Raw genomic sequence first — 144,179 nt, 5'->3', positions numbered from 1 at the left:
GATTGGAAACATTAAAATACAGCTAGAGTATAAAAATAAACTTACAGTTTATCTAAACCCTTAGAAAACAAAATTGATGAAAGAGTAATATAAGAAGCAGAAATGTTAAAGCAAACTTATGCAAACGCCAAGTGAAGATAAAGTGTTTAGAATACAACATTTGGGGAAACTGCAGATGCATGATAGGAGTGTAGGTGATGTGGGACTACAGGCTATAAGGATATAATCCAGGGTATTAATCGTGATATGAAGAGCACTGGTAAGTTACATACAAGGCTTGACAGAAGGAACACATAGTGTGGAGACAGAATTGAATGATATACAGTATTAGAGGAACGATTACAAAAGTGTGGTAGAGAGTATAAAAAAAGGAAGGAGAGAACCAATGCAATGCATATTTACAAATAAGCTGTCAAAAGAAATTAGTTACAGGAAGCCAAGGAATGAAACTAATGTAAATAAAGATCATGTAATTGGTAAGAGAGTTGTTGGGCTGGATTACAAGCTACCATTTTTGATGTATCAGTATCACTTAAAGTTTCTTGATGCAAAATCTTTCAAAAAGGGGTCACGTAACAGTTCAGTAGCTCTAGGAATTTCTGAAAAACAGGTAACTTGCTATAAATTTTTCCAACAGAAAGGTAATGGCGGGGTTGTTCGGCTCATTATTTTTTTACCTGTAATACATGTTTTTCCTTACCACAAATATATGAATTTTATAATAAAAATTGACTTGATAATTCTGACAAATTGTGCTATTATTTTGTTTTTCGCAGTGTATTTGTCGGCAGAGCCCTTCAGAAGTGTACTGGCAGTTCTCAGTGTCCTACAGGTGAACTCTTCTGTCAGGAATATAGTTCTTACTTGTCAGATAAATGAAGTGAATGATGTGGTTAACACTTGATTTGAGATATGCATGTTATTTCAACACAAGTTTTATATGATTTTCAAACATACTATACTGTATAAGACTTTCTTTGCTTATTGTTAAATTAAAAAATGTAATGAAGATACAAATTGTATGAAAGCACTGCAAAAGTAATAGTAGTCTGATACACATAGATCTTTAGAAGTCACTGTTTCCAGCATCCAACCAATGATTTTAATGTGTCACAGAATTAGGATGTTTCACTGTGCCTATCACAGAGAAAATTTCTGATGCATTCTAGTAACGAAAGCAAGAAAACCATGGTACTTATGTTAGCATATTATGTATACTGATGTAAAGAAAAATGTGAGGCTCTTAAAATCATTTGAGCAACCATTCCTCGCTAAGTGACTTGAGGTTTATAGCAGAGTAGGTAGTAAAAAAAAAAAACTGGTCCTTATACAAAAATTGAAGTGAAAGTTTTACTAAGTAAAAATTGAAAGATTTTGAATAGACAGTACTTGTCCCGCATGCCTCCTACAAGACATTAAGTTGAATTTCAGTAAAAATGCTCTGCAGCTGTACTTGAAAGCAAGGAGTTTCATAGTGTAAAATGTGCTACTGTACTTGTAAATACATAACTACTGTGCTCCAGACTGAATATGAGCAGTAACAGATACAAACACTAGCATTTTGTGCATAAGTTATCAGAATAACTTACAAAGATACCCTCATAGTGATATCATCTGCAAATTGGTTAACTATGTGTAAAAGAAAAGTACAAAGAAATGAATTCATATAACAAGTGAAAATTATATTACTATTTTTTCTATAATCCAACATTTGGGTATGCAAGTAAATAGCAAATAATAAAACGAAAAAGAATAAAATATCAAACCGCTTATTAATCAGTAATTTGTTATTAAATTCTTCAGAACCCAACAGTGTAAAGAATGTAGTAACAACACTGTAATAATTTTTGAAAGACAATTTGGATTTCCTTACTTTTGATGGGAATGAATACAGCATAATGTTGGTCTAGCATACTCCTTAATGTTTTACTATATAGTGTGCTTCATCTTTTTGCATTTCTAAATGTTCCCTAAAATAAAGATTTTTGATTGAAGATCAAGAAAGGGGGTATTTAATCTTGTCAACTGCTTATTCTAAAACAAATGAAGGCACCTTCCTTTTTCTGAATATGTATTATATTTTACACTCATATCTCACAAATTCCTAAAATGGTTGAAAAGTTTACATATTTTATGTTAAATAGCCCACGGATGGTACAATTGGTAATTACATATATTTCGAGGTGGTGCACAGTAGATGAGATGCCCATATAATTAAGCAATGGTGTTATCATTCGAACTCAGAAAGAGGGTTTTCTATTTATCTGGGCCCACTATATCACCTTGCAATATTAGGGCATTATATATTATACTATGAGTGTCTTTCTGTCATAGGATTGTATATAATGTCCTTCTAAAAGAAGGATTTTGTAATGCACTTATGTTGTCAGCCTGCTCTAGTAAAGCTGGTTTTATATATTTAAAAAATATAATTTAGTTACTGGCAGGATGATCCTTGATGTAATCACACAGTGTCATACCTAGTATGGTACCCTGTTGGTATATGAGAATGTTATTATTACTGTTGCTGTCACTTTCCCATCTATAGGGTGGAAAACGTAAAATTTCATCAATTAAAGAATATGAACTTTGCAAATAACAGTCAAGATGCTCTTAAAACAAAACAAGCAAAAGGCACTCTGAGTCACTCTAGATGTTAGTCATTTGAATTTTTATAGCAATTTGTTTTTTAGGTTAAGAGATGCATGGTATATGAGGTCTAAACATTTCCAATTGTTTACATACACCTATCGTCTGTCCCTGAGTCTGCCTAACTTTAACATAGCAACATCTGACAGTCTAGAAAGCATATCCAAAACTTCACCAGCATTTAACAATTAATGATTAGTAAACATTGATATTAAAGAGCTAAGTGTCCATAATAACGCTCTCATTATTCATGTGGGATAATTTTACATGCAGAATATTGTGAAGTGGAAGCATCAACCAACCCTACAATTACTGTTTCCATGTAACATTTATTAATGTGTAGAGAAGAATGATAATGACCAACATTTTAGACAAGAACTTGTCACAAGTAGCTAAGTAAATGGTCAATCTAATCGTAAGGGAACAACCTGTTATTATTATCTCAGCTAGGTTATGATTCTGCCCTATATAAAAGTAAAATTCGAATGGATGCATTTAGAAATAAAATTCTCTTTGGGAGTAATGCATTGACATCAATTCTCTCAAACAATTAAATTCGAAAAATTACAACGTAAAATACCTGATGAGTGCTTCACGCTTTTGCACAATGTGAAATCGTGATTAAATTCTATTTTGATTCTACAATAAATTGATTTAAACTGTGCAACAAATATAAATAAAAAAGCTTACAAAAATAATCGTATCATAACGGAAATCCACTATAAAACTACAAAATTAAAAGGAGACAATGGCTGGACAGTAGGTGGTACTCAAGTACTGACAGGCACATGTCAAAATAGGAAAATCGATCCCAGCTTTCGGAATTGTTAGTGGCTTCTTCAGGAAAGAAAGGGCGATATAGTGGAGACTGTTGCAAATGATGTTCAGCTCACTAAGTTTGGAAGCTGTAACGAGTATAGATGTCTGATAAAGGAGGTAAAAGACCGAACATTGATAACCACTGTGCTAGCTTCAGTACAGAGATGAAGGAAAGGTAGAGTGAGAGGTTAGTAAAGATTAAGTGGAAGTGAAAAATGAAGTTAAATGAATAGTGCAATTAATAACTAGGGGGAAAGTGCAAAATGAGATAGGAAAAAACAAAAAAAAAAAGAACAGAGAGGGGGAGGAGATGAATAAATAGTGGTAAAATGCACTATAGTAAACAGTAAATTAAATAATGAAACTCTAGTAATGGATGATAGAATTTAGCGTTATTAAAATAAATACAGTCCATCCATTCTGTCTCCCTGTAATTTTAAGGAAAAAATGTAGTTACAAAACTAGCACTGTTTAGCTCAGATGAAGCACAGATTTTTTTATTGTTTGTCACAGAATTATATATACGTAGATTCAGTTACTTTTTCTGAAAGAAGTAACTGATACAATCAGTTGCCTGGTTACATGTCACGCTTTCATGGGATTTAATGAAGTTCAATACTTGTACGACACATTAATTATCGGTTTCGTTTCCCGTCAGTATTGAGCGAAACCTAGTTCACCATTTTCAGATTCCATTGCTCGTGTCACTAGTGGCCATAGTACAGTGTCTGAGCTACAAAGTTAGCTCGCCATTTGATCTGTTGACACGAAAGACTTGTTCTCGAAAGGCTTTTCACTGACGCCATCTTGCAAAGTCCTGCTGCCGGTGCACCGTTCGGCCTCGGGACTCTGGTCGGCCACCTCCCGCAGCGGCGAGATGTCGTTCCTGAAGCCCTCGAGACGCGGGGACGGCCTGCAGAGGCCGGTCGAGATGGCGGGCAGCGACGCGCGCTTCCGGGGGCTGTAGGCGGCCCTGGGGGCGGTGGCCTCCGCCACGGGCTCCAGCCTGCTGCTCGGCTGCTGCGCCCCACTCTCCTCCTGGGTGGGCTCGGCGCGCACGCGGGGCGGCAGGCTGCCGGTGCGGTGGAGGCCCGGGCCCGCCGAGTCGCTGCCGTTGCCCAGCTGCCGCTGCTCCTCCTGCAGGAGCTCCTCCTGGACAGGAGTGAACGAGTACGTCACAAACACGGGATTCAGATTCTTTATTGGTCATTCAGCATTACTACATGCAATAAACTTCGTCAGTTCACTTAGCCTATTAGTTTTACAAAATAAATTTTTGCATATTTAAGTTGATATTGGGCATTTCTAAAAATTCTTCCATTGAATAGAATGGATTAATTAACAAGAAGTTATGTACATTTTCAATAAATAATTTGTCAGGCTTGATTGACGGATTTTTAGACACTTTGTTACATATTTTAATTGCCATATACTTATGACTATTGTTAGTTTTAGCTAATCTATTTTGTGGCAACAGCAGAGAGGTACAGCTTCTTGTATAGTAGTCATGCCTTTCATTTGTTACACTTAAATTGGGTAGTTCAGCAAGTATGTAGTTAACACTGTCAAGAATATGTAAATTAATAACTGTTAAAGTTGTATATTTAATGAACAATGGTTTACAATCTTATTGTATTATCTACCTTAGCAATTACTCTGATTGCTTTCTTCTGGATCACCATAATGTCATTTATTTCTCTGCTGTTTCCCCAGAGTATTACCCCATACCTTAAAACAAATTGAAAAAAAAAAGACAAACTACGCTGTCCTTACATACTCAAATGTCACACAACACATCAGTCTCTTCAACAAATATATAACTCTTGACAACCTAACCACTATGTGATCAACATGAGAGTTCCATGTTAGACTGTTATCAAGTTTGATACCTAAAAACTTTGCCTTTTGTTTTTCTACTTTTGTAGTCTTTGATAGACTGAACCACATATTTTGGGTCTTTTCCTCATTTAATAGTAGACCATTTGCATTAAACCATGATGTTGCATTTTCTTTTGCCAATTTCATATCACTTACAAGGTTATCAAGTACATGGTTTACAGATAGAAAAGTTGTATCATCTGCATACATATATGTCTTTCATCTATATTTCCTGGTAAGTCATTTATGTGTACAAGGAAAAGAAGTGTCCCAATTTAGATCCCTGTGGCAATCCATGTTGGGCCGCCCTGAGTGGCTGAGCAGTTCTAGGCGCTACAGTCTTAAACCGCGCGACCGCTACTGTCGCAGGTTCGAATCCTGCCTCGGTCATGGATGTGTGTGATGTCCTTAGGTTAGTTAGCTTTAAGTAGTTCTAAGTTATAGGGAACTCATGACCTCAGCAGTTAAGTCCCATAGTGCTCAGAGCCAATCCATGTTGAAACTCGAGTGTGTTTGACCGATGACTGCCTGAACTCACCACCTGTTTCCTTTTATTGAGGTATGATTTGATTACTTTTAAACTTTTATCACATATTCCATAGTACTCAAGTTTAGAGAGCTAAAGTAAGTGGTCAACACAGTCAAAAGCTTTGCTCAGATCACGTAAGATTACTTGTGTGAGCATGGTCCTTGAATGCTGCTAAAATGTGTCTGACTAAGAGCTCTATGGCATGTATAGTTGACCTTCATTTTCTGTAACCAAACTGTGACGCACATAACATACCATTTAGTTCTAGGTACTCATACATCTTCTGATGTATTATGCCTACAAAGACTTTTCCTAGTACTGGAATTAGTGAAATTGGTCTGTAGTTTGCCGGATCTGATTTGATACCCTTCTTAAAGACTGGACTTACCTTGGATAGTTTGAGAGGATCAGGAAAAACCCCTTCTTTGAGACATCGGTTTATAGAATATGTTAATGTAATGTATTATATTTCTTTCAATAGATTGTTTGACATATTAAACATATCTGTACTGTACGAATTTTTCATTTCTTTGACTATTTTAAGAACTTCATGTTTGCGTACCTCTTTAAAGTGTTTCAATGATGATCTGGCTCTATTATGATTTAGGTTTGCACTCTTAAGATAATCTATACATGTTACATCGGGTTAACTGATCAAGTTTTTGATATCATCAGCACAGCTTACAAAATATTTAGTGAATGTATCTGATGGTATTGGGACTGTCTTGTCAAAGTTTCTGACTTCACCGTTAACAGTATTAATTACTGACCAGGCTGTTTCGCATTAGTTTTTACTATTTTTTATGAGATTTGTGATGTATCTGTGTTTCGCCAATTATAACACTTTCTATTACAGTTTCTTAGTGGTTTTTTAGAGATCCTTAATTTCATTAGAATTGCTTACTTTGGCAAGGCACTTCAACAGCAGTAGCTTATTTGTTAGATTCGTGTGGCCCGTAATTCTGACTGAGAAACACTCTGTGACGATAATGACGGTGCCCCACGAAGGAGTTATTCGAATGGAACAAAAATCGGTAACTGCACTTTACATGTACAGAAAAAATAATTGTAATTTCAGAGTATTGTATAAAAGTTTGAAGTAAATCGATGTAGAACATTTCCAAGTTTTTGTAAACTATACAAGAAAAAAGTAATGACACACCACAAAGGAATTACCCGAATCGCAGAGATTCTAAATGATTATAGTTCCAGAAAAATTGCATGATTTATTGAAGAGAAAAAGCTTCGCAAGTTGAGAAAGTCACTAATGTGTTAGTCGACCTCTGGCCCTTATGCAAGCAGTTATGGCCTTGGCACTTGTTGACGAAGTTGTTGGATGTCTTCCTGAGGGATATCATGCCAAATTCTGACCAATGTTGGCATCATATTGTCAAAAACTAGAGATGGCAGGAGGGATCAGCCTGTAATCATCAGCCTGTAATCCTCCGGACGTTCTCAATTGACTAGGGATCCGGCGACCTTGCTTGCCAAGGTAGGGTTCAAATGGTTCAAATGGCTCTCAGCACTATGGGACTTAAACTTCTGAGGTCATTAGTCCCCTAGAACTTAGAACTACTTAAACCTAACTAACCTAAGGACATCACAAACATGACCGAAGCAGGATTAGAACCTGGGACCGTAGCGGTCGCGCGGATCCAGACCGTAGCGCCTAGAACCGCTCGGCCACCCCGGCCGGCGCCAAAGTAGGGTTTGGCAAGTGTGAAGACCAGCAGTGGAAAGTTCCGCCGTATGGAGGTGGACATTAATACGGGGCATACAACACCTCCGATGTACCACTGTATCATAAGGGTGTCGCGAATGGGAACCAAAGGTGTCCTGTTATGAGAAGAAATGGAACCCGAGACCATCACTCCTTCTTGTCTAGCCGTATGACGTGCGACAGTGAGATTGGTATCCCACCAATGTCTGGGGTATGTCCAGACACGTCTTCAGTTTGGAATTGCATTGACAGGTGTAGAATTGTCTTCAGTGATGAGTACCGCTTCTAACAGAGCCCCGATGACCAATGAAGACATATCTGGAGGTACCCCATACAGTGAGGATACCAAGCTGACGGTTGCGCGGCATGCGGCCCGACAACAAGGACTGGCGATCTGAGGTGCCATTTCTGTTCACATCCGGTTGTCATGCACGGGGTTCCTAAAGCATATAAAATGACTTTTATCTTAATAATATGAGTATTTAGATATCTGTTTGGAGAGAGAGAGATTGATTTTGATTGAGACTTTAAGTCGTAACTGGTACCTGAATTTTGGTTGCTGTCTCCTTAAATGATCAGCTTCTGCACCAGTTGGTGATGTATTATAATTTGGAGGAAGTTATTGTTCTTTAAGATTTAAAGTACGACTCTGTTGGTTACTTGCCCGTATTACGGATAGCTTTGACCCCAGGTTTTTGTAGCTTATCATACCTAAGGGACCACTGATATAAGTAAATAAGATCAAACAGCAATCTGCTTTCCGTGAGAAAAGGAGATTGCTTGGCACACTAACTTCCTTCAAACTACATGTCCTGATACATCAAAATTGGTCAGTGGAATTCAGCACCATACTATTGTACAAGAAGATAATCCAATTACTATAATTAAGAAATTATTAGAGGTTGTTACTTATTGAATGAAAACTATAGAGAAGGCATTTCTATTCCTGTATTTTAGTGAACTTTGTACACTTACAATTCTGTCGATTTATAGACGGTGACGACCATGAAGTTCACCTCCTTTTCCAAAAACAAGATATTTCTATTCTTCACTTCCAGAAAATTCGTATGCATAAGTGTTTGGCAACTCTTACACATAATTTACTAGGTTTTATCACTAAAATAACAATTTTAATTAAATGTAACAATACACTCTGAGCGACGGCCTAGCAACACGCACTCTTTCCACAAGATACAGAGTACAGTCCTCTTTTTTTTAAAGACATCAATTGTCTTTTTTTTTTATAGAGTCCATACTCAGAGATTCACAACTACTATCGTTGCGGGGTTTGCGCACTAAAGAGTTTCTTGCCGTCCATCTGCGCTTCACTTGGTATTTACATACATTACTGAGCTTCTCAGAATAAAATTAGGCACAGATTAGTTAAGAAAAGGGCGGTGAGGCTCACATAACATTACAAGCACAGCGGTACGTCGACAAAACTATATCCACTGTTCTGTTGCCCTTTATAGCAAGCCTCCCTGGACTTACATTTCAGCAAGACAATGCCCACTGCACAAGGCGAAACTTTCTACTTCTTGTGTTCACGCTTGCCAAACTCTGCCTTTGCCAGCGAGGTCACCGGATGGCTCCTCAATGAAGAACGTCTGGAGGATTACAGTGCTTGCATAAGGGTCAGAGGTGGACCAGAGCAGTGCGTGGATCTCTTTTTGTTCAATAAATCTTGCAATTTTTCTGATATTGTAATCATCTGTTTGTCTTTACCATTTGGACAATTCGCTCTTGATACGTCATTTTTTGTCTTAGATAGTTTGAAAAGATCTCGAAATATTTTACACCTATTTACTTCGATTTTTACGCGATACTCTAGTAATAAACTTTGGACAGAGGTGTTCAGGTTTTCTGTCGAAACTGACAGCGAGATAGAATATGCTGCGCTGTGAAAATGTGTGACTTCCTTTTCTTTCTCGCAGTTGGTGACAGCAGGTCATTTAAATCATCAAACGAATCGTTTCCACATGCGTGGGTTGAGTTAGGACGAAAGATGAATGTTTTGAAGGGCGACAGTATTAGTGATTCTGAACTATAAGAGTCACATGTACTTGTGTCTGATTCTTAACGGATTCCGAGGAAACGGATGAAAGCAGTGGGGAGCAGGACAAATGCAGGTGATGATAAACGAAGTATTGTGATTTAACGTTTTGTTTCGTTGTATACATTTTCTCACAAAAATGCCAAAAAAGTTCATTGTTAACTGGAGTCCATCTGCAGCTCCTGTAGACAGCTGCTGTGCTCCGAATCTGAGCTCATTCGTACAGTCTTAAACTTAAGAGTAAACTTTCAGGTTTCTTCGGCCCACCACATGCAGTGGGAAGTGCGCTTTGGTTATGTTCGGATATGAATACTGGTGAAGAAGGACGTACGATTGGCGGCCGTGATTTTCAAACAATTGTTTGTAGGAAACGGTTAAGAAGACATTATGTTCATTTCAAATTTTTTGGTTCAGAATCACCAATGCTATCACCCTAATACACATGTCCCTTTCCTCCCTGCTCACGCTGTATATTGTTTGTCCGGCACAACCTACCCTGAAACGACCTTACAAGGTTTCAGACCGTTCCTGATCCCCCGGTATATAAATTTAAATAAAAATTGTATACACAACAATGTGTTGCTTTGTTTTCTTCCTCTTAGTCGGTTTTAACAGAATACCTCCCTACGAGGAAAGTTGTATTTTTTGCTTATCCTGCTATGATTAAAATACTACTGTGCATTCTGATTCATCTGAAAGTTGGTAGTGCTAACTGTTCGCAGACTGAAACCATACTAAATAATATCATTGAGGCTACTACACTCACAGATTCAGCAACTCAAGACGTCTCTCTCATACCTCATATACCAGTCTTGTCAGCTGAATCACCCATTCAATTTAAGCAGTCAGAATGATTTTCTGAAGGTCATTTTGTAACACCATATTTATGATCCTAAACATTATTTTTTGATTAATTATGCTTTATATACAGTATGTTTTCTTCGGTAGGTATTCTTTGATATGCTGTAAATATGTAGAAAGATATGCATTGTATTTTCTCATCACCGTTGGAATACTTTGCATCGTTTGGAGGAGGACGACTTTAATTATATGTATGTTTATTGATTTACTAATATGTGTAAATGAAGGGATTTTGTAAAAGATATGAATATACAACTATGTAGATGCTGATTAACGCTTAGGACTTTTGAATTGTATAAATGAAAACTTGATGTGCTTCCCTCTGAAACGAAAGTGAATTAGCGCGCGCAAAATGTGGTTGGTACAAGGGAAAAGGTGAAACAATAGTCAGTCGAAGATTAGCAAACGTACAGTCGACAACTAGTAACTGGAAAGTGGACAGCGCAGGTGCCGACTGAAGCTTTCAGTATTTGGAGTTAATGTGGAAAAGCCTCGAGTGGATAAATGGCTCTAAAATATTGCTCTGTTTCTGGAAAATACCATAAAAGTTGATGATCATCGGCAATAAGATAATAACAGAGCAAAGTACTTACAATGGAAAGTCCACCTGGTGTTATGTAGTCGTCACCAACATTGCGCAATCACTTCAGCAGAGAGGAGAAGTCAGATCTTTGTAAAGTGTACGGATCAGCACATTTACTTAAGTATATGAAATTAATGTAACTCATTTAAATTTGTGTATCAACCGTGATTAGTTTCCTTTCTTGATACCTCTTAGGATCCACTCCTCTTAAACAGCGATTTCCGAGTACCCTGATTATGAGAACTGATGAAAAACCAATTATTTAATTACTTTTGCTTAAACCTGAGTGCTAAAAAGTTGCCTAAAATTACTGAGGATTTTATTGGAGTTGAGGGAGGAAATAAATGTCGCTTTTATGAAAGCCTTCCCGGTAGTTGAATTCCTTTAGTTCAATGTGTCAGTGTTATAAGAATTAACTGATTTAATTCTGTCTGAAAATATTAATGTTAGTGCTGATGGCAAATAGGCAACACGATTTTGGGTTTAGTTAGAAGTAAATGATCTTAAAGTCATATCTGAAAATCCTGTTGAAAAGATCTTCTGCATTAACTGTCATAAAATTCATACAAGGTGAATGAAAGTTATGAACTGGCTTTCAGGTTCCTAGGCCATCGTAAGTTAACTTAATGCTCAGAAAACTGAACCCACACAACTTCAGCGAGGGTTCACAGCTGTACAAAGATTGTTGCACAAAAACATGTGGCATTTTACCACTGTATCGATACAAAAGACAAACATAATGTAATAACGAAAGAGACTCTGAACAAATAAATCTTGTATTAGACTATATCAAAATATTAAAACTAATTGGACGTGTAAGTCAAATAAAGTCACAAATGAGTGATGGCTCATACTGCTAAGTTATATGAGCAAATTGGTGAATGTGATGACCAGGCCAAAAATAGATGGGAGGGGGGAGTGGGGGGCAAGTGTAGAAAGGAATCCATGGAATGTGGGTGCAGAACAGTTATAACAAGAACATCATCAAATGGTGAGAGAAGTATTTTTAACTGGCTACTGCTACATTTGTAAGGGCAAGTAATGGAATTTTTTGCTCATTAAGGATCGGGTCAGAATTTCAAGTAAAGATAGTTCTCTGCATTTAGTCAAACGAGGAATCTGTGTTTTTTTTTTTTACTCTTCAACACCTTTTATGCTTAGTCTGGTAGATATATCACTACCTCAGTGACCTCCATATCCATAGCTCCATATAGAAGCTGGACCATAGTTCTTGGATTTCAGTTTCCTAGCAAGTACCTGTGAACCCTCCCTTCATATAGCATGGAGACCCATTTGTTGCCAGTGTGGCTTTGTGCTGTCTAAGGAGGATAAAAGCTTGCCGAGTATGTTGTCAGTTAGGGTAGGACTCTAACAATTACTGTATGATATTTCTTTAAGTATTTGGAAATACAACTCATTTTTAAAACCTGCTTTTGTTCGTGGTACAGATAGTAGGTAGTGCACTACATAGTGGAACATATTAGAATCTAAAAGTTAGTGGTAGTTTGGGTAACTGTATTCTGCTGGAGGGTTATTTTGTAGACATTCCGTTGATCTGTTTAGATTAGCTCTAAATATGATTGCTCGATTTGTAACCATTCTTCCTCATATAATTACAATGAATATAATGATTCAACGATCGATGCATGTTTGTGTGTTATGGCATGCTGGAAAATGGCCAATATTACTGTGTCTGTTGAATTAACTTTCCTGTGTGTCTTAAATGAAATCTGTTGTTTACTAATGCCGATAGTGACCTCTAAAAATTTGAAAGAGTCTCCTCCTAGCTCCTTTGTAACCTTAATTTCACTGTGGTGTGAATTCAAATGTTGAAAAAAATATTTAATTGTCTGGTGGTATCTGTCCAGAAGCACACTACATCATCAACATATCTAGTTTAGTATTTTATTTCAGAACTTAGTCAGAACGTTAAGTTTATCTGCAGCATTCGGCCATGTGGCTTAGATACCGAAACTCGTTGACAAAGTTACTGGATCGCTGCAAGGATCCTTGTCACTACCTGGTTGACACACTGAACAGCGCAAATAACAGACAAATTGCACTTCAAACTTTAAAATAATTCCAAGTGAACGAAATAGAGAAAATAAATAGACTCATCCACACCACCGGCCCTAGCAGCATGAGGGTGCGGAAGAGGGAATTTACGCCTGCGGTATTTTTATACAAATGATAAATCATGTAGGGAGCAAATTTAGCTGAAATTGCTCCAGGTATCCCTGAATCATTCGCATCTGTAAGGCATGTAGATGGTTCTTAATCCCACAATCTTTCCTTCTACAAAGATAATAAGTAACCAGTAAACCACCGATTCTTTAAAGAATCGAACTCAACTGTATAAAACTGCTTCGAACTTGTGATTACTTTAAGAAAGAAGTCATCTGGTAAACAATGGAACTCTCATTATAAAATAATGGTGTTGGTGATTTGTGTTCCGTTCTGACATGAACTACTAGTAGTTTCTCTAGTTTTATTATACTAAGTGTCGTACAGTGATATAATTTTGCAGGTATATTCAGTGGTATATGCGGATGCCGACTGCGAAATGTATTGCGATACAGTTAGTAGAAAAGATGTAAATAATTAAGTCTTGTATGATGCTGAGGTTTGACTGTATGAACAGAAAAAAATTAGGCTAGTAAGCCGTAAACGTTTTTCCTTTCATCGTTTTGTGCTGGTCGTCAGCGAGAAAAAATTTCGTAAGGTGTAAAGTTATGTGTGAAGTCGGTTGTACGTCATTAAGCGGTCTGATTTTCAAATTCTGGAGGCACATACTCTGGGTATTTGTGCGCAGTTCAGTTATGCTTCTATTTCACCACCAACCGGACCCCTTTGAGAGGCAGGTGGTTCTTACATCCACAGTCCTTCCTTCCAGACATCAAGTTATATGTCTACAAGTTTGGCTGAAATGGACCGAGTGATGTAGGAGGAGATGTGGAGCATATGTACGTAAATATATAAATACATATGTATGTCCACATGTACGTCCATGGGTGAATTATAGCTCCTCCGACAAACTTTCAGAGGTGGCAGAACAGATAGAAAACAGAAAAAGAATATTTCAATTGAATTAACTGTGGGTTCTTGGTGAAACATTGCAAAGTAACTAAACAAACACTGGTTTTTGCCTTGTTTCACAAATTTTTGTCATTAATGTTACTGCACAATCTAGGTTTCGGACTATAAGCCCATTTTCAAGTACACTACTGAACCCCAAAGATGATAATGCACAGGCAAAGAAAATCATCTCAGTTTCTTAAGGCATCGATTCACATCTTAATGTAAAATTACGTCAATGACCATTTTTTTGACAAATTACATATGTAATCACACAGTTCAGGAATCAGACTAACATGACAGGACTGAAGTTATGTATCAGCCAGGAACTTTTTAGCTACTGACGGAGTGAGGCCCAAAGTTTTGCTTCTATCCTGGGGTTGTGTTCTCATCTAAAAGAGGTGAACAACTGAATTGGGTTTTGCTCGTTTAGTAATAGATGAGGGTTGTACACATCTGTCTTTTAATTTCTAAAATTTCTAATTGATTGAGTTTAGCTGGAAATTGAAGAAGCCGGATTCAGCCTTTGTGGAACATTTCCTGAACAACAACCACAAATACATAATACTCTCTTTCAAATTCTGTAGGTGACAGGGGTAAAATATAGGTTCAAATGGCTATGAACACTATGGGACTTAACATCTGATGTCATCAGTCCCCTAGAACTTAGAACTACTTTAACCTAACTAACCTAAGGATATCACACACATCCATGCCAGAGGCAGGATTAGAACCTGCGGCCGTATCAGTCACGCGGTTCCAGACTGAAGCGCCTAGAACAGCTCGGCCAATCCAGCCGGCGGTAAAAACCAGATTGTAGTTATAAGAGTCGAGGGGCACGAAAGGGAAACAGTGGTTGAGAATGGAGTCAGACATGGTTGTAGCCTATCCCCGATGTTATTCCGTCCGGTCATTGAAGAAGCGGTAAAGGAAACAAAAGAAAAAAATGGAGTGGTAATTAGAGTCCAGGGAGCAGAAAAAAACTTGGAGGTTTGCCGACGACATTGTAACTCTTTCAGAGGTAGCAAAGAACCTGGAAAAGCAGCTGAACGGAATGGACAGCGTCTTGAAAGAAGAACATAAGATGCACATCATCAAAACCGAGGATAATGGAATGTGTTCGGTGATGCTGAGGGAATTAGATTAGGAAATGAGACAGTTAAAGTAGTAAATGAGTGTTGCTATTTGGGAAGCAAAATAACTAATGACTGTCGAAGTATGTAGCTTATAAAATGTAGAGGCGATGACAAGGAATGCGTATCTGAAGAAGCGAAATTTGTAAACAGCGTAGAGGGAGACCAAGAGATGAATACACTAAGCATATTCAAAAGGATCAGATTCAGAAGGATGTAGGCTGCAGTACGTACTGGGAGATGAAGCACCTTGCACAGGATAGAGTAGCATGGGGAGCTGCATCAAATCAGTCTCAGGACTGAAGATCACAACAACAACAACAATTCAGAAACGATGTAGGCTGCAAATAGCTATTCAGAGATGAAGAAGCTTGCAAAGGATAGAGTAGCGTGTACAGTTGCATCAAACCAGTCTCTGGACTGAAGAAAACAACCAGAAGTCAATCTAAAACTGTACATTTCACAAAGACGCCCGTGTGGGTGTATCGTTAATTGACACTGTAGGTTATACTGTATACGGAGAACTGTCGCGGCGAGTAGCGTGGTGCGGCACAGGCTGGCAGGTGGATTCGCGCAGAGTCTGGAGCCGACTGACAGCCATGCCCACCTGCAAGATGTCGGACAGCAGCTGCTCCGACTGCTGGTCGCTGCTCAGCATCGAGTCCTGGCCGCCCCAGAAGACGGGCCTGCGCGCCGAGCCCGGCGTGACGGTGGCCGAGGCGGAGGCGGAGGGCGCTTCAGTGGTCGCCGCGGCCACCGCCCCCGCAGCGCCGGCGCCGGCGCCGGGGCCGGCCGCCTCGACGCAGTAGCCGGCGTACTGCGGGTAGCCGAACGGTCCACCGTCGTAGCCCGTCTGGTTGCCGTAGCGGTAGCTCGGGTTGGCCGAGCCCGCCGACGACACGCTCAGGTCGGATTGCGACAGGCCCGTGTTGCTGCGGGGCGGCGCCGCCCCCGAAGGCCCCGACGCCGGCGCCACCCCCGAGGACGCCTCCTCGACCGACGCGCCGCCGCCCGCGTCCTCGTCGTCGTCGTCGTCGGCGTCTGCGCGGTGAACCTGGAACGGGAGGGGAAGGGGAAGCGGCTGCTGACGAGGCTCTCTGGCAAACCGCGCCCTCAGCTGGTCTCCCCTCTAAACAGGACTGCCCATCTGTTGGCACTACATCCTGCCGTTAATGGGAGTTCATGCTCTATACTTACTTATCGATTATACATTACGTATTTTGACAAGAGAAAAAGGTTTTACATCGCGCACAGTCTTCATTATTTTCCCTGCATTTTGGCAGATAAGCCTTTCAACCGATACGTGTTTTCGTAAAGTAATGGTTAATATTAGTGATTATCATAGTTTGGTTTACATGTTTGGTTAAACGTGTACTGTGTTAACAAAATCTAGACTAAGGTCACATTAACTGGAGCCCGTTCACTTGCTTTAACCGTCACCCCTTACCTTTTCATGTTCAAAGTCTGCCTGTATTAGTACACACTCTCTATTTTCTTGAAATTCTCGTAAATTCCAAGAGGAGAATGGCGAGGTTGAGCATGTGCGCAGCAGATAAAGTAATCCAAAATATCCAGAACACAGTCCTCGAACTACAACGGCTGGGACGGGAGTTGTCTTTCTGTTGGGTAGCAGGGCACACGGCTATTTAAGGAAACGAAAGGGCGCATCTGGCAGCCAAAGAAACGTGCCGTGATGCTGAATTACTTCAGTGCGCCATCCCCCTGCGTGCTACCATCTCGCTGCTGAGGTACAGAGTTACGTGTCGATGGAAAGAAGACAATAAGCTGCTTCTCGTCCAGTGGCGGGCCTCATTCCAGCCACGAAGACGGGACGAGTTTTCTCCTTACTCGTGTTCTCCGAAGCCACAGCCCTGAGATACATGATTTGTTGCTTTGGTAAGAGGATCCTCCAATGTGTGGTGCTTGTGTTGTGCAGATCAGTCTGCGCCACACTTTTCTAGACTGCGTTTTATTTTCGGAACAGGGGGTAGTGGCAGACTTGCTGACAGATCTGCCTTCTATTGTAACTGACACTGAAACGAATGTGGATAGAGCTCTAAGGTTTTGTCATCTGCCCAACTTATTTCCAAAAATTGTAGGGAGATGTTCTTGATGTGTTACCAGGGTGACTATGTCGACCACGATTTTTGTTAGTGATCAGCCAGTCACATTTTCCTGCGCCTTTCTGTTAGCTATTCTCTGCTTTCACTTCTGTTTTAATCCCATGTGTAGCACGGATCACCCTTCTGCATTGTATTAAGGCGTGTGTGATAGAGTGGTTGTGTGGATCAAAGCGAGTGAGGTGGGAGTGAGCACATGAGTGTTACTTTATAGGTTTCCTCTTCACCGTGTATCAAGAATTTTAGTCATTTTATCCACATTGCTTTCTTTTAACATGTGTAACGACGCTGATAACCTCAGCGTTGAGCGAACACAAACACACACACACACACACACACACACACACACACACACACACACACACACACACATGGGAAGTTTGACGAAAGAAAGAGTTCATCTAGGATTAGGAGTAAAATGGTGAAAAGTGTTGTTGCTGCACAGAAATAGATGATTGGTCGGAAGAAGGCATGAAATAGTTTAATGTTCCAAAACAACACGAATTTGTGTATCATGAAGTACGTTACATCAACGGAATCAGCAAAAACCAATGACAGGAAGGTGTACAATTTCTGATAAAGAAGCAGCAGAAGAGCTGATTTAGTGCTGCATTGCTATGCAGGCTTATTTCATTGGAGTTACTGGTAATGGTTTAGGAAAAATTGCCGCCCATTGCACAAAGAGAAATAGCATTGAACATTCTTTAAAAGACAAAATTGCTAGGGAAAGTAACTTAACCTCTGTCTTGAACGCTACAAAAGCAGACTAATACAACTAAAACCTACAGGAGCATCAGATAGCAAGGCTATTACTTTCAGAAAAGAAAGCACACAGGAATACTACAACGTCCTGGAAGATGTTATATTATACTACTTTGAAACTAGATTATGTTTTCTCTGATTTAACAGCTTTTCGTTATTTTTTAATGTTATTTACATAATTTTACAAGGCGTCCGCTCTTCCCAATTATTTTTCAAAGTCCAAAAGTGTAGAGCGTTCCGGCGTAACCACAAAGCGCCGGCACGAAGGCGAAGAACGCAGGAGCAGAGAAGGCTGTGAGACGACATCAGCCAAATAGCCCACTGACTATGACGGCACCACGGCAGGAGCAGCCAATACAAGACAGGAATGTAAGCGCTGCTCCTGCCAGGCCCGGCCGCAGAGCACTAGTCCGACACAAGTGGAAACCACCAATCAGGAGAGAGCACGGTGATAGCCGTTGATAGCGATCCATATCCACTGCTTGTGTTGACATAGTATATAGAGAAAGACACTATCTGCATGCCGCCCATCGCTTGCGACACGTAAATCTCAAGTTAAGTATTGTAAATCTTCTTTGTTTTAATAAAACTATTAATGTGATTTGCTTGAATTGTATTATAGCTATCCGAGAAAGCAGCATCCTTTAGGCACTCTATAAGAGACTAGTGGGCAGGACACATAGGCTCTATGAAATTAATACTTTTTCGTACAATAAGGAACGACCACCTTCAGTCACAATCGTGATGTTATTTAAATGGACGACGCATTTCGAGCCCTGGGGACTCATCTTCAGGCACTTTGACAGTTTAAATCAATTTTTTCTGATTTAGGTTAATTCTGGTCTGTTTCGACGTATCCACTTCTGTAAAGAGACCGCAATTAAGCTAAAAGAGAAAAAATCTCTCACACATTTCCACTTTCTTCTTTTCGTTGCTACTTACCCCCCCCCCCCCTACACCCCCACCCCCCCACCGACACTGTCTCCTTCACTCGTTTTCTAGCACTGTTAGCTAAGTATCATTGCCCCGTCTTTCCATACTGCTGGAAAGAGATCAGCATTAACTTAAATCTGAAAAAAGTGCCCAAAGTTGAGCGCCCAGGGCTAGAAATGCTTCGTGCATTGAAGTAAAATCACGATTGTAACTGAAGGCGGTTGTTCTTCAGTTTATGAAAGTAAGACAGCTACTGGAGAAATACTGACAAGAATGGATAAAATTAAAGAATACTTTTTTCGTGATAAATTTTAAATACAGGGTGGTCCATTGATCGTGACCAGGCCAAATATCTCACGAAATAAGCGTCAAATCAAAAAACTACAAAGAACGAAACTTGTCTAGCTTGAAGGGGGAAACCAGATGGCGCTATGGTTGGCCCGATATATTTCGTTGCCACAGGTTAAACGGATATCAAATGCGTTTTTCTGAATAGGAACCCCCCTTTCTTATTACATGCTCGTGTGGTACGTAAAGAAATATGAATGTTTTAGTTGGATCACTTTTTTCGCTTTGTGATACATCGCGCTGTAGTAGTCACAAACATATGGCTCACAATTTTAGACGGAGAGTTGGTAACAGGTCAGTTCTTTAAAATAAAATACAGAACGTATGTACGTTTGAACATTTTATTTCGGTTGTTCCAATGTGGTACATGTACCTTTGCGAACTTATCATTTCTGAGAACGTATGCTGTTACAGCGTGATTACCTGTAAATACCACATTAATGCAATAAAAGCTCAAAATGATGTCCGTCAATCTCATTGCATTTGGCAATACGTGTAACGACATTCCTCTCGACAGCGAGTAGTTCGCCTTCCGTAATGTTCGCACATGCATTGACAATGCACTGACGCATGTTGTCAGGCGTTGTCGGTGGATCACGATAGCAAATATCCTTCAACTTTCCCCACAGAAAGAATTGCGGGGACGTCAGATCCGGTGACGTGCGGGCCATTGGACGTGATTGGACGACCAATCCACATGCCATGAAATATGCTATTCAATACGGCTACAACCGCACGCGAGCTATGTGCCGGACATCCATCATGTTGGAAGTACATCGCCATTCTGTCAAGCAGTGAAACATCTTGTAGTAACATCGGTAGAACATTACGCAAAAAATCAGCATACATTGCACCAGTTAGATTGCCATCGATAAAATGGGGTCCAATTATCCTTCCTCCCATAACGCCGCACCATACATTAACCCGCCAAGTTCGCTCATGTTCCACTTGTCGCAGCCATCGTGGATTTTCCGTTCCCCAATAGTGCATATTATGCCGGTTTACATTACCGCTGTTGGTGAATGACGCTTCGTCGCTAAACAGAAAGCGTCCAAAAAATGTGACATCGTTCCGTAATTTCTCTTGTGGACAGTGGCAGAACTGTACACGACGTTCAAAGTCGTCGCCATGCAATTCCTGGTGCATAGAAATATGGTACGGGTGCAATCGATGTTGATGTAGCATTCTCAACACCGACGTTTTTGAGATTCCCGATTCTCGCGCAATTTGTCTGCCACTGATGTGCGGATTAGCCGCGACAGCAGCTAAAACACCTACTTGGGCATCAGCATTTGTTGCAGGTCGTGGTTGACGTTTCACCTGTGGCTGAACACTTCCTGTTTCCTTAAATAACGTAACTATCAGGCGAAAAGTCGGGATACTTGGATGATGTCTTCCAGATACCGAACGGCATACATAGCACACGCCCGTTGGGCATTTTGATCACAATAGCCAAACATCAACACGATATCGACCTTTTCCGCAATTGGTAAACGGTCCATTTTAACACAGGTAAAGTATGACGAAGCAAATACCGTCCGCACTGGCGGAATGTTACGTGATACCACGTACTTATACGTTTGTGACTATTACAGCGCCATCTATCACAAAGCGAAAAAAGTGATCCAACTAAAACATTCTTATTTCTTTACGTACCAGACGAATATGTAACAAAAAATAGGGGTTCCTATTTTAAAAAACGCAGTTGTATCCGTTTGACCTATAGCAGTGCCATGTAGCGGGCCAACCATAGCTCCATCTGGTTTCCCACTTCAAGTTAGACGAGTTTCGTTCTTTGTAGTTTTTTCGTTTGATGCCTATTTCGTGAGATATTTGGTGCGGTCACTATCAATGGACCACCCTATATATTCTCCGACCGTAACATGAGAACCGTGCGTAACATTACGAAGTAAATATTACGCGCGTCACAAATTACGCCAGAGGCCCAGACGACGCCGCCTCCGCGCCTACCTGCGCGCGCTGACTGGCGGCGGGGGCGGCCTGCCTGCAGGCGCCGGGGTTGCCCGTGTCGGCGTCGGCGTCGCCGCAGGCGGGCAGCGCCGAGTAGCCGCGCGGCTGCGTCACCTCCACCACGAACACCGGCTCGTGCTCTGGCGACGCCGACGTCGTGAACGTGGTCGTCGTCGTCTTGGTGGCGCCGTCCTGCAGCCGCACCTGCATCCGCCACAACTCAGCTCATTTGCCTGCTGGTCTAGCTGAAGCTCCTCCAACCCGAGAGGTTTTTCTCAACTGTCGATTACAAGCATATTCAAAGCAGGGGAAAAATGCGAATATGTCCCAGTTAATTTATGAGACTCGGACTGAAAAGTGGGGTACAAGCTGCCTTTTTCTGTTGTCCCGAGCACCTTTAAAAATGTTCTCTTGTGAACATATTTCCGCGTTTTTTAACTTGCAACTAACCTCTCACTTTCGCAAGCTCACCTAAAGTGTATCCTGCTCACAATCACCAGTCCATCACAGTAAATCGCTAATATGTTGTGGGGCGGCGGGTGGAAAATAAAAAATTATTTCTATTATTTATTGCCGTTCTCTATACAGCCTCTCTAACTATAACGTTGGCAACCAGAAAGTGATTATTAAAAACGTGATACCTTTAATTAGAGTTCACTGTGCCCATTCTGATAGAGAAATAAATTATTAGAATGAAATTTTCACTCTACAGCGGAGTGTGCGCTGATATGAAAACTTCCTGGCAGATTAAAACTGTGTGCCGGACCGAGACTCGAACTCGGTACGAGGTACTGGCAGAAGTAAAGCTGTGAGGACAGGGCGTGAGTCGCGCTTGGGTAGCTCAGTCAGTAGAGCACTTGCCTGCGAAAGGCAAAGGTCCTGAGTTCGAGTCTCGGTCCGGCACACAGTTTTAATCTGCCAGGACGTTTCATATCAACGCACACTCCGCTGTAGAGTGAAAATCTCATTCTAGAAACATCCCGCAGGCTGTATCTAAGCCATGTTTCCGCAAAACCCTTTCTTTAAGGAGTGCAAGTTCTGCAAGGTTCGCAGGAGAGTTTCTGTAAAGTTTGGAAGGTAGGAGACGAGGTACTGGCAGAAGTAAAGCTGTGAGGACGGGGCGTGAGTCGTCCTTGGGTAGCTCAGTCGGTAGAGCACTTGCCCGCGAAAGGCAAAGGTCCCGAATTCGAGTCTCGGTCCGGGACACAGTTTTAATCTGTCAGGAAGTTTCAAATAAATTATTGATTACTGGAGTTCCTTACTCTGAGGATTTAGGATTGTGGTGTCACCACCAGACACCACACTTGCTAGGTGGTAGCCTTTAAATTGGCCGTGGTCCGTTAGTATACGTCGGACCCGCGTGTCGCCACTATCAGTGATTGCAGACCTAGCGCCGCCACACGGCAGGTCTAGTCTAGAGAGACTCCCTAGCACTCGCCCCAGTTGTACAGCCGACTTTGCTAGCGATGGTTCTCTGTCTACATACGCTCTCATTTGCAGAGACGACAGTTTAGCATAGCCTTCAGCTACGTCATTTGCTACGACCTAGCAAGGCGCCATATTCAGTTACTAGAATGTATTCTGAACAGATAATATTGTGAATCATGTACCGTCAAGAGCGACGTTCATCATTAATGGATTAAAGTTAAGTATCAAACTAATTACGTCCGCTTTCTGAATTTTCATTTCTTGTCATGTTCCAGACCTCACGTCAGATAGTTCTTCCCTCCTCGCGCCAGCCTGCGTGAGCTAAAACGCGTGCATTTCGGCTTCCATTCGTAACACGGTGTTGGCTCTTCTGCCAACACAACAAGGATGATGTCTCGGATTCATAGAAAATGCATTTTACTATAACAAATTTCATTATATACAGAAAACGATAAAGTGTAAAATTCCAGACAAATGATTACCCATATCAGCTATTGTACTATCAGGGCTGTTCAGAGTCTATTGCACGGATCCTATTATCCCTATATAACGAAACTGTTCAATAATCGTTATCGATGTAAATGTTCAAAGTGAATGCTCGCCAAAATTTGATGTTAACACTCATCAAACGCCACGCTAGTAATGGTAGAAAGTCTGTCCTGCGGCGACACGTGAAAATACGACATACACAAACTGAGACTAAATCACTGGAGTCGTTCCATAATTAACACTTTACCTCAATGCGAATTCATTGTTAAGTGCATATCGAGTTACGTAATACGGCATGCAAGGCATTTCCTTACAACTGCCCAAATGCGACGCGGCTTCCGACACAGAGTGCGTGTTGATACGAATCTAGAAGAGAACTGGGGCTACAATGTATCCACGATCTTATTTATATAGCCGCGGTGCGGACTGCTGAAGGAGCAGCCGACAACATTTGCCCTACTGACCAACCGCTCGGGCTAGTAAAACATCACTTCAAGTTACTAAGTAATTAATTGTTTCATTCGCTGAAGGCCAATGAAGCTCTCGATTTAATTGTGCAATCTGGACACAGGTAAGTATCTGTAATAAAATTCTAATGTGGCTAGGTTAAATACTTTTGGCGAGAGAATTATTTTAGTGGTACTGCACGCAATAGATGAGCTCTGAAGCTGCCCTTTGGAGAGACGCTACAGCTATATAGTTTTTTATAGCTACCTTTTTGAAACTTCTCATATCTTTGTTATTATAGCGTATCTCCATTCTACCTAAATGTACACGTACTAGCTTTATCTAATCACTTACTTAATCTATCGTGCTTCCGAACTTTTAGGACGCAAAAACAGAAAATCATGATGACTTTTATATGGCGTGAGTAGGCTGCTTCCATACAATGTATCCACTCCCACTTGCCCGTTTTCACTCACTCACTCAGCCCAACTCATTGCCATTATTTCTTTGTGTCTCTCTTTGTTTCCTATGTTACAGCCGAAGTCCGCTTCCTTCTGTCCTACTACTACTGCCTCCTCTCACTATCGCCGCCTCTCTCTTGCTCTCCCTTACTGCTGCTACCTCATTCATTCCATGCCACTGCTGTTGTCTCTTCTCGCTGTCACTTTTTCTCTCTTCCTCTTTCTCATTATCACATACAGTGTCTCACATAATCAATGGCTCTCATCTACTTCCACTTTCTCCTTCTGTTTATTCCTCTCCTCATTCCTCCTGACACTGTCTCCTTCACTCGTTTACTACAACTGTTCGACTGCCACCACGTCCCTCTCTTCCTCTCGCACCGCCACCGTCTCCTTCGACCTTTCTATAAAGTAACCACTGCCTGGTATTCTGTAACACAACCATTGCCTACCACCTTCCAGTATTTATTCCTTTTCCATCTCTTTGCCACTGCCATTGTCTTCTTCTCTCTCACCATAAAAAAATGCGAATGTCTTCGCATGCCAAAATATTTGGAAACCGTTTTAAAGATTCCAAGGAGAGGCAGCTGGTACCCCGTTTTTCTATCAGAGTCTTCTAAAAAAACGGAAGCATCTTCGAGTCTTCGGGCACCGATACGATCATTTTTGCTCTGGCTCCCTCCTTTTCCCTGTTGCAGCAGTCACTCATATGAAATGCGCTTTATGGTTCAGTAAAATTTAGATAGCTTATTTATGAGAAATTGAAACGACGCAAAACTAATATTATACCCCAGAGGCGGTTTTACGCCCAAAAAATTTCACATGTGCTTCTGTACTTCAGCATGGCGTTGCCAAATGATAAAGGAGATACTTTACAGCATGTTTATCCGTGCTACGTCGCTTTATAAACTACGTTTTCGTCTCACACCGCACTCTACGTGCGCATTTTACGTTTAACTTTGAACCTCTGTATCTCAGGATAAAGACATGAAGAAAATTTTCAGGGCTCTCCAAGATCGCGATCTTAGAAATACATGGTAAAAGTTACAGCCATCTGTTGTGCATAACCGTTTCGGAATCCGTGGCTGCGGTTTGGTACCCAAAAAACAACTTTTTGGGGTGTTTCTCGACAACGGATAAGCACATTGAGAACGGGGAAATGGCTCTTTTACATAAATTCCTATACAGTGTATTGCTAAAATTTGAGGTATTTACGGCGGTTATTTATTACTTACATTTCGCCTCGTACCGGATTTTACTTCCAGAAGTAGGGTGATTTGGAACGTCCGTATCTTGGAAACGGATGAAGATATAAAGAAACTTTTCATTGTTTCTCCAGATGAGGATCTTAGGAATATATGTTATAAATTTCAGCCCTTTGCTCCGCATATCCATTTTGAAATACATGGCTTGGTTTTGGTCCGCTGGTGACAACGAAAATGTAGTGAAGCACCCTTTTTGTGGGGTTTCCCGAGGAACCGCCCACAAAGTAATGGCGTCACCGAAGCCCCATCAGACCCACCGTAGACTACATCAGATGCAGAAAAAACTGAGCGATCTGCTGCATTTGTCTGAGCGGGCTATCCAAAACACTTGACCCTACGTTTTTAACGCCAAAAGAACCCGAGGAATGAGTACCCATGCTGACGCATTCATACCGATTAAATGCATCCATTGGGTAATTATTTTGTTATTTAATTTAGAGAATGACTTTAGATTTGATTATGAACCAGTTTAGAGTGTCAGTTGGATTCAAAATTATGTGTTCTTATCGTTAACAAAGTGAGGACGTTATCAGAAATTGCCAGAGAGAATCAGGAGACAACCTTAACACATATCACATACTCACACGCAGCTCGGGAGGGTTCCACAGAACGTGCCGTCCGGCATGAGTTCAATTGTCAACTGGAGCGTTTCATTTTAAGAAAATTTGGCCTGTGGTACATTCTGGATGCTCAAAAATGGCTCCGAGTACTATGGGACTCAACTGCTGTGGTCATCAGTCCCCTAGAACTTAGAACTACTTAAACCTACCTAACCTAAGGACATCACACACATCCATGCCCGAGGCAGGATTCGAACCTGCGACCGTAGCAGCAGCGCGACTCCGGACTGGAGCGTCTAGAACCGCACGGCCACCGCGGCCGGCACATTCTGGATGCATTACGATATTTGTGACAAAGTAAAATCTCACATTGTCTGAATATTTTGTATAGATCACAACATAGCAACAGTGTAAGTGTTTACGTATGCTCGGATAACGTCAGTCACGCGTAATAATGACGTATGACCAGCGTCCTGCCACGACTACAGTCGCTACGCAGCACGCACAGTGACGGCTGTCACTACTCGCTGCAGGCTCTTTTCCTGTTCCGCGTTAGCTCTCTGTGTCCTTCACCCTTTCTCGAGTCAGTCGCTTTGAGTACACAGTGCAAGCTTTGACGCGATGTTTCTTGTTTCAGTTCTTAATTCTGCAGCACTGTAGTGACTGAGACTTAACTTAGAGGACACGGTACTTTAATGTCTGAATAAATATCGAGTCATTTGTTTTTCTCAACACCTTTCCCAATGTAACAAAAAAATGCGTGGGAAATCTTATGGGACTTAACTGCTAAGGTCCCTAAGCTTACGCACTACTTAACCTAAATTATCCTAAGGACAAACACACATACACTCATTTCCGAGGGAGGACTCGAACCTCCCAACGTAACAGAAGTCGCTCTTGTTGGTGTACGACCGCGCTTGTTCAATTAGCCCGTCGTTTGGAGGTCTGTGTTGGAAACTTAGAGAGAGGTAGCGAACGCCATCAGTGATGCCTAGGACGTACATCTGACTACTCACCATACTGTAACTGCGTATGTTTTACATTGAGGAACTGAAACATGTGACTGGTGCTGTTTCGGGCGTGTGACGCCATAAGCAAACTACGAGGGTTGGAACTTTAATAGTGGCAACTATTTATTTACACCTCGTACAAAATACGTAGATACGTCTTTCAAAGTTTTACTGACCTTCAAATACTCACCAGCATTGTGTATAGCCCGCTGCCAGCGATGTGGAAGTCCTAGGATACTCTTAGCAGTGCCAGTTGTGTTGACAGTTCGAGCGGCGCGGTCTATTGCCCGACGAATTTGTAGCAGTTCTGAAGCGAATGCCGTGAAGGGTTTCCTTCAGTTTGTAAATCGAGTTAAACTCACGAGGGCTTAAGTCAGGGGAGTGCAGTAGGTGATATAGCACTTAGCAGCCCCATCAGTTCAACAAATCAGTAACATCTTGCACTGTACGTGCTTGAGAATTGTCCTGCAAAATGATGGTCAGGTTCTGCAGGAAGTGTCATCACTTCTGTCTCTAAGCTGGTCGTAGATTGTGTTGCAAAAATTAACAGCATAGAGACAGAGGTTATGACACTTTCTGGAGGACCTGACCATTATTTTGCAGGACAATGCTCAAGCACGTACAGTGCAAGCTGTTACTGATTTGTTTGACTGAGGGGGCTGCTAAGTGCTGTACCACCTACTGCACTCCCCTGACTTAAGCCGTCGTGAGTTTAACTCGATTTCCAAACTGAAGGAAACACTTGACGGCATTCGCTTCAGAACTGCTACAAATTCGTCGGGCAATAGACCGCGCCGCTCGAACTGTCAACACAACTGGCACTGCTGAGAGTATCCTACGACTTCCACATCGCTGGCAGCGGGCTATACACAATGCTGGTGACTACTTACGTATCTATTTTGTACGAGCCATAAATAAACAGTTTCCACTGTTAAAGCTGCGTCCCTCGTATGTAAGCGGAGCAGGGGCGAAAAGGGAATCACTCTAGCGACGGTATGCTGGAATTCACGGGAATAAGTGACTATGACAAAGGGCAGATCGTTATATGACGGCGCCTTGGAAAGATCATCCTGGATACGGCGAAGCTGGTCGGGTGTTTGCGTGCTACTGTCGTGAGCATCCATGGAAAGTGGGTGAAGGATGGTGAAATCGTGACTAGGCAACGTACTGAGCGTCCACACTTCGTTGCAGAACGCCGAGGTCGGACGCCGTACGTACTGTTATGTACGAGGGGCGTTCAATGAGTAATGCAACCCTCTTTTCCTGAAAGCAAGTTGGTTTTATTCAGGATTGCAATACACCAGTTTTCCCCGCTCTTTCGGTTACAAAGCCCTATTTTTCAACATTATTTCCGCTGAATGCGATGCCCTTCACCACCTTGCTGCAAGGGGCTGTATGACCGCATGGTACCACTCTACTGGTCGACGCCGGAGACAACGTCTTACTGTATCAATAACCTCCCCATCATTCCCGAACTGCTTCATGCGGTGTGTATCCTTCATTGAGCCAAACAGATGGAAGTCGGAAAGTGTGAGATCCGGGCTGCAGGGTGGATGAGGAAGAACCGGCCAATAAAGCTTTGTGAGTGCCTCTCGAGTGCGCACACCTTTGTGAGGCCAGTTGTGGAGCGAGATATTTGATTTTAATCCATGATCATCTCGAAAGAGTGTCCGCACGTTCCAACATTGTAGGAGTCACAGCTACGTGCAGCATGCGGTAGATCGGGCAGGTTTGTTCAAATGGCTCTAAGCACTATGGGACTTAACATCTGAGGCCATCAGTCCTCTAGACATAGAACTACATAAACCTAACTAACCTAAGGACATCACACACATCCATGCCCGAGGCACGATTCGAACCTGTGACCGTAGCAGCCGCGTGGTTCCGGACTGAAGCGCCTAGAACACTCAACCACAGCGGCCGGCGGCAGGTTTGTGCGATCTCGTTACAATGGCAGACGCCTCGCCCAACGACTCACCGTGCTTTTGTTCACTGTCAGGTCTCCGTAAACATTCTGAAAACGCCTGTGAATATCTGCGATGCTCTTGTTTTTCACCAACAGAAACTGAGTGAAAGGTCTCTCCTTGGAACGCACCTCCTTTACAGACCCCATTTTGCAGGCTGTGTAAAGCGCCACCACCTACCGGAACTTCAGAAACTATACGCGCTGAAGCGGGAATATTTCAGGATCTCCCACATCAAATTCCACGTTTATTCAGCCGAAATTGAACGAGAAAAAAGTGTTGCGTCACTTCTTGAACGCCCTTGTAACATAGGCGGATGTCAGTAGCATTTCGAACGACAGAATGCTACGATAGTTGAGCCACAAGCGTTCCGTCGCACGCTGTTCAGTGCACCTTGTTTAACCTGAGGCTCCGCAGGAGGCGACCCTTGCATTCTCTCACGCAGACCCAACGATGTTTGTCTGTTACAATTGCAGTTGGCACGGGATTGACGAGATTCGACCGTTGATCAGTAGAAACGTATTTCGTTTTGGGACGGATTGATACTCTTTCTACATCTGGTCGATGGTCGTGTCAGAATACGCCGTCATCCTGGAGAACAGCTACTCGGAACAGGCTGGTCTGAACTTGATGGAACACTCTATTCGCAGCAGCCTTCGACACAATGTGCCAGCCCGTAACTTACGGGAATTCGGTGGACTGTGCGTAGACATCTGATGCCGAATAACTCTAGACTCTTACCGAGGGCTCAGCGAACCTGTGCAACGGTGAATCGCTGCTGTATTGCGTTCTAGAGGTGGACCGAAACGCTATTAAGTTGGCTGTCAGGACGTGTGCGTCGCGATGAGAGTGTATTAGCAAATGTAGGTGGAGATTTGTCGACGTGTTTAGCTAATGGCGAGAGTCGAAAAGCTGTTGAAATTTTGTGCGGTGTGTGGAATCCATTGTTGCCTAGTGACCGGCTAACGCGCTTATCCTAGATGTCAGTCAGCCGCAGCTGTCTGCTCTGCTATTTTAATTCCACTTCCTTTTCATTCCATTGATTAGTCAGCTGTAGTATTTGTATTTCTCTTTCTCTCTCTTTGTTGTTAGAGTTCCACTGATTTACTACTTTAACCCGCACTCGCCTCATAAGACGTCATTACGGGCGTGCGCCCCAAACCTACACATCATCATCAACGACATCCGTTGTCAGCAACACCGCCCCGAATGTCCTTCTAGAGCAGCGTGCGGGAGCCAGAGTCCGCTGTGGAAAACAGGATGGGCTCAGTGCGAAGCGCAGGCGCTAGACTTACTCGGGTCTGCGAGATGTGCAGAACTTCCTGCAGGTTTTCGGAAGAGCGACCGACAGTATAACGGAGGAGACAGACTCCTAGAAGAAGTAATACCGGTGTTTGCCACGATAGGACACTTCCATGTGCCTGTACAAAGCATTATCGGTGTCCTTGCTCCATCACAAACTTGGAGCTTTCGACGGTAACCTCCAACGCCTTCTGACCTACAAGTGACGGCACTTACGGTGGCAAAGGTCGTGTCGCTGCCTGAGACTCTGTTTATCTGAATCATGGTTTCTGATTCTCCGCTGGCGCTCTGGACGCCTCACAGGACAGGAAGGGACGTGGACAGGCAAAGCTTAAAAGCGACTGTATGGCCAGGAGGACGGAGGCGATGATGCGGCCGGTAAGGAGGATGTTGAAGCCGAGGGACCTGTAATTTGTTGCGTCCTTTGTCAGTGCGGAACCAACTGCATCTCTCTATATGGAGATGGTATCTGTTCTCCGTATATAGTTAAAGCTAACCGGCAATTAACCTTCTTCTTCTGTGATGATGCACACGCATTGCCCGAACTCTTACGGGACTCGGTAAGACTGTCTGCGGCGAGTATTGGGTGTAGTGGACAGGGGCACTACGAATGTAGTGTGTGGACATTAAGTTGAGAATGTGAGACTCACAGGGAGCGTGCAAGGGATAAATCCCTGCAGTCGCACTGTCCTCTGTGCCGTCGGTGGCTCAGATGGATAGAGCGTTTGCCTTGTAAGCAGGAGATCCCGGGTTCGGGTCCCGGTCGAGGCACACATTTTCAACTGTCTCCGTTGATGTATATCAGCGCCTGCAGACAGCTTAGGGTATTGATTTAATTATCATTTCAACTGCATCTCTCTCTCTGCTCTTACAGTTTCGCAACGTGGGGCACACCAGGGAGCATTAAGAAATCACCTTATTTCTTCTTTGCGTTAGCGTTGATCTCGTCTAGCACAGGCTCCGCCGTGATCAGACATTTGACATTTTTAAAAAATTTGTTTTGCTTCTAGATGCTTTTCCTGTCGTCGCAGTCGTGCGCCCCTTGTCTTTCAATTGTGTAAATTTTGTTCTGTCTATGACAGAATTTTAACTCTTGGAATAACGTATCATAGTTTTTGAGGCCGTAGAAAGGACAGAGTGAGTCGACAGCGTTAACCCTGGCTGCGGCTACATTTTCAGCGGAGAATGGAGACTTTCTTTGGACACCGAGCTATTTACGCTTCATTGGGCGTCACTACCGCCGAAGACCTCGACACGACCTCTCCTAACATGATGAGTGTCAGCTGTTGCCGAAGATGATTAAAGTTATCATCAGTAGCATGACTTTTATCCTAATTTGACGCTTTGGAAATCCGACAGTGTTTTGGAGAAGAACACGGTTGTGGGAGACTCCGTCCCCACGATTTATCGCGTGGGCAGATGTAGCCCCAAGACGTAGCGGAGCGCGACAGAGGCGTGGAAGGCGTGGAAGCGCACGGGGAGGGGGCTGGGGCTGCGTTCTGCCGAGACCGGCCTCCAGCGGTCTTTGTCGTGAAGCCGCTCAGACCTGCGGTGGGCACCGCCTCCGTGTTATTCTGTGGCACGAGAGTGGAGTCTGGACTCAGAAAGAACGCAGCTGTACCGCTGACGGACTGTGATGATCTGCATGTGCGACATCACGCCACATCACATCACTTCGCATCACATGAGTGTAGGTAGAGTCGTGTTAACACCCACACACACACACTCACACACACACACACACACACACACACACACACGAGTCCTGGCGAACAGCAGGGCTATTACTACGAATGCTGAGCGAATTATATTATGAAATGAGGCAGTACAAGTAGTAGACAAATTTGTTATTTACTGATAACCGTGAGAGTACAGAAAATTTCCAGGGCGAGATGAGGTCCCAGTCAGAGTCTATAAAGAATCTACAGTTGACTAACATCTTGATCAAGAAACTGTGCCCAGTAACAGAAGGATTGGCGTCGTGTGTGCGAGTGTGTGTTTGTGTGTGTGTCTGCATGCGTATGTGTATGAGAGAGAGAGAGAGAGAGAGAGAGAGAGAGAGTGTGTATGTGTGTGTGAGAGAGAGAGAGAGAGAGCGAACGAGCGAGAGGGGGAGGGAGGGAGAGAGAGAGAGGTGGGAGGAGGAGACGGAGAGAGAGAAAGAGAGAGAGATGGAGTGGGGAGAGAGAAAAGAAAGCAGCTGAGAGAGCACACATGTCGGCAGCAGTACGGTACTTGCTATGGTGGTGAGAAAACTGAAGACCTCCGAGGCTGTGCGCCACTAGTTGCGGAGCAGGATGAACTTCGTTGGAAGGAGGACCCTACCCAAGATCATAGCTCAGCTTTCAACACGATAACGTAAGACCTTACATTGCCTATACCGTTCTGGGCTACCACGTTATGAGGACCAGAGCAACACATTTTCCAGCCGGGAGCAGCCGTTGCTAACATCTGTTATCCAGGCAGCGATTTGGACAGCAGCATGTATTCCTTTAGTATTCAAAGTCAAAACTGCTGTCTGAAGCAATGCACAGCGACAGGCGTCGGATTCTATAATTTCGAACGGTGTGTCAGCATTGGCTCTCATTTCTAGGTATTGACGTGTCCTTTTAATTCGTTGATCCAGACACTCATTACAGCCCCTACACGTCTGTGGGTATTGTTTTGCTATAGTTTGTATACGTATATATGGGTGTAGATGTAGGATACAGGAGCACAGTAGATATCGGTTGGTGCCACACCTGATCCAGTTGTTGACAAGTCTGTGTACCGTTGTCATATATTAACGATGTAATGACTTGTACGTTGTTAAGCTTAAGGCTGTTGGAAGCCAGCAAGGGCGCTACAAGGTAGGAAATCAGAGACGCAATTCCATGAACTGACAAAAGTGGTTTCGTTTAGGTTGCTGGATGTAAACAGTAACGCTAGAGCCCTGTGAATTTCCGACGCTCTGGGCAGCTTCCGGGGGTGAAGTTTCACTTCAGGGAATTAACTGGTAACTCCTTCCACCCTCTAGTTGTGTTCTGAGACGTCACAGCAGAAGATGGTTACAAAAAAGGGCTTCTTATCGGACGCAGCAAGCTCAGTACTTGGTTCTAAGAACTGCAATGTTAGCGGGTCTAGGCTGGTTAGAGTGCTACAACAGTGATACCCACTCACGAAAGACCTCTGGGCGGGGTCAAGACGTAAAACACTATCGTTGCTGGCCATAAGAGGAAGGGCAGTGCGTTCATCTGAACGCTGTTGCTATCAGACTTGGAGTCTGTTGATGTAAAGTCCAGATAGATCTATACATACCGAGTAGGAGAATTGCTGGAATCCGAATGTGGTTGGCCAAAGGCGCGCTGGAGGTGCAGAGCGACTCGTCAGATGGGCTGAAGGCTATAAAGTGCCAGTGGATTGGTGGGCTCACTGTAGAAAGGGAGAAATACTGCGCCGCCACAGTCCTTTAGAAACCCACGTTTTAGTATTCAGACGGTGATGTCAGTCAGATCACTGGAACAGCAACAGGGTGTTGCTCATGCCTCAGCAAGATGCGACACGTCTCCAGAATGAGATTTTCACTCTGCAGCGAAGTGTGCGCTGCTACTAAAGTTTCTGGCAGATTAAAACTGTTTTCCCGATCGAAACTCGAACTCGGGACCTTTGCCTTTCACGGGAAAGTGATCTACCGCCTGAGCTATCCAAGCACGAATCACGCCCCGTCCTCACAGCTTTACTTATACCACTATCTCGTCTCCTTCCTTCCAACCTTCACAGAAGCTCTCCTGCGAACCTTGAAGAACTAGCACTCCTGGAAGAAAGGGTACTGCGGAGAGATGGCTTCGCCACAGCCTGGGGGATATTTCCAGAATAAGATTTTCACTCTGCAGGAGAGTGTGCGCTGATATGAAACTTGCCCACGAAAGGCACAGGTGCCGAGTCTCGGTCCGGCCCAAACTTTTAATCTGCCAGGTAGTTTCATATCAGCGCGCACTCCGCTGCAGAGTGAAAATCTCATTCTGGATACATCCCCCAGGCTGTGGCTAAGGCATGTGTCCGCAATATCCTTTCTTCCAGGACTGCTAGTTCTGCAAGGTTCGCAGGAGAGCTTCTGTGAAGTTTGGAAGGTAGGAGACGAGGTACTGGTAGAAGTAAACCTGTAGGCGGGGGCGTGAGTCGTGCTTGGGTAGCTCAGACGGTGGAGCACTTGCCCGTGAAAGGCAAAGGTCTCAAGTTCGAGTCTCGGTCCGGCATACAGCTTTAATCTGCCAGGAAGTTCCGACAAGTCGGTTTTACCCGCCTAGAGTATGGCTCTAAAAGGTTCACTTAAAATGCTGTAGCGTCTTCTAATCAAACTGCGTGCCTACGGAGCATCGCCTCAATTGTGCGACTGGATTCGTGATTTCCTGCCAGAAAGGTCACAGTTCTTAGTAATAGACGTAAAGTTATCGAGTAAAACAGAAGTAATATCCGGCGTTCGACAAGGAAGTGTTATAGGCCCTCTGTTGTTCCTGATCTATATTAACGACATAGGAGACAATCTGAGTAGTCGTCTTAGATTCTTTGCAGATGATGCTGTCATTTACCGTCTTGTAAAGTCATCAGATGATCAAAACGACTTGCAAAATGATTCAGATAAGATATCTGTATGGTGGAAAAAGTGGCAATTGACCCTGAATAATGAAAAGTGCGAAGTTATTCACATGAGAACTAAAAGAAATCAGCTAAATTTCGCTTACGCGATAGGTCACACAAATCTGAGGGCTGTAAATTCAAATAAATACTTAGGGATTACAATTACAAATAACCTAAATTGGAACGATCACATAGGTAATATTGTGGGTAGAGCATACCAAAGATTGCGATTCATTGGCAGAACACTTAGAAGGTGCAACAGGTCTGCCAAAGAGACTGCTTACACTACGCTTGTCTGCCCTATTCTGGAGCACTGCTGTGCGTTGTGGCATCCGCATCAGGTAGGACTGACGGATGACATCGAAAAAGTACAAAAAAGGGCAGCTCGTTTTGTATTATCGCGAAACAGGCGAGATAGTGTCACAGACTTGATATGTGAATTGGTGTGGCAATCATTAAAACAAAGGCGTTTTTCGTTGCGACGGGATCTTCTCATGAAATTTCAATCACCAGTTTTCTCCTCCGATTGCGAAAACATTGTGTTGGTACCCACCTACATAGGGAGAAATGATCATCACAATAAAGTAAGAGAAATCAGGGCTCGCACGGACAAAAATTTAAGTGCTCGTTTTTCCCGCGTGCCGATCGAGAGTGGAACAGTAGAGAGACAGCATGAAGGTGGTTCATTAAACCCTCTGCCAGGCACTTTATTGTGAATAGCAGGGTAATCACGTAGATACTGACTTGTTGTGGGCGACCAGTTGCACCCTTTGCTTTTTGTAATGTTTGGAACTACCCTTAGGTGTGTAGTAGCCAGTTGGACCAGTTGAACTCCTATCGAGTCTTAAACCCGCCCCTCTCGTAGGTGCTCTGCGACAGTGCTGGGCACTATTGCAAACAGTCGACCTGCCTTCACCGGGAAGTTTGTCTTCTGCGTTTGCTCGGAAGTTACTGACTGACCTGCAGCCCCTTTTGGCCTTTATCGCGTGTTAGGACACGACACAGTGCCTGCGGAGTGCGGAGTGGGACCGGCGCCCACAGACCACGCCGCTGTTTACACGGCAGGTCGGTGTGGGCGCTGGACGTAGTTCCGGCGGGCTGGCAGAGCGCGGCTGCTGCGCAGGCCGGCCGCTCTGAGAGCGCAGAGGCGGCTGGCGGGCGGGCGGCCTGACTTATTCACAGCCACTTAATTACGGCGCTCATTGGCTGGTTAGGCGGCGCGGCGCGCGCTGCATAATGCAGGCGGCCAGACGGCGACGCGTGTCGCGCGCATAATTCAGGCGCCCGCTACCCGACACCAGTTGTCTGCGGGTCGCGGTCCTTGTCGCCGGCTCTCGTACAGGCGGGATTAACACCAGTATTCAGTTCGATGCAGGATTTAAGAGTTGGCTTACTCTACCCCGTCCAGCTGTTCAGGTTTATTTGCCTTGCAGTGTGAACAGCTGGACCACACAGCCGTACGGCAGGTGGGAGATACCACAGGGCTCTGTTCTTGGTCCGCTATTTCCCTCGAGTGCAATCATTTCTCCGCCACTGAACAGGTCGTTTATCGTGCAAATGACTTAACCCTAGCAATACCAAAAGTGGCGGAGGGAGACATCATGCCTATCTTTTCACAATACTGTCATCTAGCCATGCATCATCCACTTTAAAATTTTGAAAAAAGAAAATAGTTTTTATGGTCTCTTCTACAGTGTTATGTAACTGTTTTAAATTTTTCAGTAAAACTTAACCTAACAATCTAAGTCTCATTACTTTATGTCACTTTTCACAAGAAATGTTATATACTTATTTTCAGGTCCAGGACTCTTCTTACATGTTAATATATCTCTAACAAGTAGGTTGTGAATAAAAGTTAACGACAGTAAACGCAATTTATATTTTCAATTTGTTTATGTTGGGCATAAAGTACCCGCCCCCCCCCCCCTTGACAGTACACGTTACGGAAAATGCGTTGGTATAAAAAACAAACAGCATCGTTTTAGGACTTTGAGTCCCAACAATACAAAAACGCATATGATTTTGAAATTTTTCACAAAAGTAAACTTCATTATCATAGCAAGAAACGAATACAAGAAGACACTGGCAAAAAGTAAACCCTCAATTGTTTCAAGGATGAGCTTTCACTTTGGAATATAATTTTAATTTTTCTTACGAAATTAACCTTTATTATAACAGCAGGCAACGAATACAAGAAGAAATCGGCAAACAGTAATCCATCAATTGTTCTGAGGTAGTGATTTCACTCTGGAACTACTAGAGTACACAGTTTTCAGCCACCCTTCAGATCACGCGATATATTCGATGACAAATTCGCATTGTTTGTAGACAAAATTCCATATCTCGAAACGTCAATGGACTCGTCCTGTCTAAAATAAACTATAATCCTAAGTAAGAAGCTAAAATTTAAATTTTATAAATTTTGTATCATAACTACATACTTCCACAGTGTTTTCATTTCGAAACCACTAATAAACGCAGTATTACAAACTCAAATTTACGCTATAATAACTTCAGATATACTTACATTAAGTATCAATGATCTCAGTATGGCCGCAGTAAATCTCCTACAATCACGTAGCACAATTTCTGCTCTGACTGTTGCCTTCAACGCTATAACTGACTGTTAAAATGCACTACATTCGTAGAAGTACTACACTATACCTCTAGATGTCTGTGTATTGCAACAGCATCGGTGGTTTCATGTTAAAGACGCTGGTACTTAAGGTAAATTAATAGAATGGTAGTTTCAGGCAGAAAAACCTGATACTCAAAGGGTCATTTCCCGAAATGCTACCAAAGCCAATCTTATGTAAAGTAGACAAGTGGAAAGACACAATCAATACCTCCACTGCCCGACAGCGATGGTAATGTTGCTGATGACAGTAACAACAAAGTGGAGTTACTATGGTTTCCGAAATTCCTTCACCAAAGATGACAAAGTAAATCTTCCCGAAACCGAATCAAGAACTGCAGAAAACATTACGAATATAACAATAGACACGCTCGGTGGAGCGAATCAGGTTAATTCACTTAATATAGGCAAGTCTGCTGTTCCAGGTTGTACACTAATTAGGTTTCTTTCAGAGTATGCTGCTATAACTGCAACATACTTAGGAGTCAAACAGAACAGCCCGCTCGACAAAAGAAAAGAGCCAAAAGAGCCGCACCTAGTAACCGAACAGTTCCACTGATCACAGCAGTACTGAAGAAATAGTAGTAATACCCCCCCCCCCCCACCCCATGAACGATGGACCTTGCCTTTGGTGGGGAGACTTGCGTGCCTCAGCGATACAGATAACCGTACTGTAGTTGGAACCACAACGGAGGGGAGTCTGTTGAGAGGTTCTTGAAGAGTGGCAGCAGCCTTTTCAGAAGTTGCAGGGGCAACAGTCTGGATGATTGACTGATCTGGCTTTGTAACACGAACCAAAACGGCCTTGTTGTGCTGGTACTGCGAACTGTTGAAAGCAAGGGGAAATTACAGCCATGATTTTTCCCGAGGGCGTGCAGCTTTACTGTATGGTTAAATGACGATGGCGTCCTCTTGTCTAAAATATTACGGAGGCAAAACAGTTCCGCATTCGGATCTCCGGGCGGGGACTACCCAGGAGGACATCGTTACCAGGAGAAACAAAACTGGAGTTCTGCGGGTTTGGAGCATGGAATGTCAGATCCCTTAATCAGGCCGGTAGGTTGTAAGTCGGCTGTTTAGGTTTTCTTATTGGTAACGCCACGTAGCGATCTGTATGGAAATCACTGGCTGTGCTGTGTGCAGTCTGTGTCTAGTTTGCATTGTTGTCTGCCATTGTAGTGTTGGGCAGCTGGATGTTAACAGCGTGTAGTGTTGCGCAGTTGGAGGGGATCCGCCAGCAGTGGTCGATTTGGGGAGAGAGATGGCGGATCTTTGAGGGCGGATGATCTGGACGTGTGCCCATCAGAAACAGTACATTTGTAAGAATGGATGTCATGAACTGCTATATATTTTATGACTTTTGAACACTATTAAGGTAAATACATTGTTTGTTCTCTATCAAAACCTTTCATTTGCTAACTATGTCTATCAGTAGTTAGTGCCTTCAGTAGTTTGAATCTTTTATTTAGCTGGCAGTAGTGGCGCTCGCTGTATTGCAGTAGTCTGAGTAACGAAGATTTTTGTGAGGTAAGTGATTTGTGAAAGGTATAGGTTATTGTTAGTCAGAGCCATTCTTTTGTAGTTATTATTAAAAGTCAGATTCCGTTGCGCTAAAAATATTGTGTGTCAGTTTAGTGTTGATCAGAATAGGGAAAGAGCGAAATGTTTGAGTACGTTCAGTTCTGCTCAGCTGTTTGAAAATCAAATAATGTAAGAGGTTTATCAGCACAGTAATTGATTAATTTTTCTAGGGGGACGTTTCATATGGCGACCCTTAACCGAGGATACCTCACTGGAATCTTCTGATTTATTTCTTGTAGTTTGTGTAATTAGTGTAGCTTTTGTTTATTGCTAGCGCGTAATTGTAGAAAGAATCTCCTTTGTAGTTGCAGTCTTTCATTGTTGTACAGTAAAACAGTTGTGGCGTGCATGTAGATTTGCACCAAGTATTTCGCAGCTGCGCTTGCAATTTACTTGATATTATTTTCAGTGCTATGTTATTGTGTTTTCTTATTTTTGCTCTTCAAATTGTGCTTTTCTGTGTTGTCATGTGAAATATTGTGACAATAATGGCGTGTGAAAAACGTAACACTAGGCTCCAAAGTAAACTGAGAAATAATAGTGACGACGAGCGTAGCTTTTCAGCACCACTGTGTAGTGAATTAACAGACATTCGAAGTAGTAATTTGGTAATTGTGCATAGGGAAATAGAGCGGGCTGCAAATAATGGTGTAGGCAGTGAAACAATTAGTGAACAGGGAAGCATTATCGATCGATAGGTCGGCAACAGCCCGCCTCAGGAATCAGAAATGACAGGACACAATCTCGCAAATACTGTAGATTCAGGTTTTGGGTCCTCACCGTTTTCTCAAATAAGTTTCTCATATAAGTCAAGACACATTTTCTGCTTGTCAAAATGTGAATGTTGCCGGTGCAAATTCGCTGCCGAAAAGCACTGAGGAACATGTATCAGACACCAGTGCATTGTTATTACAATTAATACAACAAATGGGACAAAAGCTTCAAAAGCTAGACACAATGGAACAAAATCTTCAAAAGTTAGACACGATGGAACAAAATCAGAGACAAACACAGCAACAGTTTCAAAAGTTAGACTCATTGGAACAAACGCTTGAAGAAACAAGTGAAGGTTTAACTGCTGAGTTACTTAAAATTGAATCGAAATGTCAAAAAGTCTGTAATGACGTAAAAACACAAATTTGTGAGCATTTCCAACCTATTTTTTCGCGGCATGAAAATGCATTACAGAATCACGAAGCAGCCATAAAAGAACTGCAAACTATTGTTCATGAAAATCATGAGACCTTGCAAGCTAAAATTGACTCAATTGCATCTACCGATTCGGTTACGCAACTTGCAAAAACTCAGGAAAACTTAAAGGACACAGTAGATACTCTGAAAATTGGTTCAGAAAGACACATGGAGGAAATTAGTTCATTATCAGAGAAAGTAGTTGAACTTTCGGATCAGCTAGATAATTTATCTAGAAGGTAGATGAGAATCTGATTGACACAAAACCGGCAGTCTTTAATGACACAGAAGAGTGCGAACAAATCAGAAAATTCAAACAAAATCAGAATCAAATTAATACGCAACACCAAAGAGAAATCCGGGAAGTACAAGATCAGCTGACACAGGTAATACAAGAATTATGTATATCAGAGGTCACTCGCGCTCCAATACGGGAAGAGGGACATAGAAATACAGAACAGCCACAAAATAATAACACGGGGTACTGCGGAAATTATGAAAGAAATTGGCAAGATACACCGAATTTTGAGATGGAACCGCCGAAACGAAGTAACAATAACCGATATGCGATTCGCCGACATGATGATTTTGACTATAAGCTGTTCATTACTACACGTAAATTCAAAACATTTAAGAATTCTGGCAACGACATTCATCCACAAGCGTGGCTTCATCAATTCTATCATTGTTTTCCTCCCAACTGGTCATTAGAGCACGGATTAGAATTTATGTGTGGCTATTTAGAGAACGAACCAGCTGTAAGAATGCGATCGGTCATTCATGATTGCCACAGTGAAGGAGAATTTTATCATGCCTTCCTCTCAGCATATTGGTCTCAAGCTACACAAGACCGAGTAAAACATAGCATCATATTGATGAAACATTTCGAACAATCTGAATTCTCCAGTCTTGTGAAATATATTGAAGACATGTTGCACAAGAATCAGTACCTGTGAAATCCATACAGCCTCTCAGAACTCATCCGAATTTGCTTAATCAAATTGCCTGAACATTTACGACTCATTATTTTGGCAGGACGTTGCAAAGACGACATTGAAGCTTTTCAGGGACTCTTACAAGAATTGGAAATTGACACTGATAATCGCGCGATGTGAAAACAGGAACACAACAATTACAGGTCACATCCATCACAATTCCACGATAACAGAAATAATAAATGGACATGACAAGGCTATTCCTACAATACAAACAGTGATTAAAACAGACACCACCCATATGACAACCACTGGCAGAGTATTAATAGTTACAGAGAAAGATCGCATTTCCATAGTAATAAAAGTGACAGAGACAACCATAGAAACAGACAATATGGGAACCAAACCAATTATTATCAAGAGAGACAAAATAACTTCAGACACAACGGTCCTCCGCGCAGTTACGACTCTGGGAGAAGTTCTCCACCATGTGACCAACAAGTAATTAATTACAGAAATTACCGCCATGACGACAGACGATATAATCATTATGAGAGACCTTAATTTCATCAGTACTGGCGAGATTCAAACAGGATTGGGCCCTCTCGACAAGGTGAATTTGTAGAAGTTAGGTCTCCTAATCCCAATAACGATGTGCGCCAACAAAGGAACAGACAATGACTTGCTCCGCAGGCAGCCTCGTACGCCGGCTGGCTCAGAGAAATATAACATAGACGCTAACTTTGAGAAAAATTTTAGCATTCCTTACCGACGTATACAACATGATAATTGCTTTGAAGTTTAAACTCTGTCCACTAGGAAGAGTAAAGGATAGCACCACATTTCACATGTAAAACCATTTATTGAGAGATAATCTGCCTTTTAACTTAGTCCTTCCTATAAAATTTTTCACTTCACGTTACTAGTACTCTTTGTCACACTTAGAAACTGTTAACTATGTTTTAAAGTTAACTATCCAGTCTAGAACCTAGGGAACAAATTTAGACAGTAGTTACAAATTCGTTGTTATAGTGAACAGACGACCCAGTGTTATTGTGTGTGTACATTCTTGCTTGTTAGTTGTACGATCACATAACGACTACAAGGCTCACATACTTAGAACATATACCGGCACTGATAATGAGATTTTAATGCAACATTTTGGTTTACTTGAAAAGGCATTCTTTATTTGAAGTACTTTCTGTGAGATTAAAGATGACTTAGTATTTGGTTTCTTTGACAGCTACACGATTATATCACAATGCTACTAATGTGTGACACAATTTGTATTGTTGCTTTTGCGCTGGATCTGTTTTATATCTGCACAGTTTTTCTGGATTCTTCTGGAAAGGAAAACATGTTTTAGTAGTAACTTTTGTGGTATAGCTACAATGAGACAGCCTTTTCCATAGCACAACAATATGTTACAGTACAGTAGTTTCTTCATCATGGCAATAAGCATAATAACTACGATATCTATACGCCAAGCATTTCACTTTTGTTTATGATGAGATAAGTACATTGACTTCACTAGAACTTTGCTTACAGAGGATGATAACTACGACACTTCCACAGAATTATCTTATAGCAAGACGCACATTTAGCGCTACAGTACACGTATTTGAGTGATTAATTTTGTACTTAAAACATTTATTTTTAAAGATTTTAGAATTACAAAGAAAGTTTTCTGTGATACATTTCATTTCATTGCTGTAATCTGTAACACCTGAGGGTATAATTACATTAATCCTCAGGGGGTACACGCCTACATTGTGTACTATGTGTTTGGCAAGCACAAGGAGCCCTAGCTAATATGGTATTTGCTTATACAACTTTACACATTGGTACCATACTTCTCTAACACAGAATTACACAGCTATCTAATTATTTAACAGAGAAACAAAAAATTTTTTACTATGTCAGTGACACATTTTACGCAATTACACAGTTGGATAATTACACACTTATGAAATTCTATTTTGTCTGTACTTTGTGAACAGTTCATATTTTTTGGAACCATTGTGATACTATGAGGGCTTTGAATGATGTATTTCGTATGGGATAATGATTTTTAAAGTACATTTGAGGTAGATGACAGTATTGAAATGAGCAGAGAATTTTTTTTAGGTTTGGAAATTATTGCAGAAAGCTACGACGTTTTTGAGATTTGGCTGAGTTTTTATGATATTATTATGATGACAATGTGTATTATGCTGTTGAGGTATGTTTATGATCAATAAGCTGATGCTATATAAGGAATTTGATTATGCTGTGTATTTACTATGATGAAATATTGAAGTGTCGCCGCAAGATTGACGTGTCAACGAGTATGTATATGTATAATAAGGTAAGGAGTAATGAATAGTGGTTAGGGACTCTGATATGTGAAAAAGAATGTAGGAAACCAAGAATCGTACTTTAAGAGTTATGAAATGTGTGTACATGCGTGAATGTCACATAATGTAGCTGAAAATTTTTTGGACACTGTTATATTTATAGGATTTTGTTTCCACAGATTCATAACTCAAATATTTCGACCTGTGAAATTTTATTTGTATCAAACTGTCACTGTAGCAGAAACTGATGTCGTAAATATTTCGGTAAGGAGGGTAGGTCACTGTAAGCACCCAGCTGCGCGACAGTCGCCTAGAAAAAAGCCATTAGTGTGTGCCATTCAGAGGCACAGATGGAGAAAAAAAAGAGGGCATTAACTTCGCTATTGACATTCATTTGTAGAAAGCATCGCAAATATGACACGCTCAAACTTGAAAACAAGATTACACTGTAGAGTTCTTAATTTATGATATTTACTGAAATGAAATGATGAGAAACATTTCACATCTATTGTCTTGCTAGCTGAAAGATTGTTTACTGCATTATGAAATGCCATATGGCTAGTGAATGACGTTTCACGCCTTGCTTTGCCTATTTTGTTTAATATCTAGTTTCTAGCTGCACTGCAGCATTGGTTGAAATAAAATTTTATAGATGTACTAATATAAATATTTTCTGTCTACAGATCCAGTCAATAATAATTTTGTGATAAACTTCCAAAAAAATGAGGGAGCACAAAAAGACATTTCCCTTCACAGGAACTGCATACATAAGTTTCTTTTCAAGTACTTGGTAATTTATTTCATAGAATAAGTTTTTGTGGTGCACCACTTTAATTACATAGACATTAAGATGTGAATATACATTTCCCTTATCTGCATTGTTGTCCTTAGTGTACTATTTTTTCTGCATGTGGGTTTGTCATGTTTAGGTATAAGTTGCAGCATTTGCTGCTGCTGCTTGCCAGGCATAGTGCTACTAAATTTCACTTTGTATTACTCTGTTAAGCTAGTTTTACTACTGATTTATTTTTCTTGTTGCTGCATATTGGCTCATATTAGTTGTAATGTTGCATTTTGCTAATTTATATTTCCTGCTGCTTGCTTTGCCAATTTGCATTTTTTGTTATTGTTGTTTGTGTTAATTGTTTTGTGCTGCTGCATTGCCTCGACCCTTAGTATATATATCTGAGCTCAGTAGATTTTAAGTTAGCTTAAGAGGGAGTAGGCTGTATAAGAGAACGAGTTGTGATGAATTGGAAGAAATGCATTGAGAAGCTATAAGAAAATGGTTTGGCCAAAAAAGTGTTTTGAAAGAGGATATGAACATAAAGTAGGGTTTAGGGACAACAGGTTGAGGTAGGATTTTCTTGGAAATAAATGATGAGGTAAGATAATGGAAAATAAATAATGAGGTAAGAAATATGTGAACATATAAATACAGAAAGCATGCTTGGAATGGATTTTTTTGGTGGAAACAAATGTTGAAATAAGACGTAAGATCTATGGATTGAAGTATTGGGTTGGACTGTAGTACCAAATGTTACACTGAAAACAAACCCTGCCCTTTCCTATTGTGTTCTTCTGCTATGTGTTTGTGTACTCTTGTATATTTGTGTTCTTCCTGTCTTTATGTGTTTATCTGATGAGAGTTATATTGTAGAATTTTTCTGATAATATGTTATTTACTTTGTAAAGATGTTTAGACATTATTTATTCTGTTTTGTTTTAATGCTCATGTGTAAAGTTGATGTTTCCAAAGTTATTCTGATTTTTATGTATGTACTTATGTCATAATTCTTGTAACACTGATGTGCATGTTTATTTCTATTCATTTGTAAAGCCTGTTTTACAACAAATGTTATCTGTATTGTTATATTCTTTAATGATGTATTTTGTATCTTTGTTATTGTATTCTGATGTTATAAAATTGTAATTGACACCAGTTCATCAAATTAAGTAACTTGTAAGTTACATTTCACTGCACACGATTCTGTTGGTCATAGTATATAGACAATATGTGAGAAGTAGGGACTGTTAGTGTTTGCACGTGTGTTGATAATTCAGCAAGGGACTGGTTAACAGCACTGCTGGTTCTAAGGACAATTCCAAAAACTCTGTGCATGCACAAATGGTGGTTTATGGACTTGCTATATTCTCCACAAGACTCTTTGATGGTAATTTTGCACCTGCACAGTCGCAACAAATGGCTGCTGGCCGTCTCTACAAGGACTACAGTGGGTCTGCATCCTTAATGGCCCACCAATACCATTATTTCTACAAGGACTACAGTGGGTCTACTCCTTTGATGACTCACCAATGCCATTATTTCTACAAGGACTGCAGTGGGTCTGCACCTCTGGTGGCCCACCAATACCATAATCTCTACCTGGACTACAGTGGGTCTGCTCTGTAATGACCTACCTACCAATATTCTTCAACTTCAACTGGCTCTGCTGTGGGTTTGCTCTGTAGTGGACCATTACCTGCCTGCATGTCAAGAGTCAGCACTGTCTTTCCGTTGGAAGGACAACACTACTTCTTCAAGACTGCATGGAAATCCACTACTTCTGTGTGCATTTTCTTTTATTGCTAAGACTTTGATAAAAACACTGCAATTTACTGTGAAGAATGATCAGGACTGTCTTTATGGACTGTGAAAAATTTTTAGCTTTTGACCAACATTGTATCAATAAGTGTGTGCATTTGATTTCTTTGTTCTTGTAATTGTGAAAAAATTTTAACAAATATGTATTGGCCAGTGCCCAAAACAATTTGTAAAATTTTTTGTGGGGAGCATGGGGGCTATGTAAGTAGGCTGTATAGGTTTTCTTATTGGTACCGCCACGTAGCGCTCTGTACGAAAACCACTGACTGTGCTATGTGCAGTCTGTGGCTAGTTTGCATTGTTGTCTGCCATTGTAGTGTTGGGCAGCTGGATGTTAACAGCACGTAGCGTTGCGCAGTTGGAGGTGAGCTGCCAGCAGTGGTGGATGTGGGGAGAGAGATGGCGGATTTTTGAGAGCGGATGATCTGGACGTGTGTCCATCAGAAACAGTACATTTGTAAGAATGGATGTCATGAACTGCTATATATATTATGACTTTTGAACACTATTAAGGTAAATACATTGTTTGTTCTCTATCAAAACCATTCATTTGCTAACTATGCTTATCAGTAGTTAGTGCCTTCAGTAGTTTGAATCTTTTATTTAGCTGGCAGTAGTGGCGCTCGCTGTATTGCAGTAGTCTGAGTAACGAAGATTTTTGTGAGGTAAGTGATTTGTGAAAGGTATAGGTTATTGTTAGTCAGGGCCATTCTTTTGTAGGGATTATTAAAAGTCAGATTCCGTTGCGCTAAAAATATTGTGTGTCAGTTTAGTGTTGATCAGAATAGGGAAAGAGCGAAATGTCTGAGTACGTTCAGTTCTGCTCAGCTGTTTGAAAATCAAATAATGTAAGAGGTTTATCAGCACAGTAATTGATTAATTTTTCTAATGGGACGTTTCAAGGTTAGAAAATTTAAAAAGGGAAATGGATAGATTAAAGTTAGATTTAGTGGGAATTAATTAAGTTCGGTGGCAGGAGGAACAAGACTACTGGTCAGGTGAATACAGAATTATAGACACAAAATCAAATAGAGGTAATGCAGAAGAAAGTTTAACAATGAATAAAAAGATAGGCGCATGGGTAAGCTACTACGTACAACATAGTGAACACATTATTGTAGCCAGGATAGACTCGAAGCCCACGACTACCACAGCAGTATAAGTAGGTATGCCAACTCGCTCCGTAGATGACGAAGAGATTGAAGAAATGTATGACGAGATAAAAGAAATTTTTCAGATAGTGAATGGAGACGAAAAATTAATAGTCATGGAGGGCTGGAATTCTATAGTTGGAAAAGAAAGACAAGGAAAAGTAGTAGTTGTATATGGAATGGGGGTGAGGAATGAAAGAGGTAGCCGCCTGGTAGAATTTTGCACAGAGCATAATTTAATCATAGCTAACTCTTGGTGTAAGAATCATGAAAGAAGGTTGTATACGTCAAAGAGGCCTGGAGATACTAGGTTTCAGATAGATTATATAATGGTAAGACAGAGATTCAGGAACAAGGTTTTAAATTGTTGGACATCTCCAGGGGCAGATGTGGACTCTGACCACAATCTATTGGTTAGGAACTGTAGATTAAAACTGAAGAAACTGCAAAAAGGCAGAAATTTAAGGAGATGGGACCTGGATAAACTGAAAGAACCAGAGGTTGTAGAGAGTTTCAGAGAGAGCATTAGGGAACGATTGACAAGAAAGGGGGAAAGAAATACTGTAGAAGAAGGTAGCTTTGAGAGATGAAATAGTGAAGGCAGCAGAGGATCAAGTAGGTAAGAAGACGAGGGCTAGTAGTAATCCTTGGGTAACAGAAGAAGTGTTGAATTTAATTGATGAAAGGAGAAAATATAAAAATGCAGTAAGTGAAGGAGGCAAAAAGGAATACAAGCGTCTCAAAAATGAGATCGACAGGAAGTGCAAAATGGCTAAGCAGGGATGACTAGAGTACAAATGTAAGGATGTAGAGGCATATATCATTAGAGGTAAGACATATACTGCCTACTGGAAAATTAAACAACCCGTTGGAGAAAAGAGAACTGCTTGTATGAATATCAAGAGCTCAGATGGAAAATCAGTTCTAAGCAAAGAAGAGAAGACAGAAAGGTGGAAGCAGTATATAGAGGGTCTATATAAGGGCGAAGTACTTGAGGACAATATTGTGGAGAGGAAAGAGGGCGTAGATGAAGATGAAATAGGAGATATGATATTGCGTGAAGAGTCTGATACAGCACAGAAAGATCTAAGCCGAAACAAGGCACCGGGAGTGGACAACATATCACTAGAACTACAGATAGCCCTGGGAGAGACAGCCCTGACTAAACTATACCATTAGGTGAGCAAAATGTATGAGACAGGCGAAATACTCTCAGACTTCAAGAAGAATATAATAATTCCAATCCCAAAGAAAGCAGGTGCTAACAGGTTTGAAAATTACAGAACTATCACTTCAATAGGTCACCGCTGCAAAATACTAAAACGAATTCTTTACAGACGAATGAAATAACTGGTTGAAGCCGACCTCGGGGAAGATCAGTGCGGGTTCCGTAGAAATGTTGGAACACGTGAGGCAATACTGACCATACTACTTATCTTAGAACATAGATTAACGAAAGGCAAACCTACGTTTCTAGCATTTGTAGACTTAGAGAAAGCTTTTGACAATGTTGCCTGGAATACACTCTTTCAAATTAGAAAGTGACAGGGGTAAAATACAGGGAGCGAAAGGCTATTTACAATTTGCACCGAACCAGATGGCAGTTATAGGAGCCGAAGGGCATGAAAGGGAAGTAGTGTTTGCGAAGGGTGTGAGACAGGGCTGTAGCCTATCCCGGATGTTATTCAATCTATATATTGAGCAAGTAGTAAAGGAAACGGAAGAAAAATTTTGAGTAGGAATTAAAATCCATGGAGAAGAAATAAAAACTTAAAGGTTTGCCGATGACATTGTGATTCTGTCAGAGACAGCAAAGGACGTGGAAGGGCAGTTGAACGGAATGGGCAGTGTCTTGAAAGGAGGATATAAGATGAACATCAACAAAAGCAAAATTAGGACGACAGAATGTAGTCGAATTAAATCAGATGATGCTGAGGGAATTAGGTTAGGAAATGAGACACTTAAAGTAATAGACGAGTTTTGCTGTTTGGGGAGCAAAATAACTGATGATGGTCGAAGTAGAGAGGATATAAAACGTAGACTGGCTATGGCAAGAAAAGCGTTTCTGAAGAAGAGAAGTTTGTTAGCATCGAGTATAGATTTAAGTGTGAGGAACTCTTTTCTGAAAGTATTTGTATGGAGTCTAGCCATGTATGAAAGTGAAACATGGACGGTAAATAGTTTGGTCAAGAAGAGAATAGAAGCTTTCAAAATGTGGTGCTACAGAAGAATGCTGTGGATTAGATGGGTAGATGACGTAAGTAATGAGGAGGTTCTGAATAGCACTGGAGTGAAGAGTAATTTGTGGCAAAACTTGACTAGAAAAAGTGATCGGTTGATAGGACAAGTTCTGAGGCATCAAGGGACCACCAGTTTAGTTCAAATGGTTCAAATGGCTCTGAGCACTATGGGACTTAACATCTGAGGTCATCAGTCCCCTAGAACTTAGAACTACTTAAACCTAACTAACCTAAGGACGTCACACACATCCATGCCCGAGGCAGGATTCGAACCTGCGACCGTAGCGGTCGCGCGGTTCCAGACTGAAGCGCCTAGAACCGCTCGGCCACACCGGCCGGCTCCACCAGTTTAGTGCTAGAGGACAGCGTGGAGTGTAAAAATCATAGAGGGGGACCAAGAGATGAATACACTAAGCAGGTTCAGAACGATGTAGGTTGCAGTAGGTACTTGGAGATGAAGAAGCTTGCACAGGATAGGGTAGCATGGAGAGCTGCATCAAACCAATCTCTGGACTGAAGACCACAACAACACCAACATCGCGAATTACAACCCATGTCAATGGCGTCGATTTCTTACAGGATTTTGAAGAATATACTGTGACCGAACTTAAAGAATTATTTAGAAGAAAACGGTCTGTTTACAAATAGCAGCCGCCCGCGGTGGCCGAGCGGTTCTAGGCGCTTCAGTCCGGAACCGCGCGACTGCTACGGTCGCAGGTTCGAATCCTGCCTCGGGCATGGATGTGTGTGATATCCGTAGGTTAGTTAGGTTTAAGTAGTTCTAAGTTCTAGGGGACTGATGACCTCAGATGTTAAGTCCCATAGTGCTTTGAGCCATTTGAACCATTTTGAACAAATAGCACAGACCCAAAAATATTATTCTTGTGAAACACAACTAACTCTTTATTTACACGAAGTAATGAATGCCATGGGCAGGGGATCCCAAACTAACCCCGTATTTCTAGACTTCCAGATGACTTGTAACAAGGTGCTTCACAAACGACTTCCAATCAAATTGGATGCATATGAAGTTTCCTCTCAGTTGTGCGACTGGATTCAGGATTTCATGTGAGAAACGTCACAGATCGTAGTATCCAGCGGAAAGTCATCGAGTAAAACAAAACTGATATTTAGCATTCCCCATGGAAGTGTTTAGGCCCTGTTACCGTCATAGTTAAACGATTATGGTGACAGTCTGAGCAGCCCTCGTACACTATTTGGAGATGATGCTGACATTTATCATTTGTTATAGTCATCAGATGATCAGAACCAATTTCAAAATGATTTGGGTAAGATATCCGTATGACGCGTAAAATGATAATTGACATAAACCATGAAAAACGTGAAGTTATCGATATGAGAACTAAAAGGAATTCGCTAAACTTCGGTAACACAATAAATCACATAAATCTAAAGGCTATCAGTTCAAATAAATATCTAGTGGTTACAATTACGAACAACATAAATTGCAGTTATCACAAAGAAAACGTTGTTTCGAAAGCAAACCAAAGCCTGTGTATTATTGCACAATATTTAGGAGATGGAACAAATACGCAGATGAGACTGCCTACACTAGGCTCGTCCATCTTCTTCTGCAGTACTGCTGCGCAGAATGGGATCCTTACGAAATAGGTTGACGGAGGACGTCGACAACATTCAACAAGATGTGCTCGTTTTCTGTTATCGGGAAACAAATGAGGGAGTATCACAGATGTGATACGTGAGTTGGAGAGGCGGTCATTAAAACAAAGGCATATTACTCTGCGGCGAGACCTCTTTTTTTTTCACGAAATTTCCGTTATCAACTACCTCTCCACAACACGAAAATACTTCGTGGGCCTCAGGCTACTATAGGGAGAGATGATCATCGCAAAGACAGAGAAATTAGATCTCGCATGAAAAAAATTAAGTGTTCGTTTTCTTCTCGCGTTATTCGGGTTGGAACGGTAGTGAAACAGTCTGAAGTGGTTCCTTGAACCCTCTGCCAGGCACGTAAGTGTGAACAGCAGAGCAGACATGTGGATGTAGATGGACAGGTCTGTCACCTCCGTTATCGACTAATGAGCCCTTACGAAATTAAATGCCTCAGGCATGGATGTGTGTGGCGCCCCATGTCTCCATAAATTCTTACAACTTCGCCGGCCGCGGTGACCGAGCGGTTCTAGGCGCTTCAGTGCGGAACTGCGCAGCTGCTACGGTCGCAGGTTCGAATCCTGCCTCGGGCATGGATGTGTGTGATGTCCTTAGGTTACTTAGGTTTAAGTAGTTCTAAGTCTAGGGGACTGATGACCTCAGGTGTTAAGTCCCATAGTGCTCAGAGCCATTTCAACCATTTGAACTTACAACTTTGTGTTTGTGTGAGTTGCCTGACGCCAAATGTAACATCGTAGTGTTAAGACATTTGGTGTTGGCGTTTTCTGAAGTACTCAGTTTTACATTTCTTATCCGTGAAATCAACTGTTAAATCATTGCACAACGTTGAAATCTAATCAGTATCTTAGTGGAACTTTGTGCTTATTTTTTCAGACACTGCTAGTACTTCATTATATATAACAGCTTTATCGGCATAAAGGCTGAGGTTCCTATTAATACTGTCTGCCATGTCATTAACATACAACGTACATGAACGGAAATGGTTCCAACACAATGCTCTGGGGCACGCATGAGGTTACTTGTACCTCTGTAGATCATTCTCCATCCAAGATAACGTGATGCGCCCACCCTACCAACAGAGCCTCCGTCTATTTGCAAAATTTGTTTGGAAATGAAGTCCCATGCTTCTTGACAGAGCGTAGGAGAACGGTGCGGGAGACCCGCACCGCCGTACTAGGCAAGTTATTAATGGTGGTTGTTTGCCGTTGCCTTCCTCCTACCGTAATGGTGATGAATGATGATGATGAAGACAACACAACAACATCCATTCATCTCGGGGCAGGTGAAAATCCCCGACCCCGCCAGGAATCTAACCCGGGACTCCGTGCTCGGGAAGCAAGAACGCTACCGCGAGACCACGAGCGGCGGACCAAAATTCGTTTGATAGCTGAAATGGCCAAATATGGTTAATAAGTGTTAACTTGGTAGTGAGTGAGAAATTTTTCTGAAAATACAGAAATACTGCATCCACCTAACTGTATTACGATGTAATAAGGGAAATTATGTAGTCTGGTATCACAAGACTCGTGCTTTCGGAATCCATTCTGTATGACATGTATTGTCTCATACTGTCAGAGATAGCTAATTAGATTCGAGTTCGGAATACGTTATTAGATTCTACAACGCAACACATGTGTGGTAATGATGTGATGGTTCTGTGGCTGACTTGTGCTACTCTGCTGGTAAACGAGTGTGACCTGCCCTTTATTCATACCAGTAGGTTCAGTTTCTGGTTTCCGATTGGAGCGGTAGCTTAGTCAGTGCGGTACCTTTGTATCTTCTGCTGTAAAGAAACTTTTCAAACAGGAGCTCATCATAATTATTTCTGCTTTTATATCGGCAGTTTCAGTTCCTTCGTCATTCAAACTGTCCGTATACTGACGTTGGTGCCACTAATACCATTTATATACGACTATAATTTCTATGGGTATTTTAAAAAGTTATCAGATAAGATTCTGCTACGGCAGCCTAGGTTTTGAAGGTTTTTCGCAAAGTCCTTTTGACATGCAAACACGTCTCACTCAGCATCGTTATATCGATAGTTCCATCATTTGTAAATAAACTCCTAAAGAAATAGCGACTACTGCAGAATAAATGTAAGACAGAGACTGTACACCATCGAAGTTCTGCTCCATCACGAATTCTTCTGCTCGGTCCGGACACAGGTGGGCCAGAACGTGGTCCATCCCACGCGCGAACGCCGCCAGCTAGAACTGTGGGCATGTGACGTCATAAGGAAAGTGTACATACGAGCTGTTTACAGACGAATCGGGAATTTATATAAACACAGAAAGCTGCCACCAGTGACTTTTTTAAAATTTCGTCCCCTTTCAACAGTGGTAAGTTGATTTTTGATCCTCCCCCGTCTCTCTTGATTTATGACCCCTCTCTCTTCTTCCCCTCCGACACTTCTCTAGAGCAGCTGCTTTACATACAAATGATGTGCTATTATCCAATTGGTTAGGAAGGTTGTTTGTCTATGGTTTATTACTCAATTAGAATGTCATACGGCTCAATATGGTGTCCAAGATGGCGGTTAATCAAAAGATGGTCGACCTCTAACATCACAGTCAGACATGGGGATCCAAGATGGTGGAACTAGCCCACTTACCTTTGATTGAGTTTCTTGTTAAACTAGTAACGACTCCATTTTGAAAGAAACAGTGTGACACTGATTTATTTCAAAAAAATCATGGCCTTACATTTCTACGTAATTTCTGTGCAAGATACAGAAATGCATATGTAATTTTCAAAGATTTTAATCGTCTATTAAAAAACCCTAAAGTGTTGGAACCAAGATTTTACTGTCAAAATCTATGAGATTTACAGAATTGTCGGACAGATAGTGGCAACTGTCATTGTGGCTATTGAATCGTAATTAGTGTTAGAGTTTCCAAATAGGTTACATAAAAATAAATAAAGCTATAGGCAAAGAGAATACACATCTATCGGGGGCATGTTAACAACTCCTCCCCATCATATTATTGTGTACAGAACTAAAGCTTCTACCACTGCAGCAAACGAATAGCTGTTACATGTTCTACATTGCAGAAAACTGTTCAGCAGTTTGCACCGCAACAGAGGCACTGGTACGATGTACACTGTCAGAATACAGTTTGTTAGTGTGAAAAATGCCTAGCACCACCACAGATGTATAAAAAGCATCTTGGTACCACTATTTAATCAGGAAGATTTATGTCAGGGTATTTTATAAGATCAGTAGGACAGGCAACGTGAGTATGTTTCTTTTATGCCTAGTGTTACTCGTCACACCAAAAACATCTACCTAGGGGAGAAATTTAGCGGTGTCAGACTCAGTATTCCTTTTTATGTGTCATTCCCAAGTGAACATTACGTCCCACCCAGGCAACTGCATCGAAAAACAGAAGTAAAAAGAAGCTAATGCAAACTTATTGTTAGCTTCAGAAGTTGCCCTAGTATGGGTGGTCACTGTACTATTTGGGTACTTTCGATATCTGTTAAGACAAAACGATGCAGACAGTTTAGATGTGGAAGTAGCGTTGTTTACTTTGGTACAAATGTCAAATGAATTTTTCATTACGATCAGAGATCTGCAATCATACTTCTGTATTACGTTAAGCAACCTGCTCTTCTATAAATCGCGACTGTGCATAGAGGGACGGGGGGGAGGGAGGGGAGGGGAGGGGATGGAGAGTGTCACAGAATTACATTAGCTAAAAGAATGCAGAAATAATTTGGTGACCCTTCTCTAGATAGGTAAAATGGTCATCATAATAGGGTAAGAGAAATTCGAAGCTCACATGGGGAGATTTAGGTGTTCTTTTTTCCGCTGGAGGAGGAAGCATTAATGTCAAATATTTGTTCAAGTAGACATATGTGGTGTCATCCCTTGATGTGTTGCAGCGAAATGGTATTTGGTAGCTGGCCTGTAACTTGAGTCTAACTTATTCTGTTTGGTCTTTCCACTATTAAAGTATATTTATGCTGTGTTATGTCCCTCTTGTACTGTAGCATGGTCTTATCTGACTGTTAATGTTTATATCGTTCATTCAACCCAAAAATTATGTAATTAGATGTACTAATTAGAATGCTTTGCCTTTCCTCTATGAAAGTACACATATACGATGTCGTTTCCATCTTATATCTAGTGTTTACATTAAAGTCCTACAACATTTGTTGCAAATTCAGACCACTTTCTCTGTATACTTCTTTTCCTAGATGTATCTGTAAATCACAGAGGTATTACTAAAGTAGAGCTCATAAAGCATTGTGACATATGGGTGTAAGCAACGAATTATATTTGTTATGTTACAGAGAGTTTGTGTGGTAACGGCATCGATTATTTTCTATAATATACATCCTGCTGCTGCCTTAAGTTGTATCTACGTACTGTCTACATCAACAAACAGTGTTACTGTGCAAACTCTTGTTTAACAATACTACACGTTTTCACTAAAATCGTTGTTCTTTAAAGTTTGTCAGTTTTTTTCTTATTGAAGAAAGTGTTAAGATCTCAACATAATCACAGGTATCATACGAGGGCTATCCACAAAGTACATTACGTTTTGGAATTAAAAATAAATAAAGTATTGGAAATTATTTTATTATATACAGATGAAAGCCACACTTAAATACTACTTTTCTACATAGTTGCCATTTAAATTAAGGCACTTATCGTAGCGATGGACGAGCTTGGAAATCCCTTCGTCGTAAAATTCGGCCGCCTGCGCCTTCAACCACGTGGTTACCTGTTCTTTTGGGACAGAAAAGGTGTGATTTTTGTGGATTTCCTGGAAAGAGGCACTACAATAAACTCTCAAAGGTATTGTCAAACTCTGGACAACCTCAGAAGAGCAATACAAAACAAGCGCATGGGAAAGTTGGGCTCAAAGATCTTGCTGATTCACGACAATGCCAGGGCCCACAAGGCAAATGCCACTCGTGAAGTTCTCGAATCTTTTAAGTGGGGGTTGTTTCCTCATCCGCCGTACAGTCCCGACCTGGCACCGAGCGACTTCCACTTATTCCCAGCAATGAAGAAGTGGGTGGCTATGCAGCGTTTTGATGACGACGCACAGCTTCAAGAAGAGGTAACCACGTGGTTGAAGGCGCAGGCGGCCGAATTTTACGACGAAGGAATTTCCAAGCTCGTCCATCTCTACGATAAGTGCCTTAATTTAAATGGCAACTATGTAGAAAAGTAGTATTGAAGTGCGGCTTTCATCTGTATATAATAAAAAAAAATTCCAATACTTTATTTATTTTTAATTCCAAAACGTAATGTACTTTGTGGATAGCCCTCGTATTAAGAGCAGAGCTATCTAGGATTTATGTGCATCAGTATGGAATGTTGCATGTGTGTCCTCTCGTTTTAAGAATACAACAACATCCTTTGGGCATATGTGATTGTACAGCATTTTGTTAATCGTACAGTAGGATTACGCCTGTGTATCTCTAATGTGATGTAAACTATGCAGAATATTCAAAACATCTACTCATGTTCAGTGCCTCTCTTGTCTGAAGTATCACGTAAGCTATGTGTATTACTATGTGTCACAGTAGTACAACATTTTAGTACCAGAACATTTAGATGTTGTAGCAAATAAACTAACGAGAATACATACACTACAGGTGTCGGTAACTGGGGACATCTGAGGATTTTAATGTGACCTTTTACTTCCTGCACTTTTCAACCAAATTTAAATGAGAATGGGGGATTTTAAACAGAGTTTTTCGCATATCCTCTCTAGTAGTAAACGCCGCTGGATCCATAATTTTCATCAAGCATGTCAACATGCGATCACTGTCCATTAGTATCTACAGTAAATGCAGATAGCTTGTATTTTCCATTTGCATCAGCATTTTTCCCATATTCTGTGTTTAAAGTAATTTGTAATGCTTTCTTGTACATAGGCAATGGCCTGTTATTTTCTGAGTAGCAGTTACTAGTTTTCCTTCATGGCTACTGTTTTCTCCAAATACACCAGTTTTCGTCTTCTTGACATAATCCATTCTGCTTCCAGTGTTCAACATTAACTACCCTTAAAGCAGTAATTTCTTTAATAGGGGCTGACTTAAGTTTATTCGATACATTGGTTCTTCTTATTAAGACCAGTGTAACGAGATTGTTTGCAGGAATGGTAACAGTTTATGATACTTTTTTCTTAATACCTGTGGAGTAACAAAATGCACAATACCCAGTCCACCACATGTTGACAGGGTAAAACCATCCTTTTTTAAGCACATTCAAATGGGAATGGATGTTTATAAAAATATCTGTCCTGTAACTCCCAACCTGTTAAAGACCCTTGAATCCGTCATTTTCTGTAAGGGCGCCAATGTGTGACACTTTCCTTTACAGCCAATGCAGCTATCCTGTGCCCCCATTCATACACAGATTTTTTTCCATATTCTGATTGTAAATGTATATGCAATAATTTATAAAGTGTTTGTACTATAATACTTATTTTCTTATTTATTAGCCTACCAAGCGTGTTTTGGTTTCTTTAGCATCTCACAGTGATTCAGATTCCTTTACAACCAGAGTATCTATGAAGTGTTTGCAGGGGCTATTCTTCTTCTAGATGCCTAATCAGCAAACCTTCTGTTGACACAATGCTAGCTGTGGAAGCTAGCCCTTATATACACAAATGCACATGGATTTAGGTGGAGGTAGAGTGCGTAACACAGTCAGTTAGTGCATCACAGGTGAGTGGGTTGACTTTAGCTACCTTAAATACAGCTTTACTATTACTGTTTATTACAAAATCTCGCTCCATGACGACCTTATAAAAGTGACACCCATTTTTACTTTCTCATATTGATAACACAGAGTACTAAGCAACTGCAAGTATCAATCCTTCTTATATTCTGTAAGGATCCAGGATGTATTTATTAGATAGAAAAAATAATATGGAAACTGTCTTCCCAGTGAGACTACTATTTTGTGTGCCTGTGTGTGTGCTTGTGCACGTATGTGTGCATGTGCCTGTGTGTCTGCGCGCGAGCGCGCGCGCGCGCGCGCGCGTGTGTGTGTGTGTGTGTGTGTGTGTATCACGGAATCCCCCAAACCCTGTCTCAAATCTCAAACCTAATACAGATGGATCCATCCCTGAAACCTACTGCAGAAGTAACGAATGTGGATGCACCGGAGTGAGATTTTGTTGGAATCAGTAAGAATAAAGCTGTATTTAAGATAGTTAAGACAACAGACTCACCTATGGCGTACTAAATAACACTGTAATATACTCCACCTACACCAAAACCTGTGTGTTTTAGCATTTATGGGGGTGACTTTGACACCTGGTATTGTGTTGAAGCAAGTTTTTCTGCATGGACAATTATAAGTAGAAGTTTTCTTGCAAATACTTTCCAGATACTTTGGATAGTTGGGGGAATTGAAATCACTCTTGTATACTAAAGAAACCTAGCCGCACCTGGTAGGGTAGCGATACGAAAAAAAATTGTCGTTCAAACACTTCACGAATTACTGCATGTATGTTTACACACAAAGTACAGAAAATATTCGGTTACGAACAGGAGACACCTGATATCTACATTTACTACAAATAGTGATCAAAAGTGATTACATATTGGTGTACTTGCAGAAAATGGTGCATTTGAGGGTGTCCACTATATTAGGGGGTATATGAAAGATCTGCTTACAAACCTTCAGTCCCATTTGGATATACTTAAAAGAAGGATGGTTATGGTCTATCGGCATGTGGTGTACTGGACATTGCGCATCTTGTTATTCTACAGTTCTCAAGAAAAAATATTGTAAACTTTTATCGTTCCCACAAGCGTTGTTATTTTGCAGGTCTTAAGAAAAAGAACAAATTTTTCAAACTATCTGACAATTTCGTTTCTCATAGATCAAGGCAAAAACTTTTGTTCACACACTTTAGGGTTTTGTAATAGACTTTTGAAATATTTGAAAATTACAAATGCATCGCTGCACAGAAACTACATGGCAATGGTAAAGCCATGACTTTATAAAATAAGTCAGTGTTTCACTCATCTTCAAAAATGGAGTCACTACTTATTTAATAAGCATAGCAATAAGAGGCAGAGTGAAAGTATTCAATGCTTTCTAAGTAATGAAGTGGGTATGGTTTACTTCGATCCTTGTAATTACTATGGAACAAACAATCTACGGTAGACATTTTAAATGCCCTACATAGTCCAGAACACAAACCCTTAATCCAAAAATCCACACAGATTTCATTTTGTAATGACACAATCAATTTGCCACTCAGACAACCGTTCCTGTACGAGAGTGACTCCCCTTGTAAGATACTGTAATTAGACTTTGCTTTTGTTAAGCCTTGCCCTTTGTTCTCGAAGTATTCATATGTGTTTTCTGATAGCTTTGCCTCCTTTGTTTATCAGTTCCCTGTTGACTTGTGCATGTGCATTGTGATAGAAAATCTCGTGTGGCAGCGACTTTTTTACGCAGTTTAGCAGTTTATTATCTTATTGTGATAGTAGCCTCATTGCGACTTATATAGGCTGAGACAGCTTTCTTTCTAATTGAATGGTATTGTTGCATCCTGTTAGGAACTGAGTGGCATACTTCCTATCTGTTTGTCGTAGTTGTTTAAAAATTTGTCACTTGCGAGTCATATATGAAGTGAGATTGTATAGTATAATTCTCCACTTTTGAGGGCCATGGGTGTTTGTGCGTGCAATCCATCACTGCAAACTTGTTGTGCCGCTAAATATGTGGGATCGATATTATTGCAATCGTAATGTATACAGAGCTCCCACTGTTGTCTATTGTAAACAGTAGAAGGATCAGCCGTATACTCTGCTCTAAGGAACCATCAAGCCTACCTGTTAAGGATTCCACGCCATGCTGCAGTGTTACAGAAGAGGATTGACAAACATAGTGTAGGGAGTCTCTTTAGTAGATTTGCCGAATCTTCTAAGTGTTCTGGCCATAATACACAATCTTTGGCTCGCACCCCAGTATGACATAAATCCCAGATGTAGATGGTAATCACATTATTTCGTCTCATTTTTGTGTAAATAGAGATGTTATTTAAAGCAGAAACACACAAAGCAATGCACAGTCATTACTAACTTAAACTAGGGGAGTTACTGTCCAATACACTATTGACCAGCGGACATAATCTTATTGGAGTGGAAGAAATATGCGTTACATATCCGATCACATTTGCTATCTTGCCGCTTGAGATGGTCAGTAAATGCAATAAAAATTATAATGAGGCGAGATGGATACCATACGTCCAGTAGTTTTAATATATAAGCCTGTGTGGCGACTGCTATAGATAGTTCAGTGTTTAAATAAAGTGTAAACCTAACACCATATTCTTTAAGCCCGTATGAACTACACTACTGGCCATTAAAATTACTACACCACGAAGATGACGTGCTACAGACGCGTAACTTAACCGACAGGAAGAAGATGCTCTGATATGCTAATGATTAGCTTTTCAGAGCATTCACACAAGGTTGGTGACACCTACAACGTGCTGAGAGGAGGAAAGTTTCCAACCGATTTCTCATACACAAACAGCAGTTGGCCAGCGTTGCTTGGTGAAACGTTGTTGTGATGCTTCGTGTAAGGAGGAGAAATGCGTACCATCACGTTTCCGACCTTGATAAAGGTTGGATTGTTGTCTATCGCGATTGCTGTTTATCGTATCACGAGATTGCTGCTCGCGGTGGTTGAAATCCAATGACTGTTAGCAGAATATGGAATCGGTGGGATCAAGAGGGTAATACGGAACGCCGTACTGGATCCCAACGGCCTCGTATCACTAGCAGTCGAGATGACAGGCATCTTATCCGCATGGCTGTAACCGATCGTGCAGCCAAGTCTCGATCCCTGAATCAACAGACAGGGACGTTTGGAAGACAACAACCATCTTCACGAAAAGTTCGACGACGTTTGCAGCAGCATGGACTATCAGCTCGGAGACCATGGCTGCGGTTACCCTTGACGCTGCATCACAGACAGGAGCGCCTGCGAAGGTGTACTCAACGACGAACCTGGGTGCACGAATGGCAAAACGTCATTTTTTCGGATTAATCCAGGTTCTGTTTACAGCATCATGATGGTCGCATCCGTGTTTGGCGACATCGCGGTGAACGCACATTGGAAGCGTGTATTCGTCATTGCCATCGCCATCACTCGGCGTGATGGTATGGGGTGCCATTGGTTACACGTCTCGGTCACCTCCTATACCCACTGACGGCACTTTGAACAGTGGAAGTTACATTTCAGATGTGTTACGACCCGGGGCTCTACTCTTTATTCGATCCCTGCGAAGCCCTACATTTCAGCAGGATAATGCACGACCATATGTTGCAAATCCTGTACGGGCCTTTCTGGATACAGAAAATGTTCGACTGCGGCCCTGGCCGGCACATTCTCCAGATTTCTCACCAATTGGAAATGTCTGGTGAATGGTGGCCGAGCAACTGGCTCGTCACAATACGCCAGTCACTACTCTTGATGAACTGTGGTATCGTGTTGAAGCTGCGTGGGCGGGCAGCTGTACCTGTACACGTCATCCAAGCTCTGCAGACGTATCAAGGCCGTTATTACTGCCAGAGGTGGTTATTCTGGGTACTGATTTCGCAGAGTCACATGTCAGTTCTAGTATAATATATTTGTCCAATGAATACCCGTTTATCATCTGCATTTCTTCTTGGTGTAGCAATTTTAATGGCCAGTAGTGTATAACAAGACAAGGCAGCTAGCAGAAGAGCACAGCTCGAGATTCTTGGTGGTCAGTCCAATTTCAGACTGATAGCGCAATTACTCGCAATCACTATCTGACCCTGCGTGTCAGTCCGGAACCGCGCTGCTGCTACGGTCGCAGGTTCGAATCCTGCCTCGGACATGGATGTGTGTGATGTCCTCAGGTTAGTTAGCTTTAAGTAGTTCTAAGTCTAGGGGACTGATGGCCTCAGATGTTAAGTCCCATATTGCTTAGAACCATTTGAACCATTTTGATCCTACATGTTTGCCACATTACACATGGACCATTGTATGAGATAAAAACGCACCAAATGAGTAATTAGCTCGCTACCAGTTTTAATGACGAATCGGAATATTAAAATTATAGAAACATTTTTCAGGTGAGAGTATTTGTGTAATATTCTGTGCTGGACAATGGCATGTCTTCACATATAGAAGCAAAAAACGCTGCCTTGGTATGGGTGTGTGTGATGAGATGGGGCCGGGGGATGGTGGCAAGGTGATGTGGTGGGAGCTGAGACATGCTCGTACCGCAGAATTGTGTGGAAACTCGTAGCGTCCACACCGCGGAGGAGGGTGGCGCAGCTGGCTTTTGGACTCGCTGGTCACTGCGAGTGTTTATAACAGAGACGTAACTATTCTGTTGCTCCCTGTTGCACTGGGTGGCACAGTGTAACTGCAAAGAGAAATTCCTTTGATAATTGTGAAACAAGGACCAAGCACCAAAAGTGTAATTTGTTTTGCATCTCCACAGTGTAACTCTTCCATGGAAGAGTGCACATTGCTTAAAAAAGTCTCTCACACACTCGAGTGGACTTGATGTATCATATTCATAATCGTTGTTCAAATAAGTGATCATTGATTCCCCCTACTGTATCATGTAATACTTATAAATCACAGAGTCAAGTTAATGTACATGAGGACCTGTAGCCCCTTAACCTTGATCTTGGGCAGAAAATCTTGTAGAACACTGAAGTAGGTTAGTCACGTTTAATTGCGACATCGTAGTTGTGCAATCTTTTTGAGTGGCCGGCATTTACAACACTTTTTCGGTTCATAAATTATATTGTTGGGTAACTAATTGGATCCTACATAAAAATCGATCCCAACCGATAGGATAACAATCCACTAAAATGCGCAAATAAATTGTGTAGATAAGGAAAATAAATTGGGTAATAAATTATAGCAATCAGAAAAAGGTTATGATGCAAGGGTAATAAATTGTAGCAACAAGGAAAAGTGTTACCTAACTGAGAAATAAATTTTAGGGATGAAGATAATATTCATAAATAAACCCCCTCCATGCAGGTGCTGAATGAATAAGATAACAGTGCACCATTTATTTGTAAATCAACTAGCTTAGAGAGATGTGGGAGGGAGAGGGGGGAGGCAGTCATAAATATAGAGGGAGGGGGTTCATAAGTTGATGTTAATGTATTAGCTTCGACAGAATGTCATAAATCATGTAGTGCGGTTTGACTATCCTTAAATCACCTGCACTTGTACATGCTTAGGTCCCATACTACAGCATTTTCTTGAATTTCTCATAGTATCCATCCATATTCATAGGACCTTAGAATAATCACTGGGATTTAGATTTAGACAAACTGTGCTACAGATCCACTGAAAAAGTGACCCAAGGACATTGCCAGGATTTTGTTAATGAGGGGAGGGGGCCCAATTTCTTAAGGGGCTCATGTTTCTCATTCCTTCTGAAAACAAGTTTATTTATTTTTTTAATTTCATGTACATAATTTGTTTTCAGGAGGCCTTCAGATAAATAGTATTTGGTCCACAGAATTTAATAACAAAAGCTTTTCTTAAAAAAGTCTAACTTGTACTGTCAAGAATATGTAAAAATAACCAATGCACAATTTAATATATCTTTATTTGGCAGTACGATAACTTTACTCTATTGTCACACGAATTATAATTATAATGTAATGTATTGCTCTTTGATATAAAAACACAGCTCAGTCTTCTAGTATAAGGTTAACTATCACCACCCCAAATCCCGAAAGCATCATGCTAATGGATGTGGCTACAGATGTGGGTGAGATAAAACTTCAGTCATTTTAAACAAATCATTACCATTTGTACCACGTCATTTCAACTGGCAGTACTAAGTATTTCTCGTGCATATCTGCATATTTTGACATTATAGGAAGTAAATTAATGCATATTATATACTTCAATTTTTTAATACGTAATATGACATATTTTACACGTTAATCCTGCGTATTAATCATCTTTCCTTGCTTTTCGTGCATAATATTACACTATTACGCATAACAGTGTGTTTTCTCAATTTTGATCCACAAAACATGGCATTTCCTTGAAGAAAAAGAAAACATTTTCTTTGCCAGTGCTCTCAAAGTTTTCAGTAAGAGGAGATATAATCTTGTTCCTTACGAGTACTGAGTACCAAAACAGATGTTCCCATTAGTTGTGCATGTTTAGGCATTTGGCATGAATTCACGTATATTTTAAGATTTACTATAATGGAATTCCTAGCTTCAATTATTATAGCATTACAAGAGCTTAAATATATTTTGAACGGAAGAGGTGGGGACGATGCCCGCGCACTCGGTTCGGACGAATTCAAGCAGTCCACTGAAAAAATGTTTTGGAAACAAACGAACTGGAGAACGTGGTATCATCATATACTCGTTCCGCTCTACAGACCCCTCCATATAGTTCCGTATCGGAACTATTTGGAACAGAATGGCCGAATTTTGCCATTTGGGCTACTAATGATGGAATTATGAGTAAATATTTTAAAGAAGTGCAACCATCGACGTTCGGTCCATATCTCTGTTGATTAACGCGATATTTGCACGACACAGGCAAATAGAAGTTTATTTTTGCACACTGATTTTAATATAATGTTATTTGAAATGATAGTTACCGCACCGCTGTCGGGCGAATTACTACAACATTGCAACACCAAACATCTGCCAGTCTCCAAATAACGACTCCAGTGCTGATATTCAACGGTTGCTGGTAGGTAATTAGGCTGTTATAGTTGTGCGTAGATGTTTTTGACTTATCAAAAAGCTAGTGGACGATTCAAAATCGATTCTCTTCTTCTTTCTTGTTACAAACCTACCAAATATTAGAAACTATCATAACAGAACACAGTACAAAAACAATAAACTGCAGCACTCACATTAAATTCAACTGCAGATAAGAACTGAACCAATTAACAAAACAATAAGTGAGCTCAGCTATGAACAGCAATGTGCAGTAGTTGGTCTTGGCTAAACCAGGGATGGCCGATAACCGACAGCGCTAATATATATATATATATATATATATATATATATATATATATATATATATATATATATATATATATTGGTCCATTGATCGTGACCTGGCCAAATATCTCACGAAATAAGCGTCAAACGAAAAAACTACAAAGAACGAAACTTGCCTAACTTGAAGAGGGAAACCAGATGGCGCTATGGTTGGCGCGCTAGGAGGCGCTGCCATAGGTCAAACGGATATCAACTGCGTTTTTTAAAATAGGAAACCCCATTTTTTATTACAGTTTAGTGTAGTACGTAAAGAAATATGAATGTTTTAGTTGGACTACTTTTTTCGCTTTGTGACAGATGGCGCTGTAATAGTCACAAACATATGGCTCACAATTTTAGACGAACAGTTGGTAACATGTAGGTTTTGTAAATTTAAATATAGAACGTAGGTACGTTTGAACATTTTATTTCGGTTGTTCCAATGTGATACATGTACCTTGTGAACTTATCATTTCTGAGAACGCATGCTGTTACAGAGAGATTACCTGTAAATACCACATTAATGCAATAAATGCTCAAAATGATGTCCGTCAACCTCATTGCATTTGGCAATACGTGTAACGATAGTTCTCTCAACAGCGAGTAGTTCGCCTTCCGTAATGTTCGCACATGCATTGACAATGCGCTGACGCATGTAGTCAGGCGTTGTCGGTGGATCACGATAGCAAATCTACATCTACATCTACATCTATACTCCGCGAGCCACCTTACGGTGTGTGGCGGAGGGTACTTATTGTACCACTATCTGATCCCCCCTTCCCTGTTCCATTCACGAATTGTGCGTGGGAAGAACGACTGCTTGTAAGTCTCCGTATTTGCTCTAATTTCTCGGATCTTTTCGTTGTGATCATTACGCGAGATATATGTGGGCGGTAGTAATATGTTGCCCATCTCTTCCCGGAATGTGCTCTCTCGTAATTTCGATAATAAACCTCTCCGTATTGCGTAACGCCTTTCTTGAAGTGTCCGCCACTGGAGCTTGTTCAGCATCTCCGTAACGCTCTCGCGCTGACTAAATGTCCCCATGACGAATCGCGCTGCTTTTCGCTGGATCATGTCTATCTCTTCTATTAATCCAACCTGGTAAGGGTCCCATACTGATGAGCAATACTCAAGAATCGGACGAACAAGCGTTTTGTAAGCTACTTCTTTCGTCGATGAGTCACATTTTCTTAGAATTCTTCCTATGAATCTCAACCTGGCGCCTGCTTTTCCCACTATTTGTTTTATGTGATCATTCCACTTCAGATCGCTCCGGATAGTAACTCCTAAGTATTTTACGGTCGTTACCGCTTCCAATGATTTACCACCTATGGCATAATCGTACTGGAATGGATTTCTGCCCCTATGTATGCGCATTATATTACATTTATCTACGTTTAGGGAAAGCTGCCAGCTGTCGCACCATGCATTAATCCTCTGCAGGTCTTCCTGGAGTACGTACGAGTCTTCTGATGTTGCTACTTTCTTGTAGACAACCGTGTCATCTGCAAATAGCCTCACGGAGCTACCGATGTTGTCAACTAAGTCATTTATGTATATTGTAAACAATAAAGGTCCTATCACGCTTCCTTGCGGTACTCCCGAAATTACCTCTACATCTGCAGATTTTGAACCGTTAAGAATGACATGTTGTGTTCTTTCTTCTAGGAAATCCTGAATCCAATCACAAACCTGGTCCGATATTCCGTAAGCTCGTATTTTTTTCACTAAACGTAAGTGCGGAACCGTATCAAATGCCTTCCTGAAGTCCAGGAATACGGCATCAATCTGCTCGCCAGTGTCTACGGCACTGTGAATTTCTTGGGCAAATAGGGCGAGCTGAGTTTCACATGATCTCTGTTTGCGGAATCCATGTTGGTTATGATGAAGGAGATTTGTATTATCTAAGAACGTCATAATACGAGAACACAAAACATGTTCCATTATTCTACAACAGATTGACGTAAGCGAAATAGGCCTATAATTATTCGCATCTGATTTATGACCCTTCTTGAAAATGGGAACGACCTGCGCTTTCTTCCAGTCGCTAGGTACTTTACGTTATTCCAGCGATCTACGATAAATTGCTGATAGAAAGGGGGCAAGTTCTTTAGCATAATCACTGTAGAATCTTAAGGGTATCTCGTCTGGTCCGGATGCTTTTCCGCTACTAAGTGATAGCAGTTGTTTTTCAATTCCGATATCGTTTATTTCAATATTTTCCATTTTGGCGTCCGTGCGACGGCTGAAGTCAGGGACCGTGTTACGATTTTCCGCAGTGAAACAGTTTCGGAACACTGAATTCAGTATTTCTGCCTTTCTTTGGTCGTCCTCTGTTTCGGTGCCATCGTGGTCAACGAGTGACTGAATAGGGGATTTAGATCCGCTTACCGATTTTACATATGACCAAAACTTTTTAGGGTTCTTGTTTAGATTGTTTGCCAATGTTTTATGTTCGAATTCGTTGAATGCTTCTCTCATTGCTCTCTTTACGCTCTTTTTCGCTTCGTTCAGCTTTTCCTTATCAGCTATGATTCGACTACTCTTAAACCTATGATGAAGCTTTCTTTGTTTCCGTAGTACCTTTCGTACATGATTGTTATACCACGGTGGATCTTTCCCCTCGCTTTGGACCTTAGTCGGTACGAACTTATCTAAGGCGTACTGGACGATGTTTCTGAATTTTTTCCATTTTTGTTCCACATCCTCTTCCTCAGAAATGAACGTTTGATGGTGGTCACTCAGATATTCTGCGATTTGTGCCCTATCACTCTTGTTAAGCAAATATATTTTCCTTCCTTTCTTGGCATTTCTTATTACACTTGTAGTCATTGATGCAACCACTGACTTATGATCACTGATACCCTCTTCTACATTCACGGAGTCGAAAAGTTCCGGTCTATTTGTTGCTATGAGGTCTAAAACGTTAGCTTCACGAGTTGGTTCTCTAACTATCTGCTCGAAGTAATTCTCGGACAAGGCAGTCAGGATAATGTCACAAGAGTCTCTGTCCCTGGCTCCAGTTCTGATTGTGTGACTATCCCATTCTATACCTGGTAGATTGAAGTCTCCCCCTATTACAATAGTATGATCACGAAACTTCTTCACGACGTTCTGCAGGTTCTCTCTGAGGCGCTCAACTACTACGGTTGCTGATGCAGGTGGTCTATAGAAGCATCCGACTATCATATCTGACCCACCTTTGATACTTAGCTTAACCCAGATTATTTCACATTCGCATTCGCTAATAACTTCACTGGATATTATTGAATTCTTTACTGCTATAAATACTCCTCCACCATTGGCGTTTATCCTATCCTTGCGGTATATATTCCATTCTGTGTCTAGGATTTCGTTACTGTTCACTTCCGGTTTTAACCAACTTTCCGTTCCTAATACTATATGCGCACTATTTCCTTCAATAAGAGATACTAATTCAGGAACCTTGCCCTGGATACTCCTGCAGTTTACCAATATTACGTTAACTTTTCCTGTTTTTGGTCTTTGAGGACGGACGTTCTTTATCAACGATGATAATGTCCTCTCTGGTAAGCCGTCAGGTATTTTATCGTTTCGCCCAAGGGGGGGGGGTCCCTCTAACCTAAAAAACCCCCGTGTGCACGCCACACGTACTCTGCTACCCTAGTAGCTGCTTCCGGTGTGTAGTGCACGCCTGACCTGTCTAGGGGGGCCCTACAGTTCTCCACCCAATAACGGAGGTCGATGAATTTGCAACCATTATAGTCGCAGAGTCGTCTGAGCCTCTGGTTTAGACCCTCCACACGGCTCCAAACCAGAGGACCGCGATCGACTCTGGGCACTATGCTGCAGATATTAAGCTCAGCTTGCACTCCGCGTGCGATGCTGGTTGTCTTCACCAAATCAGTCAGCCGCCGGAAGGAACCAAGGATGGCCTCAGAACCCAAGCGGCAGGCGTCATTCGTTCCGACATGTGCTACTATCTGCAGCCGGTCACACCCAGTGCGTTCAATAGCTGCCGGAAGGGCCTCCTCCACATTACGGACGAGACCCCCCGGCAAGCACACCGAGTGCACACTGGCATTCTTCCCCGACCTACCCGCTATTTTCCTGAGGGGCTCCATAACCCGCCTAACGTTGGAGCTCCCTATAACTAATAGGCCCGCCCTCTGTGACTGTCGGGACCTTGCCGGAGAATCGGCCACTGGCCCAACAGGCGAGGCATCCTGTGGTGGCTCGGAAACGATGTCATCACCACTAGGAAGCACCCCGTACCTGTTGGAAAGGGGTAAGGCAGCTGCCACGCGGCCAGATCCCACCTTCGCCTTTCGGCCAGGCACGCGCGAGCCCACCACTGTCCGCCATTCACCCTGGAGTGATGGCTGACCGGTAAGATGCTCACTGCCGGAAGACGCAGCGACATCAGGGGTTCCATGTGATTCCAAGGCCACCGAAGTAGGCATAGGTCTCACCACAGTTGCCCCAACGCCACTACGAGCCGACGCCTGCGCCTCGAGCTCGATGAGCCTAACAGACAAAGCCTCCACCTGCCCCCGAAGAGTGGCCAATTCTCCTTGCGTCCGCTCACAACAACCACAGTCCCTACACATGACTATGTTTACCCTACCCTATACGGTGACAAATTCCCAAGATAATCTTCTGATGAGCTACTCTGATAATCAAGAAACACTCACTGAAATACGAGACGCGAAAACTACGCTAGGTTTTCCCAGAAAAACTATTTAAAAGCTAAGCGCAGCAAATAAGTACAAAAACGCTTTATACAAACAGTACTCGCTGCTGCTGGTGCTCTCGCTCTGGCTGTCACAAGACAACTGCTGATTCAAGTGACTAGTGGCTAACGGCCGCGAAACAAACAAAGACGGTTTTAGGGCGCTTTCTGTTCTAAACGATCAAGAAAACACTAAGAAATCTAACACGAAAACTACGTAAAGTTTTATCAAGAACTGTTAGTTACTATGCAGAGCAGATAAACACAAATAGAATCCCTTCCTTAGTGGAAGGTCGTAAACAAAATGCAAAATAAACGCTTTATACAAACAGTACTCGCTGCTGCTGGTGCTCTCGCTCTGGCTGTCACAAGACAACTCAAATATCCTTCAACTTCCCCCACAGAAAGAAATACGGGGACGTCAGATCCGGTGAACGTGTGGGCCATGGTATGGTGCTTCGACGACTAATCCACCTGCCATGAAATATGCTATTCAATACCGCTTCAACAGCACGCGAGCTATGTGCCGGACATTCATCATGTTGGAAGTATATCGCCATTCTGTCATGCAGTGAAACATCTTGTAACATCGGTAGAACATTACGTAGGAAATCAGCATGCATTGCACCATTTACACTTCCATCGATAAAATGGGGGCCAATTATCCTTCCTCCCATAATGCCTCACCATACATGAACCAGCCTAGGTCTCTGATGTTCCACTTGTCGCAGCCATCGTGAATTTTCCGTTGCCCAATAGTGCGTATTATGCCGGTTTACGTTACCGCTGTTGGTGAATGACGCTTCGTCGCTAAACAGAACGCGTGCAAAAAATCTGTCATCGTCCCGTAATTTCTCTTGTGCCCAGTGGCAGGACTGTACAAGACGTTCAAAGTCGTCGCTATGCAATTCCTGGTGCGTAGAAAAATGGTACGGGTGCAATCGATGTTTATGTAGCATTCTCAACACCTACGTTTTTGAGATTCCCGATTCTCAAAAAAAAAAAAAAAAATGGTTCAAATGGCTCTGAGAAGTATGGGACTCAACTGCTGAGGTCATTAGTCCCCTAGAACTTAGAACTAGTTAAACCTAACTAACCTAAGGACATCACAAACATCCATGCCCGAAGCAGGATTCGAACCTGCGACCGTAGCGGCCATGCGGTTCCAAACTGCAGCGCCTTTAACCGCACGGCCACTTCGGCCGGCCTTCCCGATTCTCGCGCAATTTGTCTGCTACTGATGTGCGGATTAGCCGCGACAGCGGCTAAAACACCTACTTGGGCATCATTATTTGTTGCAGGTCGTGGTTGACGTTTCACATGTGGCTGAACACTTCCTGTTTCCTTAAATAACATAACTGTCCGGCGAACGGCCCGGACACTTGGATGATGTCGTCCAGGGAACCGACCAGCATACATAGCACACGTCCGTTAGGCATTTTGATCACAATAGTCATACATCAACAAGATGTCAACCTTTTCCGCAATTGGTAAACGGTCCATTTTAACACGGGCGATGTATCACGAAGCAAATACCGTCCGCACTGGTGGAATGTTACGTTTGTGAATATTACAGCGCCATCTGTCACAAAGCGAAAAAAGTGGTCCACTAATACTTTCATATTTCTTTACGTACTACACGAATATGTAATAAAAATTGGAGTTCCTATTTTAAAAAAACGCTGTTGATATCCGTTTGACCTAAGGCAGCGCCATCTAGCGGGCCAACCATAGTGCCATCTGGTTTCCCCCTTCAAGCTACACAAGTTTGGTTCTTTGTAATGTTTTGGTTCCATTCTTATTTCGTGAGTTTTTTGGCCAGGTCACTATCAATGGACCACCCTGTATATATAATTTAAACCTACTGATGGCTTTTTTAACTATCGCTGGTGCGTACCCCTTTTTCGTTGTATGACCTAAAATCGAAATATCTTAGAATTACACTATACGTCAACTAAGTCGTGAGGAACCTTCATTTAGGTCATTTTTTTGGATGGGGGGGAGGGGGATAGGGTCAGTACTCACCGGATCTCCGCTTTCGCTACGTGGGTGGGCAAATCCCTTCTCAATAAGAATTACCAGGTGAAAAAGAATGTCGTATTTGGGTAAAATATCTCACGCTTATTACAAGCTGGGTTTTCTGCTGCTATTAATTATAGGCCTGTTGAAAGGGTAAAAGCACAACTAATGCAGTAACTGTTAGGAATATTAGAATTCACTGTCACTGAAATAATCAAAACTATTTTTCAAAATATTATTTATTACTCCTGAACAGAAAAATTCGAGAAACTTCCGTAGCTGAGTAAAATATGTTTCCAATAAACAGTTATTAGAATACGAATAACATGCATATACACTTGAAAAATATTTAGATGACAGACATAGAAAGAAGGAAACCAATAATAAATGTTATAACAACACATTAACAACAACAATAGCTTATAAGAAATTCAAGGCACTAAGGAGTACAGTATTGTCGTCCGTATGACAAAGAGCACACTCCTTAGGAGAGGTCCTGTGGACACAGAGAAAGGAAAGTGGAAGACATCTGCGCAGAGTTCTGCAAGTCCTTCCGCTGCCCGCAAGCATGCACCACGCACTGCCAAAAACAAAACAAGCGGTATCGAAAACATCCACAACAGCAAACATTCTCAGACAGTACAAGGCCAGTTGCAGACACGCAAGCACAGCCACAGCCCAAAAGCAGTTTGCTTCCCGTCTCCGGTCCGATCAGTTGTACCGTCTTCTCCGTTGACTTGCCCAGACTACATATCTTTGCTCTCTGCAGTTGGCATGCCGACTCAACTCGTTAAAATGTGTGTTATGTAAAGCATCGGTCTGTTTTTTTATCCAGTTTTTCACAAGTGTATCATTCACGGAAGTTTGCTGATACGAATATCAAATAGAGTAGTGATCGTGACGTTCTCTCGGTGATTAGGCCAGAACACGGATCGGTTCCAGACACGCGACTTCAGCGGGTCGAGCTCCTGTCAACTGAGCTGAACCGAGACATCCTCCCCTGCCCTCTTCCAGTAGCTTCGTCGCTCCTGGCCTCGGTGTTTTCCTCTGTGACATTCGTGCGTACACTATTTTTGGTGTTCATGCTTTAAGCTCGACCTTTTGAAGGTGCTCTCACGCTCTTCATCATCAGAAGGTTACTAACTGCCGCTATCGATGGGTATCTTTTACACAACACTGGTGTGGTTTACCATTGGAAGAGCGACCGCACGTGGGACACGTTTTGGTTGCTGGAAATTCTCACCGAAATTAGTGAACTTCCACAATCCCCGTTCACTCCCATGTCCCCGGTCGAACAAAACAGGATTCATGCTAGCCATATACACTGTTAGGTTCTAGTTTCGTCTTGCTGGATGTCTGTGGTAGAAGAAGTTGTACGAGGGTAATCCCAAAAGTAAGGTCTCCTATTTTTTATAAGTACATAGACCTGTTTATTTCTACAATGGTTTACATCAGTGTACAGCTTGAACATTTATTTATTTTTCGACATAATCACCATTTCTGGCGATGCATTTTTGTAGACGCTGTGACAGTTTTTGTATGCCCATGTTATACTAGCTCGCCGCCATGCTGTTCAGAAAATTATGAACCTCTTCTTTCACCTCGTCGTCGGAGCTGAATCGCTTTCCAGCCAAATGTTCTAATGTTCTTTTAACCTAGGGAGCAGGTGATAGTCACTGGGCGGCAAGTCAGGACTCTAGGGTGGGTGGGTGATTATGTTCCACTGAAACTGTTGCAGGAGAGCAACGGTTTGCCGAGCGATGTGTGGGCGAGCGTTGTCATGGAGAATGTGTACGCTCTTGCTCAACATTCCTCTTCTCCAGTTCTCAATTGCCCGTTTGAGTTTTTCCAGAGTCTCACAGTACCTGTCAGCGTTAATTGTGGTTCCAGCGATTCAGCTCCGACGACGAGGTGAAAGAATAGGTTCATAACTTTCTGAACAGCATGGCGGCGAGCTGGTATGACATGAGCATACAAAAACTGCCACAGTGTCTACAGAAATGCATCCACAGAAATGGTGATCATGTCTAAAAATAGCTAAATGTTCGTGGGAATACAAAAACTGCCACAGCGTCTACAAAAATGCACCCACAGAAATGGTGATTATGTCAAAAATAGCTAAATGTTCAAGCTGTGAACTGATGTACACCATTGTAGAAATAAACAGGTCTATGTACTTATAAAAAAATAAGAGACCTTACTTTTGGGATTACCCTCGTAGAAATTTCAATGGTCAGCGGCAAAATTCAACAAAGAAATTGACTAAACTCTTAGCAGAGACTGGGACAACATTCCGGTGTCCGCGTGATTCCAGCCGAGAGGGACCGTGACTGGGAGGGGGGCGAGGGTCTTCAGTGTCCTCACTTTCGTTTACCACATTCACTGAGCAAATATATCGCGACCCAGGTGACGTCACTCTGTAATTCATAACTAGGCCACAGCTGTAAGAAACGTCTGTCAGTGCCTCAGAATGAAGATGGTGGAAGACTCTGAAAGTTCGAATTTTGATTCAAAATTCGTACTTAGTTCTCTCCTTTACTTCCAAACGCTCACTTGACTGTCACCCCCGAGAGGACGAATACAGTGGCTCGTGGCTCACACATATGCTGTGGGTTGTTTCCTCAGGCTTGCTGCGAAGTGGAAGCTAATGACAGAATACGACTGTGAGACTGTTGGGACTCGAAGGTAAAGCTTTGCTGTCGCGGGTAATGCTTTATCCTGATGAGCTATCTTATGTCTTTCACGCCCCGACTGAGAGCTTCTAACATTACTTCGACACGCAGCTGGAGTCTTCATAGGATTAGGAGTCTTCACAGGATGCAATCCACTAAGCAGTAAAAGATTAACTCTGAAAATGGGAAAGCAGCAACATTTATTTCGCGTTGTTGGTAGCATCTCTTCCTGTTGCACGGCTAAAATGATTTTATCTTTATTTGAGCGCTCTCGAATTGTAATGAATGAATCTTAGTGTTACTAGGTAAAGGCATGTTGCCAGTGAATGGCAAGCTGGAGTCATCACCGCTGTCAGTACTCTGGCCTGTCCAGCGGAGGTAAGTGACGTCAGTGAGGTATGAGTAAAACATCCTCACTAAGGGACAGCGCTTTACTCAAACGGGGTGTACTTAGCATTTATCTATTTCCTACTATAGTGTAAAGTATTTTGAAAGAGGTCATTTACTTGCACCAGACTGTTCTTTTGTTTTTTGCAAACAAAGCACTTCGTATCATTGGCGGTAACGAACTTCGACTCTTTGGCTTTGTCTAGCAACCTGCTGGTAAAACTGACGACATAAGTTGTGGGCATCGCCTAACAAATTTGGGAAATGTGCTGCTACTTCATAGTCTTCACTGTCACAGAGTTGCTACCATTACCAGAATCCTCGTAACCGCAGCCAGGGTGCTCATTCATACAGATTGCTCCGTCCTGTAGTAATGCTAGTATTTCATGACTTGCAAATATACCATTTTCCTATAAACAATTCTATAGCCAACTTGTACCTTTCCTCGACTAAAATCAGATATTCGTTTCAAGATGATTTTCAATGAATTTCCTGACTATCTGTCACATTATGGGGTGTAGACTGAAAGGTCAATAACTTCATGTCTGCTGTCTGTCTCATTTATTGCATAGGAAATGAATGTAGCATTAGTCCCATTTTAGGGACTGCAGCATTCTGTAAACATCTTGTACTTGGCTTTTGTTAACGTTTCCTCCAGTTTTAATCATTTTTGTTGAAACGCCATCCTCTCCCGACACCTACTCCTTCTTAATATTTCCAATGCCTTTAAAAATCTTGTCTGGCATTGCTATAGAAATTTTGTTTTTATTACTATCTACCTGTCTTTTTTATTCATCTTTTGTAATATACAAACAATGAACCTATTAACGAATTTTTGCATATTTTCATGTTTGTTATTAGATGCTGTGCCATTTTAACTGATTAAATGTGAACTGTACCCATCGTACTTTCCTTTTATATTTACTTCATACTCTTATTATTTTCATTACTTCGTTTACCAAAATTTTATTGTTTCGTTACACATCGTCTTAGAGAGATGGGATATTTTCTTTTATTCAGCAGGTAGTATCGTGTCCCTGTTGTCGAAACTCTCTCATCCCTTGTAGAGGCTGCCTCATTCCAATTTATTTTGTTTTAACTTCTTCATACCTATAACACCTTTTACTGTTTTCCTGAGAACACTTGTTCGTCTATTCCAGCCTCTATTAGTTTTATCCTCCTTATTACTCTTAAATCTTTGTCTGCCTCTACACCTTTTGTCCCACACTTCCCTCCATTACCAAATTAACTATTCATTGTGTCTTAGGATGTATCTTATGAACTTATCTTTTCTTCTACTCAAGATGCACCACAAGGTTTCGTACTCCATAAGTACACCTTCAGTGATCATCTGACCATCTAATCCAAACCATTCTTCTCTGACACCACATTTAGTGGATTCTTTTCTGCACTCCGTACTGCCTGTCATACACATTTAAATTTTGTACGCTTCACAGAAATAATTTCAGAAAACTAAGTAGGCTTCCACCATGGGCGTCAAGATGATTCAAATTCTTGCGGGTGTTGTACTGGGTCATTCTACAAAATACGTTAAGATATAAACACGGTACAACATCCAGAAGAATTTTAATAAACTTTCGGAAAAGATTTCCTGACAGTTAATCTGATATTTCATGTTAAAATATGTCTTCTCTTCGAAAAGGCATTTCTTGCTTTTGGCATTTTACATCTGCCGTCATCAGTTATTTTTCTGCCCAAATAGCGAAACACGTCAACTCGATTTAAGCGTCTCATTTCCTGACACAATTCCTCTAGAACAACCTGATTTAATTCGATTGCATTCCACCTTGTTTTACTGTTAATGATGTTCTAAAGAAATAGTTACTTTCTTATGTATGTTCAATGCTGACCTCTCATTACTATATTGTACAATAAAAGACGGTCATTTAGATTTACTGGGAAGAGTAAATTTTAAGATATCATTATATTTCAGCACAGTAGATGTATCTGTTAGGCTAGAGCCCTACGTGCCTGTATCGTTACTCTGCAATTCAGACTTACTTAAGTCTTTGGCAGAGGGTAAACACAACCACTCGCACACTATTACTCTGCCGTTCATCTCTTGAATAGCACTTGGAAAATATTAACACCTAAATCTTGCCAAATCAAGCGAACTTCGACATTTCTTATTTTGTCAAGATAGCCATTTCCCAATAATGCGTAGGTGGGAATCTACAAAATATTTTGCATTCAGAGTAGAAAATTTGCTACTTCGCGAAAACATCTCGACGCAACGAAAGATGTCGTTGTTTTAATGATTGCCAGTCGAGCTCGCTTATCATGTCCGTCACACGCGCTCCTCTGTTTGGCAATAATACCGGAAGAGTTACTATTCTTTGAATGTTTTCGATGTCCTCTGTCGCTATTATCCGGCAATAATGTGATACCGCGCCGCAGCACGCCATCTTTTGGTACCAGCCCCATGTTGTACACAGGACGTTACAGATGTATGTTCTTCGTGGAGGCGTCGTGTTTCTGCTGAAAGCCGATACGCTAGTAAATTCGCTGTTTTCGAGTTGGAGCCATTATGTTTTAACACCAAAGCCTTGAGTGGTGTCACCACGGGCCACGATTTTGTCAATGTGTGTTGCTATATGTGTGTTCTGGTGGAACAGAAAAACAAAGCAGCGAAGAACAAAATAACATGCACACATAAAGTAACATCCAGATACGTAAACTACATCCAGAAGGCTGAAAGAAACAGAAACTGAAAGACGTTACGTAATGAAAGAGAGATTCGAGGAGGAAGACCTCTAGGGAATATTCTATATGGGTCATGCAGCACTAATGCACAGTCACACAGAAAAACAAGTAGGTGGACGATTGATAAGTCAGCCGCTACTTTGAATCATCAGTCGTCGGGTGGCATGGCAACTATTCCTGGGTTATTCGTACCCTCCTGCCGCCTGTGGTACACTGTGCAATACAACTGAAGGCTCACTGTTTTGAAGACTCGTAACTGTGTGCCACTGCGACGCAGGAATTTGAAATTTGCCTGAAAGATGCCTACAACATTCCTGTGCAATGGTGCGAAATGGTAGCACCCTACGACGTAACCCTGGGCCCCATCGACGCTTGAAACAGCAACGTGTCGACACGAGTAAATAAAAGGCCAGAGCTCAGAGCTTCATGTGGGCTGTAAGGCGGGTTAATAATGTTACACTGGCAAGAAATCTCCCCAAATTTTGCCACCGCCGACTCTTCTCAGATGATTCAACCCTTCTGTAAGGACACTGCAGGGCTGTAGCTCCACTGAACTTGATGTCACTCTTGTGGGGTGTAGCGTGGCAGCAGTTTTGCTTTGCTATACAGTGCAGAATCACTAGTGAGCGTCAAAACCCATTCGACGCACGCAGTCCTGGGGTGTGAGCACACAGGGTTGCGCAATTGACATGCACACGAATGAGACGGCAAAGGATCCCCTCCGTTTGGCAATACCCTTGGTGCAACTCGAACATCTTTGCTGTGCACTTTAGAGGGGTCCCTGAACAGAGGTACTGATTCAGCGGTCCCTACTCGCAGGCGTGACAAGCAGCTCGTTCCACAGTAGCGCCTGCTGGCCGCGTACGAAATCAGAGGGGTGTCGAAAGGGTTGCCCATCTGACCTGTGGATGTCTCTGTACACAGAAATGTGTGAAAATGAACGTCTCTGTGGAAGGGCTGGTTTCGTGAACGCGCTTTAAGGCACCTTGCCACGATTTTGGTCGTCGGTGTGTTCGAAATGTTTTCCTGAGCCGCCCATGAGAAATCCTTGTAAAATCAACGCTGGGCGTCGTGGTTCTGACCTCCATCGCTAAGGTGTCAGCCGAAACAGTGAAATGTTGGTAAGAGGGGCTGTGACGACCTACTCATCGTGTGACACGTCCGCGGTGGCGTTGGGCAGAATTTTGGTGAAATCTGGTGCCAATGTGACCTCATTAAACCGCCCTACACTCCACATGAACTTCTGAGCTCTGGCCTTTATCGCGCATGTATCGATACCCTACTATTTGAAACGTCGGCGAGCCCGAGAGTAACATCGCAGGGTGCCAAGCTTCTGCGTAATTACAGAGGAACGCTTGAGTTACCTCAGTGTCAAATTTCAAACGTCTGCGTTGACATGGGAGATAATTTGCGGGTTTAATTGTGTTGCACAGGGTAACCTGTGTTTTTCTACAGACTGCTTTCGTCGCCAGCTTGCGGAGAAACAACTCGTTTATTGTCTCATTAGTTTAATTAATTCACCGGTAAAGTGGCGCTCTAATGACTCGGATGCCTTGCATTTTGAAGGACGACAGTTCAAATTCCCAACCCCCTTCCAGATTTAAGTTTCCTGTGTTTACCTTAAATCGCTTAAGGTGAATGCCAGTACGCCCGCTCTGAAGTGGCATGGCTGACCTTCGTCCTTTTTTCACTCTAGTTTTTAATCAATTTCCAATGTCCTTGTCGTTCAGTAGCACGTAAACATTAAACTTCCTTCAGTTCTCCAACGCTATTTGTAGCATTTTTATATAAACTCACATATTGGCACGTATTAAACGCTTATGTTCTCTTCTTTTTGAGTTTACAGGATTTCCTCATTAAATGGCAAAGTACAAGTCGTTCTGCCTTGAATTTCTGTTTACCTCACACTATCTTCCTGTCTTATTTAAGACTTTCAAGCACATATTTTCCAGGACTTATGCCTATCAATGTAAATTTTCTTTCAGGGACACATTTTCTTAATTTGTAAAGAAAATGTAGTCACAAGTGTTAAAAGCCCGACTATATCATGGTTTCAGTAGCATTCCTAAACACAGTCTGACTGCTTAGATTGTACTAATGGGTACGTGAGAATCTAGAGGAAGCGAATTGTTTCCCATGTGAAATTGGATGACTCGTTCATCAGTACCCTGTGAAATTAATTTTACACAACACATAAACCGAACACGGTTATCTGATCGATGCAAGCTGTGTTAAAATGACATTCGAAGTTGACGTAACGGCTTTAGCAATCTCTGGAATGCGTCTGTAAAGTGTCTTGGGCCCAGGATAGAAGGAGTGAGCTCCAGTATTGGCTGTACTTCAGAACTCATTTGTGCTGTGGTTGACGACAAAACAATCACGCTAGTGAAATGATCGCCCACGTCTTTCTGTCCTATTCCAAATGCGATAGTGAGCGAGGGAAAGACGACTGTCTGTATGCTTCTGTACGCACATTATCCCTCTTATCTCAAGTTACGTGGTGTCTACGCATACAGTGGTGGTAGTAGAAATGTCCCACATTCCTCCTTAAATATCTGGATCCTAATTTTACCCAAACTGTTTTATAAATTTAAACGCCTTTACCATGCTGCAGTCTCTATTTTAGATCTATTTCGCGTTTTCCAATAAGGTATACTCAGCAGTTTTAGGCTGGAGTAATACCGTTTCCTTTTTTTTTTTTTGTATACGATACTTACAGATTAGAAAACAGTTCACGTCATAACTTTTCCATTAATTAATTTTCAGGCCGAAATCTGTATTTTCTCTTGTCAGGTAATAGGTTAGAGAGCGCACTGTCATATCATCTGCGAAAAATGAACAAATTTCCACTTCACGATTTTTTGTTTTTTACTTTTCATATTTTGTCAGCTAACTGCTGTGGAACAACACGGCTGGTCTGGCACTAACAGCAGATTTTTTTATTTTATTACAGATCTGCGTAATATCTGCCGTCAGTGAGTATTCACTTGGCGTCTCTTTTCTTTTCTTGATTTTTTTTTCGCGCGGGGTTGCCGCGCTGTCAGGGCGTCTTGCTACGGCTCGCGCGGTTATCCCTGTGGGAAGTTCGAGTCCTCCCGCGAGCATTGGTGTGTGTGTTGTCCTTAGCCTAAGTTAGTTTAAGTAAGTAGTGTGTAAGCCTAGGGACGGATGAGCTTAGCAATTTGGTCCCATAGGAACTTACCACAAATTTCCAGATTTTCTTATTTGTTTATGTTAAGGGTTGCCAACGTAAAGAAGTATATGGTCCAAATATAACGCCGGTACATTTCTGTTCTCTCTCTCTATCTGTATGTGTGTATGTTTGTGTGTTTGTGTGTGTGTGTGTGTGTGTGTGTGTGTGTGTGCATGTATTTTTTGTTTTACGTCAGAGACGTTGTCATTATGTTAAGATATTTTGGGGAGTGGGCTTGTGGCTAGTCGGGGAGGGAATCAGAAATTTGAATGTGGATCTAATAGCTGTCTAGGAGTGGACAGAGACCTCTAGATGTTACGATGGTTAGATTTTTCATTTAGAGTTTATTCGGGGGGATTCACTCAAGAGTGAGCCGAAAGCAGTGGGTCGCTATCCTGATTATCTCCTGTTGAGGTGGTAATCCAATATTTTATCCGTTAATGTGAATGTCGAATGCGAATAACGAATAACTGTAAGCAGGAATTTATTAATGTAAGACTTATGACGGGAACTGTTTGTAATATATTAGTATCATATATTTAAAAAACTGTATTATTCCAAAGTAACTCCAATGAAGGGGCATTAGTGTAAAAGGCGAAAAGCATCTGGAACGTACATTTGTACGGATTGCATTAAAGAAAGGCGTTTCAGTTTATGAAACGAATGACTATACGAGAACTCTCGTGGTTATCCCAAGCACCCTGACTGCAAATTTGTAAGTCAATCAGGTGATTCGAGATGATGCGCTGTCATTCATGAGCAGCAATCTGGGGTGTGTTTTCCAACAGGATAACACTCGTCCACATACTACTGTTGTAACCCAGCATGCTTTACAGAGTATCGACATGCTGCCTTGGCCTGCTCGATCACAAGATCCGTTTCCCATTGAGCACGTATGGGACATCATCGGACAATAACTCCAGTGTCACCCACAAACAGCATTAACCGTTGCTGTATTCACCGTCCAAACGCAGCAGGCATGGAACGCAATTCCAGTAACTGACATCCAGCACCTGTACAACCACAATGCGTACACATTTGATGCTTTCTTACAACATTCCGGTGGTTACACTGGTTGTTCATGTGCCAGCAGTTCACATTTCGCCTATGTTAACCTGTGATCTTACAGTGTTAATCACTAACTATGTTACTAGGCAAATGTAATACCGAAATTCATTGCTCTACATCAACTTTTTTGGGGTTGCGAATTTTTTCCGTCAGTATATAGTCACATCTGCCAGTATTGACTGTTCTTCCTGATCTTACACTTAGGTCTACCTGATTTCATGCAATGCGACAATATGCAAATCTTGAATCTGACACTCTTAGCATTCGATTAGTATAGGATTTCAGCTGGTTGTCACTTAGTACTGGGCGTAACATTTCGTTTGCCCAGCCACGTGGAATTGACTGGCAGGTGCCCAGTTGAAATAAATGACAGCTTGCTGTAATGAAGGAACTTCATCGAGTTGTGAGAGCCAGTTAAAACAGTATCTGACGTTGTGGCTAGAAATGAAACATGCAATATCATGCTACAGTCAGTGACTTATCAATCGCCTGTCCTACAATGTAGAAAATCGATATGGTGATTGTAGCAGCAGGCGACAACGTAAGGATGCCAAAAACAACAAAAGAAAATGACAGAAATGAGTGAGGAAGGAAGGTGCAAAAATTAGCAAAGAGTTAGCGACACATATAGAAACACACATAGATCAAGGAAGTCTGCCCTCCCAGAGGGTAGCTGGTACCCACCGCTCGGTCCTGCGTCTCGACAATGAGGTGATTGTTTTTCAGAGTCATGGTGATAACGCTACCGTTGGCGTGGCTGCGCACGCTGCCGGCAGAGGCGCTGCCGGCGAGCAGCGGCGACTGGGAGCTGACGTCATCGATGGCGGCGCAGTCCGCGACGGCGTTGTGTGCGGAGCAGTGGGCGGCGGCCGCCTTCAGCTGCGGACACACACAGCACACCGGGGCTCCGCCCTCACCTCACTGGAACTCGCCTCTCTGCGCTTCCGTCTCTCTCCGCCGGGAACAAGCACGTGGCGGCGTGCGCACAGTACACGTATGGCGAGGGAACTACTGTCGTCTAAATCTGCTGAACAGGGCCGAAGTTGCATCTAGGCTGAGGACTATGCTCTCACAAGAAATTTTTGGCAAACATTGTTGACAGCCCTAGAGTCCCACCTCATAGGCTATATAAGGAATCAACTTGTATCACCCCCACTGAACACACAAACCTATCCAAAATGAGATTTTCACTCTGCAGCGAAGTGTGCGCTGGTATGAATCTTCCCGGCAGATTAAAACTGTGTGCCAGATCGAGACTCGAACTCGGAACCTTTGCCTTTCGCGAGCAAGTGCTCTACCGATTGAGTTGCGCAAGCACGACTGGCGACCCCATTTATTCCAGGAGTGCTACTTCTGCAAGGTTCACAGAAGAGCTCTGTGGAGTTTGGAAGGTAGGAGACGAGGTACTGGCAGAACTGAAGGTTTGAGGAGAGGTCGCGAATCGTGCGTGGGTAGTTCAGTCGGTAAAGCACTTGCCCACCAAAGATCTCGAGTTCGAGTCTCGGTCTGGCACACAGGAGGTTTCACACAAACATACGTTTTCCCTCTAAGTGACATGGAGACAGAAAGAGATCTAAACCCTTTTTCCAAAAGAGAAATACTGGAACAATGAACAAAGAGCCTACGAGCTACTTTGGTTATATTTCCTATTCCAACCAATATAGTATAAACATTAATACAGAAGTGACGTCCAGAAATGTTGCTTGGAAATAGATGAGAACAACCAGAAACTGTGAGAATTTGTGCACATGCTTTGTGTCGGTCTAGAGCTGAGTGCACGAGCCCCGCGTACTGGAGATTGCTCCGTACGAGAGCAGCTGATGGGCTAACAGTGAGACGTACTGCATCATTGCAGGCTGCCTGTAGCAGACGCTGGACTCTCTAACTAACTGACAAGCCTGATATTTGACAAACAGTAATTGAAACAAAAGATAGCTCAAGCTAATTCTTTGATTAGTTAACAGAAAGCTCGTTCATGACTGATATCAAGACAAAGTTTCTTTAAGACAAGTGAGGCACTTACAGAAGGTCCATAGTAAACGAGGCTACAAGTGCATGTTTTTCCGCCTTGCATTTTCAAATATGGATGACAGGGGCCATGCAGTGTAATGGGCTACCTGTAAGCCACTCAGCGAGTGTATAATACCCAGACATTGTGTACCAGTGTAGGAGTCACTGTTTCGTGACTGTGACGCTGGGCTGACCTCAGATGACTTATTGCAGTCTCAGCTATGCCCCCCATGGAGGACTCTTCAAAAGCTTCCATCGCTGTACTCGAATTGGCCAAGCCTTGGTCTGCAGTTGTCTAAGTTTCATGAAGCTTATATTTCGTCTCTATTTGAGTTATTTGTGCTGCACTATGTTTTCTTCTGTGATAAGTAAGCGGACCATGTCTGACATTCCACAACAGGCTGCCTACGATTGCTCGAAACTGTGGTAGGTGACATTGCAAGCTACTCACTGTGACTGTTGATGAGATATTTTGATCGCCACTGGCCCACTTATAAGTATCAGCAGATGTTTATGCGGACCAATAATTTTGGACATAGCATGCGAGTAACGGCAGCGTCTTACGTTTATAAACTACTGCACCTAACACGCCAACGCACTACTTGGCGGCTGGTTTCAGTTATACGAGGGTATTCGGAATGTAAGATCCTACTGGCCTTGATATGGAAACCACAGTGAAAACTGGACGAAGCTTTGCTCAGGTGCGTTGGGCAGTGCCTCCAGTATGCCCGTCGATTACGTCACGTCGCTCTTCTCAGTTCTGAGAGCACATTGACAGGGTAAAGATGCTTAGAAAATAGTGTCTTCAGCCAAGTATAGGGGCCTGCAATGAGATTTTGACTGATTTCATGCAAGCCCCTCATAACACAACTGTCATGCAGTTCCTTCTTCGTGACGGTTCCCGGCAGCACGCTGCATTGGCTACGGAGATGCTCCTGGAGCGTTTTCGATGGGAAGTGTTCGATATCCTCCAAACAGCCTGGACGTGGCTCCCCTGAGCTTCATCTTAGCTCACACGAAACGCCGACTATGAAGAAACATTCTGCCACAGACAACGACCTGCAGATCAGCGTAGAGAAGTGGCGGAAAACACAGGCGAATGTCTTCTATGACGAGGGTACTGGAACGTTGGTGCAACGCTACGACATATGTCTAAGTCTGAGTTGCGACTGTCTAGAGAAGTAGCTGTAAGGCTTAGGTAACTGTTGCAAATAAACGGTTTTCATTTCCGCAGTGGTCTCCACTTCGGGACCGGTCGAACCTTACTCTCCGAATAGACCTCATATAACCATCTGCGGGTAAAGGAAAAAAAAAAGAAACCGTAGATAAGTGCCAGGCTATCAATGTGTGGATTTGCATATCATCGAAACCTAGTTTTACTTCCTCCTCTTCATATGCAACCGGTAACTCCTGCACTATCAGTTCACTCTTCAAAATTTATTCTTTTTTTTCTTTCTAGCCGCGAGGTCTCAGGCACCTTGCCACGGCTCGCGCGGCTCCTCCTTAGCGTAAGACAGTTTAAGTTAGATTAAGTAGTGTGTAAGCCTAGGGACCGATAGCCTCAGCAGTTTGTTCTCATAGAAACTTACCACAAATTCCCAAATTTTCTTTTTTTCTTTCTCAAAGTCCAAACAAAGTGTCCCACGTCAAATTCTGACTCCCAGTGGAAATTCGACCTCAACAAGTTCAGTTTAATGTCCTTCCGTGGCCAAGTGGTTGGTAGGTTCAATCCTAGATTTTCTTTTCTGCAGGCAGTAGCTACTTTGATTTCTGGCAATGTGATAGCATACGCTGTATTCGTAGCCCTCCAGGGTAACAGGTTCGGTAAGTCGGCTCAAATGTCAAAAGGCAGAGGCATACCGTGCCTAGTAAAGCATTGCGGTTGACGACAACTTTAATTACGTGTCGAGCCATTCTACCAAGAAGGAACTTACGGTTCCATTAATGAAATCGCACTCAGCAAATAGTTACTCTTGTAAGTCAACTCTCTAGAAGCGTACGGGCAGCGCGTGAGAGCAGGTGAAGCGCAGCGTGGGGTGGTGGTGGTGGTGGTGGGGTGTTCCGTCAAGATACGTCTGCGGCAAGCGAGGCGGTGCGCAAAACAACAGTTACGATTCGACCGGCTCTTGCGGGAGGAGGGGTGGGGAGGGGGAGGTAGGAGAGGTGAGGAGAGGGAAGCTCCCGATGAAGCTGCGGTAGGCGGTGCTCAGAGTTGCCACTGACCTCGGAGAAAACCGGCGGAAGAGTTAGAAGGAGGTTTCGGAAGCACTGTGCGCCGAGAGGAGGTCTACCTCGTTCTGAAACAAGGACAACAAAACACTGTGACAGAACGAGGCAGGGGAACGTGCACTCTGTAACAGCAGCAACAAGTGGCTGTCTGAAGAAGCGCGTAGGATTGTCACCAACAATGTGGCGGCCAGGGAGGGTCGCGAGTTCCACTCACAGGTTCACCAGATCTCATTCTATTCGTAAAGGAAATGTTGCAAACGTGTTCTGTCGCGTTAGATTCCTGGAAACTGTTCCACGCTGAACCACATACAACGCACAATCGTGTGAAGTTTCGCCACATGTGTAACAGTTTTTTACTAATAGAACTCACTACTTTATAATATACTGTAAATGTGCCACAAAAACGAAAGCAACACCTGGTGTGCTCCAGGGGAACGCAATGTTTTCAATATGCATAAACAATCAGAAAGAATCAGCAGCAATATCAAAGTGTTCGCTGAGAGTACTGTTCTCTACACAGCGGCGGTGTTCTCGGACGATCGTCTGGAAATCCAGAAAGACTTGGACAATATTTCCATTTCGTTCACGAATGGCAGTTGTACTTGAGCGTCGACAAATCCAAATCGGTGCCTATAAGAAAGAGGAAGAACGAGACTGCATCCCATTTCAAGATTAATGGCGAACGTGGGAGATATTACAACGGCTTCCTCGGGATGTAGGAGAAAATTTTTCTCGTATTATAAATGGAACACCAGGCGAGGAAAATGGACTGTATATGACGAAATCGTAACAAATATATCGAGAGTCTTAAGAGATACTTGGGATGGCCGAGTGATTTATATGAACTTCGTAGACGCCACTGGAAGGGTAGAAGGAGGTTCTGTTCCAAAAAAACACACCATTCTGCCGTTATGACACACGACACCCAGTCTGGTGGGACGGACAGTAATTCTTATACAAGAGGAGACAGAAATAACTATAAGTTACGAGCTAAATGACAGAAGCAAATTTCTTGACTCTAAATAGAGTAGATTCTAAGCGAACTATTGCCTGGAAGAAAAGACTGATAGGGAGTGGCAGATATAGAGACAGAAAGAGAGAGAGAGGGATAGGACACACACACACACACGCGTGTGTGCGCTGAAAGAGAGAGAGAGAGAGAGAGAGAGAGAGAGAGAGAGTGAGGAAGGTCTGGTGAAATATTTGTAACAACTTCTCGGAGGAGTCCTTAGTACTGTAATCAGCTTTGAAAAAGGTTAAAAAGTGACATGGGTCAATACGGAATCGATAAACGCCGTCACCAAAAATAAGCATTCTCACCCAGGTGGTCATCACTCAATCCCGAAAGAAAGAGAGCCGCACCATGTTTTAAATAGAAACGTCTCCTTTTTGGTAATCAACGGAAAGTCAGTCCACAGCAAATCCATGGCTGCCAGTCTGAAGCACATCCAATAAGTAGTGCCACAACACTTGCGGGGGAAACGAAGAATCAGTTTTTTGAACATCTGAAATAAATTATGGTCTAATCAACCCTACATCCCACAGTTACAGACAGCTTGTGTTGCACCTAAACAAAAACCTGGAAAACTGACACATTGCGCTCTATCGTACAGACCTATTTGTCACACTTCTGTCATGTGCGTACAAATCACTGGAGCAAACATAAACTACAATGACAATCTCTGAGAATTACAACATCATTACCGCTGCGAAAACTGGGTTCAGAGAGGGTAAACGAATAAACGAAACACAAAACTACAAAATCAAGACATTCTAAGTACGGTTGTCCACAAGTTTGCTGTTAGCAATATGTGATTCAGTCTTGGAGGCAGCTTTGTGCCTCTGCAGATGCTGTATGGACAGCGGCCCAGGTTTCTGGTAGTTGGTCTCGACACTACGCAGAGCCTGAATCAAAGCTGCATGCCAGTCACAGGCTGTTTAGTACCAACACCTACGAAGACATTGTTTTCACCTGCAGGCACAGCGCCCCCCTTTATTTGACGTCGAGTTGCACCTCACAGACAGGAGCGAAAACTGTGTAGCACCTCGGCCCTCACCCTTCCGCTGCAGCAGCAGCGGCTATCTGCTCGTGTGAAGTTCAGGAAAAGTTTCTTGCACCATCTTTCTCCACTTCAGTCACATCCAAGAAAAGCCACGAACTATGGAAACACAAATCCCTGACCATCAGCTATTTATCGGAATTAAAGAAGAGCTGCCACCATCCATGATGAGGGACGGCGTACGTGGGCACAGGCGTTTTAAGATCGACGGAGAACCTCACGACTCACGGTGCGGAGAAAAACTTGTAGTACCGCCTTTGTCCGTATTCGTGCGCAGGGTTGGAACTGCCACAGGCTAAAATCAATGTCATTAACGTAGCCAAATACAGGTTAACAGATGTGTAAATACTGATTACAGTTTAATTATTTATGTCCATTTATATCCTGTGAGGTACTTTACATCATGGTATGAATACTCAGTTGATGTTGCATGTTTCTTTTCTTCACACCCAGTATCTGTATCGTATGGTATTTCTGACATGAAGCGATATAGAAAGTTCCTTAAAACACAAAGTTTTCGGTAATTAAATAAATAACAAAAAAAAATGGTTCAAATGGCTCTGAGCACTATGGGACTCAACATCTTAGGTCATAAGTCCCCTAGAACTTAGAACTACTTAAACCTAACTAACCTAAGGACATCACACACACCCATGCCCGAGGCAGGATTCGAACCTGCGCCCGTAGCAGTCCCGCAGTTCCGGACTGCAGCGCCAGAACCGCACGGCCACCGCGGCCGGCGAAATAAATAACAGCTTACATATTAGGCCCTACAGGAATCTGTGGAAGTGACTGGGAAGCTCAAAGGGAGAACAAATCGTGAAATAACAAGCAATTAAGACTGTCGGAGCGTGTGAAATAAAGTTGCGTAATTGTGGAGTGAGCCACGTACGCTATGCGAAAGGAAAAATATGACAATAGCTGGTATTTATGTCGAAAAAACTATATCTTCGTGTCGGACTGTAATGACAGCAAAGACGTTACGGTCGCAGGTTCGAATCCTGCCTCGGGCATGGATGTGAGTGATGTCCTTAGGTTAGTTAGGTTCAAGTAGTTCTAAGTTCTAGGGGACTGATGACCTCGGATGTTGAGTCCCATAGTGTTCAGAGCCATTTTGACAGCAAATATACGGATATTTTAAAATGACTTCACATTTGGGAACTGGTAATTTGGGAAGTAACGTAAATTCCGTTTAGGTTTTACTGTTGGTCAGATAGGAGATTTTCATAGTTTTTTGATAACAATGAAAGGATCTTAGTTGACAATCAGAGAAGGGCGTTCACATGTTTTGGATATGACAGATGTACTGCATTAGAGAGCCAACTGAATCGCCACCAGCACATAAGACTGTTTATGCAGTGGTTCCGATGATTTTATTTGCGAAAGTGTATTTGCATGAGAAAAATAGATTGTTCCAGATTTTATAGTCTTCAGTCCAGAGACTCGTTAGACTTAGCTCTCCATGCTACTCTATCGTGTGCAACCCTTTTCACTCCCAACCTACTGCAACCTACATCCCCCTGAATCTGCTTACTGTGTCCATCCCTAGATCTCCCTCTACAATTCCCCCCCCCCCCTCCCACCTCCACGCTTCCGTCCAGTACTAAATTGTTGATCCCTTGATGCCTCAGAATGTGTCCTACCAACGGATCCCTTCTTTTGAGCAGGTTGTACGACAAATTTTTCGTCTCCTCAGTTCTATTCAGTACCTCCACGTTCGTTATTAAATCTACCCATCTAATCTTCATCATTCCTCTGTAGCACCATACATCAAAGGCTTCTATTCTCTTCTTGTCTAAACTATTTATCGTCCATGTTTCACTTTCATACATGGCTCCACTCCCTACAAATACTTTCAGAAAAGACTAACTAGGTGTTAACAAATTTCTCTTTTTCAGAAACGCTTTTTTTGGCATCGCCAGTTTACATTTTATTTCCTCCCTGCTTAGACTACCACCATTTATTATCAAAACTCATTTACTACTTTAAGTGTCTCATTTCCTAATCTAATTCCCTCAGCATCACCTGATTTAATTCGACAACATTCCATTTTCCTCGTTTTGCTTTTGTTGATGTTCATCTTATATGCTCCTTTCAAGACACTGTCCATTCCGTTCAACTGCTCTTCCAATATGGATAGTCAAATATGGAAATGTTTGTGGTATGCTACTGCAGCGGAACTTTTGTCATATTGTTTCGATGAAGTGAAACAGGCCTTTCTTGTTACATGTGGAAACCTGCGAGGTATGTTACGCAGAAGTTGCTTAGAAACTGAGTAACAGATTGTGTGTTAATTGTGCCAAGCTTAACAGCCTAGTGAACACTGAATGAAATGTGGACTATCAGCTGACTATACTGCGATGTAATAAAAGACTGCCGCGAGTCAGATGTAACTGTTCCTTGTCGGTGTGAATCTGGCATGTCAAATTACAGTTGAGCTTTAAATTGATGTACTTGAGCGTTGGCATTATAATTGGGACTCAGAAGCAGTTCTGTGCTCTTTCTAACCTAATAATATACATAATTTATTCGTTAAATCATTTACTACATTCTTTTAAAAGAAAGAAAAGAAAAGGCTCTCAGCACTTTAACAAAAATGTTTGGTTCAAATGGCTCTGAGAAGTATGGGACTTAACTTCTGAGGTCATCAGTCCCCTAGAACTTGGGACTACTTAAACCTAACCAACCTGAGGACATCACAGAAATCCATGCCCGAGGCAGGATTCGAACCTGCGACCGTAGCGTTCGCGCCGTTCCAGACTGTAACGCCTAGAACCGCTCGGTCACCCCGGCCGGCGGAGACTTAACATCTGAGGTCATCAGTCCCCTAGAACTTAGAACTATTTAAACCTAACTAACCTAAGGACATCACACACATCCACGCCCGAGGCAGGATTCGAACCTGCGACCGTAGCAGTCACGCGGTTCTGGACTGAAGCGCCTAGAACCGCTCGGCCACCGCGGCCGGCTACTGTATTTCAAATATCCGACAAAATATTCCCGAAAAATACTGAAGCATGTAACACTTTCAGGAACTTGCTCAGTTACTTGTCTGACGTATTCCAGTCTCAGTGCTCCCTTTCAGTTTTCAGTGCCTACAGCTTCCTCAAGTGCCATTGAATCTATTTATTGATATATAACACACTTGCTGTCATCGTCTCCCTCTTGTCCACAGGTTCTTCCCCTCGTTGATTCTGGGCAAAATCTTCTCATATTATACCTTATACGCTGACAACACGCTTACCCTATAAGTCAAACCTCATTTCCTTCTACAGCGCCTTGCCTCAAAGTCCTCGATGACCTTCTCTCCCGGTTCTCGCACTTTCCGTGTTCCACTGCTATACAATGTTGTGCACCAAAAGCACGTTCTCAGGATTTCTTTCTCAAATTAATTTCAATGTTTAATATTAGCAGACTTCTTTGGCCAGAAACACACTTTTTGTTTATGCTAATCTGCTTTGTATGTCCCACTTGCTTCGTACGTCAGGCTTTATTTTGCTTCCAACGTAGCAGAACTGCTCAACTTCATCTACTTTGTGATCAACAATTTTGATATTTAGCTTCTCGCTAATCTCATTTCTGCTACTTCTCATTACGTTCGTCTTTCTTCGGTTTATGCTCAGTTCATATTCCGTACTCAACAGATACCGTAATTCTTCTTTACCTTCACTGAGAGTAGAAATTTCACCAGAAAATCTTGTTTGAATAGGTATCATTTCACCCTGTATTTTGATAAGGCTCTCGAACCTCACTTTTTTTCTTTATTTCTTCGATGTGTAGATCGAACAGTATGGAGCGAGAGACTGCGTGCCTGTATTACACCCTTCTTAATCTGAGAACTTTTAAAATGTTACCGATAATGAAAATTTAAGAATTGACTAAGAGAGCACAGACACGCGAAGCATGCCAGGACTGTGTACGGCGAGAAATCTTCACACGGCGGGAGTTCTCTCCATAATCACTGATAAACCTGCTACAAATACACACGTGAGTCTAAAATCGTCCTCTTAAGCTAGTTACATATACCTGCTACCATTACAATAAGAATCACAGCAACACAACAAACTTCAGTGGATCGAATATTCAGTGTTTCCGCTATTTTGACTGTCATCATTAACTGCTCGTAGGTTGGTTAGTTAGTATAAAGGGACCAAACTATAGGGTCATCAGTCCCTTTTTCCTGACGCAAACAAGGCGCAAGGTAAGACGACACCCAAATTTAGTTTGAGAAAATAAAAGGGGTTAAAAGGAATGGGGAACCACACCGAAACAGGAAACGAAAGAAACGTACACCTCAAGAAAAAGTGGAGGAAGGTATTAAAACCAGAGAGCAGATGGTCTGGGCTGGTTGGTCGCAAGAATAAAAGAGGATGAGTCAGCAACTCTGCAACACACTAAAATGTCCAACCCAAAAAGACAAGGCGAGTTGAACACACATAGGGAAAAGACGAACACCAGGAGAAGCAATGCAAAGAAATGGTGACAGAGAGTTAAAATGGAGGGAAGGTGGATACGTCGCAAAGAAGGCCAGAAGCCCACAATTAAATGGTACGATAAAAACCCCATTCATGAATAAAACGTATAACTAAATCTGCTGTTGATGTATTGTCTCCCAACACCGTAGGTAGGGTGCTGTGAAGGGTAAAAGTGGGCAGTCCAACAAGATGTGGACGACAGTCATTAGGGAGCCACAACAACACTGTGGTGGGGGTGCGGAGGAGGTGACCATGCGTTAGCCATGTATGGCCAATGTGGAGCCAATTAAGAACAACACATTCCCTGCGACTGCCGCACCTATGCTGTCTCCTTGATAACACAAAGTTTATTTGGTGTACTCAGGGTGCACCATTCAGTGTCCCAGATCGCAAAAATTTTGGCGCGGAAGACCAATAGCAAACCGGTCTCTGGCAAGCCAATCTCCAGGGATGGATTACTGCTAGCCTGTTTGGCCAGGTGGTCAGCAAGTTCATTGCCCGGTATCCCGACATGACCTAGGGTCCCAATGAAGGTCACGGAATGTACACACAGAGGGCAGGGAAGCACTGCTCCAGAGCTTGTAGGCTGCTTAGGGAGTCACTACAGATGACGAAGGACTCAATGGAGTAGGAGCAGATACGCTCAAGAGCGCCATAGATGGGAACCAACTCTTCATTGAAAACGCTGCAGCCATCTGGTAAGGATCACTGTTCAGTATAGTCGACGTGAGCATAAGCGAAACCAACAAGACCGTCGACAAGTGATCCATCTGTGTAGATTATTTCTGAGCCCTCAAACTCGCTCAGAGCAGAGAGAAGCCGGCTGAGGGCCTCAGTTTAACTGAGCCTTTGGGGACTTGCAATAGGTCCAGCCAAAGCCGTGGCCGAGGTATGGACGATGGAGGTGTAGGGAAGTGGACCTGCAGGAAAGGCGGTAAGGGGAAAGCGTCGAGTTCATTAAGAAACGTGTGGACATGGAAGGCGAAGGGATTCAGAGTACTGGGCCGCCGTTGTGGGAGATGGATCACCGTGTTAGGGAAAAGTGGACGGTAATTTGGATGGCGAGGAGAACTACGAATGTGGGCGGTATAATTTGCAAGCAATAGTTGCTGCCGGAGCCACAATGGAGGAACGCCAACTTCCACAAGGAGGCTTTCACAGTGCTCTTTCGGAAGGCTCCCGCCATGAGGCTAACTCTTCACTTATGGATAGGATCCAGCAGACGCAGTGCAGAGGGCGATGCGGAACCATACACCATGCTCCCATAATCGATACGGGACTGTACAAGGGATTTGTGCAGCTGCATCAGTGTAGAACGAGCGACACCACACTTGGTAATAATATTAAGGTGCGCCAGTATTTGTCCTTAAGCTGACGAAGATGAGGACACCAAGTTAAGTGGGCGTCGAAGACCAGTCCCAAAAGCGGTAAGTCTCCATTGTAACTACACTCCTGGAAATTGAAATAAGAACACCGTGAATTCATTGTCCCAGGAAGGCGAAACTTTATTGACACATTCCTGGGGTCAGAAACATCACATGATCACACTGACAGAACCACAGGCACATAGACACAGGCAACAGAGCATGCACAATGTCGGCACTAGTACAGTGTATATCCACCTTTCGCAGCAATGCAGGCTGCTATTCTCCCATGGAGACGATCGTAGAGATGCTGGATATAGTCCTGTGGAACGGCTTGCCATGCCATTTCCACCTGGCGCCTCAGTTGGACCAGCGTTCGTGCTGGACGTGCAGACCGCGTGAGACGACGCTTCATCCAGTCCCAAACATGCTCAATGGGGGACAGATCCGGAGATCTTGCTGGCCAGGGTAGTTGACTTACACCTTCTAGAGCACGTTGGGTGGCACGGGATACATGCGGACGTGCATTGTCCTGTTGGAACAGCAAGTTCCCTTGCCGGTCTAGGAATGGTAGAACGATGGGTTCAATGACGGTTTGGATGTACCGTGCACTATTCAGTGTCCCCTCGACGATCACCAGTGGTGTACGGCCAGTGTAGGAGATCGCTCCCCACACCATGATGCCGGGTGTTGGCCCTGTGTGCCTCGGTCGTATGCAGTCCTGATTGTGGCGCTCACCTGCACGGCGCCAAACACGCATACGACCATCATTGGCACCAAGGCAGAAGCGACTCTCATCGCTGAAGACGACACGTCTCCATTCGTCCCTCCATTCACGCCTGTCGCGACACCACTGGAGGCGGGCTGCACGATGTTGGGGCGTGAGCGGAAGACGGCCTAACGGTGTGCGGGACCGTAGCCCAGCTTCCTGGAGACGGTTGTGAATGGTCCTCGCCGATACCCCAGGAGCAACAGTGTCCCTAATTTGCTGGGAAGTGGCGGTGCGGTCCCTTACGGCACTGCGTAGGATCCTACGGTCTTGGCGTGCATCCGTGCGTCGCTGCGGTCCGGTCCCAGGTCGACGGGCACGTGCACCTTCCGCCGACCACTGGCGACAACATCGATGTACTGTGGAGACCTCACGCCCCACGTGTTGAGCAATTCGGCGGTACGTCCACCCGGCCTCCCGCATGCCCACTATACGCCCTCGCTCAAAGTCCGTCAACTGCACATACGGTTCACGTCTACGCTGTCGCGGCATGCTACCAGTGTTAAAGACTGCGATGGAGCTCCGTATGCCACGGCAAACTGGCTGACACTGACGGCGGCGGTGCACAAATGCTGCGCAGCTAGCGCCATTCGACGGCCAACACCGCGGTTCCTGGTGAGTCCGCTGTGCCGTGCGTGTGATCATTGCTTGTACAGCCCTCTCGCAGTGTCCGGAGCAAGTATGGTGGGTCTGACACACCGGTGTCAATGTGTTCTTTTTTCCATTTCCAGGAGTGTAGTAGTTGGTCATCGAGATAAGGTTCTGTATGGGGATGGACGATACGACGACGACAGAAGTGTATGACACAAGTTTTGGCAGACGAAAAATGCAAGCTGTGAGTGAGGGCCCATGACTGCACCTTTCATATAGCTCCCTGCAGCCGGCGTTCAGCCGCAACAATAGAGGAGGAGCAGAAAGAAATACAAAAATCGTCAACTTATAGGAGGGGAGATACCGACGACCCTACTGCTAATGCGAAACCATTGACGGCAATTAAAAAGAGTGGGACACTCAGGACAGAGCACTGCGGGACCCCATTCTCTTGTACATGGGGTGCACTGTGGGAAGCACCGACGCGAACTCTGAAAGTGCGGAGCGACAAAAAGTTCCGTATAAAAATCGGGAGCGGACCCCGGAGACCCCACTCATGCTCAGTAGCGAGGATTTGGTGTCACGAGGTGGTGTCGTAGGCCTTCTTCAGGTCGAAAAAGATTGAAATAAGGTATTGTCGCCGGGAAAAGGCCGATCGAATGGCAGATGCCAGGTGCACAAAGTTGTCGATGGCGGAGCGTCTTTGGCGGAAACCACCCTGGGACGGATTCAGAAGGCCCCAAGACTCAAGGAGCCAACACAACCATTGGCTCACCGTATGTTCGAGCAGCTTGCACAGAAAGTTGGTGAGGCTGATAGGACGATAGCTATCAACATCTAGCGGGTTCTTCCTGGGCCTTAGCACTGGAATGATGATACTTCCCCGCCATTGCGACGGTAATTCGCCGTCGCTCCAGATGCAGTTGAAGACGGAAAGGAGGAATCCGCTGACAGGTGTTCCAGCATTTGCAAATGGATGCAGTTTGGGCCAGGAGAGCTGTCAGGACAGTCGACAAGGGCACTGAGTAATTCCCACTCACTGAACGGAGCATTATAAGACTCAGGATGGCGTGGAGCAAAAGATAGGTGTTTTCTCCCCCTCTGTTTAAGGAGACGAAAGGTGGGGTGTTAATTCTCAGACACAAATTAATGACCAACAACTCTACAAAACTTCTCTTCCTATCAACATTAATGATAGGAACTCTGCAATTTTATCTGGATAGGCAGATAAAGCTTCATTTGTGGAAATTCCAGGTACACCTGCTGGGTTCTGATAGCTGTAAAGTCGGCGGAGCTTGATCCAAACCTGTGAGGGGGAGGTTCGTGTTCCAGTGGTGGAGACATAGCATTACCAACACTCCTGCTTCCTTTCTTTGATGAGATGTGAACCTGGGTACAGAGATGTTTGATGGCAATAAAGTTCTCCTGGGAGGGGTAGTGCTTCTGGCGTTGGAGGACCCCCCTATGATCTCTAATGGCCGCAGCGATTTCCAGAGACCACCAAGGCACTGACTTCCACCAGAGACTTCCTTTAGCCAATGGCGAGGGTCCACTATGGCATTAGTGGAGAAATGGGGAGAGAGAGTCCCAAGAGACAACCAAAGGAGACCGTTATTTCTCCAGTTGGGGGGTATTACTCCCAACGTAGGTGCTTTGGGAGGAACAGAAGGTGACGTGCCCCCTAACACCAAGGGGGCGGATGTATTATGGTGGCCTGGCGGGCCCACTCATAATGGAACAGAGTGTGGAACTACTGTCACTTGTGACAGTGATGTTAAAGTAGCTGGAGCATATGCGGACGTCAAATGAATGGGGTGTAATCCTTCAAATTTGCGTTTAGCCTCTTGGTAAGTCAGACATTCCAGAGTCTTGTACTCCATGAGTTTCCACTCATTTTGTTGTATGATGCAGTCTGGCGAGCAGGGGAAGTGGTGCTCTCCACAACTGATGCAAGTGGGAGGAGGCGCTCATGGTGTATTTGGATGCAGTGGATGTCCTCGGATTGCAGTGGAATATTGTGCCCAAATTTCCAGTACTTAAAGCACCATATAGGAGGAGGTTGATGATGATGTTTGGTTTGTGGAGCGTTCAACTGCGCCTTCATCAGCATCTGTACACTTTCCCAAACTGTATGCAGTCCAATCGAGCCACTTTCACGAATGATGATAGAATGATGAGGACCACACAAACACCCAGTCCCTAGGCAGAGAAAATCCCCAAACTGGCCAGGAATCGAACCCAGTACCACAAGTTCCAGAGGTATAACGCTAGCCACTAGGTCACGAGTTGCAGACTGCATAGGGGGAGGGACATATGATTTAACGTCACGATGGTAAACCATCTCCTTGACCTTTTCAGGCAATGGACCACCCTGAAGGACCAAGATGAAGGCACTGGTAGCAATCCTATTGTCTTTGGGTCCCCTATAAAAGATCTGGATGAAATGAACACCCCACAATTCTAAATTGGAGTGAAGCTTGTCGTCAGGCTACAATAGGAAGTTGCGATGGAAAATTATCCCTTGGATCATGAGCCGTGGAAAAATTTTCTGTTTTGAAGAGCGCGCCGCAGAGCGTAGTGTCTGTCTGTCGCCCTCCGTTTCTGGCGGTGGCGCCACAGTGGCAATCGCAGCTTTGGTGTCTCCCTCTGGTGGGAAAGGGGAAAGGTAGCCTGTTCACGTGCATTTAAGGGGCACTATGAGCTGGCTAGGCGGCGAGTCTGGTCAGTTGGCCAGCTGGATCAGTGTAGGGCAGTCAGTGTCTGTCTGTCATCCTGAGTGCTAGTATGTGTTTGGCCGCCAATCTGCTCGAGTTTGTTCAGGTAATGGTCATTGGTGGTTGGATCGATCGGTTGGTCAGTCGCGCACTGGGTCACAAGATGACTTGCCCGTCTTGAGCGTCGGCGCATGTGAGGTCGCCACGTCAGTCGGAGTGAGTCTGGGTCTGTCTCGCGACACCAGTTGCTGGTCTGTCTCTAGTTCGCATTTTTGCGGCAGTTGGTATCTTTCTGTCATCGGAGTGCTAGCTAGTATGTCTGTCGTTTGGATCAAACTTTAAAGCCCGCAAATGAGAGTCTGGTCACTCCGCCGGTAACAGAACTCAGCTAGTGGTCGCCCAGTCGGAGCTGAGTTCCTGCATCTGAGTCTGCGCGTTAGGCCGCCAGTATGCTCGAGTTGTTCGGGCAACGGTCATTGGCGGTTGGATCGATCGGTTGGTCGGTCGCGCATTGAGACACAAGATGACTTGTTCGCCTTGAGCGTCGGCACATGTGAGTCCAGTGGGCCGCGCCGTATAACGAGGGTCAGTGGCTTCTCGGTCGACACGAGAGCAACAGCAGTCAAATCACGACATCGGGCTGGCCGGTGCGAGCTGCGACGCCCTGAGACTTGAGATCGGCGCGCCTTCCTGCGTCCGTTGAAGCGGCTGGCAGTGGACGGTTCGGGAGAGCGTTTTGGGGGTGCTGCGCCAGGTCTTCGCCAGACATCGCAGTTTATTTGAAGTTAAGTGATTCGTGATATGTTGTTTCATTTACTTGTTAAATTCTACTTGTTTCTTGGTCAGTCTCTCGTCCCCAGCTTGCTCGTCTGTCTCCCGTCCGCATTTGTTAGGCAGTTAGTGTCTGTCTGTCTGCCTGTCAGGCTGCCATACGTTAATAGCTGCCTCTGTCATGTTTGTCGGATTCGGTGTTAACGTATTTATTGCTTGAAGTGTAACGGCCGAATTCCTGAAATACGTTTTTATCTAGCCTATCATCTTGAGGGGCGGTATGTTGTAATGTAGAGCATATTTGTATATTTTACGTAAGGTGGTATTTCATGGGTTTTTATTTAAATGGTCATTTTAGTATATAAAGTTGCCACCCTTCCACCGTAAGGGTTTTTTTTTCTTTTTTTTTTTTTTTTTTTTTTTAATCGAGTTGCACCTTCGGTGGCAAGTTAATTGTTTTAATGTTAGTATTTTGTACCATTTCCATCCTTTGTACCATTTCCATCCCTCCTACGGAGTATGCGTGTGTGAGGTTTAAAGTTTTTAGTTTAAAGTAATCTGGTGTGTTCCACATTTGCACCAGTGTAGTCTTTCAGAGATTGTTGTGAGCGGTCATGACTACGGCCGTGTTAAGAGGCAGCGGAAAGGTTCTCAGCCCGAAAGCTCATACTGTCAATATTTGTTCTTTCTGCCTCTGAATAAAATTGTAACTTGATATTTTGAGGGTGCTTTCTGATTATAATTTTAAATCTGTTTCAAAAGAAAAAAAAGAGCTTTTCGGAATAAAATTTCCATTTGTTGAAAGAAATTTAATTTCTTTTCATCAGTTACCCACTGGCAACTACTTCCACGCTCACATAGTGTGATTAAATGTGTTAATGTTCTTGATGGATCACTAGTAAATAAAGTAAATGCTTAAGAAAAGGTTTTGAAAGTAAATACACGGTTCAGACCATATAGAGGCTTTTATGGGGAGTGACCAAAACAGGAATATCAGCCAGCTGGTCACACGCGAGTAAGGCCCAGACTGGGCTGGGGATGCTGTCTGAATAAAGACTGAACCGTTTATGATCTTGGACAGCGCTCTCACTTGCCCAAACGTATCCTGGAAATGTTCAACAAAAAACTGAGGCTTCGTAGGTAAAAAGGAGTCCACATCCATTCTGCTACAGACTAAATACCGAGGTGAATATGGTTCTCTTCTTTCTGTAGCCCTACATTCCTTTCATGGTGTAGCGAGGGAGGGAAACAACTTAGGATCATACCTGTCAGCATTGTATTCGATCTTTCCCTTCTTAGAGACTGCTGGCGTCGTTCGACCACCGGCAAGAGATGACATAGTTCGCTTCATTGCCAGTCATCCGCACTGATGCCACCCACTCCAATCAGGGGTCTCTCCACGGGTGCCACCCAGCCACAGCAGAGGCTACCTGGTATGATGGCCGGTGCTGGGAGTCCTGATGCCCTAAGTAGACGAGCATCTACTCCTTATCATATGTGGGGAGTTTACAACTCAGGCATCAGAAGTGCGATCCCTGTGTTGTCAGAGGGCTACCACCAAATGGGTACATGACAGACCCATCACAAAGGAATGGCTACCATGCTGGATATTGGTCGAAGAGAAATCCAATATTTTCATGGGGGCGAAATGGTCAGGAGGCAACGGAAGAAGATGACGTGCCCCAGAAAGTGTCCTCACCCAAATAACAATGAACTGCAGGTGGAGATGCAATGCCATGACAGGAAGGGGTTCAGGAGATCGAATCTAATGAAACTATGTATAACTGGTGTACCGCGTATGGCACCCTTCCACAAATGGGCCACACTTCTGTAGAATTTGGGAAGTTACGTGAAACCAGAAAGTGGGACCTGACTTCTAGGGCCAAAAAGAGCGAGACTGCTTTTAGTCGCCTCTTACTACAGGCAGGGATACCTCAGGCTATTCTAACCCCCGGACCCGAAGGGGTGAACTGCTCGTAGGACAGTTTATATGTCAATGACCAGACTTGCAAGACTACTGTAAGCTACCGTAGATCGTCACCAGTAAGCATAAGCTTCTGTAGTTTCCGTAGCAGCTTTGGTCAGCTAAGATCGTAACCGCATTACCTGTTGTCGTATGCTAGGTGTATTGTCTACGTACCGGGTGTTAACTCATTTCGATCGCTTTGTTTGTATATGCGATCAGTGTCCTACTAAATTCCCCTAGAAACCGGAAGCGGTGAGCCATATCGAAACTGAGTGAGGATGTATCTTAAAGCGCCAAAGGAACTGGTATAGGCTTGCGTATTCATATACAGAGATAAGTAAACTGACAGAATACGACGATTCTGCCGGCAACGCTTATACAAGACAAAAAGTGTCTGGTGCACTTATTAGAACTGTTACTGCTGCTTCAATGGCAGGTTATCAAGATTTAAGTGAGTTTGAACGTCGTGTTATAATAGGCGCACGAGTGAAGGGACACAGCATCTCCGAGGTAGCGATGAAGTGGTGATTTTCCCGTACGACCATTTCACGAGTTTACAGTAAAATCCGGTAAAACATCAAATCTCCGACGTCGCTGCTGCCGGAAAAACATCCTGCAAGAACGGGACTAACGACGACTGAAGATAATGGTCCAAGGTGACAAAAGTGCAACCCTTCCGCAAATAGCTGAAGATTTCAGTGCTGGGCCATGTCAGCGTGCGAGTCATTCAACGAGACGTCATCGATATGGGTTTTCGTAGCCGAAGGCCCAATCGCGTACCCTTGATTACTGCACGGCACAAAGCCTTAAGCCTCGCCTGGGCCCTTTAACACAGACATTTGATTGTTGATGACTGGCAACATGTTGCCTGGTCGGACGAGTCTCGTTTCATATCGTATTGAGTGAATCGACGTGTACGGGTAGACAACCTCAGTAATCCGTGGACCCTGCGTGTCAGCAGGGCACTGTTCAAGCTGGTGGAGGCTCTGTGGTGGAGTGGGGTTTGTGTTGTTGGAGTGATATGGGATCCCTGCTACGTCTAGATACGACTGGGATGGTGAAACGTACGCAAGCATCCTGCCTCATCGCCTGCATCTATTCACGTCCATTGCGCATTCCAACGGACCTGTGTGACTCCAACATGAAAAATGTGACACACTGCACGTCGAGAATTGATAAAGAGTGGCTGCAGGGACGTTCTTCTGAGTTTAAACACTTCCGCTGGCCACCGAACTCCCCGGACATGATCATTATTGAGCATATCTGGGATGCCTTGCAACGTGCTGTTCAAAAGAGATCTCCATCCCCTCGTACTCTTAATGATTTATGGACAGCCGTGCGGGATTCATGGTTTCAGTTTCCTCCAACACTTCTTGAGACATTAGTCGAGTCCATGCCACGTAGTGTTGCGGCAGTTCTGTGTCTTCGCGGGGGCGCTATACGATATTAGCCAGACATACCAGTTTCTTTGGCTCTTCAGTGTATAATGGACCACGTAAACTGGAGAACATTTTTGTTCTACACAGTTATCGTCATGTCTGTTGCTTAACAATAAACAGTATTTATAGCAGTTGACAATATTTAATTCTGTTTTTCTTTGTGACGTGAAACAGGGGATGTTTTAATGAAAATAAAGATAAAAAACCTATGCAGATATAGAATAATGCGCTAGAAAAAAGGTGATTTTTTTTAAAAAAAAGAAGAACAAACGCAAAATAAAAACATACCAGACATTATTTCACTACCTCATCGAGCTTATACAGAACCTGTTTATGTTATTCATGAAGAACTTTCGCACTCATCGAACAGGAAACTCTTGCCTTTGATCAGGATGAAGAAGGTTCTATTGAGTACAGGATACAACAACAGTAACAACAATAGATTTTTTTACGTAAAAAGCATTCGCATCAGAAGTTACATGATAAACTCATTTTTATTTCTTATAAAATGCAATTTATGTTTTGTAAGGATGATACAGAATACACAGTGGACTAACACTGAACGATGTGCGGTTCTAATTACGTGCAACAGAAACAAAAAGCAAAGAGAGGTCGTCGACTCCCTGTTTCTGTCTCACATTCATTAATGCTTCTTTCCCCACCAGTGCTACAAAATCCACCGGTAATTCTACCACTTACTACGTCATTTATGAATTTTACCATAACGACCGAATAGTAGTTTTGGTAGAGCGCAATTGTATTTGTGACTCTTCCAGTGGCTTACAGAAAATACTCATATGCTCAATACTGAGATACTCATACATTTGTTTTGTTTGCCATGTAAACACACTCGTCAGTATGCGTAGGGATAACCTCGACATTTGCAGGAGCTGCTACATTTTGCTACGGGAAGAGTTAGTAGCGACAGTAACAGAACGGCAAGGAAATGGGGGGGGGGGGGGGGGGGCGCTCAGTGCGACGTTGGTACAGGGGCGCTTTCCTCGCAGCGTTCGTCAGCGTTCTGGCCTTTCCGTTTATTTGTTAGCTATGCGAAAATCAGCTGACAAATCTGAAATTCATTTCCATGAACTAGTCTAAGATGTCCAATAGTCAGCAACGTTTTCAGTGGTACTGTCATACTTTTTTACGCCAGAATAGCAGATGGGGCAAATTCAGTGCCTTCTTTTGTGGTGGTGAGAAGAATTTTTGCGCTGTTGTCGTTTCCTGTTGAATGACGCTCCGCCCCAAAGCTTTCTCCAACCACCACGGTGCGTAAAGGGTGTCCAAGGCATCAGAAACCTCTTGCCTCGGCGTGGCAGGTTTCCGTGAAGAAGGGTACAAGAAGACCAGGCGTGGATGCAAGCGGTAGGGCAGTCTAACCCAACCAAAGAATATTTTACGGAAAACGAATTAATTTTCACATATAACAATTCCCAAATTTCTCATTTAATTTTCAGAGAATACTGAAATTTGAAAACTATGAGTCTGTAAATTGGCGAGAGATTCTGAAAAACTACAGGCAACGTCTGACATAGGAGACGTTGTAGTCGCTTGCCTGAGCGCTCGTCCACAGGGACGGGATCGCGACCATACCAACCACAGGAAACCCTGCACACAGGCAGACAGAGGCGGCGAGTTTGTGACACATGCACAGAGCGACACTTGTACGCAGAGCGTATGTGTTGACATCTGTACGGAACCCAGGACACTGCAGGTAGTGGACGGGGTGTTCCGGGAAAAGGGTAAACCGGCCTGTCCGCCGCTACCTGCGACGCATTCTGGGGAAGGCAAAAGTTCATATCCTACACACGGTTCCCTGTTCCCACACCGGCTGGCAGCTCTGGTCTAGCGGTTCTAGGTGCTTCAGTCCGGAACCATGCAGGTTCGAATGCTGCCTCGGGCATGGATGTGTGTGATGTCCTTAGATTAGTTAGGATTACGTAGTTCTATGTCGAGGGAACTGATGACCTCAGATGTTAAGTCCCATAGTGCTTAGAGCCATTTGAACAATTTTTGTTCCCGCACCAGTTCGTAGTGTGCGTGGCTTTCTCCCAGAGTTCAGTACTGCAGTTGACCTCTGACTGACAAATAGTGCTCCGTGTTTTAGTGCTCAGATCATGGAGCGCACCGAAACCATAAATAATACAAAAACAGCCAAAAAGTGACTTACTGGCGTTGCGTAAACTTCAAAAAGAAAAAATTCAAAGGAAGACAATTCGCAAAAAGTAACACATTATTCCAGATGAAGCAGTAAATGAAGTGCGAAAAGATTATGTCAGCACAAAGAAGCGGGCAAAAGAAACAGACGGAACAGTTTCACATTCTTACGTTGAAGAAGTGGGGCAGCTTCCCAACCGAGATTACGACTTAGTAATATCGTTGTCATCACACAGAGGTGCGAATCAATTCTTATATCGCATTAGGCGAAAATATATGGGCTCTGCATAAGATCCCACCGATTCTGTAGGAATATTCCCTCCAGAGAATAATTTAGTGATGAATGATGGCAGCAACGTTTGACTTGCAGATGATAACAGGAGACCGAATGACAGAATTCTGGTGTTTGCCAGCGAAAACTAAAAAGCGTGCTTATCAAACTACGAATCATTCTTTGTGGATGGAACGTTCAGGAGTTCGAGCAAGCACTTCGGACAGTTGTTTACACCCTACGCCGACCTTAATAGTTCTTGGGAGAAAACGAGCACCAGTCCAGTTGTTCACGCCTTGCTGCCAAATAAAAAGCGAGAAACATGTGAGCGATTTTTTAAAGCTATTAAAACTAACGTGCCTTGTTGGGATCCTACATATCTCAAGCCTGGATGGAATCCTGCATCTCCCATCCAAAAATTCAACTTTTCTTCTACTTTGCCGGTAGCAATCGAATTTTAAAATCGTGTCTATTATCTAAAGAGGTAGCAATACGCAGGTTTTGAAGTCCATAACTTCACGGGTTTTCGAGTTTTGAATTTTTAAAATGATTTTTATGGTATCCTTAAAACCAACTTTTGGTACTCACACCACAATTTTCACGTGCCACGTTTTGTAGGTACATTAAAAAGACATAGTTCAGCGGTTCCGCGCATTCTTTTTATGAGAAATATTAATAATTCGTTTTTACTGTTTATTTCAAATTTCGGCCTTAATTTTTTTAACTGTCGATACATAAATGTGATGACAAAATAACAAAATTGCAGTTTCGATAATATTAATGCATACAAGTACGTAAACACAACAAGACTACTTCCTGCAAAAATCCCACTCAGATTGGTTAATATTTATGGTACAAATTTCGAACTGAGCTTAGAAAAAGAAACTTTTTACCAAAAAATGAATGTTACTAGAAGACACATACGCATTAAAATTCACGACAACGTTTTCCCCTACTGCTTATACGAGACTTGGACTTCAGTGTATTCCCTAAATTTAATTTAGACAGTCAAGAGGCAAAGTAATTGATTTCCAACGACTGGCTGGCAATTGTTTCGTTTCAGTTTCCTGGAAGTGTTACAACGTGTTTTTCCCACTCCGAGTTAATGCCAAGTTCGGAGTAAAGATGGTTCTGTTTTATGGTGATACAAATCAAAAATTGTCTTTTGCATCCTTCGGTGTCACAGGTGCTTACTCAGTCCGTATTTCAAACACTTCTTTGATTTACTTATAATTTGAATACAGTCAAATCGATTTGGGTTGTAAGAGCAAACACTCCAAACATGTGAAACAGCTATTAATTTCTTTTGAAAAATATTGAAGTTTTAGGGTGGAGTCCCCCCTTAAAATGGTAAGTACCTGTTTTTACAGGGATGAAAAGTGGTGTGATGGTCGCGTTAGGAACTTCAAAGCAGTCAGGCACATCATCATCGACGTATCAGTGCAGGATGTCTAGTCTGTATGTTTATTGTATTCGATGGTGTCTTGATACGCTTGGACACAGCGAAAAAATTCAGTTTAAAACAACTTCAGAATAGATTCCACGCAAAAGATTGTGGACACTTAGAAGGTGAACAGCGAGAAGCCGATGTGCAAAAATTAAGTGATAAAAACGAAAGAAGATCCTTTTAAGCGATATGACTCCCCCGTTTTTGCATCATCAAAATAGCTTTAAAAATGTTGATTTTCATTGTCAGTTCTCACTAATGCAACAGTATTCGAAATAAATTTGCCACTAAACGCGTCAATGAACCAAACTGAAGCGATACACGGTTGCTCGCTGCTGTGGTGTGAGTGCGAGCCAGCGGCAGGAGAACCTGGGATGAATTGCTGGACTTCTTGGTGTGGCTGTACCTGTGAAAAGCCGGTCAGCCAGGCAAGTGTCACTGCGTGCAAACGTTCCAACCCCTCTTGTAGCGGCCATTCCCGCCCTACCTGCTGCCGGCAGGAAACCCGCTGCGACACGATTCGTGAGTCCACAAGTGGAGCTGCCTAATCACACAAAGCTGAATGAGGCGCGACAGAAAGGGAAATGCCTTCTGCTAAGAAAAAAAACAAAACAAACATGTCTCGTTCGCACGTTGACATTGTCATAGTTTCCAGATATATGTACACAACCGTAGTGCTAAGAGAAAGAAACAGAAACAGAAAGATAGATGATTTACTTTTTGCAGATGCTTTAGCTCCTGTAGCATCTTCAGGGGATGACCTAGAGCGTTTTCTACACAATCTACAGTTCATATCCGAGAGTGGACATATGCACGGAAAAACAAAAACTATGGACTTCTGCAGAAGATACCAAGTAGAAAGTCAGATCTGTTTGAAAACTAAAGTTTAAAAAAGATGAACATATACGCATATTTAGTCTATAAACTGTCTTTGCTCGCAGAACGAGCTGAAGAAGCCATCAAGTATACAAAAACAGTGAGAGTCACCAAGAGTGTAACGAAATTTTCCCTACTCCAGAAGCACACCAGGATACGGCTTTATAAGACCTTAGCATCGCCCGTGTTGCGCTGTGGCATCGAAGGCCGGACACTGAAGACAAACGATGCGACATCACTAACAGTTTATGAAATGAAATTCTTGAGACAAACAACTGGTTACACCGAACTGGATCACAAAAGGAGTGAACATGTGCTTATACAACTTAAAAAGAGACCCATCACAAATTACATTCCAAACGACAAAACCAACTATGGAAAACATCTGCAACGAATGGCATCAAGGAGGCCCCCAAAATCCATGCTACACTACCGCCCCAGCAGTGCAAAAGTGTTTCGTTGAACAAGGAAAGTGACTGGAGAAATTATAGACGAGGCCTTGGAGGGAAGATGATGATCACGATGATTATTATTGTAGTGAAAGAAGCATGAACTGTATACACATGTAGAAACTATGATAGTTGCCATTGGTTGGACCGTTTTATAGGTTCACAGTGACGGTATCATGGCTACAAGGTTGAGCAAACAGATTTTCAATTAGTTTCTCAACAAGGAAAGCAACCAGGCGTGCTTAAGCGGTATCGAGAAACTGTCTCAAGTAGTGAAGACAAAGACGGAGGACATCCAAAAATATATTCTGGTCAAGGAGAAGCTCCAAAAACACATTGATGTCCAAAAAAAGCAAAAATAGAAACTAGCAAAACGTGGACTGCTGCGAGGAATACTAAAAGCGGGAATATACGAATACTGCCCTACAGTTAAGGCCCATAAAGGGCAAGTGTAGTTAAAATGGCGATGTCCGGTGATGGACAACACGAAAAGAAGAACGAGAAATATTTAATATAGTATCATGTTATGACTCTTATTAAAATTATAGTTATGTATGGCGTGTTAAACGTGGAAGTGGCAAACAGCTAAACTACAGGTACAAGTTGCGATCTTCTCATCGCCACAGCAGAACTACACCGATCCTTGCCTGAAGGAGACAAAAGTTTCGGTACCGAACAGCTTTTGTCCGGAACGCTTTATCGTCACATCAACGTCGTCACAGTTTTGAAAGATGCCAGAGCTATTTGAGGACACCCTGCACATGTGACACGCTGCAGGTGGTGGCTCAGCGCAGTAATCCTGTTCGTCTGGGCGACACCTGCGGAATCTCCGGTCAGCGTCGGTGTTTCTGGAAACAGGTCGGACGTGGGGTTCTCCGCGAGATGAGATCCGCGGGATTCATTTACGAAATGAGAGCGCTAGTAGCGTGGTCGGCTCAGCTCATCTCCAGTAGGGCTGGCAGGGGTGGAGAGGGGGGGCGGCGGTGGGGCGGCGGGGGCGTGGAGGCGGCGGTCACATCGGCGGGCAGAACAGACTAAGCTCAGAGCTCGTAGAATACTTTTCACAGCGCCACCTGATTTATTTTCGAGGGTTCTTTGTCGGTCTGTCAACTGTGTTTCATACTTTGAAAGTCCAGTCATACCCTATACTGCTGAAGCGCTATGAACTGGAAGTAAAATTTCACAGTTGCAGAATTTTGAAATGGGATGTTTCTATACATTGTACAATGAAATAACAGTGCTAATAATACTTAAGTTTAATGATGCATTACTGCAAAAATTTCAGGACTAAAATGTTACAGACCTAAAACGAAGACGAGAAGACAGTACTGAAGTGTAAACTGACGTGAGGAAGAAAACAGTAAAAAGATAAAGGAAAATCAGGAATTAAGCATTCGGGAAGCAAAACACAGCCAGAAGATGATTTTGAGGAGATAGGAAGAGGCGATCCAATATGTAATGGAACAACAAGATAGGAAGCAACAAGAACTGGATGACATGGTAAATCGAAAGCTCGGCACACAAGAGGAGCCACCAACAGCTCCAACATTACCGAACATTTCATAAAAACCTTGAAAATCGAAACGGAAATAGCCACATACAAAGAAGGGCAAGAAAAATTTACCACGAAGCTCGAAAAGGCTCAAATGAAGGTCAGGTGCGTGGAAAGAAAAGCGTTCTCCTCGAGGGCACACTAAACAAAGAACGAGAAGAACTAGCGACTAGTATCGGCGAACTCACAAAGATGGGGTTTGTAAGAGGTACCGCTATCTCTGACTTTATGACGTAGCGACATTGTACTTCTTATTCATCGCCGTCTTCTGGACATTCCGAAGATGTGCGCTACTTTTCTCTGGAGGGACCATTGTCTTGCTACATAACGTCAATAATGCCCCAGCGCTACTGGTCACGCGCCGGGTAGGGGCGTGCAAACAGTCTTTATTGGACTTCACCACAGAGCACGCACGCACACGCGGATAAATAGTGTGAAGAATTTGCTAGAAAGTACAACTAAGATTTGATAGCATTACGTTGATTTGTAGGAGAATAATTTTTGAGCAGTTCAGTAATTTAGCGGAAAGGCGCTCCGTAATAGTTTTGAAATTAAGGGCTGCAGTAGTGCCGTGTCTGTTAATCAGTAACTTCCTGGGAGGAACGTATCGATAGTAGAATGTAAATGAAAATGCTTCAGTGATCAGTGATTACTTGTTTGATTAACGTGGAAACACATTATAGGAATGGTTATTCTAGTATGAGTGTGATAAGATCTAAACTGCGAACAGAAGACTGGAAGAGTTTAGGTACTGTTAAGGAGGTGTGTTACACGCCAAAGGGACAGTAAAACCAAGTAATTTGACGTGTATTGTTATTATTCGAACGTGACACTTTGCAACGTTATTCAAGTGGACAACTTCATTATTTGAAAAGCATAACACACCGTATTAGGCATATGGTCACGTTTATTTCGTAACAAAGCGTGTTCTCTACGTAAAGCTCTCTTTCTCGCGTGTGGTGAACACAAAATTATCAAAAATTATCAACAGGAGAAGCTCTACAACAGCGATCATGACATGTCAACGGCTCTTCGGTGATGAGTAGTAATTCAGTAGATAGGCATATTTCACTTCGCGTATCATAAGCAGACGATTGCCTTCTCAGTAAAAAATGGGGAGATGGTACGCGATAATAAATATTGAACAAGAGAGTCATGAATCAGTATGTGTAGAGAGTAATAATATAGCATCATCGCCGACAGAATCATTTCTGAAACGGAAATCTTGGATGGTAGTGGCTTGAGAAGAGAAGAGAGATTCTACAGCACCTTCGATTGCATTGGTCTGCGTTGATCATCTCAATGACACAAAGACCACAGTCTGAAGCATCACTCTATGGCACACCAACCAACAGTCGCAGTAATACACATAAACGTTGCATTATTGCCAATTGCATGTGGTTTAAAACTGCTGCTGTAGGCGAAACGTTTGACTTATTTGCCGTGTGGCGAATTTTATGTGGAGGAAGCTAGCTAGGTTTGTGTGTTGCAATTTTGTCTTCTAAGTGTAAAAAATGTAATCAAAAAGGAGCATATACAAAGCAGTAGTGTTATAGGAGCTCAGCTTGATAAACAGGTAGAGGAAGAGAGTGTAGGGCAGAAGATCATTGGTTTGATGAGATGGCTAAGAGAGAATCAATGAACGCGGAACTAAGCATTAGCAAAACTTTTACGCCTCAGATACAAAAAGAGGAAGAAATGGAGGGGGCCCCACTTAGTTGTAAAGCCGAACATCAGTTGACCGCTGATATCAGTCAACTTGATATTACAGCAGTAATCAAGGTGATAAAGGGATGCCAAAGAAAGCCATAAGGACTGAAAAAAATTAAGAGGAAGTCAGAAGAAAATTGCAAAAAAATAATTGGAGAATCTGAAGAAAACCGCTAAAGAATGTAGGTTCAAAAATGGTTCAAATGGCTCTGAGCACTATGGGACTCAACTTCTGTGGTCATAAGTCCCCTAGAACTTAGAACTACTTAAACCTAACTAACCCAAAGACATCACACACATCCATGCCCGAGGCAGGATTCGAACCTGCGACCGCAGCGGTCGTGCGGTACCAGACTGTAGCGCCTTTAACCGCTCGGCCACTCCAGCCGGCAAGAATTTAGGAACAGTCAGGAGAAACTCGCGAGGGAAACCAGAGAGAACTTAAAAGAAACAAAAGAAGACAGAAGGAATTTGTGAAGCTATTTAATGAGAATAAAGAGAAATTTGCAAACTAAATTAAATTAGCATTTATGGCGAGTTGGTAAAAACCTGGAAAAATATTTGAAGTGAGACAAGAAGAAGAACAAACATATGTATGTAATGAAATACTAGATGCATGTACTATTCTCACAGAATGTACATTATCTATGGAGACACAATTAGAAACAACTTTTGACACAGACTTGTTAATTGAAATACCTAGTTCTGAACTTAACCCGTCAAGCAGAATCAGATAATGAAACAGTGATAGCAACTTACCAGTTGCACACATCCTTGATATGGATTCAGATGTATAGCCATGGGATGAAAAACGTGTTCTGAAATAGAATATTCAGGCAGAGGAAGTGCAGCTTATTGTTCCATAGAAGTTGTAGCAGACTGGTACAAAATGGAAAAAAAATACACTCCTGGAAATTGAAATAAGAACACCGTGAATTCATTGTCCCAGGAAGGGGAAACTTTATTGACACATTCCTGGGGTCAGATACATCACATGATCACACTGACAGAACCACAGGCACATAGACACAGGCAACAGAGCATGCACAATGTCGGCACTAGTACAGTGTATACCCACCTTTCGCAGCAATGCAGGCTACTATTCTCCCATGGAGACGATCGTAGAGATGCTGGATGTAGTCCTGTGGAACGGCTTGCCATGCCATTTCCACCTGGCGCCTCAGTTGGACCAGCGTTCATGCTGGACGTGCAGACAGCGTGAGACGACGCTTCATCCAGTCCCAAACATGCTCAATGGGGGACAGATCCGGAGATCTTGCTGGCCAGGGTTGTTGACTTACACCTTCTAGAGCACGTTGGGTGGCACGGGATACATGTGGACGTGTATTGTCCTGTTGGAACAGCAAGTTCCCTTGCCGGTCTAGGAATGGTAGAACGATGGGTTCGATGACGGTTTGGATGTACCGTGCACTATTCAGCGTCCCCTCGACGATCACCAGTGGTGTACGGCCAGTGTAGGAGATCGCTCCCCACACCATGATGCCGGGTGTTGGCCCTGTGTGCCTCGGTCGTATGCAGTCCTGATTGTGGCGCTCACCTGCACGGCGCCAAACACGCATACGACCATCATTGGCACCAAGGCAGAAGCGACTCTCATCGCTGAAGACGACACGTCTCCATTCGTCCCTCCATTCACGCCTGTCGCGACACCACTGGAGGCGGGCTGCACGATGTTGGGGCGTGAGCGGAAGACGGCCTAACGGTGTGCGGGACCGTAGCCCAGCTTCATGGAGACGGTTGCGAATGGTCCTCGCCGATACCCCAGGAGCAACAGTGTCCCTAATTTGCTGGGAAGTGGCGGTGCGGTCCCTTACGGCACTGCGTAGGATCCTACGGTCTTGGCGTGCATCCGTGCGTCTCTGCGGTCCGGTCCCAGGTCGACGGGCACGTGCACCTTCCGCCGACCACTGGCGACAACATCGATGTACTGTGGAGACCTCACGCCCCACGTGTTGAGCAATTCGGCGGTACGTCCACCCGGCCTCCCGCATGCCCACTATACGCCCTCGCTCAAAGTCCGTCAACTGCACATACGGTTCACGTCCACGCTGTCGCGGCATGCTACCAGTGTTAAAGACTGCGATGGAGCTCCGTATGCCACGGCAAACTGGCTGACACTGACGGCGGCGGTGCACAAATGCTGCGCAGCTAGCGCCATTCGACGGCCAACACCGCGGTTCCTGGTGTGTCCGCTGTGCCGTGCGTGTGATCATTGCTTGTACAGCCCTTTCGCAGTGTCCGGAGCAGGTATGGTGGGTCTGACACACCGGTGTCAATGTGTTCTTTTTTCCATTTCGAGGAGTGTATTTAGAAGACAAATATCCGAGTTCATTAGATCGTGACATGAAATGTAGTGATATGTTGGCTTTGAAGGAAAAGGAACAAAACTTGTCGTACAAAGAGGCTGAGAAGATGTTCCTGGGAAAATACGTCTAAAAGTAAGAGAGATTGAGGAGAAACAAGCGCTGCATCGTTGTACAGAGATACAGAGACGTGCGAGTGTACCGGGGCTCATCCCAGTTTACTGCTGCCAGCGTCACATCATCGTAACGCACCTGTGCTTGACATACAAAGGACTGCACTGTAATGTAAAAGTGAAATTAAAAATTAAAATAACTTTTCCAAACTTCGTCAGTGTCTGCTTCAGTATATTAATGTTAACATTGTAAGGGCTCAGAATGATCAATGAACATGTAAACGAGAAATATTCAATTTTAAGAAAAAATAAGTGGCATATTTAATAAGACTACAAAGATGAAAACTGGTTGGAACATGCAAATGTATGTCACAATTAAAACTTACAAGTTTCAGCTTGATCAGGGCAATACTTTTATCAAAATCAGCGTTTTTACGAAAAACTGAAGGCATTAAATGTTAGACTTAGAAATATGATAATTCGTATTTAACCTCTGTAAGAACCATGTATCTGTGACACCAATAAACTAACCATAATAGTTCTGAAGTTATTTACTCTTGATCTAAATTTGGAACGAAAACGTCATTATTCATAATAGATGAAGTATCAATTGTATTTGCAATAGAAAGTTCTAACTGCAGCACTCGATTACACTGATGAGTCAATACTGCTGTACCAAGTTTCAAGACTACGTTGTAAGTAATAACAGCTAGAAAGTACCTTCAAGAGGCAGTTCAGAGGTCATGTTCTACTATAGGTTCCATCCTATAAATTCTAGCCAGCAAAGTTTAAATACTGTACTGGTATCAGACGCCAAATATGGCGTGAAGACACCAAATGTAGTGGATGGGTACCAGGAGGTGCTGTATTAAAACTCGGCGAGAACTTTCCAAATGATTTATTTGCTCCCACTGCAGTGCTTCATTCACCTCGGTCTGCGTCACAAGGCCCCGCAATACTGAGGAAGCAGCCCAGCAGCCTGTGCAATGCAACGTGCATCCTCTGCGGCATGGCCTGTGTCGCGGCGCCACACAAGCGCTCACTATCTGGCATCTGAATCTGCAGCCCTCGCCTCGGAAGTCTCCGGCGTGTGTTGGGAGCCGAGACGAATGCCCACAGTAGCGAGCCGAAGAGTGGCCCACCACTGGCTGGCTGTGGACCCCACGTCGGCCTCAGAGGGTCGAACCAATAACCCGCCGTGGACTGGGACGCTGGCGCCCCATCTGTTGCTACGTGTAGCCTGGCGGTGTGTCACACCTCGCCGTCCAGGAGAGTTCCCACACTTGAATCAATCTCGTTAGGGAACAACACCTATTTATACTCGGCTGCGTTCCTCTGTTTCACTAACGCACCGCTTCACGTCACATATGCATAACACTCAGGTTGGCCAGTGGCCCTCTTCTGCCTGTGACTTGCGCCATGGGGAAACTGCTGTGTGCGCCCTCTCCAGCAGTTCTACGCCCCTGTGGCTTCTATTTTCCTTCGCAACTGATGGTATGCATAACTTACTGCAATCCCACTCTAACTCATGCTCCGAATATCGCACAAAACCAACTTTCCCTATCCTAAACGGTGCTGCCGCTACATTATTCCCCTCTTTGGAAAGACCCGGTCCCTGGGTCGACCCTTAACTAGCTCTAAACTTGTTTGGGTCAGCACCTATCGCATATTTTCTTACTACTAGAAAAATGTGGTCTAGTGCCCTCTTAAAACCATGACATCAAAACAAGACTTAAAAATTCCTTACTGGGCGACCACTGCTCTCTCAACCCCTTACCTACTTGTGTCACGCCCTCGGTATCAAATCCACTTGGATTTGGACTACCTTTGGTTCCCTCTTGGAATTAGCTCTCCACCTGATCAGAAAGAAAACAACACATAACAAAGTTAAGGCTGCGATGACACTTGGCACAGGAGTGCTCTAAATGATCGTTATTTGCCGTTGCCTTTCCTTATATTGAGCAACATGTTGAACAAGCTGTTCGGATCATATGCGCCCCTCTTGCTCTAAAATGAACTGGTTTACGGATCTCAACAGACCTGGCTCCAGAGTTTGATTTAACAAGGTCAGATTCTGCCTTGGCGAAAACTCTAAAGTGGGTTCTGGCCAGTACAGCTGTGGCTGCGTAACATTCAGTTGATGACTCCTGAAACTGACACTGGCTGGTGGAAGGTTGGTCCTATTATGTTACACTTAGTTCCATTGATTAAAATTCTGCTCCCCTCGAGCTCTATACATTTCGCTTCTGCAAATTCTCCCTGTTCAAAACAACTTACTACTACTATCAAATTTTCGTAGGTGGAGAAATTCCAATTTCTCTCCACAATGACCCTTGGACAGTCTATTCCTTTCCCCCTAGCTAAAAATTATTGCACCATACACGTGTCCCATACTTTTAGCTTTACAGATTTTCCTCCAACGTTCACCATATTTGATTCACACTCAACACCGATTGTATGACTACTTACATCCTTAAATTTACACTATATGAACTAGTTCAATAAACACGACTTTCCTGACCCAGCAATGTCAATAACAAAAACTATAAACAGGAAATCGTACGACTCTGACATCGTTCAACACATATTTACTACGGCTTTGCCTCAAAATTTACTCCGACGCATTTATTTCTTCAGAACTGCGTTTGATTTCTCCTCCAATAATACTCCACATACGTCAGACGCTATGCTTCCCTTTTCAGTGACCTTAGGACAGGGATTACCATCAGCCTTCCTCCCTCTTCAAAACGACTGCAGCCACTAGCAGGCTTACAATACTCGAAAACACATATAAAATACAATGTCTAATTACTCTACGCAAAGCCACTGATACATGACACGTAAACAAAAAATAAACTACAAATACTCTACTACTTTCTAGATCGCAGAGCATACGGTACTTCATGCAGTACTCTATCTTCCTGGTTTTCTCTGCGCTTAGCCCCTCTCTTCAGTCTCTCTTTCTTCCTCTTTCCGTCCTGTGACACGCCTGGAATAACATCCGGGCAAGCCTTAAATGGCCGTAACCGCCCAATGTGTAGTATTGTCGTTCTAGTTGGCAGCTGAAGCTTAAAATTAACGAGAGATGTGGTTTCAACAACTTGGTATGGCCCGTGATACCCTTTTTGCATATAGGGACTGGACAGCATTTCCCATTGCCCCACTTTATACTGCGGTAAACTTCCTTTCCGCTTTACTGCGTCTTCCTGCCTTTCCAAAGCCTTTGTATTCGCCTTTTGTACCCGTTTCCAAACATCCCGAATTGTCCTTGCGAATTGACGCACAGATTCACCGGTCCTTTCTGTCTGTAGCTTCACTAAATCAAACGGTGACGGCATTTTTCGCCCTTACACTACCTCATATGGAGACAAACCGGTATTTGTATGGAATTTTGCATTGTATGTGCGTACAATATGCTTCAAACACTTGTCCCACTGATGGTGATGAGAATCCACATAAAACTCAGCATCTTCCCGATTGTTCTGTGTACCCGTTCAGTCCTTTTGTTCGCTTGTGGATGCAACGCAGTCATCCTCAACTTCTTTACGTTCAACAAGTTACACAGCTCCTTCATTGAATCCGACATCAAGTTGGTCCCTTGGTCAGTAAATATTGTCTCTGGTACACCAAACTTCAAAATCCAGTTATCACTAAGCCTCACAGCCCATCTAGCGAGTCTAGTGGACGGATCCTTCAACGCCAACAACCACTTCAACACAGCATGATTTGTCACTACCCGAAACCTTCTCCCTTATAAATAACATTTAAAATATGTGATTCTATAGATTACGCTAAGCATCTCCCTCTCTGTTGTTGAGTAATTCTTCTCTGCTGCATTCAACTGCCTAGACGCATAGGCTACAGGATGTTCTTTCCCATCAATTTCCTGACTAAAAACACACCCTAATGCTTGATTCGATGCATTGCATGCTAGTATAAACTCCTTTTCAAAATCTGGAAACACAAGAACCGGACTTGATGTTAACACTTCTTTCAGTTTGTCAAACGCTTTGTGACACACTTCTGTCCACTCAAATTTCACACCCTTTTGTAACAATTGCGTCAACGGTTGTGCTAAATCTGCAAAAACCTTCACGAACTTTCGATAGAAATTGCAAATTCCGATGAATGACTGCTCTTCCTTATCTGTTTTCGGTTTCAAAAATCTGTTGCTGGCTGTACCAACCTCGGATCTGTTATCACTCCGTCCTTACTGACAATATGACCCAAGTATTTTACTTTTTCTAATGCGAAATGACACTTCTCCAGGCTCAACGTCAAACGAGCTGCTCTTAACCTCATAAAGACTTCCCTTAACCGCTGTCTATGTTGCTCCATACTACTTGAAAACACTATAATGTTATCCAAATAGACCAGACACTGCAGTGGTTTCAAACCCCTCAAGACACTGTCTAGCAACCTCTGAAACGTTGCCGGAGTGTTTTTCAAAACAAATGGCATTCTAATGTACTGTTAATGGCCTCCAGGTGTAGAGAAAGCAATTTTGGACGATTCTCTGGAGTCATCTCTAACTGATGATAACCACTTGTCAAATCCATCGTAGAAAAGTACTGGCACTGTTCTAAGTGATACAAAGTCTTCGATATGTTTGGAATGGGGTATATGTCCGTTACTGTCTTATTATCGAGGTTTCGGTAGTCACAACAGAACCTGTATTTCTTAGTTCCATCCGCAGATTTTTTAGGCACAACGACAATGCCCGCTCCCCAGCAACTATTACTATGCTCTATAATATCGTCTGCAAGCTGCTGATCAATGTAATCGTCCACAATCGGCTGCAAATACCTCGGTATTCTGTATGTTTTACGGTAAACAGGTGCTTCATTCCCTGTTGGTATCCTATCTTGAACTAATGGAGTTGCTGGCAACGGCCCTTGTAGAAAAAGCAAATCCTTAAATTCCTACAATAATTCTTCCATATGCTCTCTTTCTCCTCCTTTCAGATGCTTAATTTTGTCACGCTATGCAGTTCTATCGGCAGTTAGTGGTTGATTGCTTTGTCTACCTCTCTAACACCAGTCTTCGTCAACTGGCACATCCAAATTTGCTACTAAAACGTCTTTCCTCAAATTCGCGTCTACAGTGCTAAAATTATCCACGTCCACGGGAACTATTCGCACGTCGTTCCCCTCCTGTACGCGTACAACACTACGTTTCACAAAACAATCCAATGAACCCAAAACGTCATTATCCTCCAATGGTTCAGTAGCACATACCGTGCCCACAGGTAGATCTTACTCCACACTTACCCAAAGCGACTTCCCAGTGCCACTAGACACACACTCATGCGAACTAAGCCTTAAAGGTAATGTACACGGTTCAATTGGTTTGTTCATTACGTTGAACACCCCTCGCGACAGCTCTGCATTGACAACAGTTTCCCCTAGCGGAAATAACATTTCACCAAGTTCCACAGTTCGTTGTCCAAGGTCAATTTTGGTATGATGTTGATGCAAGAAATGTACTCCTAGGATCATGTCGTGGCCCTCGCTCACCCATGGTACTACCTCCATGGATGCATTAAATCGGACTTTCCCTGTGCGAAAGTCAACTGTCACCGTCCCCAAAGGCGTGACCACCTTATCCCCCACTCCACGCAACCTAAAAGTGGTGGATCTAACTTCCTTCGTCCCACTGTACTCTTAGTAGCCACTGACACTTGCGCCTCTGTGTCCAACAAAATCTTTAACTTTTTAGTTCCCATGGATCCTACCAGTGAACATTTCACCTCTGCGTACGTATTTGTAGCACTGAAATTAAATGGGAGCTCCCTTAGGTGGGTCTTGGGCCCCTCTGCCATTTAACGCCTTACCACCTCTCCTATCTTCACTTCTCCATCCTCCATGCTGCTGATTTCCACCTCTTCTTCTATTCCTCAGTGACAGGATTCATTGCCTCTGCACATGTCCCGTACGACCACACTTATAATATTTTATACCCGCTGCAAATACTGTTTGCTTCTCGCGTACCCCTGTTGCCATGTCTATTTCCTCACATTGAACTGCTAGCTGAATGGTTTAATCTTTCGAAGATCCTTCACGCACTTTCCGTGGCATATGCTCCGGTAACCCTCTCAAAAACGCAACAAGTGCCCTTTGCTCGGCCTCCTGCAACAGAACACTATTCGCTTCATCGCTCTGACCCAACTCGTAAGTATACTCATTAATTTCCCTTATCCTGTGCGCAAATTTCTCCACCGCACCTCCTGTCTCTTTGTCATTGTACTAACCTCTCCCTAAAGTACCGAGCGTTATTCTGTTTCTTGTATCTTTGTAAAAGCACTTCCTTTAACTGCTTCAACTGTCCTGCCTTGCCGGTCGGAGTGGCCGTGCGGTTCTGGGTGCTACAGTCTGGGACCAAGCGACCGCTACGGTCGCAGGTTCGAATCCTGCCTCGGGCATGGATGTGTGTGATGTCCTTAGGTTAGTTAGGTTTAATTAGTTCTAAGTTCTAGGCGACTGATGACCTCAGAAGTTAAGTCGCATAGTGCTCAGAGCCATTTGAACCATTTTTTTGTCCTGCCTTCCTTAAGGCCTCATAACACCTTACATATTTTTTCACTTCACTCGTTAACCTGATCTCGGTTTTATGTAGCAACTGCTCACCATACCAACCATTCATCACCGCTGAAGTCTCCACATCCTCCACAAACGAACGCACATCCTCAGATGCCTTGCCACAAAACGGAATAATCAAACTTACGGCAGCTGGATTAGTCTCCTGCACCCTAGGTAACAATGACTGATCAGATGCGGTTTCCCGCTCACTTCTAGATATTAATCCATTTCTTAACTGCGTATTGTCTGCTGTCAATTGTGCTACTTTTTCCAATAAAATCCGCACGGCCTCTGGTTCCGATACCACTTGCGTCCTTGATTCTGCCATTGTGTGGCTTTCGTTCCCAGTTAGTTGTTTTGTTTCGGGATTAAGTACAAGAATAATCTGAGTTCCTACAGCTCCATATCGTCATACTCAGTATCATCACAAACCAATACAAAAGTAATTAAATGCCACAAGAAACAACATATTACTGCCCCAAACACACTAACACCTATTCTGACAAAATAAATAATATGCATACGCAAAACATCTAAAATGTGGCTTGCCAGGAGCCATACGCGAAAAAACAAAAAAGAAAGAAAACGTCCAACACCCAAAAAGAACAATTTTGTCAGCACTCACCACATCTTGTGACTGTACTGCAGGCAGTGGGCTCGAACGTCGTACTGGACAGATGACGTCCGCTATTCTGACACCAAATGATGTGATATCAGACGCCAAATGTGGCATGAAGACACCAAATGTAGTGTATGGGTGCCAGGAGATGCTGTATTAAAACTCGGCAAATGATTTATTTGCTTCCACTACAGTGCTCCATTCACCTCAGTCTGCATCACAAGGCCCTGCAATGCTGAGGAAGCACCCCAGCAGCCTCTGCAATGCAACGCTGTGTCGTGCCAGCCTTGGCCGGCCAGCTGCAGAATTCCGTTTATGTCAGGATGGCTGCATCAGCAACCGACTCGTCAGCTACTGTCCTCAATGTCTCCACACTGCTCTGCCGGAAGCCGTAACGTGGCCAGCTGACAACTGCACGATGCCTGCACGCGTCCTTGCCGGCGTGGCCTGAGTTCTGGCGCCACACAAGCGCCAGCTATCTGGCGTCCGAATCTGCGGCCTTCGCCTCGGAAGACTCCGGCGTGTGTCAGGAGCCAAGACGACTGCCCGTGGTAGCGAGCTGAAGAGTGGCCTGCCGCTGGCTGGCCGCAGACCCCGCATCAGCTTCAGAGGGTCGAACTAACGATCCGCCGTGGACTGGGACGCTGGCGCCGCATCTGTTGCTACGTGTAGCCCGGCTGTGTGACATGCCTCGCCGTCCAGGAGAGCTGCCACTCTTGAATCAATCTCGTTAGAAAACAACACCTATTTATACTTGGCTGTGCGCCTCTGTTTCGCTAACGCACCGCTTCGCGTCATGTACGCATAACACTTAGATTGGCCAGTGGCCCTCTTCTGCCTGTGACTTGCGCCATGGAAACTGCTGTGTGCGCCCTCTCCGGCAGTTCTATGCCCTGTGGCCTCTATTTGCAATCGCTACTGCTGGTAAGCGTAACGTATTTGCAATTCGGCCCACACTTGGCTGTAACACGTGCTCCGAATATCGCAGAAAACTAACTTTCCCTATCCTAAACGATGGTACCGCTACAATACAGTATACCTCAAACTTTTTCAGTAAGTAAAGCAAACATAACTATATTTATACAGGGTGATGCACGAATATATGAAAATATTTTAATATTTTATTCTCCAAGTAAAACTAAAGAAAAAAGTTCATATAAACATACGTCCGCAAATGTTTAGTTACGGAGTTAAGGCTAATAAAATATTTTGCCTGAAATTTAGCAACTTCACTAATATGAAGCCACTGAAAAACTGTACAAGGTTAAAGTAAAGCATGCTTTCCATTCATTTTGTTGTTACTGATCTGATGAATGTAATAAAACATGTCCAAGACGTGTATCTGCAGTAGTTTTCAGAACATCCAGAGAAGCAAAGATGTAATTTTGTAAAATTTTTAATTTATTAATTACTTGGCCAAATTTGTTTTTTTAAATTCCAGACAATTGCACAAAGTTTTCAACAGAAGTTGTAGAGAATTTGATTTTGGAAAAATAATGGTAGTAACGTTAACTGAACCCATATGAGTGGGCCAGGTACTCTGCTTTTATTAATACCAGGTACTTCAATAGTTACTATGTGGTTTCATTTAAATACACTGTTGTTGTTATGTTCTTTCACTGAAAAATACAGAAAACTGTCTCGTTTCAAGGTTAGGAAACGACTAAAACAACTCACAAACGGTTGCCAACAATTACAGAAATGTTTCTACGTTCTTAATGGAAAGTAAACAAATTTACTTGTATAATAAACTTTTCTTCTCTGGATGTTCTGGAGAACTACTGCAGTTACACGTCTGGGACATGTTTCATTAGATTCACCAGATCAATAACAACAAAATAAACGGAAATCGTGCTTTGCTTTAACCTCATATAATTTTTCAGTGACTTCGTATTAGCGAAGTTGCTAAATTTCAGGCTAAATCTTTAATCAGCCGTAACTCCGTAACTAAACATCTGCGAACATACGTTTATCTGAACTTTTTTCTTTAGTTTTACTTGTAGAATAACATATTAAAATTTTTGCATATCTTTGTGAATCACTGTATATAAAAATAAAGAAGATTGTAAATTGTTGAACGATAGAGATATTAATTAATACGTGTCTGAGAAACACGCCATTTGGATGCTGCTACCTGTGCCTAAGGCAGTTGATAGCAGATTTTCCACGTGGCGATCCGCTGCGTCCCTATATAAACGCGGCCAGAGAGGCAGTTGGAAGAGACACTTCGCACAGAGAGATCAATCTGTCCGCGCCAGTCAAATGTTTGCATGCACTGCACCTCGGACGATGTCGGAAGAGAAAGTTGGTGATCGAAATTTCGTAAATAGATCTCGCAGCAAAGAACACCGCCTTTGTTTCAGTGACTGCGACCCCAATTCGCGTATCATATCAGTGACACTCCCACCTCTATTGCTCGATAACACGAAACGAGCTGCCCTTCTTTTCACTTTTTCGATGTCCTCCGTCAATCCTACTTGCGCAGCAATATTCCAGCAGAGGACGGACAAGTGTCATGTAGGCTGTCTCTTTACTGGGTTTATGTCATCTTCTAAGTGTTCTACCAACAAAGCGCAGTGTTTGTTTCGCCTTCCCCACAATATTATCTATGTGGTCTTTCCAATTTAAGTTGCTCGTGACTGTAATTTCTAGGTATTTAGTCGAATTGACAGCCCTTAGATTTGTGCGATTTGTCATATATCCAAAATTTATCGGATTTCTTTTATTACCCATGTGGATGACTTCGCACTTTTCTTTGTTTAGTGCCAATTGCCACTTTTCGCACTATACAGAAATTCTCTCTAGATCATTTTGCAATTGGAATTGATCGTCTGATGATTTTAATAGATGGTAAATTACAGCGTCATTTGCAAACAATCTAAGGAGGCTGCTCAGATTACCTTCTAGATCATTTATGTAAATCAGGAACAGGGTATTATTATTATCATTACGGATATTATTATACACTGTGTTTGTAAACTTTTACTGAATGTGTAAATCAGTTAAAAAATAGTTCTCAGGCTCTTGTAAATGTTGAAGATAGGTGTAAAGCACGCACAGACAATTTAAGTGTCTTTCCATAACGACGTAACAAAGTAATGACAATTTGGATTATTTACCTGCTGCCTCACAAGACGAAAGTTTAAATTTTATTTGTAGCGAGCTATACAAACAGAGGTAAGAGGAAAGGTACTCAGTAGTTAGGAAGAAATCAATATTTTCAAGTTCATTGTATGAAGGAAGTCATGTTGACTATTGGATGACACAACACTGACCATGCGAAATTTGTAGTTGTCTAACTGGACCAATAATTATAACTGTAGAGCACGTACAAAACAGAACAGAAAAGAAGTAACGGGGGTCAAGAGGAAACACAAGTGAAATGAACAAGAGAAGATGCCGTTACAGGCGCCAATCCACACGAGATAATTACGGCTGGTCGACTACTACACAGAAACATAGAAACATGTGGAATAACGGAAGAGCCTTTGGCCAAAGTGTGCTATATGTGCACGAAGAAACATGAAGCAGAGTAGGCAGAGGTGAAGTATGTATCATCGTTGAATCCTGAGAAGGGCGTAAACATTATACAGGGAGGAGATCAACAATACTATGTTTGTGTGTGTTGTATTGCTGTATGAAGTCGTGAGTGCCACTCACACATAACAGAACTGAGAATGTTTACGAAGGGTGATTTTTTAGCATTTCGTACTCTTCACTTTAATGTAGTGTATATAAGCTACGCTAGCAGCAATGTGAACAGTGGAATTTTTTTCTCTTTGTCATTTTGTAAGTGCAAGACTTACAAATACACATTTGGAGGAGTAGGAGTGTTACGCGCTATGCGTATTTTGATTTTGTTGTGGTGCGTATGGGTGCTGAGGCGCGTTGTTTCCATGTTTGTTGGATGATGAATTTCGCAGAATGGGGGCTCTGGTGACGCAGACAGTGCCTGCACAACGCCTCGCCTCGTCCACAGCCAAGAAATGGCCGGATGGGGGGGGGGGGGAGGAAGGGGGTGGAGCACCTGCAGCACAGTTTCAGTGGGGCGGTCGTTTGTTTACCGCCCTACGCCCGAACTGCACGTGGATCGACACCCACAGCCACGCCTTCTAGAAACAAGCCTCAACAGCGCACGTCTCAGGCGGCTGTGATGTCACGCGCAGGGGTCATAACAAACCGAGTCTTTCACAAGTACCACATGGTGTGTGTTGTGCTTCGGATCGAGTGAACGTTTACGTTTTTGATTGTGTCAAAACGCTGATCGGAGCGCCACGGAGGTGTTCTATGCCAAATTGTAGAGACCGTTGCGGCAATGGGCGTAAAGTCTGTGTATTTTATTTTCCGTCTGATGAATCTCTAAGACGAAAATGGATCTCGGCTGTTCACAGACAAGATTGGGTGCCTAGTATGCATTCAGTTGTTAGTATTGTTCTGTTTGTTCACTTCAATAATACTATTACATAAATCGCAACGCATAATAGATTTTATTCCGAAACGTATTACGAATGGAAGCAAAACACAATCTCCCCCATCGTAACGGTAGTTTTCATAACATCTTCAACAATCAGCTGTATGCTTCTTTTAAGGTTTGTGAGCTGCAATTCAACAAAGAAGCAGTACGAGTATGTACGACTCAAGAACTGACAAACAGTTAGCAGCACCATTGGATCGTCGACGCTTAAGAAAAGGTAGGTTAAAGAACCAAATGCTAGGCAGAAGCCTACATTTGCAAACTATATCATAAGGAGAAAGCTGGTTGTATAGTTCATGTCATTTGATATTAAGCTTTTCTTTTTCAGACGGTGTGCCTTCAAAGTTACCAGGATGCCCATCATAATTGTCCAATATGCCAACATTAGCCCGAGAGAATTCTGAAAGTCACAGTGAGCGACTAGAAAACAGTGACCTTCATATTGTCATTCGAGAAAGTGTAGAAACGTGGGAGAAGTTCATATAAGCAATTTCTTTCCGTAATTTAGAGCAGCTAAAGAAGTAAAATAAGCGACTGTGATAAGAATAGCAACTAGATCGTAGTTAACAAATTAGACAATGTATGCTTATTGTTAATTACCCAAGAATTGTTTGCTACTCTGTTAGGAACAATGATTTATTTCTCAGCGTTTTTATTAATAATATGGAATTGAAATGTGTTGGAAAGGTGAAATTTCCCAAAAAAGCTGCAACACACAAGAGGTGAGTGATGCTCTAAAGGAAACTTATTTTGTGTATAATAAAGATGAAGTTCCTGTTGATAATGATCTGTCGTTCATTGAATATAATTTGCAGAATTTAGTAGAGAAGTTGCCAGTAAGGGAAACTGAAATACAGTTTTTAAACTAATAGGTTTCATTCCTGAAATCTAAAAGTTCATCTCAGTTTGGATATTACGCTAACTCTCTGATTATGTGGGCATCAGTAAATGCTATCAGCCCAGGTGGATATAAGTTTCTGAGGATCACTGGCATTATTTCTATGCCAAATCCAAATACACTGGCCAGGCTTTGTAGTAAGTATTTAAATAGTCCAGTCATTGAACAACAAAGTGATCAGTTTATGTTATATCACACAGAAAGCTGGAACATTAGTCTCTATTAATTGATGAAATACGTTTGAAATCCCAGCTTGATTACAAAGGTGGGTATATTTTAGGTGGTGCCTTCAACAGTGACAAATTTTTGTGTGCAACCTGTGCTTATGTTTTTATTACACAATGTTCAGATTCCCCTAACAAGGATATGATATACATTCTCCCAGTTAAAACAGTTCAGGCTGATGAACTTTTCTCATACATAAAAAAGTAATTCTTAAATTAAAAAGCAGCTGGATTTGAGGTGATTGGGTTAGGGACAGACAATAATTGAATTAACAGAAAAGCAATACCTAACTTTAGTACTATGCCACAAATAAAGTATTGTCACCCTGCACAAACCTCTGTAGATCGCCCGCTGTACTATTATGTAGATACAGTTAATATTTTAAAGTATATCCGTAATAACTGATTCAATGAAAAGGAGCTGAATCTGTGGTTCCTGATTTCAGTGAGAGAATGGACGGAGGTTTCTGCATCAGTCGCAGCACTAAAAGAACTACACATGATTGAAAAAGATGATTTATAACGATATGGAAATTCTATGATTTTAAAGCTTTGTTCCTAAATTCAATTAAAAGGCAGAATGTTGAACTGGTGCTTTGTAACTTTAATGATATGACAGTTGTTGCTTTGCAAAAACTAGGAATCCAAAATTGGGAAAGCACTGTAACATTTATAAAAATAATAAATCTTTGGTGGTGTATTGTGAATGTGAAAGCATTACTTAAGGGTCAGGGACTAAGAAATGTTTTCCAGGAGCCTGTAACTACTAATTCCTATCACATATTTGACTTTTTAAGGAGATTTGTGCCTTGGTAAGATTTATGGCAGGGGTTGAATGATAAAAGGAAACTTTCTAAAGAAACACGTTTTCCTCTAAAGCATACGACAGCTTCTTTGACTGATTTCAATAACTATTGGCTGTCTGATAAAAACAGGTTCTATTTGCTTCTTAGAAAAGTACAGACTGACAGTTTGGAAGATAGGTTTGGTAAATACTGCCAACTAATTCGGGGAAATTACCACATTTCTCTTAGGCATGTTTTTGAAACTGAGCAAAAACTTGGGGCTCAGAGGATGTTTTCCCTTGTACTACAGTCTAAACTAGTTGAAGATGTGGTTACTAAGGTGTCAGATATTTTTGAAATAACTTTTGAAATACAGGAGCTAAAAGATACCCCAGTACCAGATTGATTAAATATGGCAGTAGATGAGAATGATTTTGAAGGGATAGTGGCAGACACCTGGCCATTATTGCATTACATGTCAGAATATTGCTCACACCAAGTGATGATAAAAACCCACTGTGAGCATTCCAAATTATTTCTCATTTAAGATGAAGTAAAGCAGGATGATCATTTAGTTCAAATGGCTCTGAGCACTATGGGACTTAACATCTATGGTCATCAGTCCCCTAGAACTTAGAACTACTTAAACCTAACTAACCTAAGGACAGCACACAACACCCAGTCATCACGAGGCAGAGAAAATCCCTGAAACCGCCGGGAATCGAACCTAGGAACCCGGGCGTGGGAAGCGAGAACACTACCGCACGACCACGAGCTGCGGACGATGATCATTTGATAATGGCAAAGGCTCGAGGAGGCTTGGCATGTTCCAAAGATGATGTAGTGGCATGTGTAACTTATGTTTCTGTAACTTTTCAAAAAATTATCAAGTAACGTGAAATTTTGTTTCTGAAACAGACAAACCAAAGATGTGTTATTTTGAAGGTAGCATCCTGTAATACTCCCGGTGGTTTGTTTAGTGGATTTCAATGTAAAAGCAGACATAGCCTTGACTCTATCAGGTGTTCCATACTGCTCTCTTGTTTAAATATCATATTATATAATTATACAGAGAGAAGAAATTATGCAACTATGAAGAAAAATATAAATGTTTTCAAAAGAATGAAAAATGCAACTAAACTGTACTTTAATTCTTTTATTGACATGTAGAAGGGTGTTTTGGAAATCATATTATGAGATAAAAGTCACTGTAATATTTTTATTACATTCCATTTCTTCCCACCCTGTCACTTTCTGTGTGTATACGTGTTTTCTTTCTGTCTGTCTTTCTGTGTTTGTGCGTGTATGAAAATTACATGTAACAGAATTTCTCAATTATTTAGAGTCATGATTGTGAGTCTTCTTACTCATTGATGAAGTTACGTGAATCAGTATAGTCATTAGTATTTGTATTAATTTGTGTGCTGCTTCTTTAAATGTGTATTCGTACAAAACCAAATTTTGATGGCCAGGTTTCAACTAATTCGGTAATTTTCCAGTAACAGAAAATGAACATGGTATGCGCTTGCTATATTTTACAATTAGTTATTTACATCTGAACGAGTTTTCCATTAAAAGGTTTTAATGTTTTATTTTGATCATATGTATACCCACACAGATGTGGCTCGCTAATTGTATTATAAAAAGGCTCAAAATACTACTTATGTATTGTCATTCCATGAGTCTGTGTTAAAATTACAAAGTTGCTCCTCACCAAAGTCGAAAAATTGCGAATATGAGATTTGCAGTTATAATAGGCATCAGTGAAGGAAATTACGACCACGTTTATTTTACATTATTTGATGATGATTATAAAGTCTCATACTCCTTGACAGTGCATAGGGAAACGATGCGGGAGTCCCGCACTAGGCAAGGTCCTAGTGGAGGTGTTTTGCCATTGCCTTCCTCCGACCGTAATGGGGATGAATGACGATGATGAAGACGACACAACAACACCCAGTCATTTCGAGGCAGGTGAAAATCCCTGACTCCACCGGGAATCAAACCCGGGACCCCGTGGCCAGCCGCGGTGGTCTCGCGGTTCTAGGCGCGCAGTCCGGAACCGCGCGACTGCTACGGTCGCAGGTTCGAATCCTGCCACGGGCATGGATGTGTGTGATGTCCTTAGGTTAGTTAGGTTTAAGTAGTTCTAAGTTCTAGGGGACTGATGACCACAGCTGTTAGGTCCCATAGTCCGCCGGGAATCAAACCCGGGACCCCGTGGCCAGCCGCGGTGGTCTCGCGGTTCTAGGCGCGCAGTCCGGAACCGCGCGACTGCTACGGTCGCAGGTTCGAATCCTGCCTCGGGCATGGATGTGTGTGATGTCCTTAGGTTAGTTAGGTTTAAGTAGTTCTAAGTTCTAGGGGACTGATGACCACAGCTGTTAGGTCCCATAGTGCTCAGAGCCATTTGAACCATTTGAACCGGGACCCCGTGCTCGGGAAACGAGAACTCTACCGCGAGACGACGAGCTGCGGACCAATATTTGAAATGAAAATTTCACAATGTCACAAGACTCAGGAAGTAATGGTACAGTCACATATGTTAGTTCGTTACTGACAGTCCGTGTTACAGGGCCTGTCAAAGTTCCGATTCGCGACCGATCGTTCCTTACTTCCCGAACAACCCTCATAGCAAAATCCTATACAGAGAGTGGCTGATTCTATATCAGCAAACTCTTCCTACGTTTTCGTGAAGCGGAAAACATTAACTACACCCTAGTCTGCATTTAATAGCTAAGCACATGCACAAGGCTGGGGCGCCGAGTGTTACCCTCCCCTCGCTGTTCTCGCAAGAATTAAATTATATTGGCTCTCTTCATTCTCCGCTCAGAAGATTTACTAAAAGAATTCAGCCGTCTCTTGATTGAATTTTGGGGCCTGGTGAACAAGATGTTCACAGCAATATACTACTTTATCTCCTTTCCCTGTCATCACGTCAGGGAGGGATGCTCTCCGACCACACTTTTTGATGATGGATGTTGAAGCGTATTAGTGACTCTTACTTAACGAAATGACGAGCGGAGTGGCCGCGCGGTTTGAGGCGCCCTGTCACGGATTGCGTGGCCTGTTCCGCCGGAGGTTCGAGTACTCCCTCCGGCATGGGTGTGTGTGTTGTTCATAGCATAGGTTAGTTTAAGTAGTGTGTCTGTCTAGGGACCGATTACCTCAGTAGTTTGGTCTCTTAGGAATTCACATACATTTGAACATTTGAACTTGACGTAATCTGATTTCCTCCCTACAAATTTCATCAATGTCTACTCACCCAAGTGGTGTGATGCCCGGCGATCCTTAAATACAACCGACAGGATAGGAGGCTCGTAATAAAAGCGTAGCAATGTCAGGGAAGCTAAAGTACAGGCTGCCGCATGTTGTTTACTTCTGTAAAAAGCACAGCACTTGGCCTCTGTTGTATGAGCAAGTAAGTTAACTCGCCTGTCAACTACACCACAAACATATTTCATCAAGTGTAGTACAACCGGATTGAGCGACCGACACGCAACAGTTACTCTTCAATTGCCTTTTCACCTAGGAAAAGCGCACTTAGGTCTACTGCGATATCTTTTAATTTTATTGTTCCCTTGAAAATAATATTTAATAGTGCATCAGTTTCTTTTAAGATATATTAAATGTATTGAAATCAGACATAAAGTTGTCAGCTTGTGACCCATTGTTGATAGTTGTGAACTATAGCAAAGTAAATTCGCATCTGCCAGTAAATCTTTTATCAAAGGCTGCCGCTTCCAATACATTGCTCCCCTATCCTCAGAAATTTCTGCTGGCGCAACTAGAGTCACATGTTATTGGTTGTAATCGTCTTTTAGATGTTGCAGGTCGTCTTACTTCCGATGATTGCTAAGAAAAATTTAGTGGAAGTTGCACTTTATGCATGGCACCATTTGTTTATTTTTGTTTTATTCGAGAAGATGCTTAGCAGTTTCTGTGCTGCCTTCAGTGTGTTTTGTTTACTATTATAGTTTTATACCTATCATACTTTCTACAGCATGTCATACTTTCTGAAGCTTTAGTCTTGCTAACTATTGTTTTAAATATCTTAGTAGAACCATTTCGTTTCCTATCGTTGTTTTAGCAATTACACACGTATTTTCTTAAGTTAACAAGAGATGAAGGTTATACGCCATTATGTCATTTGTTATAGGTTGGCTTAGCAGGCTGCACTCATGCTCACTGTGGCACCAGGAAGAGCATTTTGATACTGTATGTGCCAAGTATCCCATAACTACAGTGTTATGGAAGGTCGTGTACGTTCTCATAGCACTAGTGCTGGCGGCACAGGCCAGATAACTGGCGGGTAGTAATGGCTGTTGTGAACCTGCCAGTGTAGCGGAGAGCGCTAACGCGCTGCTTCCTGAACTCGAGTAGGCGCGCCGGCCCCGGATCGAACCCTCCCGACGGATTAACGACAAGGGCCGGCGTTTGTGGGCCACCCTGGACGTGGTTTTAGGCGGTTTTCCACATCCTGCTAGGTGAACACTGGGCTGGTCCCCACGTTCCGCCTCAGTTACACACGTCGCAGACATTTAAAACACGTTCGCACTATTTCACGATTTACACTAGATGCAGACAACTGGGGTACACTGATTCCATCCCTGGGGGGGGGGGGGGGGGTACAGGATGGCGGCGGGAAGGGCATCCGGCCACCCCTAAAACTAACCTTGCCAAATCTGTTCTAACCACGCCGAACCTGCGATCGCTGCGGGACTATGGCGTAAGCGAAAGAAGAAAGAAAGTGATGGCTGTTGTGAGAGTTCCGTGAATGTTGTGAGAGTTGTGTAATGCCTGAAGATGGAGGCTGAATCGTCCGAAACGGGGAGCCTTCTTTGCGAGACACTGTAGCGGAAGAGAGTTATTGTTTAATAGAGTCGCAGACGTCACCCTGACAGGCCGCTAGGCGGTGACGCGCGCCGCCCTGGGGCACTGACCTCGTCGGCGAGCAGGTTGCCGCTGGAGTGCGTGGAGGCGGCGGCGCCGCGGCAGCCCCCCGGGCCCCCCTGCAGGGGGTCGCTGCTGTCGTCGCGGTGCACCACCCCCGTGTAGCCGTCGGCGGCGCGCTCCCGCAGCTTCCGCCACGCGATCCTGCCGGCACAAGATGCTCAGTAGTAGGGTAACACGGTTTCTGTACAGGAAATGGCTATAGCAATAACAAGAAGCAAAAACCACTCACTAACTGACCAACATATGGTAAACTGGCTCCAGTCAAACAGAAGTCAGTCAGTTAGACGATGAAGAATTGTCCGTCCTTCATCGTTCATCATGGAATCTCTTTCCTTCACACGATTATTTTCTTAAGCGTAAAGGGCAAGTAGCAATGGAATCTCGGCTATGACGAATAGGCGAGACTGTAGGTCATCCAGACAATCGAAAATCCGGGTAATCAGGAAAATCAGAAAAAATAAAATGATCTGGATTAAACACCATGTATACACACTTTACATTTATTTTCACATAAAGATAAATTATACATTAATTTCACGCAGGTATATACCAGATAGTGATAAAAACACCATGAGCACTGAAACAGTAATTTCCTTTTAAGGGGGTAGGTCGTCAAATGGGCCGACCTGGAGCAGGAGAGGCACCACAGGACATTTTAATTTCCACTATGTAGACTTTTACACATAAATTCATAAAACTTTGTCAGCATGACCAGGAAGTATTCAGGATTCACACTCATAGCAGTGGAAGTTCACAAATATGTTGTTGTTTGTTGTTGTGGTCTTCAGTCCGGAGACTGGTTTGATGCAGCTCTCCATGCTACTCTATCCTGTGCAAGCTTCATCTCCCAGTACCTACTGCAACCTACATCCTTCTGAATCTGTTTAGTGTATTCATCTCTTGGTCTTCCTCTCCCATTTTTACCTCCACGCTGCCCTGAAATACTAAATTGGTGATCACTTGATACCTCAGAATATGTCCTACCAACCAATCCCTTCTTCTAGTCAAGCCGTGCCATAAATTTCTCTTCTCCCCAGTTTTATTCAATACCTCCTCATTAGTTATGTGATCTACCCATCTAATCTTCACAAACATAACAAAATAATTTTTTTACATGTGAGATTTCATCATTTTTTTCACTTACTATTGGCACCATTTGTTGTTATATGTATACTTTTCGTCATAAGTAAGAGAGAGTCTTTGACGAATTTTACTCTGCATACAAACCACACTTACAGGCATACGAAACTCTAGAATTTATTTAATTTATGAAAAAGTAAACGAGCTGTTACATTTTAACTATCAAATTTTAATTATCTCAATTTTTACCACCGTTTCAAATAGATTTGAAAAATTCTAGAGTTTTGTGCTAAGGAGTTTGTCTTTAATAAGCATACCGAGTTTGAAAGTAATAGGATATTTATTTTGGATGTTACATGTACCTAAGTAGAGAAATATGAGCTTTGCGGAAAGTGGCCGTTACGTTTCTGCTTGTATTTGGCATTCTATTAGAACTATCCAGCATCATAAGCAATTTTTCTTCTTCTTATAAATCAGTTTTCTTCCTTTTCACATCTCTATGATGCACTCGTCTTGATTTTATGAGCTCCAAAAATGCTTTCACTACATGCTCTCTGTCTATCACATACAAAGCTTTGATGCAGTTCACTCCAGGCTTCATTCCCATTTTCTCTAAAACGTATTTCCTGCTTTGCACACGACAATTAAAACATGGAACTGCATCATAAACACCAACAGCAAGTGCATTTCTTCGCACAAAAATGATTTATGGCAATCTTTCCCATACGCATTGATTAAAACTTTCATTTTGGGTATCGCCATGAAGACATTTATTCAATAAGTTTTCATTTGTAAGGTCCCTGAATAGAGTTTTGATGGCTTGCATTACAGCAGTTGGTAGAAAATTCCTGTGATGATATTCTTCGCCACCAGAAATTGACCTATGGTAGCCACACCAAGATTAACTTCCTTTTGGGCACAAGTTGTGGATAGGTCTATTATCTGTGGACATTTTGTGGAAGTCTAAGGTCCAAACTGCTTGCCTCATATTTTTCAAGTTTCCTGTGTTCCTTCTTATTGCCAAGAGCTAATATGGCTGTAGCTTGTCAATTTCTGCATCCGTCAGTCGCCCTGTCCCTTTAATTCTCTTCCCATCAGATAACTTTTTCCCTGACAAATGCCGGCCGCAGTGGCCGAGCGGTTCTAGGCGCTTCAGTCCGGGACCGCGCGACTGCTACGGTCCCAGGTTCGAATCCTACCTCAGGCATGGATGTATGTGATGTCCTTAGGTTAGTTAGGTTTAAGTAGTCCTAAGTTCTAGGGGACTGATGACCTCAGATGTTAAGTCCCATAGTGCTCAGAGCCATTTCATCTTTTGGACAACAGTTTCAGCTCCATATGGAGCAGATTTATTATCCTCAAGGAAAACTTTACTATCATCATCACCATTTACATATAACAGAAGAATGCTGTGCAAAGGGGTGTGGCACTGCATATTGGTACACTTTATACCAAATAATGTGCCTTATAATCTCTCAAATATATATATAGTACATCAAACTATTCAGGAAGATGTGTGCTACAAAATAGGTGTTGTTGTTGTTATATATATATATATATATATATATATATATATATTTGGTGCCACATTCCACATTTCTGATGTAATTTACTGTTCGTTAAGTAATTGTAATTTCCTGCTTGCTTAAGAAGGAAGCTGTCATTTTTCGATATTGTCTTAATGATAGCCACATGTTCGTTGTATGTTAGCTGTTCTTATAAATGTGGTCTTGAATAAATTATTGATCTACTAGCTTTTGTGTTTAAGGAGTGACATTATAGGGGCCTTGACCTTCCATGCTAATCTCGACTTCCTTAAATTACACCAGGTATTTAGAACACCTATGTCTGAGTATCGGGGAATCTTTGCAAAATCTTCGACACCAAACGCCAACAATGTTTCTTTTTCAGCAATTCTCCTACATACATACCATGCAGTGCGACTAATTTTTTGTAGATTAAGAGACCCTCCTTTCTTTTCGCTGTCATTTTATAGACGCAAAAAACGCGGGGAATACTCCACTGTATAGCTAGCTGTCAGGTTCTAGACTAACATCTTGCCAGGATCTGTTTTTACTGGTTGGTTGAATTCAACTATAATGCGAGCGCAGGCATTTTGCTGCAGGGAACAGCGACCAGTACAAACTGAAATTATAGGGCAACCACGACTCGCATTTAACTTCTCCCTCAGCCTTGTATATGTCACTCGACCAGCGCCGCCGTCACACATGAAACAAAAATGTGTGACGGTGGCGCCACATACACAGCACCATATTTGTAACGTGCGGTTCTCGCCTACTTAATATCTGTAGATGCTAGCGTTGGTCTAGTGACACATGTAAGAGTGAAGGAAAAGTTGTATGTGACTTATCGACGCTCTACAATGCTGATTTTTAAATTTAATGCTTCTCGTCGTGGAATGTTATCGCTATTACTTCCAGAGTATCGAATACTGTACAGTTACCGAACTAAAAGGATGAAAGTAGAAGATACAAAAAACTGATGTGGATGAAACGAAGACCTGTATTAATGAACGCCGGGTTAACGAAGTGCTAAATACTTCTATATTAGACTGAGATTTCATACGCTGTTTTTGATTTTCCAAGATGTTGCGAATTCAGTTGCGAAACAGTTTCCAGTGAGTGAAATACTGTATTGAGTACAAACAACTTAATGATTTACTTAATCCTCTAAAAGATAACGAGGTATCTGGTCAGTAGTAGAAAATGAAGTACGTCATAAAAGATGTGATGACGCAAGACAACAGATACCACTGTTAATCCTTTACAGTGTCTCCTTTTTCCACTGGAAACTTCTGAATCTATTTGTGAAATTTAGTCCTTTCCTCTGAATATACTACTATACTACAAGCGTATTGATATCCACCATAATGCTTGATCGAGTAGACACGGTTTTTCATAAGTCTGCAGCATGGAGTGAGCTCTGTGCCATTTGGAACACATTCAGAATGAGTCCAGTAATAGTTTTGCACCCTGTGATGTACTCTTTCACTTCAAATTTTAAAATCTAAACAACACAATATACAAACTAAGAAATAGGCACGTTCATTTCGTGGCTTATATTGAGTTTTTACGAACAAAGATGATCTTACAATACTGCTTTCACCATTATTTGAAATTGTAAATCTCGGAACATAGCCCGTGTTACACAATGAATTTTGCACCTCGATTACATTACCTGAAAAACTCACTCAGTTCATGGAGCGGATGTATTCTGTCTTGCTTGCCTAGCAATCGCTTAATGACTCCGCAAACCCGAACGGAAGGCAAAAAACTATGGCGTCTCACAAGAAAGAAATGCTGAATTTTGTGAAATTTCCTTAAGTCTGTAAATTACAGAAGTACGGTATAATCTATAATTTTTATTTTGTGCGGCACAATTGGGAAAAAAATTGTTTATGGTACATGTAGCTAGTGCTTTTCTCACTTTTTGCGTGCTGGATACAGAACACTTTCACTGTTAGGTGTCTTCAGTAAGAGACTGCCTGTAGAAGTATCCTAGGAAGGAAAAAATTCTGCATGAGGTCGGAACACAGCGTTAGTGCCTTACTTTACTTTCTCCTCTCTTCTCAGCCTCCGTATTCCATAGCATTGTTGAACTTTTTACTTTCCCTCACGTGATCGGTCAATTCAATTGCTGCAATACGCCTTGCTACGTCGTTCAGTTGCGGTTTGTTTGAAACTTAGGGGATTGTAGCTGTACTCCGGAGCTCAATGACTGATCACGTATGTACATTAAAAAATTTCTCGATAGTTGCTGTATAGGCAGCTCTACCCACGACCACAGATCAAGATCTACGTCGAACTTACATATGCAGAGAGAGAATAAACAATGACCAAAAACTACATTTTATACTTGGGACTGAAAATGTGCAATATATTACCTAAGAAAATGGAAGAGATTAGTGAAAAAACTTACTCAACGAAGCAGTCAAGAAGTACCCGTTGAGCAATGCATTCAGGGCAGTGAAGGGTTACTTGTATAACATAATGTAGAGGTTTGGTAAAAAGCGTAACACAATTTACAATAAAACCTCCCTTTCATTCACAACACGCTTCCGCATTACAATGTTCTTTCTGTAAAGACTAAAAACGAAGCATAATGCTAACACTTTATCCTCTTTCTGAGCTAAAAATCTCGCTCATTATAGAGGAATGCTAACTCGATCTTTCAGACAAGCAAATTGATAGGTGCGACATGCAACCAGCATAGTCCAGCATAGTCGAGACAGCACAGTAGGTGCGGTGAGTGGCTGTATGGGGAAATGACTGAACAGTGAAACACTAGACAAGCGTCTTATGACTGATTGATGTAGCTAAGGCGATGGTCGAGACACCGCATCAACGTGTGATGGGGGCACAGTGGTTGAGGTTGCCATTCGGGCATCCACGTTCAAGTTTCGTATGGTGTACCCACAGTGTGTCGCCAGTGGTGAATGCAGGGGTGGCTCCTTTTAAAGGGCACGGCTAACTCCCTTCGCCATCCTCCCCAATCTGAGCCCGCACAGCATTCGGTATCTCATCGGCCCGTCGTCGTCAGCACATCAAACGCTAACCTTTTTATCTTCTTCGTACACTATGAAATAATGTCTTCGGAACAATGTACAAACAAATTGTACTGTAGCTTCCTGTCAGATTCAAAACGAGTGCCGAACTTAGACCCATCCCTGAGTCTCACATCGGAATTCTAGTTCGGCACTCGTTTTTAATCTGCGAGGAAGCCAAACGAGTGCACACACCGCTGCGGGGTGAAAATTCATTCTGGGAACAGTGTAGTACGCTAGGGATAACCGAAATGACGTGGCACTGTTATAACAGAACGAACTTGTACTCTGGAGCATGTAGGCTCTAGTTCCCTACCGTTCATCTTGATCTAGCTTTTCCACAGTTTCCCCTAAACTACACTGTGTGATCAAAAGTATCCGGACACACCCTAAAACGTACGTTTTTCATATTAAGTGCATAGTAGTGCCACCTACTGCCGGGTACTCCATATCAGCGACCTCAGTAGTCATTAGACATCGTGAGAGAGCAGAATCGGGCGCTCCACGGAAGTCACGGACTTAGAACGTGGTCAGGTGATTGGGTGTCACTTGTGTCATACGTCTGTACGCGAGATTTCCACACTCCTAAACATCTCTAGATACACTCTTTCCGATGTGATAGTGAAGTGGAAACGTGAAGGGATACGCACAGCACTAAAGTGTTCAGGCCTACCTTGTCTGTTGACTGACAGAGACATCCGACAGTTAAAGAGGGTAGTAAAGTGTAAAAGGCCGACATCTATCCAGACCATCACACAGGAATTCCAAACTGCATCAGGATCCACTGCAAGTACTATGACAGTTAGGCGAGAGGTGGGAAAACTTGGATTTCATGTTCGGGCAGCTGCTCATAACCCACACATCACCCCTCTAAATGCCAAACGACGCTTCGCTTGGTGTAAGGAACGTAAACATTGGACGATTGGACGGTAGAAAAACATTGTGTGGAGTGACGAATCATGGTACACAGTGTGGCGATCCGATGGCAGGCTGTGGGTATGGCGAATACCCGGTGAACGTCATCTGCCAGCGTGTGTCGTGCCAACAGTAAAATTCGAAGGTGGTGGTGTTATGGTGTGATCGTGTTTTTCATGGAGGGGGCTTGCACCGCTTGTTGTTTTTGAGTGGCACTACCACAGCACAGACCTATATTTATGTTTTAAGCACTTTCTTGCTTCCCACTGTTGAAGAGCAACTCGGGGATGGCGATTGCATCCTTCAGCATGATCGAGCACCTGTTCATAATGCATGGTCTGTGGCGGAGTGGTTACACGACAGTAACATCCCTGTAACAGACTGGGCTGCACAGAGTCCTGACCTGAATCCTACAGAACACCTTTGGGATGTTTTGGAACGCCGACTTCGTGCCAGGCCTCACCGACCGACATCGATACCTCTCCTCAGTGGAGCACTTCGTGAAGAATTGGCTGCCATTCCCCAAGAAATCTTCCAGAATCTGATTGAACGGAAGCTGTCATCAAGGCTAAGGGTGGGCCAACAGTATATTGAATTCCAGCATTACCGATGGAGGGCGCCACGCACTTTTAAGTCATTTTCAGCCAGGTGTCCGGATACTTTTGATCACACAGTGTACTTCAGGTAAGTGCACAAATGTTTCCTACATCTGATCCATGGGTAACTAGCTGTCCCCTTATAGGAAAAAGAGACCAGTAAGTACATAAACACCTATTTACATTGTCTGTCAAAGTCTTTGCAACAAACGTCTAGCGATAATAGATCAACTAATGTGAACAACTTCTTTTTAGAGACAAAATGTTCGTTGACGCTTTCCAGCGACATTATGAACTATTGAGGACTGGTTAGAGGCGGTAAGGCGTAGGCACTCTACGTCGTGCTTAAGCAGTGTGTGTTGCATTTATCCAGTCACCTGCTCTGGGTGAAAAGCGGTAGGCCAGAGCAAAACTCAAGGCACTGATTCCCTTCTAAAACATCTTTCTCCTCTTTGAGACACTCATTTTTATGGTTTTGTAGTTGAAGAACGAGCTGTAAATTTACTGGGGTAGGGACGATGCAGCATACGTGGTTAGTAGACCCTGCTAGTTTGGTGGAATTTCGTTGTCTCAGGGCCGGCGAATAATAAAGGACGTCTGGTGTCGCCAGAAAGGGTTCGAAAACACTTTGTCTGTGACCAAAGTTATTACCTGATATTTCACCTTCAGAAGTTGATTGCTAAGGCTTTCAAACACCCTGTTCTTAATCTGCAATACCGTTAAATGTCCAGTAACCTCGCAGAAGTTGTCTAGGGATGAATAAAATTGTTTCTGGTACTACTGCTCCTGCCAAGACCGTTAATAACATTATTCAGTTTCTAATATTCTGATTATATACGTAAATGACAATATTTGAACAATACATAGAAACTATATCTGAAGATTTGTCTTTTTATTTAATAACTGGAAGTATTCAAACCTGTAACTCTGATGTTAACGAGATTATCTGTTGTGAAGCCATAGTGCAACTGCATCGTGATATCAGTTTATGTTTTACTTACGGTTTCTTCATTGTCAAGTTCAACGTTTTGAGTTGTCACTGTCACTGTCACTGTCTATCAGCTGTGACAACAAGATGACGGACAGTGGAAGAGTAGAAGGTGTGAAAACAAGTTGGCAGACAGTGGAACACACTAACACTCTCTGAGAAATTCAAAGCAACCGCCAATAACATCTTCAACTGTTCCACTGTCTGCCATCTTGTTTTCAGGCCGGCCGCTGTGGCCGAGCGGTTCTAGGCGCTTCAGTCCGGAACCGCGCTGCTGCTACGGTCGCAAGTTCGAATCCTGCCTCGGGCATGGATGTGCGTGATGTCCTTAGGTTAGTTAGATTTAAGTAGTTCTAAGTCTAGGGAACTGATGTTCTCAGATGTTAAGTCCCATTGTGCTCAGAGCCATTTGTTTTCGCAACTTCTACTGTTCCACTGTCCGCCATCTTGTTATCACAGCTGACAGACAGTGACAGTGACAGTGACAACTCAAATATTGAACTTGACAATGAAGAAGATGACAAAAAAGAAACCGTAAGTGAAATATAATGTAAATAGATAAACACACACACACAGACACACACACAAAACCTTTCCCATAAATTATTAATCTCAGGCATAGCCACAACAGTTTAGAAATTGTAATTTTTGCGTAAATGTTTTGCCTATATTAAGTTGTATATAGTTGCAGGTGACAAATTGTAAAGAAAAACAGACACTATAAAAACGCAATACAACAGGAAAACCACACGATGTGGTAAGAAGGTATGAATGCACAATTTTATGTGCTCCTCAAAAACGTGTAATTACGATTTAGAATCTAATATTTGTATGTATTTAAACATTAAAGAACATTCATTATGTTCCATAAAAACACGGGAGAACTGCCGGATATCAGTAACTTCCTGCCACGATATTTCGGCGCAGAGTCTTCTGGCCATCTTCAGGTGAATGCCACTGTAGTAGTACTGGCGAGTACGCACTGCACTGCACTGCAAATCACTGGTTTCATCGACCAGGAGTGGGACAGGCTAAGCAGCGAAGCTGCTGTTCCTGTGTGGACCTCAGGAATTTTGTATGGCCTCACTGTTGGTTTGGCCTATGTGAGCGGCCGCGTGAGGGCGGACGCTGCGTCGAAAGCGTCATAGGGGCTGCGGGAGAAGCTACTCCCGCAGCAGATCAGGCCAACGCGTGGTTGGCCTGCGGTGGACTTGGTGTCCAAGTCCGCGTATGAGATGACTGCCAGAGTGTTCTGCGGAGGCATAGAACACCCTGGCGGACTGTCTGATGCGATCCCGTAGCAACGGGACGCCAGCCTCCTCATGAAGCAGCCTCGTGGAGTACCGAGGCGGCTTGTGAAGAGCGAGTCGCAGCGCCCGATTTTGGACACGCTGGAGCATCGCAACGTGCGACGGAGCGGCATTCCCCCACACCACGGCGGCATACTCGAGTACCGGCCGGACAAGGGCCAAGTACACGGTCAGGCCGTGCCGAGGGGGGAGAGTGGACGAGGGGTTCAGCAGCGGGTAGAGCGCCCGGAGACGCCCAATCGCCCGCCCCCTGATGTCTCTGATGTGCGGCAGCCAGGTGAGATGCCTGTCCAGCTTCACACCGAGGTATTGGCCTGTTGGTGACCACGGGATGGGGCCTCCCGAGATCGAGACCGGCGGCAGGGCAGGAGGCAGCCGTCTCCGAGTGAAGACGACCGCCTGGCTCTTGGCGGCGTTAAATTTTAGACGCCACTTGGTAGACCACGCCCCCAGGACGTCGCACGCAAGTTGGAGTCGGCGGCACATCGCGACCACGTTCATGCTGCGGGTGAACAGCGCAGTGTCGTCGGCGTAAACAGCCAACTCCACGCGCGCCACCCGCGGTGCGTCGGCGGTGTACAAGGTGTACAGCAGGGGGCCGAGAACCGACCCCTGCGGTACCCCTGCACGAATCGGCCGGTCGGTGGACGTGCCGCCGGCGGCCCGGACGTGGAAGGTGCGGCCCTCGAGGTAGGACCGCAGTAGAAGTGCGTGGGACGTCGGGACCCCATGTACAAGCAGCTTGTACAAGAGGCCCTCGTGCCACACGCTGTCGAACGCCTTGGAGACGTCGAGGAGTACCGCCCCAAGGTACTCCCGCGTCTCCAGCGCCTGGCGAGTACGCGCTGAGCTCCGCTATTTAAAGCCTTCTGAGGTGACATTGCGCATGCGCTGCTCAGCGTGCGCGTTCATAACGGCTCCGTGCGCTGCGCCTCGCGCCCTCCACTGCGAAAGCCTGGCGTATCGGTGTCAGGTCGATTTCCATCTTTATGCAGATAACTACGTCGACTACGAAGTTTCTCTATAACAGGATTCCAAGCAGAGTTCAGCTGACAACCGCTATCTCGCGTATGCGCAATGTCACCTCAGAAGGCTTTAAATAGCGGAGCTCAGCGCGTACTCGCCAGTACTACTACAGTGGCATTCACCTGAAGATGGCCAGAAGACTCTGCGCCGAAATATCGTGGCAGGAAGTTACTGATATCCGGCAGTTCTCCCGTGTTTTTATGGAACAATCAGTACGCCGGGAAAGCTTTAAACATCACAACATTCATTTTGTTTAACAGCCATACTAATAAAAAAACCTACTGATGGTGCTGCAACTGCAGTGAAACATGTCTGGGACAGAAAAAAAAAATTGTGCTTTGCTAAAGGCAGACCCCACTCAAAAACATATGTTACTACTGACCTGACTTGCCATTAGTCACTAGCTTAAAAGCACACTATTTTAGGATTCCGTCGCAATTTCAACTGCATTACAGAGTTAGAGAGAGGAATATTTGTAAACTCTGCTGTCTTTATGCGAGAATCAGACGTTTTTTGCTGATAGTTTCTTTACAATTGTTTGAGAAAGACTGGAGATCGGTCAGCTTCCGCTGTTTACGCAGTCACCTGATGACGCGCCCAGCTCACGCTGGCAACTACGCTTCCCTCCAATTGTTCCAGACTCAACTGTCAAAAGTCGCAACTAATTTTAAACGCACTATAAGCCCTTAAACAAAAAAGAAGGGACTTAAGGAAGAAACCGCAAAATAAGAACATCTTTTGCTTACTTACAAAGAAGACAATCCGGCCCGATAGCTGAGTGGTCAGCGTGACGGATTGCCATCCTACGGGCCCGGGTTAGACTCCCGGCTGGGTCATGGGATGTTCTCCGCTCAGGGACTGGGTGTTGTGCTGTCTTCATTATCATTTCATCCCGATCCGGGTGCGCAGGTCGCCCAATGTGGCGTCGACTGTAATAGGACCTGCACCAAGGCGGCCGGACCTACCCTGCAAGGGGTCTCCTGGCCAATGACGGAAAACGCTCATTTCCAATGAGGACAATAACGTTACAACTTCGACGTTTACAACGGATCTCATTTACAAAAGGTGTTCGAAAAAAAGAGTAGCGCAGCGGAGCGATGTGCAGCAGCACTCAGCACTGCCTTTCCCCTGCCGTCATGAGTAGGTCGACGTACGTCACGGCTGGTTACGTCAAGTGTTCGGCAGTTGTCAACCGCTTTTGTCATACTTCCCAGTAGTTGCGGCCCCGTGTGTCTCATATTAAATTAATCGTCTCCGCTTCATTTACGTCGCTTCGGGGGTTTCTAAACGTCGGTAAAACGCACGCCGTGCAGTAGACTAAACCGGGAAGGAAGTGGATTTAATGTCTGCTCGGCGTCAGTGGACAGAAAAGCGACTGTTAGTCACTTGGCGGAGTAGGCTGCAGAGGTACTGCGCCCCTTAAGCGCTGACGACAATGCGGCCCTCACTCAGGGTTGTCTCTGCACTCGAGGGCGGTCCCGCTGGTGCGCTCCAGCCACTGCACACTGCAATTACCCAGACTGGGGCTTTAATAAAGGGGCGGCCAGCAAAGTGGGCGGCGAGCCACTAAAATAATGTAATGCGGACTACAGTGAACGCGGATTTTACTGTCGAGGCGCACTGCCCTGTCCTCATTGGCAATACAGGAGCTGAAGAGTTAGGCGACTACTATGATGCTTGGCACCTCGAAATTTGCAAGACCATACAAAACACACTGAGCTGTGGTTTCGGCCTTTCCACGTGCACCTTTGCGAGACATCCTTGGCCATGCTTACATCTGAAAGA

The 144,179-nt window shown here is 43.0% G+C and overlaps 1 non-coding gene across 1 annotated transcript; it reads left to right on the top strand.

Moving 5' to 3' along the window:
- Positions 1 to 31,056: 31,056 nt before the first annotated feature.
- Trnat-ugu (transfer RNA threonine (anticodon UGU)) lies at positions 31,057 to 31,131 on the top strand. The gene has a single exon. It is a non-coding gene; the product is annotated as a tRNA-Thr (tRNA).
- Positions 31,132 to 144,179: the final 113,048 nt, after the last annotated feature.

This window comes from Schistocerca cancellata, chromosome 3, assembly GCF_023864275.1.
Source record: "Schistocerca cancellata isolate TAMUIC-IGC-003103 chromosome 3, iqSchCanc2.1, whole genome shotgun sequence".
Lineage (NCBI taxonomy): Eukaryota > Metazoa > Arthropoda > Insecta > Orthoptera > Acrididae > Schistocerca > Schistocerca cancellata.
This window is presented reverse-complemented; position numbering and strand designations above follow the sequence as displayed.